This window comes from Pinus tabuliformis, chromosome 9 (assembly GCF_031772625.1).
Source record: "Pinus tabuliformis cultivar Carrire ecotype Pingquan chromosome 9, CPIR1, whole genome shotgun sequence".
NCBI lineage: Eukaryota > Viridiplantae > Streptophyta > Pinopsida > Pinales > Pinaceae > Pinus > Pinus tabuliformis.
Window position 1 is genome coordinate 2,000,478,752 of NC_142307.1, and position 144,179 is coordinate 2,000,622,930.

At 39.7% G+C, this 144,179-nt stretch overlaps 1 pseudogene; it reads left to right on the forward strand.

Annotated features, from left to right (window-relative positions):
* The first annotated feature begins 13,350 nt into the window (after positions 1–13,350).
* LOC149157053 (extra-large guanine nucleotide-binding protein 3 pseudogene) lies at positions 13,351–93,653 on the forward strand (annotated as a pseudogene).
* Positions 93,654–144,179: the final 50,526 nt, after the last annotated feature.

Sequence of the window (144,179 nt, forward strand, 5' to 3'; positions counted from 1 at the left end):
TTGTGATCGATAGGGCGGCAGACACGGCTTCCTATGGATAAAGGATTAAGCCTATTGTGGTGTCCCAAAATATACTCGACAGTACGTGGGAGCACAAGTCTGTACTGGCACTTATCATCTCAAAGTGGAGGAATCACCCAACCATCAGTGAGAACAACAGTTACCAGGCTTTACGACGCCGGAATACTTCTCTAGCCTAGACTTCTAGATGTTGTGCGTTAGGTTCCAAAGCGTTGTTAGATTCATTAAATTTATTTTATAGTTGATCTTGCTTAAGAAATTTGCCTTTCAGGTTCACCACGTGATGTATATGTACAATTCTTAAAATGCAATCTAAGATGATAAACAGTGTTTTATCTTCTTTGTGCCATGAAAATCCTAACTACTAAGGAAAGAGAGACAATATTCTTTCACAAAGAGCAAAGAGCACACAATATATGCACTGTCCTAAATCAAACCAATCAAACAGTCTAAATGCAAAACATGCATGTATTTGTTTTCGGCTTTCTTAGTATGTGAGTGATAAAAAGAAAGCTAATGCGCAAATCTGAATTACTTTTCAAGCGACAATTACTAACAAGTTTCTTTTCAAAATAAAAAATGAAGACGATCACAACACTTTATGATTTGGAAATGAATACTTTCTTTCGACACTAAATTTAGATCAAATACAATAGTAACAGGGTAATCGACTATCAAGAGCAATCAGACTCTCTTCTACGACTGAAAACGACACTTACGACACTTTCAAATCGAGAAACGACAGTACAACTACGTTACTTTTTTGCAAAGGAGAATTGAAAATGACTCAACAAATACACAAAAACATTTACAGTTCTTTGCACAATGGAGGCGGAATAACAGCAAGGAAAAGGGGTTTCAAACAGAGATATACTGACTACAGGCAACAAAATTCATGAATAGAACTGAAAAGAATGAACACAGAAACCAAAACTGAAGAATAATGCCTAGTGTGATCAGTGCACCTGTAACACAATGAACTTGAAATGTAGCGCACCTACTACACTCGGGAAGTGTGCTGAATTTCAGATTCACAGAACAGAGCCTGCGCTTGGCCAGAGATGAGACTTTGCTTGGGTTTCGGGTCACAATTTGCAGTTCAGTTCAGGGGTTTTGGCCGAGCAAATGGTAATCAGTAAATCAACAATCAGGGGTAGATCTAAGGAGGTTACTAGAGCTACCACAAGGGGCAATCAGAGAGTTTGTAAATCAGTTGTTTAATTTATAAACAAAACCCAGAGATTGACTAAAGCGGCATTTATCTACTTTGCATTTGCATAGCAAATGCAGTTCGAAAGCTACCTGGCTCGACTTCAGGGTCCATCTGTAAGTTTATAAAATAAACAACAAGGAAGATAAACAAACAACCTAATTCGTCCCCAGTGGAGTCGCCATTTTGTTACAGGGAAAAGTGTCTATATAGAACTGCTTATCCCACTAAGGTGTGGTAGCTACCTTAGAAACAAACAAAGTAAAGCTACTTTCATTTTTCCTTTATGAAAGATAGATGAGAGTAGAATAGAGGAGACCAACCTCTGTCTTGCGCTTGGCTCCTAGTTCGATTCCTCTCTCTTCTGATAGTCCTTTGCTACTTGCTTCTTTGTATGCCCAGCTTCACAGAGTACCTGTAGAATCAAAGTAGCATAACACTATACAAGAACATGGATCTATAATCATAAACAATCTAGGATCAGATGTAAATTGACCATACAAATGCATAAAATATAAATGACACAAGAGTATGGAGGAAAACTTGAATAGCTTTTATTGATAATCAAGAAAGAGCCAAGGGAGTTACAACCAGTTGTTTTGACCCAACATCATCCTCTCAGCAAGTAAGCCCTTCTTCACCTCATACAAAGCTTAGATCACCCAACACTATGGTATTGTCTCAAGAAACCAACAACAATTCTTTACAAGATGCAAAATTCTAGCCTCCGGATCTCTGGGATGAGGGATCCATACATAGATATCTGTAAGGGAGATGAGTTAGCTTGTGATTTGATTAGTTTCTTCCCTCTGATAGTTCTTGCTTCCACTTGGAGATTGATGATCTCTTACTCATCCTTGGTTGAATTCAGAGAGGTAAGTGTCACAGGAGAAGTTTCTAGAAGATTCCATGCCTCTCCACCTCGCGGATTGACACTGCCATTTGTCACTTCTCGCCCATCACACCCCATAGAAGGGCTTTTTGAAATGCAACGTACCCACAGAGTGTACTTAGGTGAGATGCAACGCACTTTGCCTATGGAGCAGCTGAAATGATCCTGTTTTGACTAGTTTTGAGCAGTTTTTCATGGAGAACTTCTGGGAGAAGCTGTAATCAGCTGACCTTGTTCCTTTAGGGGTTAGAACAACACTTTTAGGGACTTAGGAGATCTTGGTTTATGGACATTTTATGCTTGGGAAAAATGTCTATAACACCCCTGAAACCCCATGATAGGGGGAGCTGCACCTGGCACAATGAATAGGGGGGCTTCCGCCCCCCTGTGACCCCCGCATGCATGCGACTAGTCATGGATAGAATATATCACACACCCAACAGAATCCACTCAAAGAAAAATGAGACAAGTATGGTACCATAACCAATGTTTTTGGTCTTCCCCTATCGAAAAGATGTAAGTTTTCTCTTCATATTACCTAAGATCACTGTACAGGCCACCGTTCTCAAGCATTCCATTGCTAGAAACATTGTGAGTCGTGAAGCCTAGTGAAGTGACATTGATCTAGACACTCTGGTAATCGTAAAAAAGAGGATTTTTATTGCCATACTAGTGATCTTCTCGATTGGGATTTGGGACCCAAATTTTTGTGTCCTTGTTTCACAATAGACAACTGTTGGCTTAGGGGGTCCTAACCCAGGTTCAAAGTTAGTTGTGTCAACCAACAAATCCCTACATTACTGGCCCTTTCGACAAAAACCAACATAGTGCAGGCTACAGTCTCACCCGAAGCAGTATGGGGGGATGCAAGAACCAAGTTTCTACATCTAGAGACGAGCATCATGTCTTTTACTGCCTTAGATATGCCTTCGTGCAGATCGATACATTTCTAGGGCTCACTGCTGTGACTCAGTAAAAATGGCCTCTAGAACTTCGTGAAGGTCTACAATCAGTCTTTGCAGACCTTTAATAGTCAATCTATCCACTTAAGTGCATCATAAAGCAGTCCTAAGTTAGGGTTCATATAGATTTGATTAATTTATTCGTAACAATAGAGAAAGCATCAGAGTCTTCGTGAAAACACATAAACATGCATTGCGTACATCATTAATACTTATTCAGTAGAATTGTGTATCATTTAACCAATATTTCATAAAGCACATCCTTCATTGACAACATATAATATTAATAGCAATAAATAGGATTACATAGGATTTCTTCAGTAACTTTATTTATTTATCATTAATTCAGGATTATAGACTCAAAACTACCCTGCGCACTCAGCTGCAGACTCTACCTAGGCCTCTACGCACTCAGCTGCAGAGCCTTTCTTCTCCTATCTGACCCACTGCTCTGTGCTATCACTTTTCTTCTATTGACCCATGACATCCCATATATCAACAATATATCCCTTAGACTCTCTAAGACACACCTACTTATAGCCTTTTTCATATAATCCCATGGTCCATGAACCATGGCTGGATCTCAAAACCAACTCAAACTTTACACAAACAAGGGGGTAAAACCCCTTTGAATCCTAATCATCTACGCGCTCTGCATCCACAAATCACAGAGACTTTACATTAGTTACAAAAATATATCAAAACTTGGGTTATCTTAACCCCAAAATTGACCTAGGGGACCCCATCCCAATAGGCCCCCAACACAAATATCGTGACTCACCCTCGAGTCACTTAGCTGGCATTGCGATCTTGCTGCAAAGATCCCCCAGCTCCACTTGGATTACTGCGACTTCGACAACACTCTAAGTTGCTGCCTACCTTACTTCCTCAACTAAATTTTCTGTAGCTGGTTCTTCTGTGACCAACTTAATTTTATGTTGTGTTTACTGCAAGGCTTTAAGCTTATCTTGGATGGTTGTCATGACTTGATAAGCCTCTTCCAACCATGGCTGCAATCTGGCCTTTAGAAAGGCCTCCTTCTTCTGTGCTTCCTCTACCTACACGAGGAGCTGCTTTCCCTCCTATAATTTGGCTAGGCGCTGTGCTGGTGTTATGGAGCATGCTGTTGCCCTAACTTCATCGTACTACTACTACAGCTCCCTGACCTCTGTATTTAGTGTCTGCAGGTTTGGATCCTCCTGCAGATTAGTCACCAACTCCATTGTTTACTCGAATAATGTCATGCAGTTAGCAACTGTGGCATCCAAAGTATCCATTCCTTCTTTGATTGCAGCTCCGCGCTACTCCCGGACCTCAAGTAGAGTTGTGGGCTGCAAATTTAACTGCAGCTCTTTGATCTTCATATTGAGTTCAAACTGAACTCGACCAACCTCAACTTTGGCTTCGCGCACACGAGCGACTAGTTTTCTAATCTTTACTTCTGGCTGTGCGTCCTCGGGGATATGAAGCTCAGGCAATGTCCTACATGCCTCTGTGACTTCTGACTCCAGTCCTAAACTATGCACCTACAACTTCTCCTTTTCCTTTAGAGCCTTTGTCTTTTCATTGAGCATCTACTCATTGTTCACTCTATATTCGCTAATGAGGTTGAGGGCGCATTGCTCTCGGGTTCTCAAATCATCTACGGTCTCATTGGAGAGCACCACTATATTTAGTGAAATTTTCTTGATTGTACTGAGTATGATACGATCATCAACGAATTTTGTGTGAAGGGATCCATCTGTCAATGCTATAGTTTTTAGGTCAAGGGTCCTTACCAACTCTGCTGCTTGGCTTGTCCCAGGTGCCAGGCTTGCTTGTTCTGCGCTCACTTGTTCGGTGCCCACCTGTACTCTTCTTGCCTGGATATGCAGCTCGCTCAAACCCTTTTGGATGCTCCCCAAAATCTGAATGTATAACTACTCAAACTGCCACAACACATCGATTGGGTATCCCTGATTTTATCCCCGATCTCATCGAGATCACTTTCTGTTAAAACCATGGTATCTTTCTGAGACTTTTCTGACTTCTGTTTTTTCCTGGGACCTTCCTTATACTCCTTGTAAATTTTCTTTAGAATAAATGGGGTGCTCTTCCCCTCATCTCTGCTCTCACATTGCTCTAAAAGTTCTTCCTGCTCTGTCTCTGACGAAGGTGACTTGTGCTGTTCTTGTTCTGCCTGTTCCTTGGCAGCACACTCTTGCTCCACTCGAGCCTTCTTTGTGGCTTCCTTTTTTTTTCTCTATGAGTGTACGTACAACTTGCTTAGCTACCTCCTTTCTCTTCTACGCTGCACAACTTCTCGCGCCCTTGCTTGTTCTAACATCTAAGTCTGAGGGGGCACCCCACTCTATAAGCCATTTCATGCCATTTCTGCTGTGGATCCTTCCACACTTGAATGTACACTCTGTGGAAGTCAGCCTTGAATGCTGCATAGGCTAACAACTACGTGTACAAGGTTGGGGAAAACCTCAGACGTTGGTTGATGGCCATGCAAAGAATCGATTCCATAGGGACCCAAAATATTTTCGTCTTTGTGATCCGTGCGGGGTCCTTTGCAGCCCATAAGGAAGCGAATTGCACTGCCTCTGACAATCCTTCCTCAAGCAGAGGAAACTGGCTATCCTCCGGTAATCCTTCATCAAGCGAAGGAAACTGGCTATCCTCTGGAAATTCCGACATGACAAGTACAATGGAAAATAACATCCAAGCATAGTGAAATGACTTGGTTTCATCCTGGGCTTCGTGGCAGTTTTCCAGGAACTCTTGATAGAGGTACCTGGACCAATTAAATTGTACACCCTTTGCACACTGGGCAGCCAGGGAAACTACAGGCGTCCGAATTTCATCCGTGAGACATTTCCTCATCACCTTCCCTGCTAATATCTAGGAGGCCAATTGAACCACTAGATCTGTGATAGAGAGGATTGAATACCCTTGCGACTTCTTCACGAGTTCGTAATATTTATTCATTCTTTCTGCAAGGTCCTTCTCCCCCGTCTTTTTGACAAACTCCTTGGCCGGGTTCAGACCTTCATACGACAGGTGCGTGATTATGTGAATGAGAATATATGTGATGGGTAGCAGCCCTCCTAGCCATAGGCACCCATCGTGCACGAACGTAAGTAGATGGCACACACAAATTGTGTTAATTGGGGTATGGTGATCATGGGGCACCCACAACAGATTAAGTAACCCTGAGTTCTAGACACCGTAGACCCATTCCTCTATTTTTAATGCAGTAACACCCAACTCCGCATAGTAGACACACCTCATGTACTTATTCGTCGCTAAGTGTGGAAACCTAGCGTGATCCATGTGGTCACAATCCTCCATTTTCAAAAGTGGGCTCCGCGTGAGCCGCAGACCTTCAAAAGTAACCTGCTCAGGTAGTAGGGCCGTGGAAATGGTAAACTTCTCCAAATCTAGGTCCTTTGTGATCTTCATCTTTCCCTTCCGCAGAGGGATATACTTGGGTAGCTTGGTGATGGGCTCCATTCCTTCAGCATATATGTCTTCTACTCCCTGGCCTTCTTCCACCTCAAGGTCCACAACTTTCTCCAGCTACTTTTCTTTCTTCTGTTTCTGCACTGCAATATTCTTCTTGGGGGACTCGCGCACTGACATTGGCTTTTTCTGCTTGTCCTTTTTCAACTTGGCTATTTGGGTCTCTCTGGTAGGGGTAGGTTTTGGCCTAGGCGACCTTAGCGCCATAGGCACAGGAGCCAGAGCTTCCATACTTACTACCTCCATGGAAGCTCCTTTAGAGGCCACATCGCCACTAGTACTCATGGTTTCTACAGGGCTTGGTCCAAGCATTTTCTCTAGAATGAACTTCTGATTTAGCTCTGAAAACTTAGCAAATGCAGGGCTCATGACTAAATCCTCCCAATACGATTGATTCATAGGTAATAGACAACAAATCTCACTAGCAATTCTGAGGGCACAAAGTGTTCTATGTTAGATCGGCACACATAATTTATAGGGGTTTTTGAATTCAAATCCGAATGTTGCCCCCAAATTATAACAATTAATGTTGTTTTTGTGGAAAATCTTCAAATATTTTGGCGTTAAATGCTGCCATCCCACTCCTCTTAACTGTCTTCTAGTTGTCAAGTCATGAACAGTGACTCCAACAGTCACTTTTCTGCTGTGCTGCGCATCACCTCCCTCCACGATGCATCTTCCTCTATGCAACTTCATAGGTTTCAATGTCACTATTTTCCATGCAGCCCACCTGCTGCATAGTCCTCCAAACCTGGAAGTGTAGTTTATAGTCCCGCGCTCCCTTGCAACTACCTGGAGCACTAAGACTATCCTACTGCCATATAGTCATTGCGCAGGATCCCCTGTATACAGCTTTAATCGACTCCCATTCACTCTTCCCAAAAAAGGTTCTATATTCAGCTTCATGAGCAGAACTACGTCTCAATCTTTAATTTGTTTAATAATATATGACCCTAGCCAATGCATCTAGAATTTTCTCAAAAACTTAGTGAATTTACTATCATATAATAGGACAAGATCATTTACCTTGAATGTGCGAAGCTCGATGTGGTGATCGTGCCATGCTTTTTCATGTTTTTTCTATACTTTCTGATGGAATCTTGCTAAGAATCGTTCCTCTTCAAGCTCCATCAGCTACGCGAGCTGTTCCTCCATGACCTCGTGATCCGCCATACCTGTGAAAGCTTCTATGCACAAAATAGATACAATACACTCCATCGGCATGACAACTTCTACACCATAGACCAATCTGAACAACATTTGTCCTATCAACTTCTTGAAAGTAGTCCTATAAGCCCATACTACCGTAGGAACATGCACATCCCAGTCATTTTGCTGTGCATTGCAGATCTTCGTCAGCACGTTCTCCAAAATCTTATTTAAGGCTTCAATAGTTCCATTGGCCTGTGGGTGTTACGATGTACTCTTCTGATGGTAGACTTGGAATTCTTCTGTCAACGCACTGATCATTTCATTCAGAAAGTGCGTACCTCTGTTGCTCATCAACACTTTCGAGCAACCAAATCTAGTTAAGACATACTCAAACAAAAAATTTGCTGTTGTAGCCCCTATACAATCCTTAATCGGTTGTGCCTCTGCCCATTTGGTTAGATATTCTGTTGCGGTGATGATATAGCATGCACCAATTTTCTTCCCTGGGGGCTGAATTGGCCCAACGAAATCAATCACCCATTTTTCAAATGGTTGCAAAGATACTTGAGGTTGTAATGGAAATTCATCCCTTCATGATGGTCTACCCATTCTCTGACATGCATCGCATGCCTTACAATATGCCTTGGAATCCTTGTGCAGCGTTGGCCACCATAGAACTGTGCGCAAAATATTCTACGTAGTCACCTTTCCTGCATAATGACCTCCCGCAGCTCTTCCACGAGCTTCAGTGAGAATGCTATGTCTCTCAAATTCAGGTACGTATCTTTGTAATATTTCATTAGCACCCATATTATATATATGTCCCGTAATAACTAAAAAATCAGTCGCGCACACTACGAGTTCCTTCTTTTGCTGACTTGTATACCCATGCAGTGCCATCCCCATAGTCAAGAATTAGATGATAGCTGCAAAATGACTATCCGCGACTCGCAACGCAAAGAGTTGTGCATCTGGAAACCCTTCCTCCAGATTATTGGGCGCCTCTCTTATTTCGATCCGTGATAGATGGTTAGGTTCTACATTTAACCTCCCTGGCTTCATAATTACTTCAAAGTCATACTCCTGGAATAGCAACAACCATCTGCAGATCTTCCCCCCAAACACATGCTTATTGACCAGGTATTTCAAAGTAGAATGATGTGTGTACATCTTGAAATGCCCACCTAATAGATAGTGCATGAACTTCTGCAGTGTGTACACCATGGCTAATCCTTCGCACTCAGTCGTTGATTAATTCTTCCTGGCCTTTGATAATTTAATACTCGCGAAGGCTATAGGATGGTCCAATTCTCCTTCACCATCTTGCGTTAACACTGCACCCAACGAAATGAAAGAGGCATCCACATGTACGTGAAACTCCTTTTTCCAATCAGGGAATACCAAGATCGGCACTATGACCATCTTTTCTTTCAATACATCTAAGTTATGCTGAAATTCTTTGTCCCAATAGAATGTTGCATCCTTCTTCAACAGTGTCTCCATGGGCGCGTAATTTGAGCATATTCTTTGATAAATTTTCTATAATATCTCGTATGTCCTAGCATCGTGCGTAGCTTCTTAAAATTCCTTGGGGCCTCCAAATTCACAATTACTGCAACTTTTGTAGGGTCCAGCATCAGCCCTTTTCCTACACACTACTTGACCCAGTAAGATTCCAAAGGGAACATAGAAGATGCATTTCTTCAAATTTAGAATGATTTGGTATCTGCGACATGTATCCAACATCGAGCACAGACTCGCTACATGGTGCTTTACTAATCCGAACAATGTCCAAACATCAAAGTACACTTCCAGGAACTTATTAATGAACTCCTTGAACGCCACGATGAATACGCGAGAAAATATCGTAGGCACATTCTTGAGTCCAAATGACATCACAGTGTATTGAAAACACCCCCACTCTGTCGCAAAGGTCATTTTTTTCCTATCCTCAGGCGTGATCTTAATCTGATGATACCCTGAAAAGCCGTTAGTGAATTAATAGGCCTCCTACCCTCCAACATTTTCTAATACTTCATCGATAAAAGACATTGGGAATGGATCAAGGACACACGCATCATTAAGCTTCCGTAGATCTACACAAATCCTTATCTCTCCCTTCTGCTTCTTTTCCTGAACCACCATCGGGCTCACCCAATCAGATTATTCAACTGGTTCTATGATGCCTGCTTCCAGCATCTTATCCAGCTCTAAGCGAACCTTTTCCTTGTATTTAGGATTAAGGCAATATGGCCTCTGAATATGCTTCACGTTCGGCTTCAGAGTGATCTTCATAATGCCCAAATATCCTACTACGCCCTTCAAATATGAAAACTTGGTAGGGAAGAGATCCTGATATTCGCGGAGAAGCTCAGCAACTTTATCCACAGTAGCATCATCCCAATAATCTCCAATCTCTGCAAACTTTGGTTCTGCTTCAATACCAATATTTACTTGCTTTATCTTCAACAACACGGTGATGTCTAGGTTGTCTATTTGCGGGCCCTCGACTTCGCGATGCCCTTCTGCCTATGGAATGTTAATATTTCTCGGATCTTCATCCTCCTCTTCAACTATCACATTATAACATTCCAGCGCATGGCACCACTGGGCGCTCCAGTCTAGTTGGATCCACTCCATAGGTTCTTGTAGCGTTCTGAAGATAATTGCCTTAATCTCCTGTAGAACTTCATCAATGCTTGCGAAGAGGTCATCAAAAATGAAGGTCAATAAGAATACTTCCCTACATATATCCCACTTCGCGGTGCCATGGAGGAGCTCCATTTCCAGATACTAGTTCATGGGAATTGTATCCAAAGTATGGAAAAATATGTGTACCAACTCCGACTGCGGTTCTATCCCCCACGCTTTAGTCCATTTTTCTAAGTGATTGCACAGATCATGATTCTCGCTATATATCTCAGTCAATCTAGTGTTAGGATGCCCAAACCATAACCTCATCATTCTTCTATAATCCCGCAATTCATCAAAGCTATCCTTGTGCATACCCCACCATCGTGCGGGCGTAGCACATAGTGCCAAATCTAATGCTTGGAAGCGGTTATCCTCAGGGACTTCACGCTCAAATGCATCCAAAAACTTATCCACGTTAGTTAACCCATCATAATAGGGTAAGTTCCTTATCTCTGATGAAATATAATGCAATGACTTTGTCATCATATTGCATCGCAACATGGATACTTCATGCAAATGATTCTGCCAATGTTCCAACTCTTCATCTGGATAAAAGGTGCAAGAACTCTTCCGATCCCATGCAATCCATCCATCTGTCATTGGATTGACCCAGTCCTAGTCTCATGGTATTATTTTGTAGATTTGATCCAGTTCATACTCACTTTCTTCATAATCGCAGACTAGTTCAGTGTAGTGCGCTCCTTCTACAGGTTCCAATGATACTACAACCTGAAGCGATTTCTTGTCAAATGACATTGTCCTCTTCTTCAAATTGATGACTCCATTCATATCGATGGCTCAGTCAATTCCTAAGAGCACATGGCATGGATTGTGTTAGATTCCTATACCAATAGGAGTCATAATTTCGAATGACTAAGGTTAAGCCTTGTAATATTGTACATACCTTTGATTTTTGCAAATGTTTTCCATATTTAAAAAATTAAAAAATGGAAGGAGGGTATGTCCTAAAAGAAAAATCAAAGGACAAAAAAGAAGGAGAAAAGGTAAAAAAATAATGAAAATATATGAACCCCAAAAAATAAAAGAGACCATGAAAGTATGGAAATCAAAATGCCACTACTATTTACTTTTATGCATAATAATGATTGTGTGCAGCGTGTTACTCATGCCACAATCCATGATTGTCAAATTGTTTAAACTTGGCTATTTCATGCTTTGAATTTTTTGTTTATAGTTAGAGAATAAAATCTGACCAAACAGTTTAATCTTGGTAGATCATTAGATAGGTAGAGAAAATAAAAGGAGCTCATCAGTTTAATCTGAGCCCTTGGATGATTTAAGGCTAGAATTATATAGTCTACTTTGTAAAGGAAAAAGGATTGATAAGGGTTTGCTAGCCTAAATTCACCCAAATAAAAGGAAGAAAAAATGGTAGGGTAAGTGATGGGTAAGTAGAAGAAAGGTTGCACAAATACAAAGTTGATTTGATAAAAGCACATTCTTTATGCTTGATTATATGTTTTAAATGTACATGAGCACTTGACAAGGAAAAAGCAATGGTTTACATGTTCAAGTAATTAACTCCCCATCATTCTTTGTCGCCCCTTTCACTTAATAATTTCCCCATCCACAACAAAGCATTCTAATACTTGAAATCCTTCAAGTCAAAGAGGTTCAGAGCATTTCTCTGACTTTTGGAGGGATTGGACCCTTGACTTAATGAATTAAGGACACCAAGTGTTAAAATCCCCTACAAACAATTCATTCCCATTCATAAACCCCTTTTCCTAAGGTTGAACTTCATTTACCTAGGAAAAGTAAAACTCCCCCATGTTAAAACATATTTCATTCAAAAACCCACAAAACCTTTTTATCCTAAGTATTGAATGTCTGTGTGCAACAATTACATTCTACCTTTTATGCTTAAGGGATATTACCAACTCCACTCATTCACTTCATATTAATTTTTAATTTTATTATATAATCCCCAAAATTCCATTATCCCGTATTAATTAATTCCTTTATATAAATAACCAACCCCTAGTTTAGTTCTAAACTATACACTTTACCCCATATCCTGACAAAATTTATTAATCCCGGCATTTAACCCTGCCTGATCGCCTAATCCTGTCATTAAGCAGTGCCCGATCTACTAAACCAGTGATTAAATTATAAAATAATCCCATACCACTGAAGATTAAAGCTATTGCCCCCCTCGAAAGCCTTTTCTTTATCCCCCATGCAATTCCCTCACCCGACTCCCGTTTGATCATCACTCTCCTCATCCGACGGCCTACAGCCATATTGGCCGAACTTGATCGCCGACCTTTACCTGCCCGATAAAGCGATTTTTCCCGACCCCCCTAATGCTACATGTCAAATGCTAGAGTACATCGGGTGACCCCTCCCAAATATTACCCACGCCACAAAAGTGGTGTGATGGCCCTCCAATACTACTTCCCCGCTTAACCGAAAAAACCGCCAATTGTTCATTCGTAAATGAACCCACTATAAGTAATTGTTTTTCTATAAAAGGATGCAAAGCCCTCTTTTTACCCTTTTCCACTCATTTTCTTTGTAAACTTTGAAAACCTTTGCGAATCCTGCAAACACCGAACTCGCCAACAGACCTCCAAAATTCGCTCCAGAAGACACTGCAGACAACCCAACTAACCTCTTAGTCCATACCAGAACCATACAAACCTCTACAACTACTGTGAACCATCAACTTGAAGCCAATTCACCCAATTCCAGGTATTTCACCATAGAAAACTACTCCCCGTTCAAATTTGGAAACGTTCTGCCTGTCAAGTATTTTCATTAAGTAAAATTGATTGAAAAATACTTTAAATTTGAAAACCTACGACCAAACCCTCTGAAAGTTTCCAATTTCTATTCAGAACCTTTGAATAAACCCCCAGAGCCTAATTCAAATTCACAAGAACCGAATAATGGCTGCCCCTGTCTCCATGAACGTCAGACCTGTTACAACTCCAGATTTGGACCTGGACCGCCTTCCCCTGGCTGACAGGGATTTCCAAATTAAGGATACAAGTGCATCAGAGCTCCTGCTCAAAATTCATTGCTTGAGCAAAGACAAATACCTAAACCATTCAGATGACATTGGCCTTTGGGAGTCCAATTTACCCAGATATCAATTCCCCCAAGTACATATCTTCCCAGAAATTGTCCATATGTGCCATGCATGCTACATCCCTAGCCACAGAGCCATCATGTCTCATGACCAAAAGGTTTTGTTTACTATAATAGCTGAAGCCATCAATGAAATATTACATTTCCAACCGAGGCTAAACCTAACCCCACTCTGAATTGGAGATCTGATAGACCAGTACACGAAGTTAAGTCTGTCGAGATTGGCCCAGTTACTCCAAACTTTCATTATAGAAGAAAAACACGTTCCTAAAGATCCCCCTCCATATATGTCAGCTATTTTCTATAGAAGGGGCAAGAATATTGTGACCATGATATCATGTATTTTGGGTTACACTACAAGTGAACACATTGATGAGCTTATACTTGCCTTCATGTCCATTTACACCCCAGGACAACCTCCTGCAACCATTTATGATTATGCCTAGTTCATAGCTGATAGAATGCATGAGCAATTTATTAGAATGAGCAAATGAGAGAGTATTCAAATACTCATCTGTATTGTACCACCTATTTTTGTATTATCAGTCAGATAGGTTTCCTTTCACTCTCCAGAAGCTTGATACCAAACGCCAGCCCAGGTCTGTCATTTTCTGGACCCCACTGTTCCACAAATTTGGATCACCATACACCTATTCAAATTTCATAGATTATTTTGTTCATCCAGTCATGACTATGCTAACAGGAAATCCTCCACCTAGGATAAGTCCAGAGATAAAAAGAGTCGTCCAACTATCCAAGCAAACCAAAGTGGGAGATTGGTACTTTTTCCAAAACCACACAAAGATAAGGATCTATCGGTACTAGCTTGCACCATATAAACTACCAAAATACCTCCCTATGGGTTATTTGATTTGGAGTATTATACAAAAATAATGAACTCAGATGAAGTCAATTTTTTTTCGGCCAAGAAGAAAACCCAGTTTAGAGTCAAAAATAAATTGGGCCCTTTCATCTATAATTCTAGGGAAGTAGGGGAGGAGGCAGATCTCATTTTGCAAGAAATGAAATTCCAAAAAAGTTTCATGTGGAGATATGACCCTCAAGGATTCATGACCAGACTTAGGAAAAAGGTCAAATTGGGGCCTTACATTCATCACCCCATACCTGAGATAGAAGCATATTCCAATCAATCTGAGTGGTTGCAAAACAATCTTATTGATAGAGATAGTATAAAGGTAGACATTGAAAATACCTTGATTGATTTAGAGAGGTAGCTTGATGAGATCTCATTTTTGCAGGTACCAGAACAGCAAGAAGCCACCATGAGTACCCCTCTTATCATGAAGACTCCCCAAAATGAAGAAAGAAATCCCAAGAGAAACAGAGAGGGAGCTTCCACTTCAGGCATGGATACATCTAATGTACAGTGTGAAACCAGTCACAACAAAAGGAAAAATCTCAATCTTGTTTTTGAACAGGAAGATATAGAAGGATCAACATAGGTGACCAACACTGAGTTGGACAGAAGCAAGGGCACAACCACATCTGAGGAGACACAGGAACCATCCACATCACAAACTCAGATTTTGGAAAGGCAACTAAGTGTGGAAGTGTCTTCACTCAGTAGACCTGCTGATAAGGACCAAGACATAAAGGAAAGGTACAAAGACATTAAAATGAGGAATGAGAAGCTCAAAGCTCAGACATATGCTTAATATTTGAAACTCACTCCCACAAATCAAACAAGGTTGATGTCAGCTTTTGACATCAAGGAGGGAAAGATTTAAATGTCCTTTATCAAACCTACAACACAACAACCCAAGACATCATCAGACTTCAAGAGGGTTGATTTTGAAGTATTGGCAAGGGATATTCATCCCATATACCAAATAGAACTACATAAACAGGCTAGAGAGATGATATACTCCACCCTTACAGGTAAAGCCATAACTGCCCATCAGCTACAAAACTCATTGAATAATATATCGACATAGTTTCAGTTGGAGAAGGCCTCCTCACAGGCCAAGGATACTAGGATTAAGTCTTTGGAAGACTTAGTTATTGAGTTGGGACATGATCCCAAAGATATTAAAGCTATAGAGAAGCTCATAAAGAAGAAGAAAGATGATATTTCTGCACTTAATAAGCAATTAAAAATACCCCAACTGCAACATCCTCAAACACTGGAAGTTTTGGAAACTGAACACAAGCATGAGGAGTTGATGGACTCGGTCCTACAAATTAATGATCAACTAAGGGAGAGAGAGAAAGAATTGGATAACTTGATCCAACTAAAACAAACTGACATTGCCACAACTTCCACAAATGTCATCCCTACAATATCTACAATAGTCCCTTCCACACTGGAAACTTCACTAGCACCTACAACTCCATCTGCCACAACATTTCCAGTCATAGCAGAGTCTAGAACAACAGGTACATTAGGAGAAGAGGCAGAAAAATTAATCAGAGCCATGAATGAAATGTCAATCTAGGCTACATAAATGAACAAACTAAGAGAAAAGGTGGCAAGTTTAGAAATTGATTACAAACTTGCCCAAATTATGCAAAAGGAAGAGGCACAAAAGGCCAATAGAATGAGTGAAAGAGTCAAAGCTATGGAGAAAGACCTAACATTGGAGAAAAACCTTGGACAAGCCAAGGAATTGTCATGGGCCAATATCATTGACTCTATCAATGATATTTGGCCATCTATTCAAGTTATTTTTGAGCAGACAGAATTGATAAAGATAGCTATAGAAGCTATTTAGAAAGTCAAGGAGGAATTGGCAGACATGCATGAGGATGCCAATAGACTCATCCACTTCCTTAACAACAAAAATAGATATGAACTTCATGAGCTAGATATAGAAGACAAAACTGAAACCATTTTGGAAATAAGGAAGATCCTTTCCAAAATAAACCTAATGATAAACTTGGAGGAAAAGTGCCAGAACATGCAAGTAGCCATTGATAGATTCATGGCTAAGTTCCAAATTTTGAGGGAGAAAGGATTGGCTAGTCCATTGGGCATTAATGAAAAACTTATGACAAAACATGACTATGATAAGAGACTCAGACAGTTGGCTAAAGAACAAGCTAGCACTTCAACAATAAAAGCACTGTCAACAGGCAACGTTTTGTATAATATATTTGAGAACTTGTTTTTCCTCCAGCATGAGGTAAAACACTTGTTCATCACCAAGACAAATTTTGCCAAGTATACCGAGGCTGATGAGATGTATAGGTGAATGATGAATGTCAAGTTACTTGATGCTGAATGGTGGAAAAATATGACTGATTTACTGTAATAAATTTATAGTAAAAAGGTTACTATACAGTAAAAGTAGAACAACCAGGTAAACAGATGAAAATAGGTTAGCATTCCAAAGTGTATTAGTGTCAAAGAGTGTCAGGTGAAAGATAAAAGTTAAATAAGATTCCAGCATGAAAGACCACAACAACAAAGCAGCATAAAGGGCTTAAACCCAACAATAAAAGCCAACAACACCACAATAAATGGGACAACATGAAAGTAGTTAAATAGCTGTCTCTATCTTCTTGCAAGAAGATATTTGTATTTCCTAGATTAATCTCAAGTTAGTTTGAGATATTTTGTAATAATTTTTGTATAAATGCTTCACAATTCGAAGTATGTAGTGTGGATTCTTAGACATTTCTATAGACTTCTTTATCAAAAGTTTGTAAAGTTATTGTATCACTAACTGGACCAACAAGCTGGATTGATGAATAAAGACAAGATATTTCACAGGATTCATGTGTTGAGTGAAGTGTAAATAAGTATTTTCTCACGTTGATTGTTTTATTTCTTAAAAGTTTTTCCACAATGTACATCTAAATCTGAATTCTATAACATGGAATGATATCTCAGAATTTGCTTAATTGCACTGTTTTAACTGTTATGCATTTAAATTTTTTCTATTGATATTTAAGTTAAGGAATTCTTAATTGATCCTTAGTTTAGGTTGTCTCTTTATAATATAACAAGGGATTCTTAATTGCCCTTTGTTTCTGATTAACCTCTGTTCCTCGTTTAAATCCCAGTCTAAGAATTCTTGATTGCTCTCTAACCCTGATTCAAACCATTTCACCCCACTGGCTCAAAGACCTACACTCTACACTGCTATCTTTCCCTTTGAACATTCCCTTTAGTGAGTTAATTCCAGTCCTGCTGCCTTTCTATTTACTCCATAGCCCAATGGTCTAAAGACATCATTCTATCTATCTGTTTTAAAGATTCCACCATCCAATATTCAATACAAATCAAAAACCCCCTGAACATTCAGAACTAGCCTAAAATACCAACAAACAAAGCTAAATCATATATAGAGATCCCTCTCTGAGCCATATGTTGGCTAGAGCCTATTCTTGAAAGTTGGTTTGTGGTTACCTCGGTCATTTTCTTTCTTCTAATAACTTCTAGAGAAAATTCTAAATGATAACATAGTGGTGACTCCACTGGGGAATTCAAATACTCAGTCCTAATAAAGCTTTAAGAAAATTATAAATCTACATTCCGAGCCTCTTAAAGTCATTTGTTAGAAGTTATCTTTAAAAATTTCACAAAAAACAATTAAAAATTTGAAATTCTGGTTTCTAGGAAGACTCATTTTACTAGGGCTAACCCAGATCCAAACCCTGCCCCAGTAGTTGATAATACTAACCTAATTTCAAGAAAATCCAAAAAAGAAGAAAGTTCAGTTAGCTAGATACCATTAGTTAAAGATAATTCATGTCATGATGAATGGTTATTTTTAGAAGAACTTCCCTTTGATGTGCCATTTGATCTTTCATTATTTAGAACAAAATCTGAAAATGCACTCAGTGAAACTGTTCTAGATCCTAATTTCATTGTAGACCTTAAATTTAAACAGGCCAACAAATCAATTAATGAATACATTTTGAAATATCCACAATCATCCATTAATATTGCCACAACCCTTGAGCTTTCTGAAAAATTTTCCATTACTTTGAGTTCACCATTGTTCCATTCAAATTCATCAATAATACCTTCTGAAGTCCATCATTAACCATCACTTATACCTACACTCCTTCACCAACCTATCAACACCCACTCATCACCTACTGGTCCTGGTTCTTCATCCACTACTACATCATCTCTGAGTACCTCAACCCCACATCTTAGCCTCTCCCAACTTACAGCCATGGAAAATAGATATGCTCCTCTTGTTTTACCTGCCCAACTTGGTGCTATGCTAGCAGACTACCAAAGTAAAATTTTCCAATTTGATGGCACAGGACATTACATTGCACAACAACATGTCAACAAGATAATAGATTCCTTCGAGTTGCACGAGATTGACATAGATAATGTTCAAATGAGACTCTTTGCCCAGACTTTAGTTGGTGATGTTAGTAAATGGTTTAGAGCATTGCCTATTAATAGTATTGACGGTTTAGAAGCATTTCACCAAAATTTTTTGAACAGACGGGAAAAGAAAATGAATCCCCTGCAAATCCTTTCAGAATATGAGAATATTAGAAGAGGACCTAATGAAACTGTTCAAGATTACTGCACCGGATTCAATAATATATATAATGCCATCCCAGTTAATCTTAGATCCCCACCTAATTTAGCATTAATAAAGTTCCCTGATGGTTTTGACACAGATATGGAATACCAACTTAGGGAAAGAAACGCCCCAACATTAGAAGAAATGCAAAGTGTAGCTGTTAGTGTTGAAGCTAATTTGTTAGCCAAGAGGGCTAGAGTTAGAAATGAAAGAAGAGGAACTGCAAAGGATGAAGCTTCACCCTCTGACATTAAAATAGATGGTTTAGCCAAAAGTATGGAAAAACTAATGGATAGAATAGACAATATGGAGAGGAAACCCCAATGGGATAACCAACAAACACCTCCAGTTAGAAACCCAAATTTTAGAAAAAACCAAAACATTGGGAAAAATGGATTGGATCATAACATTAGGCCTCATTTTCAAGAAAATTATGCAAAGACATCCTAGCTATAAGATCTAGAACAAGATACAAAAATTAACCTAATGGGAATAAATGATGAGGACACTGATTTTCTAACCAAAGATGAGCAGGAACTGCATATGATACAATAATTACAAATCCATTTTGGAGAGTCATTTGATTACAAGCAAGGATATGAATCTGCCATTTTTGAAGTACATAAACAATACAATCTAAGAATCAAAAAGAATGATGATGTCCCTAACCAAACCAAGAGAACAATACAAATTCAACCCAAGAAAATAAAAGAAGCTGTTGGGTCCCTATAATACTAGTGATTACCCCATTACTATTGTAGTTATACCCCTTATTTATATTGTTGTGCCCTATTACCCCCCTATTGTTGTTAGTATAACCCACTTATTATATTGATGTACCCATGTAGTGCCCATATTGTTACTATTGTGCCACATAGAAGCCCACTATTGTTATTGTTGTGCCCTATAATATTATTGTTATGTAGGCTTTGATTGTATTGGGACCACTTAGACTCCTATATATAGAAAGGAGGTATTTTCATTTGTATCATCCAAGAATTGTTCATTTATGTAATGTAAAGGAGGTTGCCCCCTCGAAGAGGCTGAATTCTAAGGCGTGGATCTCTCTTTTCTATCTTTTTGTGAGCTGGTTTCATAACATTTGGTATCAGAGCTTTGGATTCTAGGGTTTCGCTGCTCCAAATAGGTCATCGTGGAATTTTCGCTATAACTTTTTTTCTGTGATGTTTCAGAAGTCGCAAAAAAAAACCCATTTGAGAAGAATTGGCGCTGAACTTTGGGTCCGAATTTCAGAGCTTTTGGCGTGATATTTTCGGAGATATGATCTGAGGAATTTGTCCTTTTTGCAGACTCCTGAATTACATTCAAAACAGGTGACCTAGGGAAAATCGTCATAACTCTCTCTCTGAGGATCGGATTGAAATTTCGTAAAAAGGTACAAAAAGAGGACGGACTGTAGTTTCTTGTGGGTGAGTTTCAGATTCAAAGGTTGAAACAGTGACTCGTGGCACGTCGTACAAGTTCGCTCTACTGAACCAGTCTAAAAGCAAGTCACTGTGGGAGATTTCACATAACTCTTCCTTGGAGAATCCAATTGGGCTCAGACTTGTGGCATTGGAAAGAGGACGCCGAAGGCTACTACAGATACCAATTTTAGAACTGGATGATCCGAAATTACAGAGATACATCAGATTCAATATCAGGCTTCTATAAAGTGAAAAAAGGTGTGTAGTTTTTTTTTAATTTTTTGTGTAAGCTTGGTTTAACGGAATTCAAAAGGCATAGTAAAGCATTATTATCGGTAACTGATGCCCCGAGGAAAGAAAATGAAAACACCTAGTAAGGAACCTGAAAGCTCTAGCATGACTCATGAAGAAGAGGAAGAAATTCTACATGATATATCAAAATTACAAGAACAAGTGCAACAAATGTCACGCTCACAAAAGCTAACAGAAGCTAAGATAAGTGGTGTGGAATCTAAGATAAATGGCGTGGAATCTAAGATAAATGGCATGGAATCTAAGGTAAATGGCATGGAATCTAAGATAAAGGGCATGGAAGCTAAGATGGATGGCATGGAAGCTAAGGTGAATGGCATGGACGCTAAAATTGATGGCATGGATGATAAGATGGATGAATTGAAGAAGTTGCTACAAGAAAGGGTCACTAATGGTGAAAAGGTAGTAAAGGAAACTCACGATGAGAACAAAAGAAATGTTAATCATGATTCCATAGACTCTAATGTTGGATCGAAGACTCACCATGTTCCAAAAATCGATATGAGGAAGTTTGATGGCAAGGATCCCACCACATGGATATTACAGATGGAGCAATTCTTCGATCTCAATAATGTGCAAAACCCACAAAAGGTACGTACGGAAACTTTATATTTGGAACCAAATCAGTTTGTATGGTATCAATGGCTTTGTTCTCATAAACAATTTATCACTTGGGCAATTTTTACGGAAGAATTGATAGCACATTATGAGGATACAAAAAGCAACACTTTTTTTAGCCAATTGATAAGTCTCAAACAAAAGGGTTCAATAATGGAGCACATTGAGGAGTTCCAAAAATTGAACATAAGGGTAAAAGATATTCCAGAGGAGCATAGGATTGATGTGTTCATAGGGTCTTTAAAGGATAATATCCAACATGATGTGCGCCTTTGGGAACCTGATTCATTAGAGAAGGCATTCAGATTAGCAAGAAAAATGGAAAGCAAAATTATGGCAACTAGGAAGCATACCGTTCACAACTATAAAGACGGAAGTGTTGTTGCCCATAGTCTTCCACAACCTACAAGGTTGACACCACAACAATTGGAAGAAGAAAGAGCAAAAGGGCTTTGTTACAATTGTGATAGCAAATACACAAAAGGTCATAAGTGTGGTGAGAAGAAATTATTCTACATAGATTGTGAAGAGGAAGAAGAAAAGGAGCAAGAAAGGTCAAAAGAAGAGGATAGATTCCAGGAACAAAGCCTAGATGAAGAACAAATAAATCCGACCATATCTTGTAATGCATTAGCGGGAATTACCACTCCTCAAACCATCAAGATAGAAGGACAAATCAAGAAAAAAAAGGTAATAGTGTTGATTGATTCAGGAAGCACCCACAATTTTATTCATTGTAGGGTAGCTAAAGAATTGAATTTCTTCCTATATCCAGCACCAGAGTGTCAAGTGATGATTGCAAATGGAGGAACAATAAATTGCTCTGGAAAGTGCCATAATATCAAGCTATCCATGGGAGAATATGTATTGACTAGCCCAATGCTTTCCATTCCAATGGGAGGTGCGGATGTTGTACTAGGAGTCCAATGGCTACAATCCTTGGGTACAATAGCTTTTAATTTTCAAGAAATTTTCATCAAATTTTCTTCAGAAGGAAAGGAAGTTGAATTAAGGGGTATTGCAGGGAAACCAGGAAAGATAATCAGCTCTCATGGTATGACAAAGCTTCTAAGAAAGGAGCAAAGAGGTGTAATTGCACAATTATGCTCGCTAGATGTTTCCACATTGGAATCATCTATTTCTCCAGATCTCCAAAAAGTCTTGGACAATCATTCCAAGGTATTTGAGACTCCCAAGGGTCTCCCACCTATGCGTGATCATGATCATGCTATTCATCTGATTCCAGGAAGTGTTCCTCCAAACATCAGGCCGTACAGATATCCCTATGTCCAAAAAAGTGAAATTGAGCGTATGGTTGCAGAAATGCTAGAGGCTGGTATAATTCAACCGAGTCAAAGTTCTTTCTCAGCTCCAGTAGTATTGGTGCACAAGAAGGATGGATCATGGCGCATGTGTCCAGATTATAGGGAGCTCAACAAGCTCACTATTAAAGAAAAGTTCCCCATTCCTGTTATTGATGAATTACTAGATGAATTGCATGGATCAATTTACTTCACCAAGTTGGATCTTCATTCGGGATATCATCAAATCAGAATGAAGGTTGAAGACATTCCAAAAACGGCATTTAGAACTCATGAGGGTCATTATGAATTTTTGGTCATGCCTTTTGGCCTTACCAATGCACCTTCAACATTTCAAGGTTTGATGAATTCAATTTTCAAACCATTCCTTAGAAAATTTGTGTTAGTATTTTTTGATGATATACTAATCTACAGCAAGTCTTGGAAGGATCATGTTGAACATGTTGACAGGGTGCTACAACTATTGGAGGAGAAACAATTATATGCAAAAATATCCAAATGTTTCTTTGGAGTCCAGGAGGTGGAATATTTGGGTCATATTGTATCTCATGAAGGAGTTAAGGTAGACCCTAGCAAAATTAAAGCCATTAAGGAATGGAAAATCCCCACATCCATAAAGCATCTGCGAGGATTTCTTGGGTTGACAGGGTATTATTGCAAGTTTGTTAAGAATTATGGGAGAATAGCAGCACCTCTAACAACATTATTGAAGAAAGATTCATTTTCATGGACTCCGGAAGCAACAAAGGCCTTTGAAAATCTTAAAGAGGCAATGTGCCAAGCACCGGTCTTAGCTACACCGGACTTCACAAAAACCTTTATTGTGGAATGTGATGCTTCAGGAAATGGAATTGGTGCTGTTCTAATGCAAGATGAAAGACCCATTGCTTTTGAAAGTCGTCCAATCAAGGGAAAGTTTTTAAGCAAAGCTATTTATGAGAAGGAAATGTTGGCAATACTCCATGCACTTAAGAAATGGCGACCCTACCTAATGGGAAGACACTTCAAGGTAAAAACGGATCATGATAGCCTTAAATACTTTTTAGAACAAAGATTATCCTCTGAAGAGCAACAAAAGTGGGTCACAAAGATGTTGGGTTATGACTTTGAAATCATCTACAAAAAAGGGAAGAAAAATGTGGTGGCAGATGCACTCTCAAGAAAGGATGAGGATGTGGAAGCATTGTTGTGTGCCATTTCTATTATCCAACCAGATTGGATAAACGAAGCAAGGGAGGAATGGAAGAATGACGAAGAAGTATGGGCACTTATTCGAAAGATACAACAAGATTCTAGTACTTTTGATACATTTAGCTGGAAAAATGATTCGTTATGGTACAAAGATCGCTTATACCTCTGTAAGAATTCCCAGCTAAAACAAAAGATTCTTATGGAATTGCACACTTCTCCCTTAGGAGGGCACTTAGGATTTTTAAAAACTTACCACAGGGTTAAGAAGGAATTTTTTTGGGATGGCCTTAAATCAGATATTCAAAAGTTTGTGGCAGAATGTTTGGTTTGCCAGCAAAATAAAGTTGAAACAATTAAGACACCGGGTCTATTACAACCTTTATCCATTCCAGGCCAACGTTGGGAGGAGGTTTCAATGGATTTTATCACAGGTTTACCCAAGTCTGAGGGAAAGAGTGTCATCATGGTGGTAGTTGACAGACTTACCAAGTATGCACACTTTTGTGCATTATCACATCCATTTAAAGCCAGTACAGTTTCTACTGCATTTATGGAAACAGTTCAAAAGCTACATGGAAACCCAAAGATTATTGTAAGTGACAGAGATCCCATTTTCACTGGAAATTTTTGGACAGAATTATTTTCTTGTCTTGGTACTCAGTTAGCTCATAGCTCATCTTATCATCCTCAATCTGATGGGCAAACTGAGATAGTAAACAAATGTTTGGAAGGATATCTTCGTTGCTTTGTATCTGATAAACAGACACAATGGGTCAAATGGTTGCCTCTGGCTGAATGGTGGTATAACACTTCCTTCCATACAGCAACAAAAATGACCCCATTTATGGCACTTTATGGGTATCAACCACCATCCATCACATCATATTTAAGAGAAAATTCTAAGGTTCAGGCAGTGGAACATCACATCGAACATCAACAACAAGTCCTCCAACTCTTAAAGGATAACCTCGTGTTGGCACAAAATAGAATGAAACAACAGGCAGATCAACATCGCAGTGAAAGAAGTTTTGAAGTAGGTGATTGGGTATTCCTACGGCTACAACCATATAAGCAAATGTCCCTAAAGCAAGCTAAGAAGGATAATAAATTGTCACCAAAGTATTATGGTCCATACAAGGTGTTGCAAAAGATTGGTACTATGGCATACAAATTGGAGCTTCCTGCAGCTTCTCGATTGCACCCAGTCTTCCATGTTTCATGTTTAAAGAAGGTTATAGGTGACAAGCTTCCAATTCAAACAATATTGCCAGAACTTGATGAGGAAGGAAAAATTATACTGGAACCGGAAGCAGTCACAGAAACGAGAACTCGACAACTACGAAATCGATCAATTTCAGAGTATCTTATCAAGTGGAAGAACTTATCCGCTGAAGATTCCACATGGGAGGATGAGAATTTTATGCAGAAGTATCCAGAACTACTCAAGCGTTGAGGACAACACTTTTTTGAAGGAGAGGGGCATGTTGGGTCCCTATAATACTAGTGATTACCCCATTACTATTGTAGTTATACCCCTTATTTATATTGTTGTGCCCTATTACCCCCCTATTGTTGTTAGTATAACCCACTTATTATATTGATGTACCCATGTAGTGCCCATATTGTTACTATTGTGCCACATAGAAGCCCACTATTGTTATTGTTGTGCCCTACAATATTATTGTTATGTAGGCTTTGATTGTATTGGGACCACTTAGACTCCTATATATAGAAAGGAGGTATTTTCATTTGTATCATCCAAGAATTGTTCATTTATGTAATGTAAAGGAGGTTGCCCCCTCGAAGAGGCTGAATTCTAAGGCGTGGATCTCTCTTTTCTATCTTTTTGTGAGCTGGTTTCATAACAGAAGCCCCTTGTTTCAAAGATCCTCCAAATTCTCCCTAGGCAGAACCCAAATTATTCTGGCCTTACCATTGTAGATATAACCTCTGATGAACCTTATGCTAATCAACCATCCACCTCAATTCCACCTGAGGAACCAGTGGACAAAACTCAAAATATTAGTTTTGAAAATCCATCTAAGGAGGTCCCAAATAAAGGAAAAGAAGACAAGCTCGCTCAAGTCCCTGCTGCAAAAATTCAAAACCCTCAAACAGAAAAGTCCTCTTTGCCATTCAATTTGGGAGCAGAGATAGCAAAGCTAAAGATTTCAGTTCCCTTAACAGAGCTAGTCAAGAATGAAACTTACAAATCATAGATAAACCAGACTTTAAACATTGCTGAAAATGAGGATTCGGTCAACCTGTTTAATGACCAACTAAAATTCATATTTGGTCTAGATGTTAATGGAAAATCATTAGAAGGAGGAGTTCCACCTTTTTACATCAGCATTAGTATCCATGATAAAATTCTACACAATGCAATGTTTGATTCCGGGGCCTCCCACAACTTAATGCCCAAATGAGTCATGGAGAAATTAAACCTAGACATTACAAGGCCTTATAAAGACTTATTCTCATTTGAATCTAGTCAAGTAAAGTGTCTAGGTTTGATTAAAGACCTGTGTGTTACATTAGTTCAATATCCTGCCAAAAAAATCCTTATGGATATTGTAGTTGCTGACATCCCACCAAAGTATGGCACGCTGTTATCCAGATCATGGGGAGCCAAACTTCAGGGATCCTTACAACTAGATATGTCATATGCAACAACCTGTGTTTTTGGACAACCTAAGAAACTATACGAAGAAACCTTAATGAAATATATGGTTAGTAGCCAGGATCGACCTCAAAACTTTCCCATCTACTCCATACACTTAGATATTGATTCTTTTATCCTGTATAATGCCGATCAAACACAATAAGGAATTTCAGACAGTATTAATACATAACCAAAAGAAATTGTAGTTTCTACAGAAAGTGAAACTAACCAAACTATAGAACTTTTCAATGAACAAGATGGTCAAATTGCTATAAATGATAAAAATTTTGTTGCACCATATAGTGAAAAGGATGAGCATGAGATATTATGGCATCTTGAATTTTATGGGTCAGTCAATAAGTTTGGAGCAGGAGTAGGAGTGTGGATATACAATTTGGAAAATAATCACTCAAAAGGCCATGCATATAGATTGAATTTTAAATGTACTAATAATATGGCCGAGTATGAAGCACTAATTTTAGGTCTTAAGTTAGTTAGGAATTTAGGAGCTAAAAGAGTTTCTGTGATGGGACTCTCGGAACTAATTATAAAACAGATTGATGTTGTATATATGACAAAGGACCCTAGATTAAGTTGTTATAGAGGAACTATTGTAGAAATACTTAATACTTTCCTAGAAAAAAGCTTGCAGTAATCCCTAGAAAACACAATATGCAAGCCCATATTTTAACAATGTTTTCCAGCACCTGCAAATTACCCTTCCAACCTAACCATCAATATACTGCTGAAGTTAGGCACAGACCTGTAATTCCAGATAATTTGAAGAACTGGCAAACATTTTGTGATGACAAACAGATAAATAATATGACACTTATTCACAGCGATTATCCCAATTATACACTATTTGCGGAATGCATGCATAATACATAACCTCCTCTACTATTGATAATCAATTTGTAGTATTCAGAAACAATCACATGCGCACATTGAAGCATCAATCACACATATCAACACAGTATATCACGGGGAAAGCATACAGCTGAAAACCCCCAACTATCTATATATTATATTGATTGCGAACATGTAACAATACATAGTACAATACTCCTCGCAAGTACTCAGTACTATCTCCACCTGTTACACAGAAACTAGCTCAGATCTGAATCAAGTCACAGGTTCAAATCTCCTCCGCTTTCTGCCTACCTCCACTACACAATCCTGCATGAGAATAGATGAGAATGGCTGATCCAAACTCGTATTTCCTTTGCTGAACCACGCAATCCTCATTGGAAATACTCAATCCATTGATTGTGCAAATCTCATGCACAACTATAGTCACAACGGATAGCTGTCTTGCCCTTTCACTCACCTCTAACACTTGTGTCCACTGAACTGTCCATGCACTGAGTTAACTGATGTATTCTTTAGTTGATTGATGAGTTAATAATTAGAGAATTAATTAATAATTAATTCACATCACTCATCACTAGTGTATTCTGCAGTTAGACTAAATACAACTAGTTCAACTAAGTCAAACTGAACACAACTCCATCAACTCCTCAATCAACTCCACCAAACTCAATCACTTGAGTTCTAACTGAAGTCCATCATGCAATAGCTCAACTGACCCATAAGAAAAGCATATTTCCTTCTGGAAGCTGCATGTGCCACATCCGTAGCTTGAACTGAAGTGCTCCAAGAGGATAAGATAATGTGTATAGTCCAAATATTATTAAGAGCTAATAATATTCGATGCTCTATTTTTAGCCTGTAGTCTAAAAATAGACTCCGCCCATATGTCTAAAAATAGAAGTCCATCTATTTTTACCAACATGACTAATCATCCACAAATAACATCCTGCAACTCATAGACCATGATCCATATGTCTAAAAATAGACTTTGCGCCAAAAATAGCCTGCAGGCCCACTTAGTGAAGGTGACTCCTTTCCACTAAGCTCCATCATCTTGTTGCATTTTCAACACTCCCTCTCAACAAGATATGGATTATCTGCAATCGCTATCCTGCAACTCTGGAATGTTCTGCATGCAACACATTTGCCCGGTCCATTTGCTCCAACAACACTTGGAACAAAAACACTCCCAACTGACCACTCTGTTGGGTTAGGAACATACTCTGATGCTGAAGCTCTACTTGCTGCTGAAAAGTTCTCCCTCTCTGACATTTGCGCTACTGCAACATCTCCATGCATCTTGCACCATTGCACACTTTTCTATGCCACCTAGAACTGTGCAAAACACTTGTGCCTCTCGCATTGCTGCGACCTGCTAGCTATGTGCTGTCCTGGGATTCCCTGCACTGTCGCTCTCTTTGTCGCTCCATCTACATCTGTCTCTACCCAATCAATCAGTTCCTGCTACTCCACATCGGGGCTCCCATAGCAAGGTCTCATCCAAGAGGTTGGGTACCTCAAGGATCCTGCCCCTCCTCCTTGGGACGATCAATCCACATCACCCCACCTCCTACCTGGAGGTATGGCTGCATGCGATCCCTCAGCCCACATGGCTCGAATTTTCCCCCTACTGGAGGTCTCTGCATGAGTAGATGTCTCTACTCGATCTCCTCTCAGTTTCCCTTGTTGTGGCTGCTCCACAACCTCCTGAAGCTGATGCACCAATCGTGGCTCCTCCACAATCGTCTGAGACTTCTTCTGGCTCTGCATGTTGAGAGGTAATATATGCTCCCTCTCAACCACCAAGTCTCCACTAGTTGCCTCACTGATCAAGGCTTTGCATGCATTTTGAACCTCAAGAGCATACAAGTCCTTGACCCGCGAACCAATCTACTTCACCTATCTAGTGATGATGTGTCTAAGGAAAACCTTTCCCTTACTGAAGACTACATCACAGCCTCTGTCTTCCAGCATCGCAATCGACACCAAGTTTCTCTTCAGTCCTAGTACGTACTTGACATCGATCAAGGTTGGGCGAGCTCCATGCTCCCTCTGAAAAATAACCGTGCCTACACCTGAGACACTATACTTCTCATCATTACCCATCGCTATGAGTATCTAGAGATCTTTCTCTTCCAAAGTACTGAACAAACTCTTGTCACCGGTCATGTGGAAAGAAGCTCCACTGTCAAGAAACCAACCACTTCCCACCATGGATGAAACCATGCATGCGAAGAGTGTGAAATCCAACTCAAACTGTGAAATTCAGACGCTGTATGATGCCAAAATAATTTCACCAATCAGATTTTTTGATTGGGTCTCAAACTTGGTGCCAATTAGAAAGAAAACTGGTGAGATCAAACTCTGTGTGGATCTTAGAAACCTCAACAAAGTGTCACTAAAAGATAATTACCCTCTCCCCAAAATGGACCACATTTTACAGAGAGTAGTTGGAGCAACCAGAATATCATTGTTGGATGGGTTTTCTGGTTATAATCAAATCTTGGTTCATCCTGATGACCAACACAAAACTGCCTTTACTACTCCTTGGGGCACACTTATGTATGTGAAAATTCCTTTCTAATGAATGTAGGAGCCACTTTCCAGAGAACTATGGATATAGCCTTTGCAAAAGAAATTCATGAATTCCTTGTGATATATCTAGATGATATTACTGTATTTTAAAAATCTGAAAATCAACATTTGGATCATCTGAGACAAGTTTTTATTAAATGCAGGAAATTTGGAATCTACTTGAACCCCAAGAAGTCTTTGTTTGGGTTAGAAGGAAAGTTTTTAGGTCATATAATTTCAAAATATGGTATAAGAATAGACCCTGCCTGAATAGAATCCATCTTGCAAATACAACACCCTAGGAACATTAAACAGTTACAAGATTTCTTAGGAAAAATTAATTTTCTTAGAAGATTTATATCTAATCTAGCAGAATTAATTAGATCACTAAACAACATGTTGAAAAAATATTCCACCATAAAATGGATTGTTGAAGCTAAAAATCCTTTGAAAACATTAAACTAGCCTTGACTAAAACACCTGTGTTAATCAGTCCTAAATTTGATAGAGATTTCATCTTGTTTTCCTTTGCTTATGAGTACACAATTGGTGCAGTTCTGTTGCAAAAAAATGACTAGGGCTATGAACAACCCATTTTTTAAGGGAATAAGTCCCCTAGGGCTTTGGGTCAGAACCCTAGCAGAGCAGGAGTAATCTACAGCAAGAAACAAGCATAACACTCAGGCAACATGCTTAAACAAACTAACTATGCGAGGATGAACATACTTGGATGCCCTTCGTTTGGGTAGTTCTAGCCAGGGTTAAAACCCTCAGCAACTCCTAATTATATTCAAACTTGCAAATCAGCCAATTCGAGTACACATAGCAGCATATCAATAAAGCATTATAGTGAAATCAACTTTATATCATATAAGTAGATGGTTAGTTATACATTGAAATAGTCATTCATATATAAACCATAACAATAACATCAGATGCATAAACAAAGTTGATATCAGGAACAAGACAATGTTTCTTTTTATTGTAGAAAACTATAAAAAACATGGAAAGAGTTCACCCGAGTCTTCCTCTTCTGGCTCCAAGCGGAACTGTCCTCCAGGTCCATCCAGTCCCAGCCTTCAACAACCTCCTTCCATAACCAATACCATGATATCTCCAAGCATGTGAGAGAATATCAAAACTCAAGGAAACAAGGGTTTCCTGAACTTGGGGAAGTGCTTGAAGCACAAGGATTCTTCAGACTTGATCAAGGGATAATCTCAGTATAGTAATTCTATCCTTTCTCTCCTCCTTAAGGCCTTCCCATTGAAGTCTTTTTATACTTCTCCCAAATTAGTTTTTTAGTTGGGAAACAGTTGGGAATAGTTGGGCCACGGGCACTAATAGGTAATCAACAGGTAAAACCTGTGATCTCTGCCCATAGTTAAGGAAATTTAATTTTTTAAAGTGTTTTAACACATATACGCGAATTGGGTATAGACTGACCTGCGTGTACACACTTTTAACACAGGGAAAAGTAGCGTACAGGGAGTAAAACATTGTTTTTAAAATATTTGGACCAAGTCTGGAAGGAAGGGTTGCCCTATGTCATAAACCAAGCATCACAAATACAAAGGGTGATATTTGGAGCGATAAAAAATGCCCCCTAATATATGAGGTCAGAAGAGGTACATGATGGTCAAAATGTATTAAGTATATGGAAAGGAAACCTATCAAAAACTGAGAAGGACTTCACCAGATTTCAGCTTGCCAAGCCAGCAAAAGAAGATTAGAAAGAAACAACTATCTGAGGCGGGCATACCCATGCTCAGAGAAAGTAAAGCATGTCTGCATATCAAGTACAAGCAGATCCACTATGTATACAAGTATAAGGAACTGAAAGTACATAACGGATCATCTAATCATGATCGAACAAGTACATGTCTGAATATCACATATAAGAAGATGATCAATGAAGCTCATCACTGATGTCAAAAAATGATCCCATTAGTACCAAATGAACATGATGGAATAAGATGATACTACATCGCAACTCGGATGCCAACATACAGGGTGTCGCTGTGAAGGACTACAACATATAATGTGGAATGGTGTCAACTAGCAACAACACGAGCAACTGACAAGTGAACCAAAGAATGCTGATGCAACTCGAGGTCTTCACCGACCACCGTGGTACATTTCTACACAATGGGAATAAATGATCTGAAGTCGACCATGTGAGAAATCGTTTGATTACCAATCATTGATGTATATCGTTAACAAACGCGAGACTACTCACCGATAATGAAATGAGAGTCAAGGTACCCAGTACAATCTAACAAGTGCAAATAGATGAGCTGAAGTCGAACATCTGGAAGAATCTATCAATCAGGAGACAACGATGGTTTCCCACTGTCGATAGTGAAGGATCTGCCACTGATGACTGCAAACCCCAAGGTACTGCCAAATGGACTCTAGACCTTTGCCCCATAGCAATGAGTCGTAGTCGATGGGGAAAGATCTGCTAGAAGGAAGGAATTAATGCATCCTTCATCAATCTAGTGTGAGTGTAACCTGTAGGCCAATAATGTGGAAGGAATTGGACGAAAAAAGATGTAGTAACCCAACCGAACGACGTTTTCGATGTACACAAGATGTAGCTAGCGCACGATAGAAATCCTCTGAACCAACCAATAATGAAAGCTGACACAGAGGTGAGGAATCCACCAATAGGGTCAAATGGAAACCAAGGCACTGCACGAATTCCAATGTGTGATAATGGAAGCTGATGTCGAACACAAGGGAAACCACTCAGTCAAAGACCCATGATACTGATCGATGTTGAGCACAAGGTGACCTATCAATAATGAAAATAGGGCCAGGGTGCGGCTCTAGGCCTATCCTTAGAGCAATATGTCATCGTCGATAAGGACAAGACCTGCTAGCAAGAAGTCAATGGAGACCTTCTCAAACCAGCACAAGTAAAGGACCAATATAGCTGATGTGATGATAGACAAGACACTGACAACCAGGGATGGCCGACTAATAAATAGGTCAAGAGACACCGTAGAGAGGTCGACTCAGGCTTACTTCCCTTGAAAAAATAACGACTCAATGATGACCACGCGGCAACATATGATAACTCTGTATAAGTTCTTCATGCAGGAGGCACGAATGAACTCTCCATATGATTGGAAGAGATAACCAATCGGAGGAGAACTGACTCAATAACAAGGTTACGCCGTACCTAAGTCAAACTAAATGCCGACCAAATGGAGGAGAAACTTTCTTTTGAGTGCTTTGTTCAAGGGTGACACGACTGACTCTAGCTGCCAACAATATATGGAAATGTTGTCCCGTTCCCACTCTTTTTGGAATATGTAATTTTTGTCTTTTTCTTTAAGCTGGAAAAAGAATAAAAGAATGCTATAGTACAGTGGAAAGAATGAGTGTCCATGAAACAGATGATCTAGTTCCTGGGATGGGAACATTCCTATGCTCAATGCAGGGAGGCGAAGCTGGTCAAGAACACTTAAAGGGATGTTCCTTCCATGGGTCTGAGGGTGTGTCAAGTTGCAAAAGCTAAGGGATTACAAGTTTTATTTTGCAGAAGACATGGTCAAAAAGTGGCTTAAACACGAGTCCAAGTGAAGCTGGCTCAAGGCCAAAAGGTGAAAATGGTTAAAATGCAATGCAGTAGTACAACTCAACACGAAGGACCCTCTAGGGTATGAGGCCATAACAAAGCGGAGAAGAACAGAGGAATGAGTCTTCAACGCACAAGTCATAGCGGGACTAGAGAGGACTCCCGAGCCTACTTAACAAAACAACATGGGCAACCAATGTCGGTGAGGTGCTAACTACGATGCCCATGTAAAGGATGGCTCTACCATCATGTCATGATTTAAAAATTGGCGAGTGAACATGGTTTACTGACCACAACAGGATGGGATCGACCCTATGGCAAGTGTATCGACAAATGGAGGCTAGTATGCAAAATGCAACAGAAAAAATGGCTTCCCTAACCTATATTCCAGTGAGTGAATGATACTTGCCATGACAGGTCAGCATTCATGGAACCGATGTGAAATTTCCGAAGAAGTGTCCAAAATGTCTTGAAATAACAACCTATTCCCGACAATCCAAGCTCACAAGTTAAAAGATTCATGAGACGAAAAAAATCAAGTTTTGAAAATTTTGACATTTTCAAAGCTTATAAAATGACTTTTTGACTGACCATTTCTACCATTTGTGTTGAGAGCAAAAGCTATGGAGAAAAAAGAGCAAACTTGCCCCCCAAAGAATTGGACCGTTCAAAATGCATCAAAATCATTAGGTAACCCCACATTCTAGCTTGCATTGATTTATGATTGTTTTTAGAAATTTTTATTGATATTTTACCGTAGGAATTTATGTTAAAAATTTCAACGCGGCGTATACACGTGTTGGATATTATAAACCCACGTACATGCAGGCCCTACACGCGACTATGTATGAAAGGGACCCACATATACGCGGTTTGAAATTTAAACATAAAAAACTAACAGTTGGAAATTAATTTTCTTTCAGGATGACAATCACCTGAAAAGAGAGGGAGCATGCTACCATTGATAATGAAGTTATGAACGATCAACAGGCCTTAGATGCATTGAGGGGATACGGTTTATTGAATTTTTTCAAAATGCCAAATATGAAGGCGAACACCCGCTTGCTTGAAATGGTAATCCACTATTGGAGTATCGAAGATGATTCTTTTATGATTGATCAAATGCCTTTGAGGATAGAGGTAGAGGATATTTACTTTATCACTGGTCTCTCTCGGAGAGGAGAAGTTTTACATTCAACTGGCCGAACACGAGGTAGTCTTTCAGTGGAAGACTACGTGCATATATACTGTCCGGGGCATCCTAATAAAATTGGAAGCTAAATTCCAATAAAAAATGTGGAGAGTTTGTACCTAAGGATCTTATTGTTCACCATAGCCAGGATAAACGGATTAGCCTTATTGCACCAAGCATCATGACTATCCATGAGCTTGGCCATGGAGTGTCTCACTACAGTTTTTGATTGGTGTACACCTCTTCTTACAAACATGAAGACCTAGTTGTACTCCATTAAGAAAGGAAAGACCAAAAACTTTGGATATGGGACCATTTTGTGCTCATTCTTCTTCGATAAGGTTCCAGGGCTACGTCCCAGAGTATCAATTTCTATCAGTAGCCCTTGAGATCATCGGATGGGCAGGTGGGCCAACCTGATGAAATGCCTTGGAGGCGGGGACGTGCCGAGGACTGCTTTCGATGATGAGTTCTTCTCCTGGTGGGAACAACAAATCATCACTGTGGATGACTATCCCTATGCTGGCATGGATTTCAGAGGAGATCCAAACTTGGTGCTGCCACCAAACGCCACATGGGGAGAGATAGGTAACCATTTTTTAAGTTTTATCAATTTTTAAGATTTTTTTAATTTTTATTTTTTTAAATATGAAAATGAACTTAAAGATATTTTTGATGGGATTAAAATACTGACATAATGATCATGTTCCAGATGTGGGTATGGTATGACCAGACGGATTTCTATGGCACAGACGTCGCGGAAGAGGTGTTGAAGAGGTGGTTGCAGAGACAGAGAGGGTCCTATATGCAGTCCAACGAAACTTAGTGAGATTGACTCATCGGGTACCGATGGAGGCCATAGAAGATCTACCTGAGGATATGTAGCACCGCGTGATAGGAGTGCCACGTGACTGGGTTTTCCTTTTTCGGTGTGTGACCAAAGTAGTAGTCACCTACTTAGCCGCTCATCCTGAGCCGGGTCATTATATATACTGGACATGATTATGGGCATTTAGTCTCGATTTTGTATATTATTTTTGAAACACTTTATGTACACATGGGTGATTTTATGATATATATACAGTTCCAGATTTTTGATGTTTGTTTTTATCTTGATGAATGAATAATATGACAATCTAATGCTTGATTAGCGATAGAATCCACTAATGAATTGTCAGATCGTGGAATGAGAAAATAAGTAATAAAAGAAAATGATCTTTGCAACACCCTCACTCTAAAAAAATGGAGATATAAATAAAGATCCTGAACCCCATAAATGTTATTCCTTTGTGACACTACTAGTTGTGAGTCAAGATACACTACCAATGAATCAATTCCATAAGAAATAGCTTCGGATAGTAAATTAATGACGACAGTATATTCGACAATATTATTTGACGTAGAACCAATACATACTCCCCTTGACACCATCAACTGACCAGATGGATAATAAATCACCCAAGCTGCGGAAGCAAGATTCCAAGTGTGCCGACTAGCACCATCGGCGAATCCGAAATAGACCAAGTCATCCATCAACACTTGCCAAAGCAGATAAAAAAAGTGTTGATATCACAAAAAACTCCTGATAGAATATGTACAAAAATACAAAATATACAAAGAAGCCATTTGCTCGGTCGTAACCTAATCAAAGTACTTCTTGAGGTAGAGCTCATTAGGGGGCTCCACCAGCTTGTTACTAGAGATTTTTATAGGTACAATCTTTGAGCCAATCAATATATTACCTTCGGCAGATAACCGTGTTGTAGCCAAAGGAACCATACAAACATCGCTAGTAGGCAGACTGGAAGACCAAGATTCGAATTCATGCAAAGGAGGACGAAAATATGAACAATGATGTAAATCTTTGAATGGTCGATCTACCATCGTCATTGCTTCGTCAGATGGAAACACTGTATCTAAGAAATCCATAGCAGAAGTAGAGTCAAGCGTCCAAGCAGGAGCCACATTACCATCTAACTCTTCCTCTGAAAAAGGGGTTGGATGGTCGTCTACAAAGTTATCGATAAATTCATATCTAAGTTCTGCGACAGACATAGAAGATGCTATTCCACCCACTTGCCCCTCATCTGATGTGGTCGAAAATGAAGGTAAGCTTCTAGGATTCGAAAAATAATGAGTTTAAACAAACTCTTTTTGTAAAGGCTCCTTAGAGGATGAAATCGTATCGATTCTAGCTGAAGGAGGGGGAAGATCAAATACACCCATCAAGGAAGAGTACATCCCAACTCCTAGATTCTCGATAGGTTGACGGGGGTTATCCACCAATGAAAAAGTAGAATCTGAAGTTACACGAGGGTCAACTGGGGTATAATCCAATTAATCAACCTTAACAATTTTCCCTTCATGAGGAAAACAAAGGACTCGAAACAGAGTCGAAACTACGACCATAAATCAATTCTGTCCTCAGAGGAGATTATAATCGAGGTTGGCATCAACGATTTCTACTTGGGTATTAATGACCTTTCCTCCAACACATATAGGGAAGGTTGGGATAATCCCATGTGGCCTATGAGAATGTCCATCAAATGTTGTCAGAAGAGTTGGTGAAGGAACAGCTGAGGGCATTCCAATGGCCTTCCAACATGACATAGACATTACGAATGTGGAAGCTCCCTCATCTATAACTATCCAAAAAATATTGGTTTTCCGGTAAGTAGGCTTTATCTGGAAAGCCATATGAGGAGGAAGTCTCTTTTTGACATTGTGCATATCAAAAGTGAGAGCTACAGAATTATTCAGATCTACTGCCCCCATTGTTGAAAGCAGAGCATTTCTTTGAGCTGGACATGTCTGGAGTACCTCTAAATCAGACATCGCACATAGAATCTGAGCCAGATCTTCTACAATGGAGTAGTTCTGGGCTGCCCTAGCATTAGGGTTAATAGTAGCGCACTTGGCGGAACCTTTCGGTATCTGAGGTATAGACTCGATAGAGGGTCACTCAATATGAAGTGGATCCATAGTTTTAGGAATAGATTTATCCTTGGATGTTTCTGCTTCACCATAATCCTGTGACCGTGTAGCCACATTGATATTAGAACTCATCATGAAAAAATTTAAGGAATTATCCCCCTCTTGGTTGCCCCCTGCAGAGGTACCAGGGTTTGAGTTTGCATCAGCAAGCAACTGCTGCCCTTATGGGAAAGGGTTAGTTAATACAGCTTGGAAGCTAGAAGACCCTTGCTGCACTAACAAGCGCTGAGCATCTTAAATTTTTGGGTAGAGATGAGTCAAATTTTCTCCACTGCATAACTTGCATAGAAACTTAACTTTCTTCTTAGACTCATTTCCACCCTCACTAGCACCATCACCGGGCTTATTTGCGTTACCCTTCCCATCCCAATTCTTCTTTTTACCTCATCCCTTCTTCTTCCCATCAGAATTTTGATTTCCTTTGGGGTTAGAAGCCTAAATAGCGTTTACAGAAGAAGGTTGGGAAGGTGAAGGAGTAGGCAGTGCATCCTGGTTGCAAGAAGCAGTCTCTAGAGACAACTACTGCAATTGGCTTAAAAGGTTCACCACATTCGCATCAATCAATCCAACAATATTGTCAGCATGCGGACTTGGCTTCAGTTTGGCAATATCAACCGTGGATCTAGGAGCATCAGGGAAGATCTTCTGAAGAGTCCCAGACTAAGAATATATTAGTTCTAACTGTGGGGCACGAAAGATAGCCTGCTCTTCGGAATAAACTTAGGACATAGAAACATCCTTGGAGATCTCAGGTTATAACAATTTTAAACACCATTCGAGATGGAATTCAGGTGGAATTTTGGCTTTGATGAGCCTCTTTCTCTGTCTCCATTCCTGAATATGATAAAAAATGTGAGTAGCCGTGTCTTGATGAAAATTGGCCAGAAGTTCAGTTCTGGCTTTGTAATGGACAGGTAACTGAAAATGGTTTAAGAAAATGTTAGCCAAATCAACAAAGACGTAAAGGTGCCCTCTGGCAACTCTACATACCACTTAGCCACATTCCCAGTTAAGGTGCGTTGAAATAATCTCAACTTGATCGAATCATCAATCAGGGAGTTAGATGAACACCATAAATGGAACATGGTTACATGGTCGCCCAGGGCTTCACCACTCTTCCCTTCGAATTTTGGGATATTTGATGGAAGTTTGGTTGGGACCAGAGGCCAATCTAGATTGTATCTAATCAGATCATTCGTTAACTTGGTCAAGTCTGGCAGATTGAGCATGGCCAGAAATGGAAGTCGTAGAGGACCTTGGGGATTCCACCCAGATTGGGTGGGGTTCCCAAAAGTCGGAAAAGAATGACCTGGATTTTGAAAGGCACCAGGTTGCCCGAAGTAATTGGTAGAACCTACTAAACCAAAAGGTGACCCTTGTGGTGTAAAAAAACTCAGAGTTTGACCAACTCCAGCCGAAAAACCTCCGTAACCAACAAAGTTTACCCCAACAAATTATTATAAGAAGCTGACAACCCTTGGTAAGGGTTCCAAGCATTAGCTAAGGGTGGAAAATTTTGAAATGAATTCACTGAGAAATACGACACATTCCATTTCTGTTCGAAAAACTGATTCCCAGTTCCTATTCCGCTAACCGCAAGGTTTGTCCAACTCTAGAAGGGATTACTACCTAGACCTGTGAAAGGAAAAGGCATAGACCCCACTGTCAGATTGGAATGTGGTATATGAACACTTCCAAATGGGAAACCCTGAAAAGAGTTTGATCCACTCATCATGGATGTGGAGGCGGTTAATGGTACACTTAATGGAACTAAAGGAATACCTTGAGAGGGCATTCCAAAAGGGAAGAATCCAAAACTTGATGCATTAGCTCGGGAACTTCCACTCATCGATGGAATGGAAGTAGACCCAAACAAGGATGTGCTGGGATTAGACCCAAATAAAGATGTAGAAGGGATGGAAATAGTTCCTCCCCCTTGTACTGATATAGGAGTCTGCATACTCGTAGCACTCATGGTGGATGCCATGCTTCTAGCAGTGGTCATCGAAGGGATGTATGTGTGTGGACCTGGGCTTGAAGGCCTGTGTGTTGGAGTTCCAACGTATAACAATATGTCCGAATGATCAGAAGGGAGAGGAGAATTCGGAGCCGCAATTGACTCTGAGAGCTATTCTACCTCAATATTATCTTCCGACTGGAAGAGTACCCGAGAAAGAATTGGTGTGTTCCTCTTTAACTCTGAGGTAGTACCAGGTCTACCTTGTACACTGATTCCCCCAAGCGGAGGATCAATCTTCGATACACCATCTGCCACTGGTTGAAAACCACTGGCAGAATTTCTCCTATGCCTTCTAGTAGAAGGCTCTGGACTTGTAAGTGAAAGCCCACAAAGTCTACGGGACCGTCTAAGTGATCGGTCAGCCACTTTGAATTATTTTAATAAGATCTACTTAAAGACTTAAGAAAATTGAAAGCTAGGCCAACTAGGAGCACAGAACGCACAGTAAAAATTTCCCTAAATAATTCAACAGTCAAACAACTTTCAAGTATTTCCGCTCCAGGTGATTAGGACCGGACACCAAAATACAAGAAAGCGAATAAAAAGGGCCTTCCAAAAATAGACTAGGGTAATTACGCCCTAGGTCTACTAGTGAAGGTATCAGAGGTGGTTACGCTGACCTCCAGACAATAGCCTTTGCCGGTGCAAGCCCCCAAGCTTTGCAAGGGTGCCCTCCAGAAGTACCATTGAACGTGATGCATCGTCAACCTCAGGTGCCATGGGATTCCCCTCCGCAGCCACCTGTGTAGATCCCTAGGATAGGAAACTAATGATACCAACTCGTATAAGAAGCAAGGGGAATAGTTGTGAGGTAAGATCCGAAAAGTAAGAGAGGGGTATCTCTCGTCCTTATCTTCACAAACCCTTGTGCTTAACTCCTAGTCATGGAGCTTTCCCGGTCTCCCTAATGCTATTGGATTTCACTCTTTATTCAGAATTTTATGTTTTACAATTTAGAATGGCCTTGGAAAGTTTACTCTCCTCTTGGCCCTAAATAACCTAAAACTTGTTGGTGTATTTGATTGACAATATAAAAAGTTCTAGTTTATTTTATTAAGTGCTTGATTTTAAGTGGCCGTTCTTTTAAGTCAAGGGACAATATGGAAGTGAAACTGATGCTGTTCTTATGACGCAAAATAAATTAATGAAAAACTAACTTATATGCAATGCACTTGTTTGTTCTTCGATGAAAAGCAACTTCTACTTGGGTTTTAAGAACTTCTATAGAGCAAAAACTTTTTTCCTTTTCTTTTCTTGTAGCAAACTTCACTCACAAAAAATAAAAAACTATTAATGCTTTAATAATGCAAAACTACCCTAATGCAAAGTGTACATGATAATGCAAAATTATAGATTACTCTAAAAAGAAATGAAAGCAATTTGTTTATAAGCCAACTTAAGTGTTTGAAAGGAATAAGAATTTTGAACACAAAATCTTTCCCAAAACAAGAAGGACTAATAAAAAAGATCACAAATCACTCTTAAAAACCAAAAGAAACCAAACTCAAATTCGGCAAAGAAAGCAAAAACAATGTTTTTGAAGGACTTTTCTTTTCCAAGAAATGATAAAAACTAATTTTTAAAAGCACTCAAAATGCCACAAAAGACTCAAAGACCAAAAGCAAATCACAAGGAAACTTTGCAAGTTATGAATTCAACATGAATGAAAACTTGAACAAAATAGGTGTTTCAAATTGCACTAAACGATCTAAAATTAGTAAAAATAGCTTTGAGAAACTAATCAAGAAATCAGGAAAGACATGCTTTCGAATTCATCAACAAGAAACTTTTGAAAAGCAAGAAAAAGTGAATGGCCACAAAGTTGACGGGAAGCAAAGCAAGCAAACCATAAAAATGAAGTTTGACACAAAGATTGCAAACAATCTTCTACTTCGGAAGACCAGAACAATCAAGAACCTCTATAAGAAGCCTTGTGTGTTCAAACACAAATCATAAAACTCACTGTAAAGGAAACCGAGGCCAAAAAATTTTCAAAGCAGGAGAGAATTTGTAACAGTAAGCTCACTAAAAAATTAAATTCTGAGAACAGAAACTGACCACTAAGAAACCACACAAACCAAGAAACAAATCTTTCCAGAAAGAAAGATTTGAAAAAATCTTGCAAAAAATTGTATACGTGACTGTGTCTCTACACAGCTGTGTGTGCACGCGCTTCTACCAAAAGAAACTTGCATATACGTGGTTTTAGTTCACAGAAACAAGCATGTGTATGCTTCTGTAAACAGACAAAGATGCACATATGAAGTTTTACAAGAAAAATAAAAAATGAGGCTTGATGAAAAAGATCAGATTAGAAGTTTGAGTTCCTATAGGAGCGGGCAGTACAGTGATAGCAAGCAAACTAAGAACTGAGCCCTGATTGGCACTAAATAACCCAAACTAGGAATAACAAGATTGTTATCCCTAGTGGAGTCGCCAATTCTGTTGAGGGAATAAGTCCCCTAGGGCTTTGGGTCAGAACCCTAGCAGAGCAGGAGTAATCTACAACAAGAAACAAGCATAACACTCAGGAAACATGCTTAAACAAACTAACTATGCGAGGATGAACATACCTGGATGTCCTTCGTTTGGGTAGTTCCAGCCAAGGTTCAAACCCTCTACAACTCCTAATGATCTTCGAACTTGCAAATCAACCAATTCGAGTACACATAGTAGCATATAGATAAAGCATTATAGTGAAATCAACTTTATATCATATAAGTAGATGGTTAGTTATACATTGAAATAGTCATTCATATATAAACCATAACAATAACATCAGATGCATAAACAAAGTTGATATCAGGAACAAGACATCGTTTCTCTTTATTGTAGAAAACTATAAAAAACATGGAAAGAGTTCACCTGAGTCTTCCTCTTCCGGCTCCAAGTGGAACCATCCTCTAGGTCCATCCAGTCCCAGCCTTCAACAACCTCCTTCCATAACCAATACCATGATATCTCCAAGCATGTGAAAGAATATCAAAACTCAAGGAAACAAGAGTTTCCTGAACTTGGGGAAGTGCTTGAATCAAAAGGATTCTTCAAACTTGATTAGGGGATAATCTCAGTATAGTAATTCTATCCTTTCTCTTCTCCTTAAGGCCTTCCCATTGAAGTCTTTTTATACTTCTCCCAAATTAGTTTTTTAGTTGGGAAACAATTGGGAATAGTTGGGCCATGGGAACTAATAGGTAATCAATAGGTAAAACCCGTGATCTCCGCCCATAGTTAAGGAAATTTATTTATTTTTAAGTGTTTTCACACATATACACGGGTTTGGTACAGACTGACCCATGTGTACACGCTTTTAACACAGGGCAAAGTAGCGTACATGGAGTAAAACACTGTTTTTAAAATATTTGGACCAAGTCTGGAAGGAGGGGTTGCCCTAGGCCATAAACCAAGTATCACAAATACAAAGGGTGATATTTGGAGCTATAACACCATTGCTTTCTTTAGAAAATCCTTGAGAGATGCCCCTTTGAGATATAATATAATGGAAAAACAAGCATTGGCTTTAGTCAAATCCATTAAGGACTTTAGAGTGTACATTTTATATTCTCATATAGTAGCCTATGTTCCAAATTTAGTAGTCAAAGACATCTTAACTCAGGATGGTCCTGATGGAAAGAGGGGAAAGTGGATTGCTACTATTTTAGAGTATGATATAGAAATCAAACCTACTAAGTTAATCAAGGGCCAAGGTTTAGCCAAGCTCATGGCTGAATCAAACTGTCAAGCCTTGGATATAAACTTTATTGCAGAAATAGATAATGAAGAGGAGATGGTGACTCCACTAATCAGCCAGGCCTTTATTGAATCACCTTGGTATGCTGATATTATTTATGTTTTACTGAACTTACAAGCTCCTCCTAAATTATCTAGGACTAAAAGAAGGTTTTTGAAGATGAAATCCTTGAAATTCTGTATATTAGACAATGCTCTATTTTGGAGAGATCATGAAGGTATTCTTCTCAATTGCTTATTAAAATAAGAATCTGACAAAGTTTTGCAAGAGTTTCATGCAGGTGACTGTGGACGACACCTTTACTAGAAGACCACTGCAGATAAAATCCTTAGAGCTGGTTTATACTGGCCTACCTTGTTTGTTGATGTAAAAAAACATGTGACCTCCTATCACAAATGTTAAATTTTTCAGGGGAAGAAAAAGCTCTTACCTTTACCCCTCAAGCCAATCTCTGCTGAAATACCTTTTCAACAATGGGGTTTAGACTTCATTGGTGAAATTCACCCACCCTCCTCTGCCCAACACAAATGGATCCTCACAGCCATAGACTACTTCACAAAATGGATAGAGGCCATACCTTCAAGGCAAGCCACAGATACTGTTATCATAACCTTCCTTGAAACCAATATTCTATCAAGATTTGGATGTCCAACTAAGCTCATTACTGATAATGTAGCAGCCTTTAAATCCAAAAAAATGATAGATTTCTGCAAGAAGTATCATATCACCCTGGGCCATTCTATAACCTATTACCCTCAAGGTAATGGACTGGCAAAATCCTCAAACAAAAGCTTGGTAGACATCATCAAGAAGGTACTAGAGGACAATAAGAAAACTTGGAACAAAAAGCTAGTCAATGCCTTATGGGCAGACAGATTGACTGCTAAGAAATCAATTGATACTTCTCCCTATCAACTAGTTTATGGGATGGAAACTGTCTTTCCATCCTCTTTGGGAATACCAGTAATGAAAATACTTCAAGTATTGAAGGTTGAACCAAATAGTATCCAAAGAAGAATCAACCAAACTATTCATCTACCACAAACCAGAGAAGAGGTCTATATTAGGTCTCAAGTTGTACAGGAAAGGATTAAAAATATTTTTGATAAGAGAACCAAGGCTGAAGATTTCTACCTTGGTGACAAAGTACTCAAGTGGGATTCAAGGAGGGAAGACAAAGGCAAACATGGGAAATTTGATTTCCTATGGAAAGGTCCCTATGTCATTTATACTTATAGAGGAAACAATGCTTTCTTTTGAGAGAAATTGATGGTACATATGCTAAATATGGGCTAGTGAATGGTTGAATGCTAAAACATTACTCTAAACCAAGTTACTAATTGTTCATTTCCCATTTTGTACATACTTTATTTTACAAAGTCTAGTTTGGATTGGGTGGTGATCTTTGAAGTTGAAGCCTGAAGAGAAGGCTCTGAGCTTTAAAAGATTCACTATCATAAGTATCAATAATGCAAATTTGCAAAAGGACACCTGACAAGGTAACATCAACAACAATTCAGAGGCTACCGATCTTCAAAGTTATTGACATTTCACTAGAAAATGCCATCCCCAAGTGGAGCCATTGTTAGATTCCTATACCAATAGGAGTCATAATTTTGAATGACTAAGGTTAAGCCTTGTAATATTATACACACCTTTGCTTTCTGCAAACATTTTCCATATTAAAAAATTAAAAAAAATGTAAAGAGGGTATGTCCTAAAAGAAAAATAAAAGGACAAAAAAGGACAAAAGGTAAAAAAATAATGAAAATACATGAACCCCAAAAAACAAAAGAGACCATGAAAGTGTGCAAGTCAAAATGCCACTACTATTTACTTTTATGCATAATAATGATTGTGTGCAGCTTGTTACTCATGCCACAGTCCATGATTGTCAAATTGTTTAAACTTGGCTATTTCATGCTTTGAATTTTGTGTTTATAGTTAGAGAATAAAATATGAGCAAACAATTTAATCTTGGCATATCATTAGATAGGTAGAGAAAATAAAAGGAGCTCATCAGTTTAATCTGAGCCCTTGGATGATATAAGGTTAGAATTAGATAGTCTACTTTGTAAAGGAAAAAGGATTGATAAGGGTTTTCTAGCCTAAATGCACCCAAACAAAAGGAAGGAAAAATGGCAGGGTAAGTGATGGGTAAGTAGAAGAAAGGTTGCACAATTACAAAGTTGATTTGATAAAAGCACATTATTTATGCTTGATTATATGTTTTAAATGTACATGAGCACTTGACAAGGCAAAAGCAATGGTTTACATGTTCAAGTAATTAACTCTCCATCATTCTTTGTTGCCCCTTTTACTTACTAATTTCCCCATCCACAACAAAGTAGTCTAATACTTGAAATCCTTTAAGTCAAAAAGGCTTAAAGCATTTCTCTAAATTTTGGAGGGACCGGACCCCCGGCTTAATGACTTAAGGACACCAAGTGTTAAAATTCCCTACAAACAATTCATTCCCCTTCATAAAACACATTTTCCTAAGGTTGAACTTCATTTACCTTGGAAAAGTAAACCTCCCCCACGTTAGAACATATTTCATTCAAAAACCCACAAAACCTTTTTATCCTAAGTATTGAACGTATGTGCACAATAATTACATTCTACCTTTTATGCTTAAGGGATATTACCAACTCCACTCATTCACTTCATATTAATTTTTAATTTTGTTATATAATCCCCGAAATTCCATTATCCCGTATTAATTAATTCCTTTATATAAATAACCAAACTCCTAATTTAGTTATAAACTATACACTTTACCCCATATCTCGACAAAATTTATTAATCCTAACATTTAACCTTGCCCGATCGCCTAATCTTGTCATTAAGCAGCGCTCGATCTACTAATCCAGTGATTAAATTCTAAACTAATCCCATACTACCGAATATTAAAGCTATGCCCCCCCCGAAAGCCTTTGCTTTATCCCCCGTGCAATTCCCTCACCCGACTCCCGTTTGATCATCACCCCCCTCATCCGACGGCCTATAGCCATATCGGCCGAACCCGATCACTGACCTTTACCCGCCTCATAAAGTGGTTTTTCTCAATCCCCCTAATGCTACGTGTCAAATGTTAGAGTACATCGGGTGACCCCTCCCAAATACCGCTCACGCCACAAAAGCGGTGCGATGGCCCTCCAATATCGCTTCCCCGCTTAATCGAAAAAACCACCAGTTGTTCATTCGTAAATGAACTCGCCAAAAGTAATTGTTTTTCTATAAAGGCCGTGAAGCCCTCTTTTCACCCTTTTCCACTCATTTTCTCTATAAACTCTAAAAACCTTTGTGACTCCTGCAAACGCCGAACTTGCCAACAGACCTCCAAAATTCGCTCTAGAAGATGCTGTAGACAACCCAACTGACCTCTCAGTGATCTGAAAATGGGGCACTTAGGCTTCTTGTCTAACTTACGAGAACCTCTCCCACTTCCAAAGCTTTAAATATTCCCAAGTCTTATTGATTAACCAATGCTAAAATGATAATATGCTTGAAATTATAGGTGTATGCTTACATTTATTGTTGGCTGTTTATGTGCTTTAAAATCTGCTATGTATGCTGATATGAAAATACATACAATAAATACTGATGCAGCAATAAACAAGACACATAGAACAACAATTTAATTAGGATTTCACCCAAAACTCTTGGGCTATGTCTCCCTGAGCTCTATTCAACTCGACTAGGCTCTTTGGGATTATGGTATAAGTCCTTTTTACAAGCTCTTGGCTCAACTCCTGCTTTTTTACACAAAAACAGTGGGTTCAGACACCATTTTATCCCCTGGCTCTTGAAGCTCTCGGCTTTCTGGCTCTCGGCTCTCGCTCTAGCTCTTGGCTATGGCTGGTTGGCTCTAGCTCTTGGCTCTAGCTCTAGCTCTGGCTCTTCAGCTCTGGCTTCTTTGGCTCTCTGTCAGTTTACAGCCCTCTGGCTTTCCACTTGAACTCCAGGTGACTCCCTTGGCTGCGTGCGCTTCAGATTTTTCTCTCTGCGCTGCTCTCTTACGGCTTAGCTTCCTACTTTGGCTTTGCCTTCTGCTTATTGTTGTGGGGAAAAATTCCTATGCAGGACGATCCTATCCACCTAAGGTGTGACAGTGCCTTAGCAACAAACAGAGACAGCTATTCTAGTATTCTTCCTTTATGAATTAAGAATGAAGAGAGATGGATGGACTAATCGGTGTCTTCCGTTTGTCCCTCGATCCGGTTTCTCTTCTCTTTGGGAGTTCCCAGCTACTTGCCTTCTCGCTTGCCCAGTTTCAACAGGTCCCTGCAAGATCACAAGAAGAGAGCACTACACAAAGACATAGATTCATATTCATAACTAGTTCAGGATTAGAAATAAACTAAACATACTAATGCAATCATACATCAAAGATACATCAGTATATAGGAGGAACCAAGATAGCTTTATTGATGAATAACAAGGTTCAGGAAGAGATACAACCAAGAAGGCTCCAATCCAACATCTCCTTCCCAGCAAATGGAATTCCTATCTTCACCTCCCTTCAAAGCATTAAGCACCCAATGATTCCAATCTCAAACCAACAACAATTCTTTGCAATAACAAAATTCCAGCCTCTAGATCTCACGGAGGAGAGATCCATATATAGATGTTTGGAGAGAGGATGAGTCAGCTTGAGATCTGACTAGTTTCCTCTCCCTCTATCAGTTCTTGATTCCACTTGGAGGTTCTTGCTTCCACTTGGAGATTCGGAACCTCTTACTCATCACTAGTCGAATTCATTGAGGCAAGTGTCATTGAGGAAGATTCTGGAAGCTTCCTGGGTCTTGACACCTCTTGGAATGAACTTGCCATTTGTCAATTCCCGCTCAGCGCACCCTGGTAGTGCTTCTATCTGCGTTGCAGTGCAGGTAGCCAGTGTTGACTTTGCATTTCAGCGCAGACAGCTAGTGGAGCCACTGAATTGATCCTGAATTGACTTGTTTTTGAGCAGTTTCTGGTGGAGAACTTCTGTGAATTGCTGTGGTTTGTTAGCCTTGTTCCTCTAGGGGTAGGAACAACATGTTTAGGGACTTTGGATCCCTTAGATTATGGACATTTCATGCTCAATGCTGTAAGGCACAAAAATGTCTATAACAGTTGCCCCCTAAAGTATGAGGCCGTTTATCGGGTGAAATGCTTTATCAGGAGGATCCGAAGTTCATCCAATGCTGGGAGGAGACCTGTAATAAGATACAATACAATACATTATTTTTCATACTGCTTTCATGATCTAGCTTAGGCGGGCAATCCCATGCTCAGCTTTATAAATTCATTTTTTTGTACATAGAACAGACAATCGTCTGATGGTAGATTGATAATTTTGATGAAATTATCATCCATTGGGAAGGATGATTATCTGCTGCAATGATGTACATGTCAATGTCTTTATCTTTCCTGAATATATATCGCAGCACGGATGGATGAAACTAGATCCGGGGTCTTCAAACTCGTTCGATCTTCACTCTAAGTACAAGTCGATCCATGTGAGAAATGTTCTGAAGTCGAACATGGAAAGACATCGCTTGATTACCGGTCAATGAGGTAAACCGTTAACAAGCGCGAGAGGAATCACCGATAATGATAATGACCCTCAAGGTATTGCAGTACAATTCACGTGGTGTGAATAAAGGACTTGGCGTTGAACACCACGAAAAATCTTTCGGTCGAAGGTCATTGATGTATACCTGTCGCCGGAAGTGAGAAACTTGCCATTGAGGCATGCAAGCTTCAAAGTACTGAAGGGGGTGTTCCTAGATCAACTTCTTGGATAATGAGTTGATTTCGACAAGAAGCGATCCGTCAAAGGAGGGCCTTAATGAATCCCACATCAATGACACGGAATGGAGCTAATGATTTTGATGGAGGTGAAAACGATCTGTGACATATGATTCAGGGTGGCGGTCATGAAAGGATGAAGGATAATGTACGGCAGTGGATGGGACACGGTTGACTTCTCTGAACGACTTCTCTTGAACATATGGCGACACTGATGTGATGGATCCGTAGCATTACCCCAAATATGGATGGTATGGCGAGACCATGGTGATGTGACCGGTGAATGAAAACAACCCAACCCGATTGTGGTACGGAGGAAAAGTGTCATGTTCAAGAGCGACTTGCTACCATCAAAGTTTTCTTGAGTTTCTCCCAATTTTTCCCCAGTAATTGCTGACCAGTACCTCTTTATTTTTGTCAAGCTTGAGGAGGATAACATATGCTTGTTCTATAACCTGCCCTTCGGGCAAGCCCATCGCTATGTTTTAACGAGCCTAGCGATAGTGAAACTCGTTCTCGTCTAAAGACAAGTTTGTCGCTATTTAATGATTTTAACGAGTCTAACGACAAGGATAACTCGGTCCTTTTCATTTTTAGAGAGTCTGAAAAGGTACATAAAGTTAACTCCAAAAGTCCTTTTTCGTCATCTAATCCCTTAGGTCCGAAAAAGTATAAAACAATACAGAAGGGATGAGTTTTCGATAGTTTTAACGAGCCGAACAAAACAAGCGCTCGATCTTTTTGTGCAATAATCCCTCAGGTCCAAAAAGATTAAAATCTAGAGGAGGGATAGCACTTCCTGTCCCTTTAACGAGCTGGAAGGCCAAGGACTCGGTAATCTTTTCATATTTTACGAGTCAGTTGAAAAGAGCTTAAAGAAGACTCATCTTTTGAGGAACGAGTGATGAAACGGGTTAGCAGCTGATTCCAGGTACAGGTTGGAATTTTCCAATCACGACAGTGTCACAAGGATGGCTAGTGAAATCACTCTTCGCAACTGTTCCTCAAAATGGGTAAACAATCATATGGAGGTGAACGATCGGCCAATGGAAAAGTGGAGGTGACGGTGCAAACACGACCAAGGCTTTAATGGCTGATAATGTTACATTCGCAGTGGTTATTTACCGGGTAGTTCATTTTTTAACGAGCTTAAACGCGGGAAAACACTGCTCAATCTTACATTTATTTTTTAACGAGCATGAACTATGTGCTAAAACTGCTTGGATCTTGCGTTTATTTTTTAACGAGCATGAACTGTGTGCTAAAACTGCTCGATTATATGGTCAAATTTTGATTTTTTACCATAACTAGCTTTGCCCTTTTCAAAGATAGTACTGTATCCTCAATTGCTGCATCAAACTAGTTAGAAATGAATAACATTTGTTTGAAAATGAGATTAAAACCCTAATATTTCGCTTTGAACTACGTAAAAAGCAATTAAAAAGTGTTTTTACCTCTCATTTTACCATTTCATTTGAACTTGGTTTGTTGGAGCTTTGGAGGTGCCTCTTCCCCCTTGATTTTCACCAGCTGATTTCGGGAGATTCTGTGGACGATTCTCGGTGCCGTCTGGACTAGGTAGGAGCTAAACCTTAGCTCTTTCTTTTCATGGTTTCCTTTTTCCATTCTGTGCCTGTTTTCCTATTCTCCTGAGCCCCTGGGGTTTTGTTAGGGCGCTCTGCCATCAGCGCACCTGGTTCACTCGAAACCTGCGCTGAATGCCAAGCTGCATGAAGGCAGTTTGACCTTCAACGCAGGTGGAACACTGGCTAGTTGCACTGGGCACAAAAAAATAGTTTTGTTGCACAGTTTTTGATGAAAATTTTGCCAGTTTCTCATCAAATCCAGGATCTAACTCCTCTCATGTTTGTTTTTCAGAGATTATTAGAGCAAAATGACCCTTACATGGCAAGAACGAGAACATGAAGAAGAGGACATGATTGCCCTCCATGATCCTGTCACGGTGAACGCGCTGCGGAACTGTGGCCTGCTGAAGTTCTTCCGTATCTCTAGTATGAGAGCGTAGATCTCCTTACTGCAGTATATGCTTGATGCTTGGGATCCTATCAACCAAGTATTTCAGATTAGGGGCAAATCTATCCCCTTGACCGTAGTAGACATTTACTTCTTGACTGGCTTGTCGAGGCGGGGTGCTCCCATTTCTTTATCAGGTTCGGCCCGAGGGAATGACTCCATGAGAGATTATGTCCGCCAGTATTGCAGGGAAGGATCTCAGCCGAGCAGAGACGGCAAGGTCGTTATTCATGAGATTACTGACAGGTCTCTCAGGTCCATTCTGTATACTATTGGTAGGATGGCCGGTAGTGCATCTCTTCATGTTGCCAACAGATCCTATGTGCAGCACACCTTGGAGTGCCTCCAACCGAAAGTATTCAACTGGTGTGATGCAGTACTTCTTCAGATGAAAAGTCAGTTGACCAAGGTAAAGGACGGGAAGTTGAAGAACTTTGGATTTGGTTCTATTTTGATTGCCTTTGCCTTGGAGAAGATACCACTGATGCAACCTCAGTATATTGCACTCGACTTGCCTTCTCCTATCGAGCCACGCATGCAGAGATGGGTTGATCACATGTCTAGGCATGCTGTTCAATCTCAGATTTCTTTCACTGATACCTTCTTTAGGTGGTTTGAGTGTCAGGAGATGGTCTATTCCAAGTATCCATATGTTGGCATGGATTTCCGAGGTGATCCGGATTTGGTACTGCTGGATGGCGAACAGTGGGGTGCTATTGGTAAAATCTTCGACCATATCACTGTTTACTGTTTTTATTTATAACGTCCTTGTGCTTTATTCTATCAAGACTTTAATCAAACTCATGTGTGCATGCAGATGTTGGTCCTGTTCGTCCAGCAGTTCGCCCGAGAGCGCCAGTCGCTGCCCCAGCAGGGGAGACTGCTGGGAGGGTTATTCTTCATGACCTTGACGTGGCCGAGACCCTTACAGCTGTGCAGGAGCAGGTTGAGAGCCTTACTCTTGGCATTTCGGATGTGCGGATCGACGAGTTACCTTTACAGTTGCAGCGGCATACTACTGGTGTGCCTAGACGATGGACTCGTCTCTTGCGCATGATTGCACAGGCCGTGACGTGCTATCATGAGCATCACTAGGCTAGGGTGCCCCCTAGCATTTTTGAGTTTCTGGGTCATGCGACCAATTTTGTCTTGGTTACAGAACATTATATGTAAATGATAAACAGCTTATATATATATATATATATATATAGATATAGATATATATATATATACTTTGATTTTCGGGGTTTATTCTGGTTGAGTTATATGATCCATATGTACAACATTGATGATGTGTTTCTTTTTATAAATGTCGCAAATGTCTATCTAACACATAGTTTGCTAATGAGTCGGTTAATGTGTTTAAGTTTCTGGAAATATGTTGGTATTGAATTAAATCAAATTGTCTTTCCAAAATCTTAACCCTTAGAAACATATGATAAATAGCTGGATTGCGGACGGAATATATACCATTGAGCTGTAGTATTACGAGTTGTGAGTCTAGCCTGACGATTAGTCGACGTATACCATGGGTGATGGCATCAGAGAGTAGTTCTATCAACGCGCTATACTCAGCGATGTTATTCGTTGATTGCCCAATACACACTCCTCTGAAACTTACTAACTCGCCGCTTGGATAAAAAATGGCCCAGGCTGCGGAGGACAGGTTCTGCGAACTACGACTCGCTCCGTCGGCATATCCAACACATGTCTCCAAAAGGTTTGACATCTGCAATAAATGTAAAATGGTGGATTACTCGACCAAAACAAACACTTTAGCGAAAACAAAATACAACAAAAGCACATTGGTTACTATTTAAGCATAGTAACGCTTAAGGTACAACCCATTGCGAGGTTGCGACAGTGGAATTCCGTCATAATCCATTAACTCGTAGGCTCCTTTTGCTAACACTTGTTTAACAATATAGGGGCCCATCCATAAAGAATTAAATTTACCTGCTCCCACTTTGTCGGATTCTTGGTCGTAAAGCAAGACCAAGTCGCCTTCTGAGAAGACACGGGGTTTGACATTTTTGTCGAACTGCGCCTTGACTCGTTTCTTATGGGCTTCGTTAGCCAAAGCGGCGTTACGACGGGTTTCATCCAATTGGATTAATTCCAAGAAATGGGCCTCTTCTTCTGAAGTTCCAGGGAGGAGATCAATTGCGAGTTTAAGAGACGAGATTTCACACTGGACTGGCAAGACTGCCTCCAGGCCATACACCAGTTGGAAAGGTGTGAACCCGGTCGCATTTCTTACTGATGTTCGGTAAGCCCACAAGGCTGAGTACAGGATTAGGTGCCACCTTCTTTTGTGAACTCCGATCATCCTTTGCAACATACGCCTCAGGACTTTGTTGATCGCTTCAACTTGTCCGTTGGCTTGCGGATAATACGGGGTAGAGCTGTCGTGAGATAGCCCTAGCTTGGCAGCTAATTCAACCATCATGTGATTGCGAAAATGCGATCCATGATCTGTAACTATAGCCTGTGGTACGCCGAACCTGGCGACTACATGATTGAAAAAGAAAAGGGCAGCTGTTTCACAAGTGTTATCTAATGTAGGCATCGCCTCGGCCCATTTGGTAAAATAGTCAACGACGACTATGATATACCCATGCCCCCCGGTCGAGGTGGGGTTACATGTCATGAAATCGATGCCCCATTTGGCGAAAGGCCCAACAACAACTATTGGCTGTAAAGGTGCGAGTGGTCTTCTGGTTTTGCTATCAAAAATTTGACAAGCATGGCAACTTCTGACTGCGGTTATGCAATCTTTGAACATGGTTGGCCAGAAGTATCCTGCTCGTAAGATTTTTTGTGTTGTAGCATATCCAGATTGATGCCCCCCACACGCGCCCGAATGAAACTCATTCAGGGTTTTTTCGGCCTCCTCATGGGTGAGGCACCTCCTCAGAACTGTATCGATACCACGACGGTAAAGTGTATCACCGACGATCATGTAGTCTTTCGCTTGGTATCGTATACGTTTCTGTTTAGAGTGAGAGGTGTTAGGCCTGAAATTTTGGGTTTGGAGATAAATTATTATATCTCCATACCACTCATTGCTTGTAGATATCAGAAACAAATTCTCGTCCACGATTGATTCTTCGGATGTTTCATCGTTGGACGACGATGGGAGATCGCACAATAATTCTGCAAAAACTAGAGCTTTCTTTGATTTGGATTTTACAAATTCCAGATCAAACTCTTGAAGGATCGCTATCCATTTTGAATATTTGCCCCCCAACAACTGTCGCGACAATATATAAGTCATGGGGTTGCAATCTGATAAAATGGTAGTTTTCCGAAAGAGGACATAATGTCGAAATCTTTGAATCGCTTGAACAGCTGCAAGTGCTAGTTTTTCAACATAAGAATATTTGATTTCTGTGTCATTTAAGTTTTTACTTAAATAATATATAGGATGTTCAATTCCATTGACTTCTTGAACTAAAACCATCGCAATGGTCATATCTGCTGCAGCCAGATACAGGTTAAAATCTCTTTGATAGTCCGGGGCATACATTAATGATGCTTTTACTAGAGAATCTTTAAGAGCGTCAAAGGAAGCTTGCGCCACTTGATCCCAGACAAAAGGTACATCCTTTTTCAAAAGACGAATATAACCTTTAGCAAGTTCTGCGTAATTTGGAATGAACTTCCTCAGAAAGTTTGCTTTCCCTTGGAGTTTCTGAATCTGAAGCAAATTTGAAGGTGGAGGCAAATTAATGATTGCCTGAACCTTGCAAGGGTCGAGACGAATCCCATCCTTAGAGACTACAAAGCCAACTAAACAACCAGAACTAACACAAAATACACATTTGTGCGGATTGAGTCTTATCTTGTAGTGTCGGCAACGTAGAAATATCGCTCTTAAATGCTGCGGATGATTAGTCCGCTTTCGCGAATGAGCCGGAAGGTTGTCGAGGTATGGTTGAACGATGTTCTTGATGTCATGGAAGGCATAATTCATTGCCCTCTGAAAAGGCGCCCCTGCGTTCTTTAAACCAAAGGGTAATTTTCGATAAGTGAATGTGCCCCACGGACAAATGAATGCAGTCTTTGACTGGTCCTGTGGGCGGATATTTATTTGATTATACCCGGAAAATCCATCCATGAATGAAAAGATTTCACATCCGGCGCATTCATCAATTATCTGGTCGATGAAGGGTGTAGGGTAGTTGTCTTTCGGACAAGCTTGGTTTACATCCCTATAATCGACACACACTCTAATTGTCCCTTGTTTCTTCATAACAGGGACAATATTCGGTACCCAATCGGTTAGAGGAACCGGGTAGATGAAACCAGCATGGAGAAGCTTTTCAACTTCTGCCTTAATGGCAGCGGCTTTCTTGGGGTGCACCTACCGAAGCCGTTGTCTTACTGGTTTGACATCAGGATACATCTTAATTTCGTGTTCAACGATACTCGAGTCAATTCCTGGCATTTCATCATATGACCAAGCAAAGACATATCTGAACTCGCGAAAAAGAGCGTTATATATTTCCAGTTCTGAAGGAGAACATCCTTTGCCGACATAAATATTCTCTACAACATTTGTTTTAGTCGAGATATTTATGGCTATAGTCTCTTCAATATTGGATAAGTTTCGCTTGGAATCCACCGTATTTACAGTATTTGATAGGAATTCAAAAACTGAAGGGTGATAAAGGTCATGTTGAGTATCTTCTTCATAATCTGGAAGAAGGGAACGATGGTGGCAATCATTCCATGGTGTCCCCTCAATCATCATTGATTGTAGGATTCCTTCGTCGGTTCCATGCACTCTCGACCAAGGATCTAAAGGGGTACCATATTCTCCAGACCTATCTACCCAAACGCTTGATGATCGTTGATTTGGGTTCGCCTCCCATGCCCGAAACATTGATTGCTACAATATTTCTATTGGACTTGGGGGCAAAACCATTGCATGATCCATGTTGATATCGTCTTCTGAGATCTTTGTGGAAGATATCATGTTGCAGGCTCCTACTAACGCTACTTCTCCTATATAGATTGGAGGTGGAAGTGCGAAAGTTCCCATTAATGTGGGGTCTTTTAGTAGGCCTACTCTGATATCTTGAAGCGAATGGTTGCTTCCATGGATCATGGGAATGCTTCCTGTAACTTGTGAACCATTAGGGAGGAAGTTTTGTTGGTCGACAATCGTAATCCCTCCTTGAAAAGGGAATGCGATCTTCCTAAAATAAGTCGACACTACAGCTGCCATGGCATATATCCACGGTCTTCCCAGTAGGATGTTGTAGTCAAGATTCCCATCGATGACTTCAACATCTATTTCTACTGTTTTTCCCCCCAGTTCAACCTTCAAGTTATTTAGGATACCGTACGGGGTATATGTCCTTCCGTCGAATGCTTTTAATGTCGTCGAAGATCGCGACAAGGTTGGAGATCCTAAAGTTTTCCAGCAACTCATCGACATAATACATGTAGATGCCCCCTCATCAATAATTGTTCGGTGAACAGTTTTGTTGAGGGCTTTCACTTGAATAAGGAAAGCTAGTTGAGCTAGTAACTGAGGATCGTATCCTTTGTGGTCGAAGGATACAAGATTGGAATCCTTAGGATCAACCCCACCAATAGCCGATAACAACGCCTGCCTTTGGGATGGACAATTTTGTAGTACTTCAAGAGTCGACATAGCGGATGGCGATTGGGCCAAATCTTCCACTATGTTATAATGCTGCGCCGCTCTGGCGCGAGGATTAAATGTCGACTTGTGTACGACTCCCTTCGGCGGTTTTATGGTTAATTCAGGAATGATGGGCGGTACAACTTCTGTCGAAGTTGTTGTCGAACTACTTGGTTGATCTTTACCTTTGTCGTTCAACAGCTGCGGATTCCCGTAATCTTTGTTCCTTGTCGAAATCAAAGCATCAATTTGTTGCTTGGAGATCGACAACATTAGCACTTGCAACGGGGAAGAATTTCCACTATCAACTAGATTAGTACTTGGATTTGGGAATGGATCAGTTAACACAGCTGAGGTTTGCGAACTTTTGAAGAACCTTTTTAGCTCAGCTTTGTATGGACAATCGGTTGTCCAATGATCCTCGTCACATATAAGACATGGACTTCTTGGTTTCCCTTTCCCAGGAGGGTTTGAAGAAGTTTTTCCGGGAGATGACTCACCTTGTTTCTTCTTCTTCCCTTTGTTTTGTTTCTTCTTGCTTCCTGGTTGATTGGTTTCTTTGCCTTTATCTGCTGATACGACATTTACTTCCGAAGCAAGAATTTCTTCTTTTGCATTTTGATCTGAAGTCTTACGGGCTTTCTTAGAGGAAGCCCTTGTCGATTTCGCGTTTGCCGTGCCAATCACACCATCGCCGGCATGAGAGTCACTATTTGATTTAGGAGGAGGAGGAATAGAGAATTCCGGTCTAGGGGCGTCAGGTATTTTGTCGTAGAGCGTGCCAGACTGAGTGTAGACTGAGTCTAGATATTGTGCACGAGCAATAACTTGCTCCTCCGTTACGACTCCCCCCTTGGCCACATCTTCCGTTATGGCAGGAAGTAACGACTTGATAAACCATTCAGCTAATAGCTGATCGGGAACGTATGTTTTCACCATCCTACGACGATGATGCCACTCATGTATATGATCGGATATATGAGTGGCCGTTGTCTGCTTGAAGTTGGTTAAGATTTCCGTTCCCGTTTCATACCTTATCGGTAATTGAAAATGGGTTAAGAAAGTCGTGGCTAGGGAGCTGAAATTGTCGAACAAGGCTTTAGGTAATTCAATATACCATTTTGCCGCTAGACCCGTTAACGTCCTCTGGAAAAGGCGAAGCCTTATCGAATCGTCGTTTAGGGTGTTTGATGAACACCACAGATGAAATGTCATCACGTGATTCGATGGGTCTTCACCTGGATTTCCAATAAATTTAGGAATGTCTGATGGAAGTTTGTGAGGAATCGCTGGCCACCAAGGGGCGTAAGCAATTGGATCGTTTGTTAACCAGTGTAAATCGGGTAACTCTAAAGTTTCCACGAATGGTAACTGTTGGTTCAGGTTAGGTGAAGCATACCCAGGGTACGATGGAATTGCCTGAGCAGTGGGCCTTTGCATACCAGCATAATGCAATTGATGTTGGTATGACTGATACGGTTGGTGGACTTGACCACTGTAAAGTGGTTGGTTTTGACCGTTTTGAATGTACGGTTGTCCACTGTTCGCAAAGATCTGCTGCTTAGAACCTTGGTACACTTGTTGGAATTGTGGTTGTTGGTATTGCACCAGCCACGGTTGTGAAGCCATGTTCTGTTGTGCTATACTAACCGTCGAACCAAGATGTGGGGTAATTGTACCCATTTGGACCTGTGTCGCCCCACCAGTTGGCGATTGTGGTTGAGTCACAGGGTCAAGGGGCTGTTGCATTACAACCTGAGAAATCTGCGGTTGACACACAACAGGCATCGATTGAACTTGTGACACTGTTACAATAGCTGGTGTTGTCGGGATGTTTGACATAGGTACACATTGTTGCATAGAATACACAACTCTTGGTTGTTAGGATAGTATAGGTACCCAACCACTTGTCGTAACTCCAATATAACCTGAATACTGTTGAGAACTCCCGTATGGATATCCTCCCAGAGGGGGTAATGAAAGGGCATACTGTCCCCCATATGGTGGTAATCCGGAACTCAAGGGGATTGTTTGCCCTTGGGGACTGGATGGCCCAAATTGACCTCCAAATGGATCAATTTGTCGAGTTTCAACATAAGAGTTGCCGAATATTATTCCGGAGGAGCAAACAGGAACGGACCACACTGTCGAAATAGTCCCTGGGTGGACTCCTTCTAGCGGTTGTGAGCTAGTCGGGACAGATGGTACGCCGGCAAACATTGTCGGAGTGACGGCAGGGAGTTCTGCTGTCGCTGTGTCATTCGACACAGTCCTAGATGTTGACGGTTGTTCAGACATTTTGAGTCTATCCAATAGATTGCCTAGTGATTCTACAAGAACTTCCACTGGTGATAGACTACCTTCTGATGTAGAAGGAAAAAGAGTGACCCCTACTCCAAAATGAGTTGGAGTACTTGCTTGCGGATCTGCTACAATTTCCTCTATCGCAATCAAACCAGGTGGAAGAGGAAGACCGTCAGGTCCGTAAAATATTTCTGGTGCCGAAGAAGGGGTTGATTCGGCAGCGACAGTTGTTTGAGGAGCAAGACTCTCTGAACCGGTTGCAGATGGAACTGGTTCAGTAATGCAAGTATTTGCTCTCAGACTAGGATTAGTGTCACTGTCCCTCTGTGGCTGTTGAACTTCTTCTATAGAGGCAGGGTTTCCAGAAATGTTTGGAGTAACCGGAATCTCAGATGTTGTTGGAACACTTGTTCTAACTTTGATAGGAGATTTCGAACCGGTTAAACGAGTTCGCTTTGTCCGTACTGTTTTCGATTCTGGAGACAAAGACGGTTGACTCGTAAGTCTCCGCAAACGACGGGGTTTCAATTGACTTTATTCCACGATTGCGGATTACTCGATCAACCAAAATACAAAAAGGGAAAGTGTGTTTCCGAATTGAATGAATTTTTAGACGCTTTAGACACAACTTACTTTTTCACTTTTAAAGAGTCGAGAAAAAGCTAAAGATGACTCTAGTCTCCTTCGATGTTTTAACGAGCCCGAAGTGACAAATGCTCGGATGGACTTTTTCTGTTATAGAGTCTGAAAAAGGCCAAAAGAAACTACTCTGGAGTTCTAGGCAGAGGGTGTGCCAAACTTTTCGCAAAACCGCAGAATACTTTTTAGGGTACGGGCGGTCGATCTTCCTGAATGCTGTGTTCAGTGCATTGCGATCAGTAGGGCGGCTGACACAGCTTCCTAAGGATAACGGTTATATTCCTATAGGGGTCTCCCAATATATATGCGACGGTACGTGGGAGCACAATCCGTACTGGTACTAATCGTCCCTCAGGAGGAATCACCCAACCATCAGTGAGGCGACCAGTGACCAGGTTTTACGACGCCGGAACATGTCTCTAGCCTAGACCTCTATGTTGTGCGTTATGTTGCAAAGCGTTATTAAGTTCATTCAGTTTATTTTAGGTTGATCTTTTTAGAAGTTTGACTTTCTGGATCACCATGAGATTTATGGTACAATTCCTAAATGCAGTCTAAAGATGATAAGCAAGCTTTATATCTTTTCAACTATGAAAATCCTAGCTACTAAGGGAAAAGAAAGACACCATCTTTTCTCAAAGAGCAATCAGCACATTCTAATGCACTTTTCCTAAATCAAGCATGCAAACTATCAAAATGCAAATGCACGATGCAGGTGTTTGTTTTCCGCTTTCTTAGTATTAATGCCTACAAAGAAAGATTTTTGTACAACTTTGAATTTGCTTTTAAATGACAAATACAAACAAGTTTACTTTTTTGAAATCAGAAAGGGTAGAAGAGAATACAACACTTTACGACTTTCGAAATGAACACTTGTTTCGACACTTAAAAGAGACAAACTCAAACCACAAGCAAAAGTAAATGTATAATCAACTGTAAACAACCAATGAACTCTCTCCTAAGATCACAATCAACAGATATGAATCAAGGGCTACAGGATGATTATTTCACTCTTGCAAAGGAAAACTGTAAATGACGCCATAAACACATAAAAACACTCACAGTCTTTTTGTACAAAAGGAGGCGGAATTTAAGCAGAGAAAAGAGTTATCAGACTGGTACCTATGCTGGTTACAGGCTGCAAAAATCAGAGATCAAAACAAGGAAAAACAGAGCAGAGAACCCCAGCTGCACAAGGCCTAACTGGATCAGCGCACCCTCAACACAGGGGTTTTGACATTCAGCGCAGGTAGCCTTCATGGGACCTGCGTTGAAATGCAGAACCTCTTCACAGGGTCTGCGCTGAAGGAGAAACGAGAGTTTCTCATTGGGTTCTGGGTCACAGTTTGCTTATTAATCTACGGTTTCAGGCCAAATAAAAGCAACAAGCAAGGTATAATCAAAGGGATGCTTTGAGGGAGGGCTAAGATCTATCACAAAGGATCATCAAATCATTTGTGAGTCCATCATTCAGATCATAGACAAATCCAGTGATTGGATCAAAGCAGCAGCTGTCTACTTTGCATCTGAGAATAGCAGATGCAGTTCGATTGTTGCTGTTGAGTCTATGAAACAAACAATGATAGAGACACAAATAAAATGACTAAACAGATCTCCCCAGTGGAGTCACCAATTTGTTGTGGGGAAAAATGCCTATGCAGGACGATCCTATCCACCTAAGGTGTGACAGTGCCTTAGCAACAAACAGAGACAGCTATTCTAGTATTCTTCCTTTATGAATTAAGAATGAAGAGAGATGGATGGACTAACCGATGTCTTCCGTTTGTCCCTCGATCCAGTTTCTCTTCTCTTTGGGAGTTCCCAGCTACTTGCCTTCTCGCTTGCCCAGCTTCAACAGGTCCCTGCAAGATCACAAGAAGAGAGCACTACACAAAGACATAGATTCATATTCATAACTAGTTCAGGATTAGAAATAAACTAAACATACTAATGCAATCATACATCAAAGATACATCAGTATATAGGAGGAACCAAGATAGCTTTATTGATGAATAACAAGGTTCAGGAAGAGATACAACCAAGAAGGCTCCAATCCAGCATCTCCTTCCCAGCAAATGAAATTCCTATCTTCACCTCCCTTCAAAGCATTAAGCACCCAATGATTCTAATCTCAAACCAACAGCAATTCTTTGCAATAAAAAAATTCCAGCCTCTAGATCTCATGGAGGAGAGATCCATATATAGATGTTTGGAGAGAGGATGAGTCAGCTTGAGATCTGACTAGTGTCCTCTCCCTCTGTCAGTTCTTGATTCCACTTGGAGGTTCTTGCTTCCACTTGGAGATTGGGAACCTCTTACTCATCACTAGTCGAATTCATTGAGGCAAGTGTCATTGAGGAAGATTCTGGAAGCTTCCTGGGTCTTGACACCTCTTGGAATGAACTTGCCATTTGTCAATTCCCGCTCAGCGCACCCTGGTAGTGCTTCTACCTGCGTTGCAGTGCAGGTAGCCAGTGTTGACTTTGCATTTCAGCGCAGACAGCTAGTGGAGCCACTGAATTGATCCTGAATTGACTTGTTTTTGAGCAGTTTCTGGTGGAGAACTTCTGTGAATTGCTGTGGTTTGTTAGCCTTGTTCCTCTAGGGGTAGGAACAACATGTTTAGGGACTTTGGATCCCTTAGATTATGGACATTTCATGCTCAATGTTGTAAGGCACAAAAATGTCTATAACACTTATGCTCGGTTTTAGCAACAACTCCAACAACCACCTGTCTTTGAAATTCATGGCTTTTAATCCAACTGGTGATTATCTGTTCATTTTCCCCTTCGGGCTCTTTGACCCCCAGCCTTTGTCCACTCAAATCCTCCTCTGAGCATTAGCAATAATTGCTAAATGCTTTCAGGGATGGTGGCCACCTGTGCTGTAACAGAATGGACCATCAGGCCTGTGAAATTCCTGAAATAGATGTTCTCTGTTTACACAGAGAAATGCATTCAAACACGGGAAAAATCCACCAAAATACTATTCACTGGACTTCAAATATCCATAAATTTGTCCTATACTTCTATCGGGTCCACCTTTTAATTGATTATCTCATCTCCACCGTTGATTTGGAAGATCTAGTTCCAACGGGTGTGGTTCATTTCGGGAGGCCCATGCATACGGGAGTTAACCGCTCGAAAAGAGTGGTTTTCTCTCTCCAAGGCTTGGACACGTGGCAGCCAATGTATGGGCTTGGGTGGAGCTCGACCAAAACCTCTTACCGCTTTCAGTCCTCCTGAAATCCCGCTTGTTTCGGACTTGAAATAATATATTTGCATTCCTAAACCCTTTCGGGTTCGGTTTCATTGCATCGGCGCTTTTCCTTCGCTTTTTGTTTATTTCACGAAAACGTGAAAATACATAGAATAATTTAATTATGATAAAAATTATTATCATTTAAAAATAAAATAAAATAAAATAAATGTTATTCTTAATAAATTAGTAATTATTATTATTAATTGTAAAAAATTTAAAACTAGTATTATTTAACAATAACATCTATAAATAAGAATAATTTAATTATGATAATCATAAATTATAAATAATAATAATAATAATAATAATTTATTTATTATTTAGAATATTAATTATTAAAAATAAAAATGATAAATAAAAATTAATATTAAAATTAAAATAAAGTTATTAGCCAACTTTCAATAAAAAATATTTCTTTAACTATTTATCCTTTCACAAGCTCTTCTTCTATCATCATTCAGATTGGTCCTGATGATGGATCCCTGTTGGGATTTGAAACATTGACAGAAATATGGTTTCTACTGTGGATACTTTGAGACTAAGCTCAATAGAAAAATGTCATTTGACGAAACTCAAAATATATGGAATATCGTTTATAACTCTATTGGGTCCAGCTATCACATCGCATCTATCTATCTATCTATCTATCTATCTATCTATCTATATATATATATATATATATATATATATATATATATACCCCGCTCCTCTGTGTAGCTCTGATTCGATCTTGCGATATCGCAATCGCGTATCGCATGGGCCCCGGGGTCTGTCCATATGGCATGGCCTATGCCGACGCGATTCGCCGACACCGATATCGGCGATCATGATATCGCTCGGCCCGGTCCTTATGCAACATTTCCTATCTGCCTATGACCCGAAATGTCAGGGATCGATGATCGGGGTTGGCTTCCCTTTTTCACTTGAATCTGCCTTATATATATATATATATATATATATATATATATATATATATATCTATCCCCACTCCTCTGTGTAGCTCTGATGCGATATTGCGATATCGCAATCGCGTATCGCATGGGCCCCGGGGTCTGTCCATATGGCATGGCCTATGCCGACGCCGATATCGGCGATCACGATATCGCTCGGCTCGTGGTCTCGCTTTTGCCTCGTGGCATCACCGATTGCGATCTGCTGATATCGGTGATTAGCTTATCGCTCGGCCCGGTCCTTATGCAACATCGCCTATCTGCCTACGACTCAAAATGTCGGGGATCGATGATCGGGGGTGGCTTCCCTTTTTCACTTGAATCTTCCTTGGACCTCCTCCGATTCAATTTTCATCATAAAGCCTTTTAGGCCATTTTTTTGAAGATTTACCTCTTATATGAAGTCTTTTAGACTTAGAGGTTTATCCAGGATCCATTTTTGGATCACGCCTTCCCACTAAAAGAACTTTTGGTCTCCAAAAGACTGATATACTGATCTAAATAGTACCTGAGAGTAACAACACCCTCTTCTTTTAGCCTCCACACACTTGCCTTGCATAGTGCCTTTGAACCAAAGTCTCTGACCACTTCCCTTCTTGGATGGGCTGGTCTTCCTGGGAAGAACTGTCTTCCTCCTTGCCTTCCTGCAGAACTTCTGCTGAAATGGTCATAGAAGGTGGTTTGAACTTCTTTGCCTTGATCATTGATCCAAGGTGGCTCAAACAAATGTGAAGTACATCTGCTCCACAAAACTTTCATTTGTATCTGTTTGACAAGTTGTCAACAACAACTGTTAACAACAACATAAATATAGACAACAACTAGATGGCCTAAACTCTTCCTTCAACAAAAGAAATAGATTGCACAGCTTTTGAACACCTTCATGTCTTATATCTGCATACAAATGATGGACTAGATAACAAGCCCACAAAACAGGCCTTTAAACAAATGACCCCTCAAGTCAAGCATGTAGAAAAGGACCATTAGGACTCTTTTTCAAAAGATGAAACACTTCATCATTATCTCCATTTGGAGACCAAGTTAACTTATCCCAAGTCAACATGGCATCACATGCATGTTAAAGCAATCAACCCTGCAAGCTAATTATACATACATATTCAAAAACAAGGAAATCATCAACATCCCTGTGTTCATGCATCTCATGCTCATGCATGAATTTCATCCTTCAACTTTCACTTAAGCACACTATACTTTTGAAGCTGAAATGAACTATAATGTAGATGCATCAATAGACATGCAATCTTAATTGGATAAGAACTCTAACCGTTCCTTACCAATCCCTTCCAAAGGTACTACCTTTGTCTGCACATCGACATCATCATGTGAATAATTTTGAGACAAATCATTCATGGAATCTTCACTTCCATTTATGCCATCTTCTCTTTCCACTTTCTTTAGTTTTTGTGGAAGCATTGTTGGATTCAGAGTCCAACATTTTGCAGCAAGATGTCCTTGCTTATGGCAGTAAGTGCACTGCATGTGCATCCTTTTGATAACATGATTTGCCTTGTCCAATGGACCTTTGGTTTCTTGCTTCTTTTCCTTCAAAAGTTTCCAGTATGTGGCCATTCTCTTCCAACATCTAGAAACATTATGGTTATCCAACCCACAAAAGGAACATGCAATTCCTTTCCCATACATATGTGGAAATTTATCATGCTTTTCACAATCAGAAGGAAAATGTTTAGAACCAGATTTATACCTTTCTCTTTCACCTTTATTGCCTTCATGAGGAGGTGAATCAAATGAAGAAGTCGCTCCCTTTGGGACACCATCAATCTCTTTAAGGCTGTTAGAGTCTCCCCAACTCTCTAGTTCAAGTGTGTGCTTCTGCACACCTGCAACACAACTCCCTCTTGGAGTTGTTTCAATAGTCTTCATGGCAGCTTTGGAACTTTCTCCATAAGATTGTCAATAGCCAAGACCCAAATACTTAGGCCTCTCCTCAATCATTATTGGCTCAACAATACCTTGTGCATGTCTACCTAAGCCTTTTCCTTCGTAGCCCATCTTGGACATTAGCTTGGAACCTATGCCTCTAGTATTTTTTTCAAAAGAACCAATATAAGCATCCTTAGAGGAATTTGAAGACAAACTGGAATGGTTTACCTCTTCTTCAAGCTAATAATTGACTAAGGCTTCTTAGGTAACAAAGAGATGTGTCTCCAACTCATGCATCCTTTTCAGGTTCATATTTGCAATATGAAGTTGCCTCTCCATTTCCTGCAATTTGTTAGAAAGCAACTGCTTCTCTTCCTTCATGGAATTCAATTGCTTTCTAAGCATGTTGCTCTTCCTTCCATCCTCATACATTTCCCTCACCATATCCATCATGGTGGACAATTCTTGCTTCATGCCTTCATTAAAGAATCTTGTGAAGAAATAAGAATTTGAGGACCCACTTGTAGAAGTTGTCATTATGCCAATGAACAAAAAAAACTTCAACAAGATAAATAAAGAGCTTATTCAGCAACCTTTTGCAACAAAACTCTTGTGCTCCAAGGATTTCCTTGAGGTCCTTTGGGATGAGAAGAGTGCCTTCATCTCTCTTTCCTTCTTGTCCTTCCTGGACTGAACTATCAATAGTTTTCCATTCACCTCTGCAAACTTAGAAAATAGTTAGTCTGCAAAACAAGCATACAATCAGCCAAAAAATCAATCCTTGACTGCCAAAACAACTTCCAGACAAGAAATCCTTGATATGTCACTCAAGCATGCTGATATAACCTTATTTGAAGGTGTGGTTAATCAATCTCAGGCTCAGATACCACCTGATCTGAAAATGGGGCACTTAGGCTTCTTGTCTAACTTACAAGAACCTCTCCCACTTCCAAAGCTTTAAATATTCCCAAGTCTTATTGGTTAACCAATGCGGAAATGATAATATGCTTCAAATTATAGGTGTATGCTTACATTTATTATTGGTTGTTTATGTGCTTTAAAATCTGCTACATATGCTGATATGAAAATACATACAATAATTACTGATGCAACAATAAACAAGACACATAGAACAACAATTTAATTAGGAGTTCCCCCAAAACTCTTGGGCTACGTCTCCATGAGCTCTAGTAAACTCAACTAGGCTCTCTGGGATTTTGGTATAAGTCCTTTTTACAAGCTGTTGGTTCAACTCCTACTGTTTTACACAGAAACAGTGGGTTCAAACACCATTTTATCCCCTGGCTCTTGAAGCTCTTGGCTTTCTGGCTCTCGGCTTTGGCTTTAGCTCTTGGCTCTGGCTGCTTGGCTCTAACTCTTAGCTTTGGCTCTTCGGCTCTGACTTCTTTGGCTCTCTATCAATTTACAGCCCTCTGGCTTTCCACTTGAACTCCAAGTGACTCCCTTGGCTACGTGCGCTTCAGATTTTGCTCTCTAGTTGCTTGTTTTGCTGCTGCCTTTTTGCGCTGCTCTCTTACGCCTTAGCTTCCTGCTTTAGCTTCACCTTCTGCTTATGCTCAATTTCAGCAACAACTCCAACAACCACATGTCTCTGACATTCATGGCTTTTAATCCAATTGGTGATTGTCTGTTCATTTTTCCCTTCGGGCTCTTCGGCTCCTGGCCTTTGTCTGCTCAAATCCCCCTTTGAGCGTTAGCAATCTTTGCTAAACGCTTTTAGGGATGGTGGTCACTTGTGCTGTAACGGAATGGACCATCAGGCCTTTGAAATTCCCGAAATAGACATTCTCTGTTTACAAAGAGAAATACGTTCAAACACGGGAAAAATCCACCAAAACACTGTTCACTGGACTTCAAATATCCATAAATCCGTCCTATACTTCTATCGGGTTTGCCTTTTAATTGCTTATCGCATCTCCACCATTGATCTGGAGGATATAGATCCAACTGATGTGGTTCATTTCGGGAGGCCCATGCGTACAAGAGTTAACCACCTTAAAAGAGTGGCTTTCTCTCTCCAGGGCCTGGACACGTGGCAGCTAATGTATGGGCTCGGGTGGAGCCCGACCAAAACCTCTTACTACCTTCGGTCCTCCAAAAATCCCACTTGTTTTGGACTTGAAATAATATATTTGCATTCCTAAACCTTTTTGGGTCCGGTTTCATCGCATCGGCGCTTTTCCTTCACTTTTCGTTTATTTAATGAAAATGCGAAAATACATAGAAAAGTTTCATTTAACGAAACTCAAAATATATGGAATATTGTTTATAACTCTATTGGGTCTGGCTATCACATCGTATATCTATATCTATCTCTCTCTCTCTCTCTCTCTCTCTCTCTATATATATATATATATATATATATCCCTGCTCCTTTGTGTAGCTTCGATGCGATATTGCGATATCGCAATAGTGTATCGCATGAGCCCTGGGGTATGTCCATATGGCATGGCCTATGTTGATGCGATCTGCCAACGCCGATATCGGCGATCACGATATCGCTCGGCCCAGGGTCTTGCCTTTGCCTCGTGGCATCGCCGATTGTGATCCACTGATATCGGCGATTGGCTTATCGCTCGGCTCAGTCCTTATGCAACATCGCTTGTCTGCCTTTGACCCGGTATGTTGGGGATCGACAATCGGGGGTGGCTTCCCTTTTTCACTTAAATCTGTCTTGGACCTCCTCCGATGCGATTTTCTTCATAAAGCCTTTTAGGCCATTTTTTTGAAGATTTACCTCTTATATGAAGTCTTTTGGACTTAGAGGTTTATCCAGGATCCATTTTTGGATTGCTCAGTCCATACAAGAACCGTACAAACCTCCGTAGATACCATGAACCATCAACTTGAAGCCAATTTTCCCAATTCCAGGTATTTCACCATAGAAAACCACTCCCTATTCAAATTTGGAAATGTTTATCCTGTCAAGTATTTTCATTAAGTAAAATTAATTGAAAAATAACTTAAATTTGAAACCCTGCGGCCAAACCCTCTGAAAGTTTCCAATTTCTTTTCAAAACCTTTGAATAAACCCCCAACGCCTAATTCAAATCCACAAGAACTGAATAATGGTTGCCCCTATCTCCATGAACATCAGACCTGTTACAACTCCACATTTGGACCTGGACCACCTTCCCTTGGCTGACAGGGATTTCCAAATTAAGGATACAAGTGCATCAGAGCTCCTGCTCAAAATTCATTGTTTGAGCAAAGACAAATACCTGAACCATTCAGATGACATTGGCCTTTGGGAGTCCAATTTACCTAGATATCAGTTCCCCCAAGTACATATCTTCCCAGAAATTGTCCATATGTGCCATGCATGCTACGTCCCTTGATCTGAAAATGAGATCTTAGACTAATATTAAGGTATTATAGACTCATGTGCAGGATTTGCCTATATTACTTAGTGAAAAGGATTGAAAAGATTGCGAATAATATAGACAATGAAGCAGTTAGAAAAACATAATAGATACATGCATAACACAACAAATAATCAAGGAGTTCACCCAAAACTCCTGGGCTACGTCTCCTGGTCTAGCTTTCAGTGGTGACCTCTCTATTATGTCTTCAAGAGTAGATTTTTTACAAATGTGAGCTAAAATTGAGTCTCAACACAATAAGAATAAAAAAATAGGGCTTTACTTGGATCCCCCAAGTCTTTTTGAGTACACAGACTCTCCCTCTCGCTCTTTGTCTCTATCTTCTCTCTGTCTCAACACTGCTTTCCTCTGTCTCTGTCATTCAATGGCTTTTAAGCCAATCGGCACTTGTCTGTTCATCTTCCCTTTTGGGCTCGCTGGCTTCCGACCTCTGTCTGTTCAAACCACCTCTAAGCGTTAACCAATCATGGTGTAACCTCTTCAGGGATGGTGGCCACTTGTTTTATAACGGAAGGGACCATCAACACCTTTGAAATCCCCAAAATAGTCGTTCTCTGTTTACACAGAGAAATACACAAAAACACGGGAAAATCCACCAAACTGCTATTTATTGGACTTGAAATATCATTAATTCTGCCCTATAATCCTTCCATATCTGCCTTCGGGTGCTATCACAAGTGATCGTTGATCCAACAGTTGCTATTGATTTCGGGTGGCTTATGCGCTCGGAGATTACCTGCCCGAAAAGGCGGTTTTCTCTCTCTGGCGTCGAGCCATGTGGCGGCCAGTGTATGGGCTCGGGCGGAGCCTGTCAAATACCACTTACCGCCTAAGGCCTGCCCAAAATCCCGCTCGTTACGGAACTCAAAATGTATATTGATTCATGTATAAACCCTTTCAGGTCCGGCTTCATTGCATCAGGCGTATTTCCTTCGTATTTTGTTTATTTAACGAAAATGCGAAATACATAGAAAAACCTTTTTTGGAACTCAAAATATTAAATTTCATCCATAACCCCATCAGGTCTGGTTATCGCAACTTGCATTTTTATCGGCCCCGCTCCTTTGTATCGCTCCGATGCGATATTGCGATATTGCAATTGCATAGTCCCCGGGCCTTTGGTAAGCGTTCCCTTGTATTTTGTCGATGTGATATTGCGAGTTAACCTGGGCCATCGATCTACGCGCTTGATCGACGGTCCTTGTTGACTTGCGTTGATCGCTGTTGCAACTTTCATCTGGTAGCCTCCGATAGCCTCCGCTTGGCATCTCTAATTGCGATATGTCGATTGGATCTGGACAGTTGATCGGCCAGATTCGACGGCTCCTGTGCATCGTTGCTCAAGCCTCCGATAGCTCTGTTTTTCACCATTTCTTCATGTTTTTCAGGCCCGATAGTGTAATCCGCCATTTTTAAAATTTCATCCTTTGTGATAATTTTTTGATTTTTGAAGACTTAGAGGGTTTTTAGGATCCATTTTGGATCACGCCTTCACACTGAAAAGCTTTTGGACCACCAAAAGTTGGTTTTTAAGCATCTATCAAGTGAGTATACAACTTCCTCACTTGTCCAATATCTATCCATTTTGCACTGCTTGGTTTTGAACCTTTGAGTCCGATTCTCAGGTACTCAACATCTCCTCTGCGCATAGTTCTCACCTTCCTGTCTGGAACTGTGTCTTCCTGCATCTCATTGAGATATTCAGGCAACAGATCATCAATATAAGGCAACTGACTTTGCTCTTCGGGATCTTCAATCAATGAAGGTTCATATAGTCTCAAGTTCTCTGCATTAATGACTGAATATATATGCATATAAGCTGGCAAATCAAGGCGAAAAGCGTTTTCAAAAATTTTCTCAAGTATCTTGAAAGGCCCATACCTTATTGGTTTTAGCTTCTTACCTGCACCTTGCATTCTGTCTTTGCTGATGTATAGCCAGACTTGATCACCAACTTGGAAGCTATGCTCCATTCGATGCTTGTCATGCCTTGCCTTCTACTTGGCCTGGCTTCTTTCCAGCGGTTCCTGTACTGCTTGGTGAATTTCTTGGATTTGTTCAATGAACTTGGTTGCTTTGTCCACATCATTGTTTCCATCAACTGTTATGTCTTTACTAAAGACAAAACCCAAGGGAGACTTTGGTGTAAAACCAAAACAAGTCTCAAAAGGATATCTCTGTGTAGAAGAGTGCTTGGCATGGTTGTAAGCATGTTGCACATAACACAAATGTTCATCCCAAAGCTTGGGATGCTTGCTGCAATAGCCCCTAAGCAACTGGATCACTGTCTTGTTCACCACTTCTGTTTGGCCATCTATTTGTGGATGAAATACCGTGCTCTTCTTCAATCTGGTGTCCATAAATTCCCACAAACTTGAACAAAACTTCCCAAAAAATCGAGAATCTCAATCAAATACAATGGAAGTGGGTAACCCAAAATGAACCCATACATGCTGAAAGAACAAATTCGTTGTTTGTTTAGCTATAATTTGCTTGTTACAAGGTATTAAAATACACATTTTGATGAACTTGTCCACAATAACATATAAATAATCATGATATTTTCTAGATTTTGGAAATCCCCCAACAAAGTCCATGGAAACACTCTCCTAAGGACGAGAAGGAACTGGAAGTGGGGTGTACAAGCCTAATTTTCTATTACTGGGCTTGCTTTTAGCACACATAGTACACCCTTTAATATATCTAGAAATTGTTTCATGCATTCTTGGCCAATAATAGAACCTTTGAAGATGTGCAACTGTTTTACTTACACTAAAATGACCTGATATAAGAGAAGTATGTGCTTCTCGGATTATGTTAACTCTTTCAGTTTGAGGAATGAATAACTTTCCCAAATGATATAAGAGTTGGTCCTTAACATGATAATCCAATTCTTCTACTTGTTTGCCATGACTTAAAGTTGCATATACATCTTTAAAGTCTACATCTTGAGCATATTGTTCAATGTAGCTTTGATGCTATTAGCCTCCTGTTGCAACAGGGTATCATCTTTCATGATTGACATTTTTACATGCCAAATATGTCATACTTTGCAAGCTGCAGTGTTCCATATTTCCAGAAGAGACCAAAGAAGAAGCCATGAAGTGTGCTGATCCAAATGACACTGCTGCATTCCATTTTGATGAGTTGTTCCAATTTTGAAGAATTTCTTAAAGGGAGGTCCAAACAGTCTAATCCTGGTCTCCCTAGGTTTCAATTTCCTGTTGTAGAATATAGAGAATGATATCTGTCCAAACAGTCTAAGCTTGGCAGATTTGTAGATAGGTAGAGAAACTAAGGGACCCAACTGTTTAATCTGGGCCCTGGCAGAAATAAGTGTAGATTTAGATAGAAAAAAAAAGAAAAAAAAAAAAGAGAAAAATTGCAAACATGGGTCTGCCAGTCTAAGTGCACCCAACACAAAAAGAAGAAAAAATGTTAGGACAGTAGGCTGGGTAGGTAGCTGTTTGGTGGCAGAATGATAATTGATGATCAATTTTGTATCTCACAATGTCTTATCCTTTCAGATCATAGTTATCAGGCAGTTTTGCATTCAAAGGAGGTACTCAAGCCAGAACTCACTAACCTCCCCTTCTTCTCATTTCCCCCAAGTCACTTACTAACATCCCCCAAGGGGTCAAGGTCTGCTTGAGCCCCTCAGTTTCATCATTTCCATGACATTCACCTTGGTAAGGAGCTGCTTCACTCAAGGACTGCTCACTCATCATCTGTGAGCCTTCTTTTCCCCAACATAGCCTAAGGTCTCATACCTTAGCGCCCTCTTTTCATTTCCATATTAACTATTAACTTTATTATATAACTCCCTAACAATTTTCCCCTTCCCCTATTAAAATCATGTATACAAAACTCCCCTATGTAAATACCCCTCCCTGGCAATATAGCCATATTTCCTATAAGTCCGGGAAATCACAGTCCATCTGGGGCTGTCTTTAGCCCATCCGAGTCATTAAGGAGCTAGTCTGACATCAGGTCAGCTAGTAGCCGCTTCCCTAGCTCTAAAACCCTCAAAAACCTTCAAAAGACCCATTTTTGCACTTTTTGCCCAAGTCCCGTGCATAAAAAACCAACCCCGCTTGGCAAAAGCCCATATTTCGCCCCTATCCCTAAAAAAGCCAAGTTTAAATATGCCAACCCGCACTCATAATATTCATACAACACGCAAATCCCGCCATTCCCTATGTTTAAACCCACCGCCGTGATATATTAAAAAGGGAATATTCCCGCGAATATCCCCACCCACTAACCCGCCGTCGCTACCCATCTACCGCCAGCCGTTAGATCTGGCCCGCCACAGATCTACGGTGGGCGGGCTTTTCTATATGCAACACGCCCGGGCTTTAGCGTCCGGGAGTTCGACGGTTTTGCCACCGTACTCCCGCCACGCGTCAAGCTCTGGGGTGTGGCGGAGGTCCCCCTCACGAAACCACCATCCCCGAAAAGCGGTGCGCCACAAAACCACTTACCACCCATGACGTCACACCCCACGTCACCCCCTGCACAGTCCCTGCTTACGTCACCCCTTTGTCCAGTCACCCGATGAGTCACCTGCCTGCGTGGCCTCCTCCCACGTCACTGCCACTTGTCCCTACCACTGTACCTGCCACATCATCGTCTATACGTGATAACGTCATCCCGCCACGTCGCGCTGCTGACGTCACCCGCCGTACAATGTCACATCATGCTGACGTCATCAGCACTTTTGGGCGCAAAGGGGGGAAAGTCGCACTTCGGAGCCCCGGAACCCAATTCTGAGGCAGTTTTTGATGAGTGATTTGCGCCTATCGCAGGATTGTTTAGGCCGAAATGGAGAATCTTCAGGGAATCTTTAGGGAATCTTCTCATCATGCGGCCCCAGGAAGCCCGAAAAGGCGCAAAAATGACCCGTTTTCTTCACGGAGCATACCAAAAGGAGCAGAAGACAATTCCAGATGATACAGATGCCGAACAACGACCATTTACTGGTGATTAGACCCGCAGCACATCAGATCAGTAGTCCAGATTTTGTCAAAGAGTATCAGTGGAAGAAAATACACCAAAGAGTATCAACAAAGATTTGTTTAGGGGCTCGAAGCACCTGAACATTGATGAAGCCCCCAGAAAGTCAAATCAATAAGCATCAGCCCATCCTTGCCTTCAAATCACCATTAAGGCATTCAAAGCACCAGGACAGCAAGGAAGCAGAAACCCATGCATATTTATTTCAGAAGTCATTGCCCCAAGGCACCCAGGACTACATCATTTATTCATTTCTTTTTACGGCCACCCCCAGCACAGCTTGAGAATCTCCATGCATTTATTTCAGATAGGAGTAGGTCAATAAATTATTTTTTATGACCTGATTAGGTCAAGATGTAATAAAAGCAGTAGATAGAAAGTTTTTCCCTATATATACCACCCTCTGTATAGTTTTAAGGGTTGGTAAATTGAGAATTCTTCACTAGAGACTCGCTGTGTATACCTGAATTTTTTCTGTAATCAAAGATTGCCGAAATCTTGGCAAGCGAACTGTCTGTTGTTGATAAATGCTTTGGAGACTGAAGATGGAATTCTTGTGCTATGGCCTGAAGCAATAAGTGCCTCTTATCTCTGTTTATGTGTTTTCCATTATCTAAATAGCAGGAAAAAAGAATAGCCTAGAATTAGTTTAAATACTCTCTATGCTCAATTCTGCTGTTTCTTGATGTTTTTCCTCTGAATGAATTGGTTATAAATATTGAATTCCTTCTGGCTCATGTTTACCCCAATTCACCTGTGTTGGCCAATTATCTAGGGATTCTTAACTGCCCTTAGGTAGCGCCTTGTTACTTTCTCTGCTAATCTGTTGGAGAGATTCTTAACTGCCTCTCTTTCTTTAGCATTCATTTCATCCTTTAAACCTGAAAATTGCTTCAAGCTCAGCTATCTTGCTCCATGTTCCCTCACTATTATTAAGGAAACGCACCAACAGTTCCCCTCCTCGACTCCACGCCCAATGGTTTGAAACATTCAGACTATACTCTGCCTCTCTACCTGAAAGTGTCAATTTTCCCACCAAAACAAAACAAAAAACCCTCTGGACCCAAGACCTAGCCTAAAATCCTTTCAAACAAAGCTAAATCTAAAAGAGAGAGCCCTCTCTGATTGCAGGTTGGCTAGAACCTGCAGTCCAAAGTTGGTTTGTGGTTACCTCGGCCGTATCCCTTTCTTAACCTTCAGGGACAACCTGAGTGATAACATAATGGCGACTCCACTGGGGAGTTTCCTCAGTTAATTTTACAAATTTTCACGAAGAAGGTTAAAAATCCCCTGTAGAAATCGATTTTCTAATTGCTGTATATTTCCTAAAACTACAGATGAAGCCTGAATGTCAGCCAGGAAGCCTTTGAAACTGTTTTTGTTTTACATTAACAGGTTTAGATAAAAGCTGCTTCAGTCAATCTTCATGCTAGTTTTAAGATATACACAGCCATTCCAAAATCTTATCTGGCCCTTGTGAATACAAAAAATATTCCAAAAAAATAAATAAAATAAAAAAGAAAAAACAAGTGCGGAAGCTGGCTCCCAAGAAAAGTTCACGATATACAAGGTCAAACCCAGACCCAGATCCTCCAGCTGTTTTTGAAAACCCTAACATAATCCCTAAAATCCTTAGGAAGCAACAAAGACAGGAAAATTTTGCTGATAAAACCCCTGAAACAACTTACCCTAGCTCTGTCCCAACCCCTGTCAAGGTTTTATTCCGGTCTACCCCTGCTTCCCCTTATTCGTCATCCACATCTCATAGCACTCCTTCCACACCTTCATTCACTGCACATATTCCCATTACCACTACTGTTATCCCTGTTATCCCTGTTATCCCCGTTGTCCCACTTATACCAGCCAATATGGCTAATAGATATGCACCCCTGCAGTTACCTGCTAACGCTGTGGCTTTACCCCAAGATTACCAATCGAAAATTACATATTTTGATTCCACTGGTCCTTTCACAGCCATTCAGCATGCCAAAAAGATGCAAGACTATTTTGAGAACTACGAAATAGATGATGATAGTGTGGGAATGAGAATTTTTGTTCAGAGTCTAACAGGTGATGTGAGAACTTGGTTCAGATCACTTGCTGCAAATTCCATAACCACTCCTGATGAGCTTTACCTATCCTTTACCAACAGATGGGAGAAAAAGAAAGATCCCTTGCACATACTAGCTGAATATGATACAATTAAACGAGGTCCTCAAGAGACCGTTTTAGAATACTGTGCAAGATTCAACAATGTATATAATGCGATACCACAGAACTTAAGGCCTCCACCCGACCTTGCCTTGTACAAATTCCTGATGGTTTTGACCCTGATATGGCATATCAGTTGAAAGAAAGAGCCCTTGAAACCCTTGAAGACACGCAAAAGGTTGCTATCATGGTAGAAGCCAACTTAATTGCCAAAAGAAATAGAGCCCGAATGGAAAAGAGAACCACCTTTAAGGAAGAACCCTCAGCCTTCGACCAGAAGCTTGATGCTATCATCAATGGCCTGCAAAGACTAGGAGAGAGGGTAGAAAATGTGGAGAGAAAGGCATCATGGGAAGACAACAGTCTAATCCCACAAGAAACCCAAATTTCAGAAAAACGCAAAACAAAAATGCTGGTAGGTCTAACCAAGACCATGACATAAGACCCCCTTTTCAAGATAACTATGTAGAAGGATCTACTTCTAGTCAACCCATAGAAGACGATCATATGAATTTAATGGATCTAAAGGGTGAACATCAAACTTTCCTGACACAAGAAGACCAAAATGAACATGACTGCAATCAATTTCAGACTAAATCTGGTGAGTCTTTTGATTTTAAACAAGGTTATGATACTGCTGTGTATGAAGTACACAAACAGTATAAGCTCAGAACTAGGACCATTGACATCTCTGAGCCTAGCAAGACAAAGGAAAGTAAACAACCCAACAAGATTAAAAACAAAGATGTTGTAACAGAACCAGCTGATATGACTATCCCAAACCCACATCAAGTGATTGTAGAAGATATAACGGAAATACAGCCTCTCAAAGATCAGCCTTTGCCACCTCCTTTCTCAAAAGAAAATTCAAACATCATTCCAAAAAGTACTCCTGAAGTTGCCAAACCGCAAGCAAATACTCCCCATAGCACTGATAAACAAGAGCAAGTCGCTGAAAGTTCAAATGAAAAGGAAAAAACTACCAATGCCAATACTAAGACTCCATTGGAGAAGCCTTTTAGTTTAGAAACAGAGATTGGAAAACTCAAGATAGCCATTCCTCTTTCAGAATTGGCTAGACACGATGTATATAGGCAACAGATTCAAAGGTCACTGCAACTCCCAGAAAACAAAGATGATGTAAATGTTTTGGATGATTCCCCTAAACTATTGTTTGGGCCAGAAGTTAATGGAAAGTCAACACAAGGACCTTTCCCACCCTTTTATGTCAGTCTGCATATACATGACAAAGTTTTACACAACGCTATGTTTGACTCAGGGGCATTGCACAATCTTATGCCCAAAGCAGTTATGGAAAAAATGAATCTCGACATCACAAGACCTTACAAAGATTTATACTCATTTGACTCCAGTCAAGTGAAATGTTTAGGTCTCATTAAAGATCTATGTGTCTCCTTAGTTCAATATCCCAACAAGACCAACCTCATGGATGTAGTAGTGGCTGACATCCCACCAAAGTATGGTATGCTCCTCTCGAGATCATGGGGAGCAAAGCTCCAAGGATCCCTTCAATTAGACCTTTCCTACGCTACCATTTCAGTCTTTGGGCAACCAAAGAGACTGTATAGAGAAACGCTGATGAAATATGTAGTAAGTAGTGAAGGCAAGACTGAAAATTTTCCCATTTATTCAATTCATTCCGATATGGATTCTTTCATTTTATTCAATGATGATTCAAATCTGCCCACTAATAAGGAGCCTTTGGCTCTAGAACAACAAGTGCACATCAATGAAGAAACGGTTGCCCATAATAGAGAAATTGTCAAAACAATAAATGCAACCAGCATGTTACAAGAACCTCCCCAAACAGAAATTATAAATCTGCCCAACCCTGATTCGGATGACACTCCTAGCATTGTCAACAAGCAAGAAATCACATGGTTCTTAGAGTTTGATGGTTCTATCAACAAGTTAGGAGCAGGGGTAGGTGTCTGGATTCACAATACACATGATAACCATGCAGAAGGACATGCCTATAGACTGAATTTCAAATGCACAAATAACATGGCAGAGGATGAGACTCTGCTGTTAGGCCTTAAACTGCTGAAAACTCTAGGTGCTGTAAAAGTGTCTATCTTAGGTGACTCTGATCTAGTTATTCAACAGATGAAAGGTAATTTTGTTACCAATGACAACAGAATGAGAGCCTATAGAACTGCTGCTACTAACATACTCCAGGCATTCACTGAATTCAAGCTTGACAAGATTTCCAGAAATCACAACATTCATGCACACAACCTAGCCACCTTCGCGAGTACATGCAAGCTCCCTTTTGACCCGAATCATCACTTCACAGCCGAAATAAAACATAGGCCCACCATCCAAAATAATGTCAGAGATTGGAAAGTATTCGAGAATGATGCCTAGATTAATAATTTCCTTACCCTCGAGCATGAATTTTCAAATATTCACATTGACATGGATGCCATGACAGATTCTGAACAGCAGAGAAATGAAAGTCAGCAAGTTCTAACTGCTGCAACAGCCAAACAGATTCTGAAGCCAACCATTTTTGACAATGAAAACATTGAATAGCTGAAGCAAACACAGGCAGAAGAAGTAGACAGAACAGAGGCAGAGGTCATTGACTTGAAAGATAATTTTTTGCCTGCAGGACTAACTCCGCTAGAAGACATGTTTGACTCTAATGACATTCCCAGAAAACCAAAACTGCAACCAATAAACACGGAAATCGAAGAACACAACATTGGAACACCAGAGAACCCAAAAATGATCAAACTGTCCAAAAATTTGCCACCTAATCAAAAGCCCAAGTACATTGACTTATTCAAAGAATTTCAAGATGTATTTGCTTGGAGCTATGAGGATTTGAAATCCTATGATACATCAGTGATTCAGCACACGATCCCATTGAAGCCCAATCAGAAGCCCTTAAAACAGAAATTGAGAAGAAACAACCCTGTGCTGCTTCCCCCGATTGAAAAAGAAGTAAAAAGGATGTGGGAAGCAGGCATTATAGCCCCTATCAGATTCTCTGAGTGGGTGTCCAACCTAGTTCCTATGAGAAAAAAGACAGGTGAAATCAGACTTTGTGTAGATCTCAGAAATTTAAATCAAGTCTCCTTAAAAGACCACTATCCCCTGCCCAAAATGGACCACATATTGCAGAGAGTTGTGGGAGCATCTAGAATTTCCCTGCTAGATGGTTTTTCAGGTTTTAACCAGATACTTGTTCACCCAGACGACCAAGACAAAACTGCCTTTACCACACCCTGGGGAACATTTAAATATGTAAAGATGTCGTTTGGACTTAAAAACGCTGGTGCTACCTTTCAACGAGCAATGGACATTGCATTCGCCAAAGAATTACATGACTTCCTAGTTGTGTACCTAGATGATTTAACCCCATTTTCCAAATCTGATGAAGAACATCTCAAGCATCTTAGACAAATTTTCATGACATGCAGGAAATATGGCATTTCCTTGAATCCAAAGAAGTCCTTATTTGGCCTGGAAGAAGGAAAATTACTTGGCCACATTATATCAAAGGATGGGATCAGAATTGATCCTGAAAGAATACAGGCCATCCTCCAAATTCCACATCCGAGGAACATAAAAGAGCTACAAGCATTCCTTGGGAAAATTAACTTTCTGAGAAGATTTATTCCAAATTTAGCTGAAGTAATAAGACTGTTAAGCAACATGCTAAAGAAGGATGCCAAGGTAAGATGGTCCCTTGAGGCCAAGCAGGCATTCGAGAGTATCAAAACTGCATTAACCCAAACTTCTGTTCTAACCAGTCCACAGTTTGACAAGGATTTTATCATATTTTCGTTCGCATCAGACCACACAATCGCTGCTGTCCTGTTGCAAAAGGATGAGCAGGGAGCTAAAAATCCAATTGCCTTTTTCAGCCGAGCCTTAAGAGACGCCCCTATGAAGTACCCAATAATGGAAAAGCAGGCCTACGCACTTGTTAAGGCCATCAAGGATTTCAGAGTGTACATTTTATATTCACACGTGACTGCCTATGTCCCACACGCTGCTGTTAAAGATATATTGACTCAAGACGTATTAGAAGGCAAAAGAGGTAAGTGGATTGCAAGTATCCTCGAATATGACATTGAAATAAAACCAACTAAGATGATAAAGGGACAAGGTTTAGCCAAGCTGATGTTCGAAACAAACTTTCAGGCCTTAGACATTAACCAGCTGGACAATGAACCGGAGCTGGCGACTCCACAAATCAGTGAAATATTTCTGCAATGCCCCTGGTACACTGATATTTGCTTTGTACTGTTAAACCTGTGTGCTCCCCCAGGATTGTCCAGAACAAAGAAAAGATTTTTAAAAATGAAGGCTTTGAGATTTTGTGTTATAGATGGTGCATTATTTTGGAGAAATCATGAAGGTATATTGTTAAATTGTTTAACCATGAATGAAACTAACAATGTCATGAAAGAATTCCATGCAGGTGATTGTGGAGGACATCTCTACTGGAAGTCCACAACAGACAAAATCCTGAGGGCTGGTTTCTACTAGCCCACTCTTTTTGCAGATGTAAAAAAGTTTTCCACGACATGTCACAAGTGCCAAATTTTTGAAGGCAAGAAAAAATTGTTTCCCCTGCCCCTTAAACCCATCTCCACCGAAAAACCTTTTCAACAATGGGGTCTTGACTTCATTGGAGAAATTCATCCCTCTTCCTCAGGCCAGCACAAATGGATCCTAACAGCCACCGATTATTTCACCAAGTGGGTTGAAGCCATTCCCTGTAGACAAGCCAATGATACCATCATTATCCAATTCCTTGAATGCAACATCCTTTCCAGATTTGGCTGCCCTGAGAAAATCATCACTGACAATGCCGTTGCCTTTAAGTCCAAAAAGATGATCAGTTTCTGCCATAAGTTTCATATCACCCTGGGCCACTCTACAGCATATTACCCTCAAGGTAATGGATTGGCCGAATCATCTAACAAGAGCCTCATCAACATCATAAAGAAAATGCTAGAAGAAAACAAGAAAAACTGGCACAAAAATCTGGTGAACGCCCTATGGGCAGATAGACTTTCAAGCAAAAGATCAATTGGAATGAGCCCTTATGAGCTGGTATATGGCATGGAAGCTAGATTTCCTTCATCCCTGGGCATTCCTACTATCAAGCTGTTACAGGAAATTCAGGCTGAACCAAATGACATTCAAAGAAGAATTAATCAGACAATTCACCTTCAGCAAACCAGAGAACAAGTCTATGACAGAGCACAAATCTTACAAGAAAAGCTCAAAAAGATGTTTGATAAGAGAGCTAAAGCTGAAGATTTCAATATTGGTGACAAAGTTTTGAAGTGGGATTCAAGAAGAGAAGACAAGGGCAAACATGCCAAGTTTGACTTTCTATGGAAAGGTCCATTTGTAATTTCTATTGTTCAAGGAAACAACACCTATTTTCTCAGATCTATGGAGGACAACACTCTTGAAGAAGGCCCTGTGAATGGCAGGATGTTGAAACATTATCACGATCCTTGTTGTTGAAACAATGCAAGTTCTGTAAATATCTTTGTACAATATTATTTGTATATATCAGCACCTAGTTTAAATTTTTGCAAACAGGCCGATTGTTAAGGAATAGCAGTAAATTTGGAAAGGACGCAGCCGATGCAAATTCTTAAATCTCAAAAGCATCAAAACAGAGCAAGAACTTTCAGTTTATATCAGCATAGTTGCTTAGGCATTGTACATAAAGATCAAGTGCGCAGAAGAAAGCAGGCGCTGTTGTACATCTCACAGAAAGCTCTGTTGAGGAGGAGTTGTTCGTAGTTCAAAGTTTCATATTTATAACAGCCAGAACAAAGAAGTTTTCCGGTCCACAACAACAACAGAAGATTAAGGCAGTCTGACCTGCTGTTCTTGACTTTTCGCAAGGAAAATCCATCCCCAAGTGGAGCCACTGTTAGCCTCCTGTTGCAACAGGGTATCATCTTTCATGATTGACATTTTTACATGCCAAATATGTCATACTTTGCAAGCTGCAGTGTTCCATATTTCCAAAAGAGACCAAAGAAGAAGCCATGAAGTGTGCTGATCCAAATGACACTGCTGCATTCCATTTTGATGAGTTGTTCCAATTTTGAAGAATTTCTTAAAGGGAGGTCCAAACAGTCTAATCCTGGTCTCCCTAGGTTTCAATTTCCTGTTGTAGAATATAGAGAATGATATCTGTCCAAACAGTCTAAGCTTGGCAGATTTGTAGATAGGTAGAGAAACTAAGGGACCCAACTGTTTAATCTGGGCCCTTGCAGAAATAAGTGTAGATTTAGATAGAAAAAAAAAAAAAAAAAAACGAGAAAAATTGCAAACATGGGTCTGCCAGTCTAAGTGCACCCAACACAAAAAGAAGAAAAAATGTTAGGACAGTAGGCTGGGTAGGTAGCTGTTTAGTGGCAGAATGATAATTGATGATCAATTTTGTATCTCACAATGTCTTATCCTTTCAGATCATAGTTATCAGGCAGTTTTGCATTCAAAGGAGGTACTCAAGCTAGAACTCACTAACCTCGCCTTCTTCTCATTTCCCCCAAGTCACTTACTAACATCCCCCAAGGGGTCAAGGTCTGCTTGAGCCCCTCAGTTTCATCATTTCCATGACATTCACCTTGGTGAGGATCTGCTTCACTCAAGGACTACTCACTCATCATCTGTGAGCCTTCTTTTCCCCAACATAGCCTAAGGTCTCATACCTTAGCGCCCTCTTTTCATTTCCATATTAACTATTAACTTTATTATATAACTCCCTAACAATTTTCCCCTTCCCCTATTAAAATCATGTATACAAAACTCCCCTATGTAAATACTCCTCCCTGGCAATATATCCATATTTCCTATAAGTCCGGGAAATCACAGTCCATCTGGGGCTGTCTTTAGCCCATCCGAGTCATTAAGGAGCTAGTCTGACATCAGGTCAGCTAGTAACCACTTCCCTAGCTCTAAAACCCTCAAAAACCTTCAAAAAACCCATTTTTGAACTTTTTTCCCAAGTCCTGTGCATAAAACACCAACCCCGCTTGGCAAAAACCCATATTTCGCCCCTATCCCTAAAAAACCCAAGTGTAAATATGCCAACCCGCGCTCATAATATTCATACAACATGCAAATCCCGCCATTCCCTATGTTTAAACCCACGGCCGCTATATATTAAAAAGGGAATATTCCTGCGAATATCCCCACCCACTAACCCACCGTCGCTACCCATCTACCGCCAGCCGTTAGATCTAGCCCGCCACAGATCTACGATGGGCGGGCTTTTCTATATGCAACACGCATGGGCTTTAGCGTCCGAGAGTTCGACGGTTTTGCCGCCGTACTCTTGCCACGTGTCAAGCCCTGGGGTGTGGCGGAGGTCCCCCTCACGAAACCACCATCCCCGAAAAGCGGTGCGCCACAAAACTGCTTACCACCCATGACGTCACACCCCACGTCACCCCTTGCACAGTCCCTGCTTACGTCACCCCTTTGTCCAGTCACCCGATGAGTCACCTGCCTGCGTGGCCTCCTACCACGTCACTGCCACGTGTCCCTGCCACGTCATCGTCCGTACGTGATGACGTCATGCTGACATCATCCCGCCACGTCGCCCTGCTGACATCATGCTGACGTCACCCGCCGTACAATGTCACATCATGCTGACGTCATCAGCACTTTTTGGGCGCAAAGGCGCGAAAGTCGCACTTCGGAGCCCCGGAATCCAATTCTGAGGCAGTTTTTGATGAGCGATTTGTGCCATCGCAGGATTTTTTAGGCCGAAATGGAGAATCTTTAGGGAATCTTCTCATCATGCGGCCCCAGGAAGCCCGAAGAGGCGCAAAAATGACCCATTTTCTTCACGGAACATACGAAAAGGAGCAGAAGACAATTCTAGATGATACAGAGGCCGAACAACGGCCATTTACTGGTGATTAGACCCGCAACACATCAGATCAGCAGTCCAGATTTTGTCAAATAGTATCAGTGGAAGAAAAGACGCCAAAGAGTATCAGCAAAGATTTGTTTAGGGGCTCGAAGCACCTGAACATTGATGAAGCCCCTAGAAAGTCAAATCAATAAGCATCAGCCCATCCTTGCCTTCAAATCACCATTAAGGCATTCAAAGCACCAGGACAGCAAGGAAGCAGAAACCCATGCATATTTATTTCTGAAGTCATTGCCCCAAGGCACCCAGGACTACATCATTTATTCATTTCTTTTTACGGCCGCCCCCAGCGTAGCCTGAGAATCTCCATGCATTTATTTCAGATAGGAGCAGGTCAATAAATTATTTTTTATGACCTGATTAGGTCAAGATGTAATAAAAGCAGTAGATAGAAAGTTTTGCCCTATATATACCACCCTCTGTATAGTTTTAAGGGTTGGTAAATTGAGAATTCTTCACTAGAGACTCGCTGTGTATACCTGAATTTTTTCTGTAATCAAAGATTGCTGAAAACTTGGAGAGCGAACTGTCTGTTGTTGATCAATGCTTTGGAGACTGAAGATGGAATTCTTGTGCTGCGGCCTGAAGCAATAAGTGCCTCTTATCTCTGTTTATGTGTTTGCCATTATCTAAATAGCAGGAAAAAAGAATAGCCTAGAATTAGTTTAAATACTCTCTATGCTCAATTCTGTTGTTTCTTGATGTTTTTCCTCTGAATGAATTGGTTATAAATATTGAATTCCTTCTGGCTCATGTTTACCCCAATTCACCTGTGTTGGCCAATTATCTAGGGATTCTTAACTGCCCTTAGGTAGCGCCTTGTTACTTTCTCTGCTAATCTGTTGGAGAGATTCTTAACCGCCTCTCTTTCTTTAGCATTCATTTCATCCTTTAAACCTGAAAATTGCTTCAAGCTCAGCTATCTTGCTCCATGTTCCCTCACTATTATTAAGGAAACGCACCAATAGTTCCCCTCCTCGACTCCACGCCCAATGGTTTGAAACATTCAGACTATACTCTGCCTCTCTACCTGAAAGTGTCAATTTTCCCACCAAAACAAAACAAAAAACCCTCTGGACCCAAGACCTAGCCTAAAATCCTTTCAAACAAAGCTAAATCTAAAAGAGAGAGCCCTCTCTGATTGCAGGTTGGCTAGAACCTGCAGTCCAAAGTTGGTTTGTGGTTACCTCGGCCGTATCCCTTTCGTAACCTTCAGGGACAACCTGAGTGATAACAGATGCATTACTGAGTTATGCTTAAGTATAGTAGATGCATTTATGATTGGATTGGATAAAATATTTGCAAGCTTATTGTGCATGCCCTTCTTATATCTGATGACAAGATGAAACTACTGTAAAAAACCCATCCACCTATAGTGTCTTTATTGCTGCAATTTAGTTTGTGAGTGAAAATATTGAAGTGGTTGATGATCTGTATTTATGATTGTTTCTTTGCCCATTAGGTAATGTTTCCACTTTTTCACACTGTGTACTAATTCATACAATTCTTTATCATATGTGGGATAATTAACTATTGTAGAAGTAAATGTCTCAGAATGATAACATATGGGTTTACCGTGTTGCATCAACACTGCTCCCATGGCATAGTCACTGGCATTTGTTTCAATCTCAAATGGTCGTTGAAGATTTGGCAGTGCTAGTGCTGCTACTGTACTAATTTTTTCTTTCAAGGTGTTGAAGGCTTTCTGCTGTTTGCATCCCCACTGAAACACCTTGTTCAACCCCGTTAAAGCATGTATGGGAGCTGCAATCAAGGAAAAGTTAGCAATAAACTTTCTCCAATATTGTGCTCCTCCTAGGAAACTCCTAACTTCTGCAGCAAATTTGGGTTTAGGCCAGTTCACAATGACTTCAACCTTAGAGGGATCTATCTTCAATTCACCACCCCCTACAATATGACCCAAATAATTTAATTATGTTTTGCCAAATTCATATTTTGATAACTTCACATAGAGGTTTTCTCTTTTCAAAACATCTAATGTTTGCTTTACATGCTTCAAATGTTCTTCCCATGTTTTATTGAAAACAAGAATGTCATCTAAATATACAATTACAAAATCATCAATAAAAGGTCGGAGTACATCATTCATAATTCTCATGAAAGTGGCAGGAGCATTAGTTAATCCAAAAGGCATAACCAACCATTCATACAACCCTTGCTTTATCCTGAAAGCAGTCTTCCATGCATCTTGTTCTGCAACTCTGACCTGATGATAGCCACTATGCAAGTCCAACTTGGAAAAGTAAAATGCTTATTTCAGCTGATCTAATAGATCATCATGCGAGGAAGAGGATAACGATTCTTGATCGTTATTTTATTCAGTGCTATGTAGTCAATGCACATCCTCCATGAACCATATTTCTTTCTCACCAGTACGATTGGATATCCACATGGTGATGTGCTTGGTCTTATGAACCCTTTATTGAGCAGCTCCTGTACCTACTTCTTGATCTTTGCATTCTCTAAAGCGGATAACCTGTACATTTTGATGTTAGGAAATGGAGCATCTTGCTGCAACTGAATATCATGTACTATTTCCCTTTTGGGTGGCAGACCTTTAGGTTCTTGAAATAGGATATCATACTCTGAAACAACTTTATCTAAATCAAATTTCTGTTTAGCATCATAGCCTTTTAAATACATTGGTTTTATCAGGGTTCTTTTCCTTTACAACTATTAATAAAAATTGCTTGCATGAATTTACAATTCTTTTCATCTGCCCTAAGTTTATGAGAGAGTAGTTATTTTTGAGTTTATGAGCTCTTACAATATATTCTATTCCATCTTTAGTGAGTTGATACTTATTTTCAGCTCTATAGAAAATGGCTTTTCTATCATACAAGTAAGAACTTCCTAAGACAATGAAGTGAAAACTTCTTGATACGTAGAGATGTATATATATAAATATTTATTAATAATTAATTTACCGAAAATAATTGTTTACAGTGGGGGTTCCTTGGTTTATATATTGCCATGAGCACCCTTTGGGGAAAGGGCATGATCAAATGATCGTGCCCTTTCATCTAATTAACCTAAAATTAAAAAATAAACCTAAAATTTAAATAATAAATAATTTTTACATAACATTGCCTTCCTCTCGAAAGAATGTTTTGTCCTCAAAGCATACGTAACGATGGATGTTGTTGAAAAAATGAATCATTCTCCCAAGAAGCGTCTTCTTCGAGTAAGTCCTTCCACTTGATCAGATATTCCTTGATTGTACGATGTCGAAGATTTCTTTTTCTAGTAGATAAAATACCTTCCGGTTCTAGAATTGTTGGGTTGTGTTATATTCTTTCCACGTAGTTAATAGGGGGTTTGAAGGGCACCCGTAACCCCACTTTATGGGGTCCGGGGCAACGCCCCGGAAAATTTTTGTTTTGGACCATATGTTAGGTTGGGCTGACCCACCTATGGTTTTGTGCATGATTTTCGCACATGTTTTTTGGACGCGATGGTTTTCGGTCCATGGTATTGGACACGATGGTTTTCAGTCCATGGTATTGGATGCTTCGACATGTATAAATATGTATTGTAACATTGAATGGAACATAATGAAAAATCAAGCTGGTAGTCCCGGTTTTGGGATCTAGGGAAAAATATCTGTGCATATGTGTTTTATGGGTTATGCTCTCGCATTATTTATTTTCTTTGTTTAAGAATTTGTATGCAGGTAATTCCTGTACAGGGTTAAAACCTACATTTGGTATCAGAGTTGTTTTGGCTTCAAGGGGACGCCTTTGTTGCTAAGGGGTTTCGCTCGGGCCTGTGGTAGACCCTGTTCAGTGGGAGATCTGCGACATCGATTTTGGTGGTAAAAGAAGATGGCGAGCAGTGGAAAGATAGAGATTGAGAAGTTCAATGGTCAGAATTTTGAGTTGTGGAAACTCAAGATGGAGGATCTGTTGGTGGATAAAGATCAGTGGATCGCGGTAGATCCGGGTACTAAACCATCGGGAGTGACCGATGAAGAATGGAAGAAGTTGGATTGGAAGGCAAAGAGCACAATACGATTGTGTGTCTCGGATTCAGTATTGCTGAATGTATCAGGGGAAGCTACGACAAAGGCTTTGTGGGTCAAGTTAGGGACTTTGTACCAATCTAAGTCTCTGGTGAATAAACTGTTCCTGCGGAAAAAGCTGTATAACCTGAGGATGAAAGATGGAGACTCGGTGATAGAGCATCTGAATGCATTTAATACTGTGGTAAGTCAGTTATTATCTGTTGATATTAAAATTTCAGATGAAGATAAGTGCATCAGTTTGTTGTGTTCTATACCAGATTTATGGGATAGTCTGGTTATTGCAATAGGTAGCAATGCAACTGCTTTGCAGTTTGATGAAATAGTCTCAGCCTTGCTGACAGAGGAGATGAGACGGAAAAATATGGACAACCAGAATGGTGATGCCTTGTCTGTACGAGGACGGTCCCAGAACAGAAACAAAAATAAGTCATCGAGTGGGAGATCTAAATCTAGAGGGAGATCTAAATCTCCAGGAAAACCTACAAAGGTGGTGTGCTGGAAATGCGGAAAGGAAGGGCACTTCAGAAGGGATTGTAAATCTAAAGCTCCTGATAAAGGAAAGGGATCTGATGATGCTCCTTCTGCAGAGGCGAAAACCACCTCAGATGAAGGTGGGGATGTGTACTTGGCTTCTTCAAGTACACACGTAGATCATGAGGCATGGTTGATTGACTCAGGTGCATCCTTTCACTTCACTCCCCATAGAGAGTGGTTCTGCGAGTATGAGAAATACGATGGTGGTGATGTCTTCTTAGGAGATGATAGGAAGGCTAGAATCATTGGTCGGGGAAAAGTAAAGTTGAAGTTGCAAGGTGGAAGGGTTAGAACACTTTCGGGTGTTCTACATATTCCTGCATTGGCCAGAAATTTGATTTTTGTAAGCAAGTTGGATGATGCAGGTGTAACGACGGTGTTCGAGAAAGATACCTGCAAGATGGTTCGAGGAGCACTGATATTAATGCGGGGAGTTCGGATTGGAACTCTGTACAAGCTGCAAGGTAGCACTGTTGTTGATGGGTGCAATAGTTCTATGGTTCCTGAAAATGGAGTAGAGAATCTAGTGGTCTCTAGAGAGAAGACCATGTTGTGGCATCAAAGGCTTGGACATATTGGAGAGAAGGGCCTTCGAATACTTCATGGTAAAGGTATGGTAGAAGGTGTTGGGCCTCAAAATAGTCCCTGTTTTCACTCCATTATTCCCTAATATCTTCACATTTTACCTTCATGTCACCTCCATTCCACCTCCACATCATTACATTTACCTCATTATTGGGTCATAACTATGCTTTTCCAAAGTTTATTAATTCTTAACATTTTTAAGTGGATTTATGGCTAAAACTTAGAAAATAATATGCTTATACTTATACCTAACAATTAGAATGAGTTTGTTGACATGTGTAGGTACAAAGGAAGCTTTCAGGGCATCTTTATGTGGCCTTGAATGATCAAATTCGAATTTGATAAGATAAGCCTCATGGAAAAGATCATGATCTCATGGAGAAGATCATGGACCTCATGGAGGAAATCATGGAGGATAGGGTTATGTGTCTAGATGGTTGAGAAATGTATGGAACTAAAGAGAGATTAGTGGATCATCATTATGAGTTTGTTATCTCATCTCATTGTATAAATAGGAGTACCTCCTCCATTCCAAAGGAGAGGACTCTTGGAGCATTGTATCCAACTTATGATGGAATAGAATAAAGCTTCATTTTGCATATATTTCCATTATGTAGTTATAGATATAAGTTGTACATATATTTCCATTATGTAGTTTTAGATATAAATTGTCTTAGTGTAGTATATGGAATAGCTTGTCACTTTGTTCTTAGGAGAATTGAGCTCACTCTAGAAGGATCAAAGGAACATGTTATTTCATATTAGATCTTATTTCATTTAATTGCTTAGATGTTTGAGGATTTGTTTTTGATTGATGAATGAGTTTTAAATTAGAATCTTATCAACATATGAGAGAACAACCAAGGGTCTAAGTTAGGCTCTCTCTCTATATTTGATTCACATGATAATTGAAATTCATCCTTTTGCTTTCATGTTTCAAGTTATTTCATTTCTTATGCTTATGAATGACTCTTAGTTTAGTTTGGATTAGTACATGAGAGGACAATCAAGAGACTAAGTTAGTCTCTCTCTCTACTTGAATCTGAACAATAATTAAGTTCATTCTCTTGTCTCCATTTCAAGTTTTTAGTTTCATGTAATCAATGATTTCTCTATGATACTGTAGGGAAGGACAACCAGGACCTCCTTAGTTAGGATCCTCTTCCCTTGCATATTATATTGAATCGTAAATAATTTAGCTAGACATAGAGTTAGTTGCCTACTCCTGCATATATTTTGCTCGCATCATCACAAGCTTACGAGTTTCCCTGGTCGATAATTTAATGCAACAATTTAAGCCCAATAAATTGCCCAACATTTTGGCGCCGTTGCCGGGGATGGTGCTAAGGGATTAGGCATTAGGAATTTAATTCAATACTAGTATTTTTCTTTAGACAAAATAATTTGTGAAACCTGGTGACAACAGGATCTTCACAAAGGAGTTTAAGTTTGAGTTTTCTGATGTTTTAGTGTTTAGCTAGTTTTAAATTTCGTCTTTTCAAAAACACCCCCCTGCATAAATAAAAACGAATCAAACGATTAGTATGCTCTCTTCCTGCGCTTCGTGCGATCAGGAAGATCAGAAAATCTAAGATCAGAAAATCTATTGATTTTATTCAAATAAAAATACTCTTGCTGGAGAACTAATTTGCAAAAAGACAATAAAAAATTTTGTGAATGAAAAAAAAACATCTTTAAATTTTTAGATGAAATTTAGTTTTTTTTTTTTTAAATTTTAGATTTTAAAAAATAAAAAAAATAAAAAAATATAGTTTTTTTTAGTTTTAGATTTAAAAATTAAAAAATTTTAGTTTTTAATTTCAGATCTAAAAAAAATTCCACAAAATAATAATAATATATGTATATACACATATTATTATTAAAAAAATATGAAAAAAAAAACCATTTCTTTTGTTTTTGTTTTTTTAGATATTTAAAAAAAAAACACTAACCATTTTTTTTAGATATTTAAAAAAAATGCAAAACATTAAATACAAACCACATTAAAAACAAAAATTAAAAAAAATTACTTTTTGAAAACTAACCATATTTTTTTTGTTTTTAATATTTAAAAAAAAATGAAAAACATTAAAAAAAAAAAAAAACTTTTTGAAAACTAACCATTTTTATTAGATATAGGTTTAATTTCATTATTTTATTTATTTATTAAACAAGAAAAAACTTGAAAAAAATTAAAATAAAATAAAATAAAATAAAATAAAAATGAAAAATAACCTTTCAAACTAAATTCTTTGCCTTCTGAGATCCTGATCGGTTTGTCTTCATTAATTGAATAAACCCAATACCATCTTCTGTCACAAGGCGAACAATTGGATATGAAATGGTTGTAGTTTTTTTGCTATGCGCACCAATTTGTTGGATCTTTGCCACGACACCTATTTCTTTGTTTTTGTTTCTTTGGAATAAGTGAAACATCATAGAGGAAGACTGTATCCTCAACAAAATTGAAGAAGAATCGTAGCAAGCGCAAGGTACCGTTCCTCTCTTTCCCTTCCATAAATCCCTTGCCAATAGCAGTAGATGCGAATAATCAGTCAAACAGATTGCTTCCTGAATACCTAGAGCCAAAGAAAGTTCAAAAGCTTTTATTGCTTGGATATCAAGGATCTGGTACTAATACTATTTTTAAGCAGGCAAGAACTATATACAAGGGTGACATACTTTCCGAGGAAGAGCTGCAAAATATTAAGCTGATGATACAAAGCAACCTGTATAAATACCTTAGTATCTTGCTAGAGGCTCTTGAGCGTTTTGAGGAAGAAAGTTTGACAGAAAGAGATTACAATGCACAGGATCGACCTATCTCATCAGGGGAGAGTGAACAAGAAGCTGATGTTCAAAGTGTTTATTCCATCCAACCGAGATTGAAGGCCTTTTCTGACTGGCTTTTGAAAATTGTGGCGATGGGGGATTTTGATAACTTTTTCCCAGCTGCCACACGTGAGTATGCTCCTTTGGTTGAGAAATCATGGAGGGACCCTGCAATTCAGGCGACATGTAAAAGAAGAAATGAGCTGCACATGCTTCCCGATGTTGCTGGTTACTTTTTGGGGCAGGTTGCTGCAATAGCCAGTAATGAATTCGAGCCTTCTGATGAAGACATTTTATGTGCAGAAGGAGTGACCCAAAGTAAAGGAGTTAGCTTGTTTTTGAATTTTCAATGGATGACAGGAACTCAAATTCAGAATTTTACCATGATGGTGTTGATTACCAGTGTCCTCTTGTGAGGTACCAGCTTATCAGGCCGAATGCGAAAGACTTGAATGATGGCTGCAAATGGCTGGATATGTTTGAGGATGTTCGGGCCGTAATCTTTTGCATTGGTCTCAGTGATTATGACCAGATGTGGGCTGAGAGTAATGGTCACCTCAGAAATAAGATGATCTTGAGCAAAGAGCTACTCGAGAATGTGGTAAAGCACCATTGTTTCAGAAATATGCCAGCTCCTCTTACAACATGCGAGTGGTTCAACGATTTCAATCCTGTCAAGGCACATCATAACAATTCATCATTGGCTCATCAGGCATACTATTATGTTGCTATGAAATTCAAATTTCTATTCACATCAATTAGCAATCGTAAATTATTTGTAGGGCAAGTCAAAGCTCGAGATAGGGACAGCGTAGAAGAAACTTTCAAATATATATGGGAGGTCCTGAAGTGGGATGAAGACAGAGAATTTTACAACAATCCAGAGGAGTCCGATTATGACACGAGTTCCTTTTCCCCAAATATAAGGCACGAGGATTGAATATTGTTCAATTACACCATGGAGTTGTGACCAATACAGATAGAACCAAAACCCGATTTGACGAAACAGAGGACTTATGGAGAGTTTATAGTTGTAAACTTATGCAGTTGCTTATCATCAGCACATCCTCCGAGCACAAACAAAGAGCACGCGACAGCCTCTGTTTGCACTAATCCAGTGAAGATCAGATTATTACATGCCAGAACTAACAAGCTAAGAGACTGAAGGAAATCAAGGGTTTGAAGGAGAGACCTGTAATTATCATGTCATCAAAGGCATATGCCACCAACGACTACGCAGAGCTCTGGTCACAACTCCAATTGCCTCCTCTATATTCAATTTAGTGATAAAAAAATTGGATTTGACTTATCTTTGAGAGATTTGGCATTTGCATTATCTCTTCTTGATTTTCTAGACAAAAAGCCAGATTTTTCATTGATCCTAGAGGATTTTGTGTGTTTTTTTTAGGGATATTAGAAGAAAATCCATTTAGTGTTAGTTTATTTTTAGAAATTTTCTTTATTAGTTTTTAATAGAATTTGTTTTTTTTTTTATTTCTTAAAAAAAAACTAACTTCATTTTAGTTATAGTATATTTTTAGAAATTTTTTTCCTTTATTATGTTTTAATAAATAAAATTTTGTTGATTTTTAAAACATTTCAATTTAAATAATAAATTAGAAAAAATTATGTTTTTTAATTTACTGTTTAAAAAAAAAAAAAACTAAAAAAAAAAAAAATTCAACATAAAAAATAAAAAAAATTTGTTTTCATTTATTTATCACATTTGATATTTTCTAAATCAACATAAAAAAAATAAAATAAAAAATATTGTTTTCATTTATTTATTACATTTGATATTTTCTTTTAAAAAAAAAAAAAAAATCAAAACAATTTTCTCATGATTTTCTTATTTTTTTTATTATTATTATTATTTTTTATTAACAAAAAAAACAAAAACAAAAATAAAATAAAAAATAAAAAAAAAATTCAAAAAAAAATAATAATAATAAAATAAAAAAATAAAAGTTCACAAAATTCACACAGCTTTAAAAAAAAATGGAATACTTGGAAACAAATTTCAAAAATCGATTTGTCAAACATTGGAGGATTCTTGTTTCGATAGCTTCAAGTTGGCATTAACTCATCACATCTTTCTGTTGTATGCTTTATGATGCACTAATATGCAGAACAGAATTGCCAAGCACATTTCATGAGTTATCTAACACAAACAGGGAGTATTATTTTTCACGGTTGTTTTTAAGATTGGATTGAAATTGATATCATGAATTAAGTTAATTTCCACGCTTTGATTTTTCTTAAATCTGTGTTATTTGGTATGAAATTTTTGCGTAAGAATCATGAAGGAAATGCGCAATTCTTATTGAACAAACTTATGTTTTCTTTCTGCCAAGTTTTTTTACAGGTTACAGGATAACAAAGTGATCATTAAGGAGATTGCATTGTGAAGACAATTAGTCTTCCAAAGACTAAATTCATGAACAATTCTGAAGACAAATCCATCTCCACAACCACTACCTTCCACCTCCCTTTCTGAAAAAGATTTTGAATTCCACCAATTGTAAGCATGACATTTCCATATTCCTTTTTCACAGCAAGAGTTCTTATTCATACATCATGCATTTCCTTACATCCATCCATTTTCCTTGTCATTACCATTCCCCTTCATTTCCGCCAATAAAACCCTGCTTGAGTCAAAGTCCTAGAGTCTATGTATCATTGAAAAAAACACTTAGAGGCTTGCATGCCTTAATGGCAAGTACTCTTGCCAATGAACAATGGGAGTACATTAATATCCCTTGTTTGTTGGATCTTGTAGGTGACTCGACCACGAAAAATTTATTCGTACCTACAAAGATGTGTTAGGCATCCTGACTCCCATTGGAATCAATGGTGGGAGCTCTTGTGTTGGCTAGGGGCATCCATTAACGGCCCCTAAGTCAACAACTTCTTGCTATGTTCGACATCGACACATTTAATCACATAGTAAGATTTGTGCCATCGATCGTTGAAGACTTGAAGACCCATATTTTGTAGCAGATGAAGCCAATTTCCTATCATTGTTTTTCAATTTGTCATCACTTGAGGACAAGTCAATCAATAAGGCTGGGAGGGAAATGTAACTTCTATATTTTGTATACCTTCCAAGCCTTATAGATTTTCAGCCATATTCAGCACACTCATCAGATTCATCATCCAGCAGCAGAGGATCCAGTAGCAAATACGACTTTCAGCCATGTTCAGCAGACTCCTCAGATTACGACAATACAGATCCATCTTTCATCCACAACTTGAAGAAGAAGCTTCAGAGTAGAATTGTGGCAGCTGAACATGCATGATTCATCCACCATTTTCCCAACCAAGTAAAGAAGACTACGAACAATAGTTTTGCAGCCACACGTGCACGACCCTCATCTGTTTTTGGAAGGGTAAGTTAAGGTATGATATTTTCTCACTTTTAACCATTAAATTCCTTGAAAAGTTAGAATAATAATTTTTGGAAAAACTTCACTTCCTTTCCCCTTCTTTTCCCCATTTCACATAACTTCCCAAACCATACTTTTAAGGGGAAGGATACATTTACATACATACTTTGTCACATTCATATAACATCCACGTTCATATATCACATTCTAAACCCCACTTACCTTCAAAATATATTCACTATTACGTGAGCATACAAATGGCTTTGTCATAAGTATTTAAAAGTTAATTGGATGCCAACACAATCATGGTTGTTACACAAGAACCAACCATGATGCATTCCAACAAAAATACTCTGCCATTATTACATGAGCATACAAATGGCTTTGACAAAAGTATTTAAAAGTTAATTGGATGCCAACACAATCATGGTTGTTACACAAGAACTGACCATGATGCATTCCAACATAAATACTCTGCAATAAAAATCATACATTGAATGCAAAGATCATACATTGAATGCAACAAACAAAACATGGTTGAAACACAAGAACCAACCAAGTTGCAGTTCATCAAAAACGCTTTGCAAAAGTTAAGTAAATAATATCATGCAGAGTTTAAGCCAAAGCTCAAGTACCAAAAAGTAATGTAATAGATTGCATGAGGACATGCAATACCTTCAGTTTGGGGGTATGTTGGGCCTCAAAATAGTCCCTGTTTTCACTCCATTATTCCCTAATATCTTCACATTTTACCTTCATGTCACCTCCATTCCACCTCCACATCATTACATTTACCTCATTATTGGGTCATAACTATGCTTTTCCAAAGTTTATTAATTCTTAACATTTTTAAGTGGATTTATGGCTAAAACTTAGAAAATAATATGCTTATACTTATACCTAACAATTAGAATGAGTTTGTTGACATGTGTAGGTACAAAGGAAGCTTCCAGGGCATCTTTATGTGGCCTTGAATGATCAAATTCGAATTTGATAAGATAAGCCTCATGGAAAAGATCATGATCTCATGGAAAAGATCATGGACCTCATGGAGGAAATCATGGAGGATAGGGTTATGTGTCTAGATGGTTGAGAAATGTATGGAACTAAAGAGAGATTAGTGGATCATCATTATGAGTTTGTTATCTCATCTCATTGTATAAATAGGAGTACCTCCTCCATTCCAAAGGAGAGGACTCTTGGAGCATTGTATCCAACTTATGATGGAATAGAATAAAGCTTCATTTTGCATATATTTCCATTATGTAGTTATAGATATAAGTTGTACATATATTTCCATTATGTAGTTTTAGATATAAATTGTCTTAGTGTAGTATATGGAATAGCTTGTCACTTTGTTCTTAGGAGAATTGAGCTCACTCTAGAAGGATCAAAGGAACATGTTATTTCATATTAGATCTTATTTCATTTAATTGCTTAGATGTTTGAGGATTTGTTTTTGATTGATGAATGAGTTTTAAATTAGAATCTTATCAACATATGAGAGAACAACCAAGGGTCTAAGTTAGGCTCTCTCTCTCTATTTTATTCACATGATAATTGAAATTCATCCTTTTGCTTTCATGTTTCAAGTTATTTCATTTCTTATGCTTATGAATGACTCAGTTTAGTTTGGATTAGTACATGAGAGGACAATCAAGAGACTAAGTTAGTCTCTCTCTCTACTTGAATCTGAACAATAATTAAGTTCATTCTCTTGTCTCCATTTCAAGTTTTTAGTTTCATGTAATCAATGATTTCTCTATGATACTGTAGGGAAGGACAACCAGGACCTCCTTAGTTAAGATCATCTTCCCTTGCATATTATATTGAATCGTAAATAATTTAGCTAGACATAGAGTTAGTTGCCTACTCCTGCATATATTTTGCTGGCATCATCACAAGCTTACGAGTTTCCCTGGTCGATAATTTAATGCAGCAATTTAAGCCCAATAAATTGCCCAACAGAAGGTATGAATAATAGCTCTCTGGATTTTGATTTCTGTGAAAATTGTGTATATGGGAAGCAGAATCGGGTGAGTTTCCCCTCTGGTGGTAAGAGGACGAAACAGATATTAGAGCTTGTGCATAGTGATGTGTTTGGACCTCTGAAGGTTCCATCACTGGGTAAGTCTGTGTACTATGTATCATTCATAGATGACTTCTCAAGGAATACATGGATATATTTTCTTAAGAAGAAATCTGAAGTCTTTGACAGGTTTAAAGAATTTAAGGCTCTGGTGGAAAATCAGACAGAGAAGAAGATAAAGGTGCTGAGGACAGATAATGGTGGAGAATTTTGCAGCAAGGAATTTGAAGAATTTTGTAAGAAGTGTGGTATAGCACGACATAAGACTACTCCATATACATCTCAGCAAAATGGAGTCGCAGAAAGAATGAACAAGACGTTGATGGAAAGGGAAAAACGCATGCTCAGTGGTGCCGGGTTAGGACAGGAATTATGGGCAGAGGCGGTGGATACTGCATGTTACCTGATCAACAGATCACCTTCATCAGCATTGGAGGATAAGACTCCACAAGAAGTATGGACTGGTAAGAAACCCTCTCTTTCACATCTAAGGGTATTTGGATGTGATGCATATGTACATGTTCCAAAGCAGAAACAAACCAAGTTGGATAGTAAATCTGAAAAGTGCATCTTTATTGGGTATAAGGATGGTTTAAAGGGTTATAAGCTTTGGAACCCAGTCACACTGAAGGTTATGTACAACCGAGATGTGTTGTTCAGAGAGGTAAAAGATGTTATTCAACATGAAGTCCAACCAAAGGAACCTGAGAAGATAGAGTTTGAGCCAAAGGAAGAAGAATCAGACTCTGCAGCAGAGGAGGAATCAGAAGATGAAGAGCCACAAACTCTGGCTGTGAGAAGATCAGTTCGAGAAAGAAGGCAACCAGAAAGGTATAGTCCATCTGCTTTCAGTTCAAATTTTGCTTTGTCTGTTACTGATAATGATCCCAGAACTGTGAAGGAAGCAGTGGATTCAAAGGATGGAAAAATCTGGAAAGAGGCCATGGTCGATGAAATGGCATCTTTGCACAAAAATGAGGCTTGGGATCTGGTGGAGTTGCCGGCTAGAAGGAAACCCATTGGCAGCAAATGGGTGTTCAAGAAGAAGACAAATGCAGAAGGAAAGGTGGAGAAATACAAAGCTCGGTTGGTAGCAAAAGGTTATTCCCAGGTGCCGGGAATTTATTTTGGTGATATTTTTTCTCCTGTTGCCAAGGTAACTTCTATTAGATTACTTTTATCTGTTGCTGCTACTTTTGATTTTGAGGTAGAACAGATGGATGTGAAGACAACATTTCTTCACGGGGATTTGGAAGAGGAAATCTACATGAAGCAACCTGAAGGCTTTGAGGTGAAGGGTAAGAAAGAACTGGTATGCAAGTTAAAGAAGTCTCTGTATGGGTTAAAACAGTCACCAAGGATGTGGTATCAGAAATTTGATACATTTATACGAGGACTTGGCTTCACCAGAAGCAAAGCAGATCATTGTGTGTATTTTAAATTAATTGGTGACCGTATTATTTATCTGGTCTTGTATGTGGATGATATGTTGCTGGTTGGAAATGACAAAAAAATTATCCAGGATTTGAAGACCCAATTGTCCTCCAAATTCGACATGAAAGATCTTGGTGCTGCAAACTATATTTTGGGCATGGAAATTAAAAGAGATCAGTCAAAGAGGAAGTTCTGGTTAAACCAGAGGAAGTATGTCGAGACAATACTCCAGAGGTTTAATATGCAGGATAGTAAACTGGTGAAGGTTCCTATTCCTGTAGGTGTGAGGTTATCTGCTGAACAGTGTCCCAAGACACAAGAAGAGGAAGAGGACATGTCCCGTGTTCCATATGCAAGTGCAGTGGGTAGCCTGATGTATGCAATGGTATGTACTAGACCAGACATTGCACATGCAGTGGGAGTATTGAGCAGGTTTATGTCAAAACCTGGGAAGGAGCACTGGACAGCAGTGAAGCGGGTTTTCAGGTATTTGCGTGGCACTAGTGATTATGGTTTGTGCTACCAAGGAAGACCAGGATTGGACAAAGTGTTGGATATTCATGGCTTTGTTGATGCAGACTGGGCTGGAGATCTGGATCAGAGAAGATCTACAAGTGGGTATGTGTTTAACCTATTTGGAGGTGCAGTCAGTTGGATGAGTAAGAAACAATCTGTAGTGGCACTATCAACTGCAGAGGCAGAATACATGGCAGCCACTCATGCAGCAAGGAAGCAGTTTGGTTGCAGAGATTGTGTTCAAGTATGGGGTTAGTACAGGGAGCTATAAGAATAGACTGTGACAGCCAAAGTGCAATTTTCTTGGCAAAGAACCCTACTTATCATTCAAAGACAAAGCACATTGATGTTCAATATCACTTTGTGAAGGATATGATAGAAGGCAGAAAGGTGTTGCTGGTAAAGGTGGACACTTTGAAGAATACTGCAGATGCATTGACAAAATCTGTGAGCTCTGAGAAGTTCTCTTGGTGTAGAGAAGCAATGGGAATCTCAGGGCTGAAAAGTGACTAAGCTCTCTTGTGGCCCCCTGTGGAAAGAAAACAACAAGTGGGAGATTGTTGGGTTGTGTTATATTCTTTCCACGTAGTTAATAGGGGGTTTGAAGGGTACCCGTAACCCCACTTTATGGGGTCCGGGGCAACGCCTCGGAAAATTTTGGTTTTGGACAATATGTTAGGTTGGGCGGACCCACCTATGGTTTTGTGCATGATTTTCGCACATGTTTTTTGGACGCGATGGTTTTCGGTCCATGGTATTGGACACGATGGTTTTTGGTCCATGGTATTGGATGCTTCGGCATGTATAAATATGTATTATAACATTGAAAGGAACATAATGAAAAATCAAGCTGGTAGTCCCAGTTTTGAGATCCAGGGAAAAATCTCTGTGCATATGTGTTTTATGGGTTATGCTCTCGCATTGTTTATTTTCTTTGTTTAAGAATTCGTATGCAAGTAATTTCTGTACAGGGTAAAAACCTACAAGAATGACCCTTCCCTCATCATCCAAGCGTTGTTTGCACTGATTAATTGTTTCCTAGTGCCCTTTTAAGGCATGATACATGGAAGACGTTGTGAACATGACTTGTCTCTGGAAGGCTTAAACCATATGCAACTTGGCTAATATTTTTGTTGATCTGATAAGGTCCATAGAACTTTGGTTCCAATTTGTTTTTTCCTTTCTGTTTTTAAGGATAATTGTTTGTATGGTTGGTCTGCTTGTTGCTTCATACGATTCCTTGCATTATTCAAGTTTTCTTTTAATATTTGGACGATTTTTTGGGTTTCTTCTAGTTGATCTTTAACAACAGGTAGGTTTGTCTAGACAATAGCTAGATCCTTCCATTTTGGGGGTTCATACCCATATAAAGCTTGAAATGGCGTCATTTTTACTGACGTATGATAAGTAGAATTATACCACCACTCAGCGAGATGTAACCATTGAGCCCACTTATTTTTTTTTTTTTTTTTTTCTGTAGCGTAGCAATGTAGGTAGGCCTCCAAACATTTATTGAAAACCTCTGTTTGGCCATCTGTTTAAGGGTGATAAGAGGAACCCATATTTAGGTGGGTTCCTATGTGGTTGAACAACTCCTTCCAGAAATTACCCTTGAATTTGGCATCTCTATCACTCACAATGACTTTCGGAAAACCGTGTAACTTATATATATTTTTGCAAAATATTTCAATGATTTCTTTTGCTGAGTATGATTTCTTTATTGCCATAATGTGAGTTTGTCAACTACTACGAAAATCTTGTCCTTGCCTTCAGATATTGGTAATCCTTCGATAAAGTCCATCGAAATTTCTTCCCATTTCTGATGTGGAATGTTTAAAGGGTGAAGTAATCCCAGTGTCGTAATATTTTCACTTTTATTCCTTTGACATGTGTCACATTCTGCTACATACTTCTGAATATCGTGACTCATTCCCTTCCAAAAGAAGGATTGACATGCATTGTAGTAAGTCTTAAAGAATCCTACATGTCCAGCTGACGGTGAGTCATGTGATTCCTTGAGTATCTTAAATTTAAACTTGGAATTTGTATTTAGATATATTCTTCCCTTGTACCATAGGATATCATTCTTCCACTCAAATTTTGAGTTGTTGGGAAGGTTATTGATTATTGCTGTTATTTCTGGATCCTTAGCATACTCACTTCGAATTTCGTTAAGCCATTCAGGAAAAACAACCGAAATTGCAAGTAGTGTTGGTTCTTCATCTTTCCTGGATAGGGCATCTGCTACTACATTGTCTTTTCCTCTTTTATGTAGTATTTCCAAGTCAAAGGCGGCAATTTTTTCAATCCATTTTTGTTGTTCTTCGGAAAGTGTTTTTTGTTGAAGGAGATGCTAGAGACTATTGTGATCTATTCAAATGGAAAACTTACTTCCCAAAAGATATTGCCTCCACTTAGCTAGTGCATGCATGATAGCAAGCATATCTTTGTTGTATGTGGATTTGAGGCGTTCTCTTTTGTTGAGCTTCCTACTTTCAAAAGCTATTGGATGCCCTTGTTGCATTAATACTGCACCTATACCGAATCCTGAAGCATCACACTCAATGATAAATGGTTTAGAAAAATATGGTGTTGCTAATACGGGAGCATTAAACATAATTTCCTTTAATTTTTCAAAACACCTTCTTGCTTCCTCATCCCATAGAAAATAATTATTCTTTAAAAGATTTGTTAGAGGTGCAGTTATATGTGCATAGTTTTTAATAAACATTCGATAATATCCAGTCAAACCTAAGAACCCTCTTAGATTGGATATATTGACAGGTTTTGAACTGAAATCACCCCTAGGTGACCTCAGGAAATTAATGAAGGTATTACAGACTCATGTGCTGGTGTGTGTCTATGTTATTTTGGGCAACGGATAGATAAGATTGCGAAATACACAGACATTTCAAATAGTAAGAGATCACAGTAAGCAAAATATAAACACAACAAAAATTTAATAAGGAGTTCACCCAATCCTCCTGGGCTACATCTCCTGGTCCAGCCTTCAGTGGTGGCCTTTTTATTATGTCTCTAAAACAGAGTTTTATAATAAGGAGCTCAATCTGAGTCTCACTTAACCAAGAATGATTAGTAGGATGGCACTTGGAATTCCTAAGTCCTTAGAGTTCACAGACTCCCCTTATTGAATTCTGACCTCAATTGGTCTCTGTCTGCTCGTTGCTACCTTTGCTCTAATGGTCAGCTCGGCTTCTCTGTTCTCTGCAATGTTGCCTCTCTTTTTGTGTCTCTTGGTGTTCGGCTTCCTCTTTGCCTCACTGTCTGCTCATGGCTTTAAAGCCAGTTCGTTCCTCCGACTTTTTGTTTTTGCTTCCCGGTTCTCTGGATCGCCTGCCTCTATCCACTGGAACTCCTCTGCCCTGTGTCACCATCGATGTGTAATGCTTCGCAGAGAGGTGGCCACCTATCTCTTTGCAAACTGAGTGTCAGTTCTTCCTGAACGGTCGTTAATTCCTTTATTTCCCAGATGAATGTGAAATGGATCCTTCTGTTGACTCGTTAGTCAAATCGGACTTCAAATCTTATGCAGTGTAGTTTATTTCTCACTCGGGTCTGGTCATCCATCGGGTTGAACGTTCGTTGTTGATCTAGAGCCCCCAGATCCTACGGCCTTCACTCATATTGCACGGTTGAGTTGCTCGACCGTTACTTCACGATGTAAGCAGTTTTTCTCTCTAATCCACCGTGTAGAAATTTTGAATAATTTAACACATATTCAATGGAGATTATCCTGATCATGTACTATTGCGGAAAACATACACAATACATAAGCTCCTCTACGTTGATCAAGAACATAGCAGCATCAATAACAATAAAAACATCAAGAGCATTCACACATTAACACAGTATGTATCACGGGGAAAGCATCTCGCTAAAAACCCCACACTATCTGTATATTAATGATTGAGTCATGTAACATTACACAGCATAATACTTCTCACAAGTATCTCCACCTCTGTTACACACAATACAGCTCAGATCTGATCTCCAAATCTCTTCCACTGCTTGCCTGCCTCCACTGCTCAATACCTGCTCAAGAACTGATGAGAATTGCTTCCCAAACTTGATTTTGACCTGCAAAATAGTCACTCACTCTTTGTGGACGTGAGCAAAGGCTAAAATGTGGGCCAAATACGTGAGAAAACTCATTGGCATAATCAATCCTTTGATTGTGCAAGATCTGGTGCACAACTATAGTCACAACTGATAGCAATCTGATTCTCTACCACCTGTCCCTGTTGAACTGAACATGCACTGACATGCAACTGAGTTAACTGATGTATTCTTTAGTTGTATTATGAGTTAATAATTAGTTTAACAACTCATCATTAGTCTATATGCAGTTAGACTAACTACAACCAGTTTAACTAAGTCAAACTGAACACAACTCCATCAACTGTACCTCCAGTCCACTAAACTCAACTCACTTGAGTTCTAACTGAAGTCATGCATGCAACAACTCAACTGACTCATAAGAAAAACGAATTTCCTTCTGACAGCTGCATGTGCCACTTCCGTAGCTCAAACTGAAGTGCTCCAAGAGAATAAGATTAAGTTTATAGTCCAAATATTATTGTGAGATAATAATATTTGACTTTTCTATTTTTGACAGCCAGTCTAAAAATAGACTTGATCACTCACACTGTGATCACTCACACTTTCATCAAAAATAGAAGTCCATCTATTTTTCCCAACTTGATCAATCATCCATAAACATAGACATGATCCATATGTCTAAAAATAGACATAGTCTAAAAATAGACTTGCGCCAAAAATAGCCTGCGGGCCCACTTAGTGAAGGCGACTCTTTTCACTAAGCTCCATCATCTTGTTGCAATCTCAACACTCCCTCTCGACAAGATATGGATTATCAGCAACCCCTATCCTGCCTCGGTGGTACTCGAATTTGCTCCTGGTGAGAGCCTTCGTCAGAATATCAGCATCCTGATCCTCCGTTGGAATGTACGAAAGTAACATGATCCTCCGCTGCACACAATCTCTGATATGATGGTACCTGATGTCAATATGTTTAGATCTATCATGAAATACAAGATTAGCCGAGAGTTTAATGCAACTCTGGTTATCACAGTAAATCACAGTAGGATCCAAATGAGAACCGAACAAACCAACCAGGATCTTCCTCATCCATATAGCCTCGCATGCAGCCAAACTTGCTGCCATATACTCGGCCTCCGCTGAACTGAGTGCCACAGATCTCTGCTTCCTGCTGTACCAAGAAACTGCTGTCGATCCGATACTGAAGACCCCTCCTGATGTGCTCTTTCTGTCTGTTGGGCTCCCTGCCCAATCTGCATCCGTGAAGCCACATAACTTCACCTCATCCTCCTGTCTGTACCACAAACCATATCCCGATGTGCCTCTCAAGTAGCGCAATACATGCTTGCCCGCCTTCCAGAAGAGCTTGGTAGGCTTAACCATAGCTTGTGAAAGCTAGTTAACTGCATAGCATATATCAGGTCGTGTATTGACCAAATACATCAGCGACCCCACCAACTGTCGATAAACAGTGGCATCCACTTCTTCTCCCGAAGTGGCATCCTCCTTCCTCCAACCTCCAGGAAGAGGAGTATCAACAGGCTTGCAGCCATGCATGTTGAACTTCTCCAGTATCTCCCGAGCATACTTGCCCTGAGAAACAAACAATCCACCACTGCGCTGCCATATTTCCAATCCTAGGAAATAGTGAAGGAGGCCCAAATCCTTCATCTCAAACTCTGTAGCAAGATCCTTCTTGCATGACAGTATCAACAGCTCATCACCCGTTAGAATCAAATCATCAACATACAGTACAATGATAAGCAACTTACCCTCCACCACAATCTGGTATAGGTTCGGATCCGCCTCGCTCTTGGAGAATCCAAGTCCTGTGAAATAGCTGTCTATCCGTGTGTACCAAGCACGTGGTGCTTGCTTCAACCCATACAGCGCTCTCTTGAGCCTGCACACATGCGACTCGCTACTGAAGACTTCAAAGCATTCGGGTTGCTCAATGTACACCTCCTCCTCAATGACTCCGTTGAGGAACGCAGTCTTCACATCCATCTGATGAATGTGCCATCCCATCTGCGCTGAGAGAGCAAGAATCGTCCGTATGGAAGAATACCTTGCGACAGGTGCAAAGGTCTCCTCATAATCGATCCCCTCAATCTGTGAAAAGCCTCGGGCAACAAATCTTGCCTTGTACTTCTCCACACTCCCGTCAGCTGCCTGCTTAACTTTGTAGATCCATCTCGAACCTACCACTGATTTCCCTTCCGGTCTAGGAACAATCTCCCATGCACTGTTTCTGACAATAGAATCATACTCTTCCACCATGGCGTCTACCCATGCGGGATCCTCCACAGCTTCCTCGAAAGAGGATGGCTCAGTAACAACACAATTGCTCATAAGAGCCATGTATCCAATGTACCGATCAGGTGACTGTCTCTGCCTGCGTTGGGCTGTAGGTGGTCCTACAACTTTCTCTGCATCTTGAGCCAGTCGCTCAGCTTCTGTCAAGCGCTTTCGCCCTCTGATGGTTGGCGCTGCATGAGTGGTCTCTTCCACTCCATGAACCTCGTCCTGTGGCTGATCCACATCCTGAAGCTCATCCTTAGGAACTAATAGCTCCTCATCTGCATGCAAGTGTAGCTCCCTCTCAAGCGAACACTTCATGGCTTTCTCCTCCTGAAATTTTATATCCCGTCGCACAACAGTCTTACCACTGTCTGGCAAATACACACGATAGTTGTGGGGCGTATCAGTGTACCCCACAAATATCCCAACCTCTGCAGTCGGCTCCAACTTCTTTCTGGCATCCTTCGTCACATGCATGTAAACGTTAGCACCAAAAATCCTCAAATGAGAAAGATCAGGCTTCTTACCAGAATAAGCCTCCTCGGGTGTACTCATGCCAAGTATCCTATGAGGACAATGGTTCTGCACATAAACTGTTGTATTGCATGCTTCCGCCCACAAGTGAAGGGGTAGGCCCTGATCATGCAACATTGCCCGTGCAGCACCCACAATCGTTCTGTTCTTCCGCTCAGCTACCCCGTTCTGCTGTGGGTTATGGGGAGCTATGAGCTCTCTACGAATCCCTTCTGCCTTGCAGAAATCCTTGAACTCGTCCGAGATGTATTCACCACCATTATCTCTCCTAAGAGCCTTCACCTTCTTCCCCAACTCCTTCTCGACCAGTGCTTTGAATTCACAGAACTTTGAATATGTCTCGCTCTTCTTCTGCATGAAGAAGATCCAGCACTTACGAGAGAAATCATCAACAAAAATCACATAATACCTGTGTTTTGCTATCGAAGCAACTGAGAAAGGTCCACACACGTCTGTGTGAATTCTCTCAAGGATCGTCGTGGCGCGACTATCCTTCTCGTGAAAGGTGGCTTTCACAAACTTCCCCAAAGTACACCCCTTGCATTGATCTGACTGCGCAAGTGTGCCTTTAGGAAGCCCTGTAGTGATCTGCTGCAGTATCTTCAAGGCTCCATGGTGAAGGTGACCCAATCTCCTGTGCCACAACTCGCCATCATCCCGGCTCACCAATCCTTCTGCCTTGCCTGCCATTGCTGCGCATCCATCTACATGCAACTGATAAAGGTTCCTCACTCGAACCCCTATCTTCCGGGTCTCACCAGTTGTCTTGCTGCGCAGGAAGGCCTTTCCCTTGCTGAAAACAACATCATACCCCTTGTCTTCTAACATCGCCACTGAGATGAGATTCTTCTTCAATCCTGGAACATGCATGACTTCCTTCAATACAAAGGGTTTACCAGACTCCCTCTCAAAGGAAATGGTACCGATACCGGTCGCATTGTATCTACCATCATCGCCCATCTCGATGTGCACTCCAAGATCTTTGTCCTCTAGATCAGAGAACAAATCTCTATCTCCCTTCATGTGAAAAGACGCACCAATGTCCAGAAACCACACTGATCCCATCACACTTGAAACCAAGCATGTGATCAATGAAAAATCAAGCTCAAACTGAGAAGCTAAAGCCTCTCCCCCTGCAGATCCAACAGCTTGCTTGTTCTTCTTCTTCTGCGGACAATTTGTGGCATAGTGTCCATGCTGGTGACAGTGAAAACACTTCACCTTGGACATATCCTGCTTCTTGCCTTTCGCACCAGACTGAGAAGCTTTCTTGCTCTTCCCTTTCTTTGCTTTGGCAGCCAAAGCACAATTCTCTTCATCAGCTCCCTTTGACGAAGATCCATCCCTGGTACTCCGCCTGATCTCCTCCTGCACAAGATCTGACCATAGTCTTTCCCATCCTGGAAACTTCTCCCGACCATTGACAGAGTCCTGATAGGAATGCCAACTCTTCAGAAGACCAAGGAGAGCCAAGCTCACCAAGTCCTCATCATCGACAGTAACCCCCACACTTCCCAACTCATCTCGACACTGAGTGAACTTCGTGAGATACATGGGAATACTGTCTCCCTTCTCGCATTTGATGTTTCTGAGTTTATCTTTGAGCGCCAGCTTCCTCTGATCGCTCTTGCTTTGGAATAATTCTGTTAATGATTTCCACATCAAATATGGAGTAGCCTTTCCATGGAGGCTGGACACAATGTGATCCTTCATGCCCTCCAACAGAATTCTTCGACATTTTGCGATCTTCTTTTGCCAAGCATCAGCTTGAGTAGCATCAGTAGGCTTTGGGATATCCGTATCTATGAATTCCTTCAGCCCGTTATCATCCAATACTGCCTCCATCCTGTCCTTCCATGCAATATAGTTTGAGCTGCCCTCAAGAGCATACTCCAATCGCAATCCGTTGAAAGACATTGCTGCGTTGTCACCAAGAAAACACTGCTGCAAATTCGAATTCCACCAGCAACCAACTCAACTTCTTCCGATCAACCCTCGCTTGATATCCTGTAAAAATCTCTTCTACAAATCAAGCTGCTCTGATACCATGTAGAAATTTTTTCTACAATTATCTAGCTCCGATACCATGTAGAAATTTTGAATAATTTAACACATATTCAATGGAGATTATCTTGATCATGTACTATTGCGGAAAACATACACAATACATAAGCTCCTCTACGTTGATCAAGAACATAGCAGCATCAATAACAATAAAAACATCAAGAGCATTCACACATTAACACAGTATGTATCACGGGGAAAGCATCTCTCTAAAAACCCCACACTATCTGTATATTAATGATTGAGTCATGTAACATTACACAGCATAATACTTCTCACAAGTATCTCCACCTCTGTTACACACAATACAGCTCAGATCTGATCTCCAAATCTCTTCCACTGCTTGCCTGCCTCCACTGCTCAATACCTGCTCAAGAACTGATGAGAATTGCTTCCCAAACTTGATTTTGACCTGCAAAATAGTCACTCACTCTTTGTGGACGTGAGCAAAGGCTAAAATGTGGGCCAAATATGTGAGCAAACTCATTGGCATACTCAATCCTTTGATTGTGCAAGATCTGGTGCACAACTATAGTCACAACTGATAGCAATCTGATTCTCTACCACCTGTCCCTGTTGAACTGAACATGCACTGACATGCAACTGAGTTAACTGATGTATTCTTTAGTTGTATTATGAGTTAATAATTAGTTTAACAACTCATCATTAGTCTATCTGCAGTTAGACTAACTACAACCAGTTTAACTAAGTCAAACTGAACACAACTCCATCAACTGTACCTCCAGTCCACTAAACTCAACTCACTTGAGTTCTAACTGAAGTCATGCATGCAACAACTCAACTGACTCATAAGAAAAACGAATTTCCTTCTGACAGCTGCATGTGCCACTTCCGTAGCTCAAACTGAAGTGCTCCAAGAGAATAAGATTAAGTTTATAGTCCAAATATTATTGTGAGATAATAATATTTGACTTTTCTATTTTTGACAGCCAGTCTAAAAATAGACTTGATCACTCACACTGTGATCACTCACACTTTCATAAAAAATAGAAGTCCATCTATTTTTCCCAACTTGATCAATCATCCATAAACATAGACATGATCCATATGTCTAAAAATAGACATAGTCTAAAAATAGACTTGCGCCAAAAATAGCCTGCGGGCCCACTTAGTGAAGGCGACTCTTTTCACTAAGCTCCATCATCTTGTTGCAATCTCAACACACCGGACACGTGTCACTCGGTGTATGGGATCGTTGGGTCCTTGGCCGAACCCGCTTACCACTCAAAATGCCTCTGATATTCTACTAGTTTTGAGCGCGAGACTCGCCTTGTCAGTTTTAGCGCTTTCCCATGGTTTTCTGGTTTTCCTTGTGATCAAGCGATTGGGGCATTTCCTTCTCGAGGGTTTTTTCCCAGCGAACAGCCTCCATTTCTGGATCTGAGCTTCCCAATTTCCATTTTTGCACCATGCGTGGTCTCCATGGACCAACGGTCAGCGCACTTTGACCAAAGGTCCTCGTTGTTCCGTGTTGGCTGTAAATTTCCATTATTTAGAGGTTATTTCTGATAGCTATAAGATTTCTTGAAGTCTGCCATTCATTCTGACCAATCATGGAATTGTTTGAGGATCCAATTCAGATCACGGCCTTCCCACTGAAAAAGCTTTTGGACCACCAAAAATTGGTTTTCAAGCATCGACTAAGTGAGGATACAACTTTCTCACCTGTCCAATCTCTATCCATTTTGCACTGCTTGGATTTGAACCCTTGAGTCCAATTTTGAGGTACTCAACATCTCCCCTATGCGTCGTTCTCACCTTTCTATCCAGAACTGTGTCTTCCTGCAATTCATTAAGACATTCAGGTAATAGGTCATCAATAGAAGGCAATTGACTATGCTCTTCAGGATCTTCACTTAATGAAGGTTCAAATAGTCTCAAGCTGTCTACATTAACGACTGAGTAGATGTGCATGTAAGCTGGTAAATCAAGGTGAAATGAATTCTCACCAGTTTTCTCAAGGATCCTGAAAGGTCCATACCTTATTGGTTTTAGCTTTTTACCTTCACCTTGCACCCTGTCTTTGCTGATATACAACCAGACTTGATCACCAACTTGGAAACTATGCTCCATCTGATGCTTGTCATGCCTTGCCTTGTTTTTGGCCTGGCTCCTTTCTAGTTGTTCCTATACTGCCTGATGGATCTCTTGGATTTGTTCAATGAACCTAGCTGCCTTGTCCACATCACTATGTCCATCAACTGCTGTGTCCTTACCATAGACAAAATCTAAGGGAGACCTTGGTGTGAAACCAAAACAGGTCTCAAAAGGAGATCTCTGTGTGGAAGAATGTTTGGCTTGGTTGTAAGCATGCTGCACATAACACAAATTTTCATCCCAAATCTTGGGATGCTTGCTGCAATATCCCCTGAGCAACTGGATCACTGTCCTATTGACTACTTCTGTCTGGCCATCGGTTTGTGGATGGAATGCTGTACTTTTCTTCAGTTTGGTGTCCATTAGTTCCCATAGACTTGACCAAAACTTCCCCACGAATCGGGTGTCTCAATCAGATATAATGGAAGTGGGTAATCCAAAATGAACCCATACATGCTGAAAGAATAAGTTTGTATTTTGTTCAGCTATAATCTGTTTATTACAAGGTATCAAAATACACATTTTGCTGAACCTATCCACAACAACATACAGATAATCATGACCTTTCCTAGATTTAGGCAGTCCTCCAACAAAGTCCATGGAAACACTTTCCCAAGGATGAGAAGGAACTAGCAATGGAGTGTACAAGCCTAGTTTCCTATTGCTGGGCTTGCTTTTAGCACACATAGTACACCCTCTTACATATCTAGAAACTGTCTTGTTCATTTTTGGCCAATAACAAAATCTTTGCAGCTGTGCAACTGTTTTACTTACCCCAAAGTGACCTGATATTAGAGAAGTGTGTGCCTCTTGTATTATCTTTACTCTTTCAGTTTGTGGAATGCATAGCTTCCCACAATGATACAAGAGTTGGTCCTTAATGTGATAATCCAATTCTTCTACTCGTTTTCCTTGACTTAAAGTTGCATATACATCTTTAAAGTCTATATCTTGAGCATATTGTTCAATGTAGCTCTCATGCAATACAAAATTATGCTTAAGTATAGTAGATGCATTTATAATGGGTCTAGATAACATATCTGCAACTTTATTATGTATGCCATTTTTATATCTGATGACTAAATGAAAATGCTGTAGGAACCCCATCCATCTGTAGTGTCTTGATTGCTACAACTTAGTTTGGGAGTGTAGATATTGAAGAGGTTGATGATCAGTTTGTCTCACTGTTTCTTTGCCCATTAAGTAATGTTTCCACTTTTTCACACTCTGTACTAATGCATACAATTCCTTATCATATGTGGGATAGTTAACTGCTGCAGAGTTAAATGTCTCAGAATGATAACATATGGGTTTACCGTGCTGTATCAACACTGCTCCCATGGCATAGTCACTGGCATCTGTTTGGATCTCAAAAGGCCTTTGAAGATCGGGCAGTGCTAGTATAGGTGCTATACTAATCTTTTCTTTCAAGGTGTTGAAGGTTTTCTGTTGTTTGCCTCCCCACTAAAACACCTTGTTCAATCTTGTTAAAGCATGTAAGGGAGCTGCAATTAAGGAAAAGTTAGAAGTAAACTTTCTCCAATATTGTGCTGCTCCTAAGAAGCTTCTAACTTCTATGGCAGAGCTTGGTTTAGGCCAGTTTACAATGACTGCAACCTTAGAGGGATCTATCTTCAATTTACCACCCCCTACTATGTGACTCAAATAATTCAAGGATGTTTTGCCAAATTCACATTTTGAGAGTTTAACATAAAGTTTTTCTCTTTTCAAAACATCTAGTGTCTGCTTAACATGCTTTAAGTGTCCTTCCCATATTTTGCTAAATATAAGAATGTCATCCAGATATACAATAACAAAATCATCAAGGAAAGGTTTGAGTACCTCATTCATCATTCTCATGAAAGTAGCAGTAGCATTAGTTAAGCCAAAAGGCATAAATAGCCACTCATACAATCCCTGCCTTGTTTTGAAAGCAGTCTTCCATGCATCTTGTTCTGCAACTCTGACCTGATGATATCCACTATGCAAGTCTAACTTGGAAAAATAAGCAACTTCCTTCAATTGATCTAACAAATCATCTATGCGAGGAAGGGGATAACAATTTTTTATTGTTATCTTGTTCAGTGCCCAGTAATCAATGCACATTCTCCACAAACCATCTTTCTTTTTTACCAAAACGATTGGAGATCCACATGGTGATGTGCTAGGTATGATAAACCCTTTCTCGAGAAACTCCTGCACCTGCTTCTTGATCTCTGCATTCTCTAAAGCAGACAACCTGTACATTCTGATGTTAGGTAATGGAGCATCTTGCTGCAAATTAATATCAGGTACTATTCCCTTTTTGGGTGGCAGACCCTTAGGTTCTTGAAACAAGACATCATATTCTGAAACAACCTTTTCTAAATCAGCTTGCTGTTTAGCATCACAGCCCTCAAATACATTGGTTTTATCAGGTTTCTTTTCCTTTACAACCATCAGTAAAAATTTCTTGCATGAATTTACAATTCGTTTCATCTGCCCTGAGTTTATGAGAGTATAATTATCCCTGAGCTTATGAGTTCTTACAATATATTCAATTACATATTTAACGAGGAGATATTTTTTATTAGCTCTATAGAAAATATCTTTTCTATCATATAAGTAGGGACTTCCTAAAACAATTCCACATATATCAAAATGAATTACATCTAACTCAATCTCATCTACAAACACTGACCCAAAAGAAAACTTAAGTTTACATTGTCTAGTCACTTGTAGCTGTGATTTATCACTCAACCAACCTAATGGGTATGGTTTCTTATGAGGCATAGTTAGTAATCCCAATTTATTTACAATTTCTTTAGAAATCAAATTTACTTGTGAGCCACTATCAAACAAAGTATCTATCTTTTGATGCTTGGAAATAACTCGAATATGGAAAAGCTCATGCCTTTTTCTCTCATTCTCTTCATTAATAGATTGTGCAGAATTACTAGTAGATGCTTCATAATTTTTACCTCTTATACCTATGGCTGCAATGGTTGTTTCATCTCCTGAGTCTAACCCCAAATATTTCTGAATAGCTGCAACAGTATTTTTCTTCTTGCCCTCGAACTTCTTAGGTATCAGCTCCGGATGAAGGATCCAACAATGTTCATCATCATGCCCCTCCTTCTTACAGTGAGTACATGAGGACTTGTTCTTCTGTGCAGTGTTGGCCTTCCTTTCTTTCCATTTCTATTTTATTTTCTCCTTATTCTTGCTTGCAGTGGGTTGGGAAGATCCCCCAAATTCTGGGTTCCCATTCTTTCCTCTAGCTTCTAGATGCGTAGCCTGAAAAGATACCTCATCTAGACTAGTTGGATTAAACATGAGGATAGCGTGCCTCATGTAGCTATACAGACCACCTATGTACTTCAACAGAGTATCAGGCGAGTCTAATGAAATTCATAGAATTAAAGCTCTCTTCCTAAATTCTTGAGTGTAACTTTGTACACTTTTCCCTTTCAATTGGCGAAGAGTTGGCCTACTCATCATGACTTGATGCATGTAAGCCAGTGGATAGAACTACTTTTTGATTGCAGAAACAAATTCACTCCAGACAGAAAGAGTCTTACCATGTTTCTTCATGTCAGCTTGGGTATTGCCTTCCCACCATACCAAGGGAGTGCCCCCAAGGCATAGGCTGGCCAGCTGAATCTTGCTCTTGTCTGAGTCGATATTTTGCACTCTGCAATAAACTTCAATTTGTTTGATCCACTTATCCAGCTTCTCTGCATTCAACTCTGCATCATATATTGGCAAATCAAATTTAACATCTAGTTTAATCAAATATGCTTTCTTTGTATGTTCAGGGATATTAGGAGGTAAGAGAAAGCTTTCTTCTTTCCCTTTGCCTTTACAGTGGTCATGGAGGAGAGATTCTTCTTTCCCCTTATCTTGTTTGGAGCCTGATGATTCCTCATCTTTTTGTTTTCTAAAGTCCTTATACATTTCCTCTACCATGGACCGCATGGCCAGGAAACTCTTTATAAATTGTGGGTCTAGGCCTAAGGAACCTTCCTCTGACATTTTCTTCTAAGGATAGACTCTTCCAATTTCAGGATTAGTTTCAACCAACTCTCCTTCTCCTAATTTGAGCTTTGATCTAGTTAGAATTCAACAACTAAATACAGCACAAGCTTGTCTAACCTTAACAACCTATTGCTCTGATACCACTTGATCTGAAATCAGCCCTAGGTGACCTCAGGAAATTAATGAAGGTATTACAGACTCATGTGCTAGTGTGTGCCTATGTTATTTTGGGCAATGGATGGATAAGATTGCGAAATACACAGATACTTGAAATAGTAAGAGATCACAGTAAGCAAAATATAAACATAACAAAAATTTAATAAGGAGTTCACCCAATCCTCCTGGGCTATGTCTCCTAGTCCAGCCTTCAGTGGTGGCCTTTTTATTATGTCTTTAAAACAGAGTTTTACAATAAGGAGCTCAATCTGAGTCTCACTTAACAAAGAATGATCAGTAGGATGGCACTTGGAATTCCCAAGTCCTTAGAGTTCACAGACTCCCCTTACTGAATTTCGACCTCAATTGGTCTCTGTCTGCTCATTGCTGCCTTTGCTCTGATGGTCAGCTCGACTTCTCTTTTCTCTGCAATTTTGCCTCTCTTTTTGTGTCTCTCGGCCTTCAGCTTCCTCTTTGCCTCACTATCTGCATGTGGCTTTAAATCCAGTTCGTTCCTCCGACTATTTGTTTCTGCTTCCTGGCTCTCTAGATCGCTTGCCTCTGTCTGCTGGAACTCCTCTGCCCTGTGTCACCATCACTGTGTAACGCTTTGTAGAGAGGTGGCCACCTGTCTCTTTACGACTTAGTGTCAGTTCTTCCTAAATGGCTGTTATTTCCGTTATTTCCCAGATGCCTGCGAAACAGATCCTTCTGTCGACTCATCGATCAAATCGGACTTCAAATCTTATGCGCCGCAGTTTATTTCTCACTCGGGTGCGGTCATCTGTTGGGTTGAACCTCCGCCATTGATCTGGAGCCCCCAGATCCTACGGTCTTCGCACATATCGCACGGTTGAGTTGCTTAACTGTTACTCCGTGATGTAAGCGGTTTTTCTCTCTCATCCGCTGGACATGTGTCACTCAGTGTATGGAATCACTAGGTCCTCGGCCAAACCCTCTTATCGCTCGAAATGCCTCCGATATTCTGCCAATTTTGAGCATGGGACCTGCCTTGTTGGTTTTAGTGCTTTCCCACGATTTTCCAATTTTCCTTGTGACCGAGCACTCGGGGCTTTTCCTTCTCGAGGGGTTTTGCCCAGTGATACGTGATTAGCGCTAATCGCGTATCAGAAATAGCCTCCATTTCTGGATCTGAGCTTCCCAATTGCGATTTTTGTGCCATGCGCGGTCTCCATGGGCCAACGGTCAGTGCACTTTGATCGAAGGTCCTCATTGTTCCATGCTGGCTGTAAATTTCCATTATTCAGAGGTTATTTATGATATCTATAAGATTTCTTGAAGTCTGTCATTCATTTTGACCAATCATGGAATTGTTTGAGGATCCAATTCGGATCAGGTTTGGTCCATTCTTTTATAGCCTTGATTTTATTAGGGTCCACCTTTACGCCTTCATGGGATATAATGTGTCCAAGGTATTCTACTTCTTCCTTTTCGAAGGTGCATTTAGATTTTTTTGCATAAAATTGATGTTATTTTAGTAGTGTAAGAACTTTTTCCAGACGTTGCAAGTGCTCTTTCCAAGTTTTACTGTAAATTATAATATCGTCAAAGAATACTAATACAAACTTCCTAAGATGTGGATGAAATAATTCGTTCATAGTTGCTTGAAATGTTGCTGGTGCATTGGTTAACCCAAATGACATTACTTTAAATTCATAGTGACCTTTGTGTGTTCGGAATGTTGTTTTTGGTATGTCTTCCAATTTGATTCTAATTTGATAGTATCCTGATCTTAAGTCCAATTTTGAGAAGTACTTTGCGCCATGTAGCTCATCCAAGATTTCATCGATAAAGGGAATTGGGAACTTGTTTTTGATTGTTATTTTGTTTAATCTTCTATAATCAATGCATAGCCTAAATGAACCATCCTTCTTCCTTACCAATACCACTGAAGCAGCATAAGGAATTTTACTTTTGAGATGATCCCACACTTTAAAAGGTCTTGGATTAATCTCTCAATTTCCATTTTTGGTGATGTGGATATCGGTATGGCTTGATGTTGATGGGGTTTGACCCTGCCTTGACTTCTATTGTATGATCAATTTCCCTATTAGGTGGCATCTTCATAGGTAGGTCTTGAAATATTTTTCCATGCTTCTGAATTAGATCTTGTATCTTTGGTGACTCTTCACTGATCATATTTGCAGATAAAATTTCTAATTGGTGACATTGTACTACATAAGCAGGTGCTCCTTTTTGAATCATCTTCATCATCTGAGATGATGATACAACTTGATTTTCTGGTGCTTGGAATCCATGTAATTTGTACCTCTGACCCCCCCATTTGAATTTTATGAATTGTACTTGATGGTTGGCGGCATAAGTACCTAAGGTTTGCAGCAATTGGATACCTAAGACAACATCTACTCCTCCTAATGGTACAATGAAGAATGAAGATTTTAAATTAAAGTCTTGAATTTGTAATTTGACCTTATGGCATTTTCCCACTTTTTCAATCTTCTTACCGTCAGCTACCATTACCTTCATGTTTGGTAAGGGAAATGAAAAAATATTGAGTCTCTTTGCCATGGTTGCATCTAAAAAATTGTGGGTGCTGCCAGAGTCAATGAGAACCACTATGTTGTTCTTCTTTATATGTCCTTTCAACTTTAACGTCTGAGGTTGTGATATACCTGTCATAGCTGATAGCGACACTTGCGGAATACTTCCGTCATCTAATTCTGGTGAGAATTCTGGGACATCTTCTGTTTCTTCTATGTCAGAATCTTCACTATTTGAATCATTAGTTGCTTCACAATTATATAGGTTTTTTGGTTCTTTTCCTTTAGCACATCTATGTTTGGGGTACCACTTCTCACCACAGCGTTTTCATTTACCTTTTGTTATCCTTTGCATTTCCACATTATATTTTTCATCTTCACGATGATGTGGTGCAACATATCTTGTATTATTTGAGTCCACATACTGGGGTATTCTTCATCTTGAATATGTTTTTTCCGATTTTGACCAAAATATTTGTTCAAATTTCTTTTCGGCTATTTTTGCTTTTCGTCTTGCTACTTGTATTGATGTAATGTCATGCATCTCAAGTTCTACTTGTAAATGGGTTTTGAGTCCTGAGACGTATGATTTAATTAGACGAGACTCTGATAATCCAGGTACTCGTGTTACCAAGGTCTCCCATTCTTGAGTGTATTCGTCCACACTTCCTTTTTGTCGTAATTTGATGAGTTTTGAAAAGAAATCTTCTTCCTTTACACCTTGGAATCTTTTAAAGAATGCATCCTTAAATTTTCTCTAACTAATGACGTGTGTTGTCTTTTTCCACCACATATACCAATTATATGCTCCCCCTTCCATTTTCATGGATGTGTGCCTGAGATTTTTGTCATCATCATTGATGTCATATATCTCAAAGTATTCTTCTACTTTATTTATCCATGCAACATTGTTTTTTCGTTTCCATTGAATTTGGGCAACTCGACTTTTTTCCTTCGCTGGTATGTCGCTAATGGTTGAGCGAAAAAGGGGTGTTGATTGGTAAAGGTATCCCAGAGTTGCTTATTTGTAAGAGTTGCGTTACTCATTTCTTGGTGGGGTGTCGCCGATTTTTTTGGGGATTCAGCTTTTCCTTGAGAGTCTGTTGATTTCGTTGAATCTGATGAGTTGTGCTCTTGATTTTCTTCATCTTCTTGTAGTAGTTGTGTGGGTGTAAAATTCATCTTTTTACACATAAGGTTCAGCAATGTTAAGGTCTCTTTTTGATTCACGTCTGATTGGACACGGTGATGCTCCATCTGTATTTCTATTCGATTTGTCGTATCCTGAAGCCTTTTGATATTGTTAGCCTGCCCCTTAAGCTTGTTCTGGAAATCATCTAATTTTTTATTGACCTCATCGGTGTTGTTATTCATCTTATGCTCCGCGTCAACCAATCTTTTTTGGAAATCAGTCATTGTCATTGTCGACATTGAGCGAGTTTGTGGGGGTGTGTATTTATCTGCCAGCTTAATTTTTTTTTAATTAAAAATATATATATATATATATATATATATATATATATATAAATAGTTTTAAACTATATAATATTTGTATATAAATAAATGATATATCGCATATAATATATGTTATATAATTTAATATCATATATAATATATATATATATATATATATATATATATATATATATATATATATATATATAGATATATATATATATATATATATATATATATATATATATATATATATATATATATATATATATATATATATATATATATATATATAATATAGTTATATATATGTTATATAATATAACTTATTTAATAAATTATAACTATATATATAACGAGTTTTTATTTATATTTTTAATATGAATGACGAACAGACACGACTGTTCTGTTCGATAGCGTGGATGGAATGGTGCGTGGAGTGTTGGGGAACAAGTATGGCTGATGAGGGGTGAGGCACGGGGTGGAAATGAGAATGAGGCGGAGCGATGGCAACAACAAACAGGAGGTGTGTGATGCGGAATGGAATAGCGGATTCGGGAATCGTTGTAGCGGATAGTGACAACGGTAGCTGTGGACTAGAGGAGGGTGGACGACACACAGAGAGTGGGGAAGACAACAGAAGATGCGGCAGGGTGGACGCAGACAGGGAGGCAACGGGAGATGCAGAGGGACACAGTGGTAAAAAAAATGACGGGAGAGCAGCATGGAAGGGGTCGATGAACAAAGACTTGGTGAAAGATGACCGATTGCAAAACAACAAAGAAACTGTGCAATAGAGTGTCCAGAGAACCAATCAGCTCTGATACCAGATGAAGTGAAAACTTCTTGATACGTAGAGATGTATATATATAAATATTTGTTAATAATTAATTGATTGAAGATGATTGTTTACAGTGGGGGTTCCTTGGCTTATATACCACCATGGACACCCTTTGGGGAAAGGGCATGATCTTATGATCGTGCCCTTTCATCTAATTAACCTAAAATTAAATAATAAACTTAAAATTTAAATAATAAATAATTTTCACATAACAAACAATACCAAATATATCCAAGGGAATTATATCTATCTCAACCTCATCTACAAATGTTGACCCAATAGAAAACCAAAGTTTACATTGTCTAGTCACTTGTAGCTTTTCTTTATCACATACCCAACCTAATGGATATGGATTCTTGTGAGGTGTTGGTAGTAAGCCCAACTTCTTTACAATTGTTTCAGAAATCAAGTTTACTTGTGATCCACTATCAAATAAACTATCAATATTTTGGTGCTTGGAAATAACTCTAATATGAAAAAGCTAACATATTTTCCTCTCATTATCTTCATTATCAATAGATTGTGCAGAATTACTTGTAGATGCTTCAGAATTTTTACCTTTTATAACTGTGACGGTGACTGTTGTTTCATCACCTGAGTTTGACCCCAAGTCTTTCTGAATAGTAGCAACAATCTTCTTCTTCTTACCACTGAACTTCTTAGGTTTCAGCTCCCGATGCAAAGACCAGTAGTGTTGATCATTGTGTCCATCCTTCTTACAGTGAGTGCAAGAAGGTTTGTTCTTCTGTACAGCATTTTCCTTCCTCTCTTTCCATTTCAGCTTCTTCTTTTCTTTTTCTTGCTTGCAGAGGGTTTTGATGATCCCCCAATCTTTGGGTTCACATTCTTGCCTCTAGCCTCTAGATGTGTAGCCTAAACTGATACATAATCTAGGCTAGTGGGGTTAAACATGAGAATGGTGTGCTTCAAATAGCTATGCAGACCACCTATATACTTCAACAAGGTTTCAGGTGAGTTTAGAGAAATGCCTACGGTTAAAACTCTTTTTCTAAATTCATGGGTATAGCTTTGTACACTTTGGCCCTTTAATTGGTGAAGAGTTTGCCAACTCATCATTGCTTGCTCGATATAAGCTAGTGGATAGAATTGTTTTTTAATGGCAGAAACAAATTCATTCCAGGTAGAAATAATTTTACCACGCTTCTTCAAATAATCTTGTCTTGCCTTCCCCCCACACTAGTGCAGTTCCTGCAATGCGAAGGATATATAGCTGAATATTTCTTCTCTCTGAATCAATGTTTTACACCCTGTAATATACATCAATCTGTCTAATCCAGTTATCTAGCTTTTCTGCATTTAATTCTCCATCATAGATTGGAAAATAAAATTTCACATTTAATTTAATCAAAGATGTTTTCTTCTTTTTCTTTTCAAGGCTAGAAGATGAGGATGATGGAGGTGATGGTGGAGGAGATGATGGAGGAAGCTTTTCCCCTTTCCATTTTCCATCTGGGGCATCTAGAGAAGGTTCCTCTACTCCCTTGTCTTGTTTGGGGGTTGAAGTACTTTCACCTCGACCTTTCTTAAATTCTCGATACATCTCTTCCACCATGGCTCGCATGGTCATAAAACTGTCCATGAACGGAGATTATAACTCCAATGGGACTTCTCCAGCCATTCTCCTCTATGAATAGACTCTTCCAAACTCTGGATTAGTCTCAATGAGTTCTCCTTCTCCTAGTTTGAGCTTTGACCTAGTTAGCATTCAACAATCCAGCACAAGCTTGTCTAACCTTAGCAAACCTAAAGCTCCGATATCACTTGATCTTTAAATGAGATCTTAGACTAATATTAAGGTATTACAGACTCATGTGCAGGATTTTCTTATATTACTTAGTGCAACAGATCGAAAATATTACGAATAATATAGACAATGAAGCAGTTAGAAAAACATAATAAATACATGCATAACACAAAAAATAATCAAGGAGTTCACCCAAAACTCCTGGGCTACACCTCCTGGTCTAGCTTTCAGTGGTGACCTCTCTCTTATGTCTTCAAGAGCAAAGTTTTTAAAAATGTGAGCTCAAATTGAGTCTCAACACAACAAGAATAAAACAACATGGATTTACTTGGATCCCCCAAGTCTTTTTGAGTACACAGACTCTCCCTCTCACTCTCTGTCTTTATCTTCTCTCTATCTCAGAACTGCTTGCCTTTGTATCTATCATTCAGTGGCTTTTAAGCCAATCGACGCTTGTCTATTCATCTTCCCTTTTGGGCTCTCTGGCTTCTGGCCTTTGTCTGTTCAAACCCCCTCTGAGCGTTAACCAATCATGGTGTAATGTATTCAGGGATGGTGGCCACCTGTTTTGTAATGAAGGGACCATTAGCACCTTTGAAATCCCCAAAATAGTCGTTCTCTATTTACACAGAGAAATACACAAAAACACGGGAAAATTTTCCAAACTGCCATTTATCGGACTTGAAATATCATTAATTCTGCCCTATAATCCTTTCGGATCCGCCTTTGGGCACTATCGCAAGTGATTGTTGATCCAACGATTGCTATTGATTTCGGGTGGCTTATGCGTCTGGAGGTTACCCGCCCGAAAAGGCGGTTTTCTCTCTCCAGCGCTGAGCCATGTGGCGGCCAGTGTATGAGCTCGGGCAGAGCCTGTCAGGCCAGGGTAACTCCTCATTGAACGAGAGAAAACACTGATTGATATTTATTCATTAGCTAGCACTTTATTTATACAAATACAAAACATATCAGTTCATCTTCTAGATGACTGTCCGGCTTCACCTCATCCGTTTCGGATTAGGTGTCAACATTCCCCCCCTTAATCTAAAGGGATGTTGGTGAGTCCAAGCATCATTCTGAATCTTTCAAGCTTTTCTCTTCCAAGCGCTTTGGTGAAGATGTCTGCAATTTGCTCGTTTGTGGAACAATGACAAAGATGGATTGTTTTGGCCTCAACATGATGTCGGATCAGATGATATTTAGTATTGATGTGCTTAGTACGATCATGGAACTTTGGGTTCTTGGCCAACTTTATTGCAGATGTGTTATCAATCATGAGTGGAGTTGATTGTATTTGTTTTACCTGCAAATCTTCAAGAATTTTCCTGAGCCACACAATTTCTTTCGTTGCTTCAGCTGCTGCCACATATTCTGCTTCTGTTGTGGAATCTGCTGGTACTGATTGTTTGCGTGATCTCCAGGAGACAACTCCTGATCCAAGACTCATAGCATATCCTGAAGTATATACCCCAGTTTCTTTGTCTCCATCGAAGTCTGAATCAGAGTATCCAATCAAGTTGAAGTCGTCCACCTGTGTATACTTGATTCCAAGGTCTTGAGTTCCCTTCAAGTACCTTAGAACTCTTTTTGCAGCAGACCAATGTCCTTCACAAGGCTTTTGCATAAACCTTGAGAGGATTCCAACAGCAAATGAAATGTCTGGTCTGGTAGTAGTGAGGTAGATGAGACTTCCTACAAGCTGTCTATACTTTGTTGCATCCTCAAATTCTTTTCCTTCAATAGATGTGAGCTTCAAGTTTTGTTCCATTGGAGTAGAAAGGGGATTGCACTCTGTCATGCCAAATCTGTTTAACAAATCTCCAATGTATTTCTTTTGAGAAAGAAATATGGACTTTGGATGTTGGGTTACTTCAATGCCAAGATAGTAATGAACATAGCCCAAATTAGTCATTTCAAAAAATTTTCCTAATTCTTTCTTTATGGATGCAATATAACTTTCATTGTTCCCTGTCATTAAAATATCATCTACATATACCACAAGATATACAACTGTTTTGCCAACTTTCTTGACAAATAAAGTTGCATCATCAAGATCAAAATGTTTGAAGTTGAGTTTCAGAAGATGCTCAGTTAGTTTTTCATACCAGGCTCGTGGTGCTTGTTTGAGGCCATACAAGGACTTCACAAGTTTGCATACTTTGTGTTCATGTCCTTTCACAGCAAATCCTTCAGGCTGGGACATAAAAACATTCTCTTTTAGATCTCCATTCAAGAATGCAGTTTTTACATCCATTTGATGGACTTTCCAACCGTTCTGAGCAGCTAGTGCAAAGAGTGTCCAGATGGTGGCCCATTTTGCTGTGGGAGCAAAAGTTTCCTCATAATCGACCCCTTCCTTCTGTGCAAAACCTTTTGCCACAAGCCTAGCTTTGTGCTTGTCAAGTGAGCCATCAGCTTTGTACTTGTTCTTGTAGACCCACTTGCAGCCAATTGGTTTGGTTCCAAATGGAGGATCAACCAGCTTCCAAGTGCCATTCTTTATGAGGGCATCATACTCCTTCTGCATCGCTTCTTTCCATTCATCATGAGAAGCAGCTTCTTTGAAGGAAGTTGGTTCAAAATCTCTAGACAAGTTCAATTCACAATCATAAGTAACATCCATATCAACAGGTGAATTAGAATTATCTACATCACCTCCATCTTGTCGGTTTGAATTTCTGGTTCCTGTTTTTCCAATTTCATCAGGATGAACACTTTCAAGTGTCTTTGTCAGCCACTTTGGGGGACCTTTCTGAGATGGTCCAGGCTGTTCTGTTGATTGAGTTGGGTCTGAATCAAGATTGAGTCTCCCAATTCTATCAATTACATCACTTAAAGCATCATCCGTTGTTGGAGTGTCATGCAGGGGAGATTGTTCTTCAGAAGAAGATTCCACATGTTGATCTAGTATAGGAATCCCCCCTTCAAGATGTGGAATCTGATTATCAAACTCTTGAAATGATTTCGGTTTTGTGAATCTATCCAAGCAATCAAGTTGCCGCTCAACAACACTGTCAGATTTGGATGATTCAAGAAAAATGACATCTCTAGATAAAACAAACATTTTATTTACTTCATCATAAAGGCGGTATGCTTTAGATGTGTTTGAATACCCCAGGAAGATACACTTACGACTTCTCGCACCAAGTTTGTTTCTATGTACCTTTGGTATTAAAGCATAACAGGTGGAACCAAATATCCTGAGATGTTTTACCGAAGGAACATGTCCATACCACAATTCATAAGGAGTCTTGTTTCTTATAGCACTAGATGGACATCTATTCTTTATATATGCAGCACATAGAACAGCATCAGCCCAAAACATTGTCTTTACATTTTTGAAGAAAAGCATGGATCGTACCATATTCAAAATTGTTCTGTTCATTCTTTCAGCTACACCATTCTGTTGAGGATTATAAGGCACAGTTGTTTGATGTTTAATCCCATGTTGGTGAAGATAGTGTTCAAATTCATTTGATGTATATTCTTTTCCATTATCAGTGCGAATAGACCCAATATGAGATTGTGCATCATTTTCAATCCATTTATGAAAATTCTTGAATGTTTGAAAAGCATCAGATTTGTTCTTCAATAAGTAAACCCAACACATTCTGGTGTAATCATCAATAAATGTCATGATATATTTATTTCCATTTGCAGAAGGAACAGGCATTGGACCACATAAATCTGAATGAATAAGTTCAAGCTTCCTATGTGCTCTTGAATGTGAATCATGAAAAGACTGTTTGCTATGCTTTCCTAGAATGCAAGCATCACATTGTTTATGTTTTCTAGGAATTGTAGGCAAACCAGCAACACCATTTTTCTTCAACAAGCGGAGACTATCATAGTTTAAATGTCCAAATCTAGCATGCCATAATAAACTTGATGGAAGTGTACTTTCATCATGATGAGAAACATATGAAAAATGTTGTGCATGAGCAGAGGTTCCTTGCAGTTTAAGGAGTCTTTCTTCTTCTATACCCCTCATGACAAGTGAGTGGTCAGATGCCTTTCTTACCTCAAGCTTGCCATCAAACATGTGAATGGAGTGACCTTGCTGGTAGATGTGGACCAGGGACAACAAGTTTCTCTTCAGCTGTGGGAGATATAGAACATGATCCAGAAGAAAGTCTGGAAGACCAGGCAGTTTAAGCCTGATTGTGCCAAGCCCTGATGGCTTGATTTTTGACTGATCTGCAAAGTATACTGCTCCACCAACATTGTCAGTGAAATCTTCAAAAAATTCTTTCCTATAAGTCATATGACAGGTTGCTCCTGAATCAAGCAACCAGTCATTTTTCGAAGAAGCAAGTGAAGCATTAAACAAGTCTTCATTTACTCCAATGTTACATTGTGCCTCAATATAGTGAGCGGATTCAGGTGCTTTACCTTTGTCTGTGTCATCAGTTTTACCTTTCTGCTGGTTTCTTCTCTGCTCAACCTTGTCCCATGGTAGCTTGCATGTAGAAGCATCATGTGATCCATTTTGTTTGCAGCGAATGCAATGCAGATCTGACTTTTCTGCTTGAGAATGTCTGCCCCCCCTGCCTCTGAAGTATCTTCCTCTTCCCCTTCGTCCACCTCTTCCTCTTGCAGAATCTTGAGCAGGATGCTTTTCTTTGTGAGCAAGGCAAACAGTCTCTTCAGAAGATTCAGGGACTGTTTTCTTTCCAAAGGCTTTCTCTCTTTCAGCAAACTTTTTCACAAGAGAGTCAAAGGTTATATCTTTAAGGTTTCCATTTTCTTGTAAAGACTCAAGATAATTAGAGTAGGTAGGATAGAGTGCTTTGAGAAAGGCAATAAGAGAGATATCCAGCTCAACCTTAGTGGATTTTATATCATGCATTATAGACTTTATTTCAGATGCAAGAGCAAGAGGATCATTATTTTTCAGTTCAAGAGTGAAGAGTTTAATCATGAGCTGAACAACTTCAAGTGCAGAATGTGTATCATAGAGTTCTTTAAGCTTTTGTAAAGCTTCAAAGGCAGTGGAATAGCATGAAATATGACGACTTACTTCCTCATTTACAGATGCTGCGATCAATGCAAAGGCTTTGCTGTTCTTGTTTTCCCAAATGGCGAGTTCTTTGTCTGATGTGGGCTGCACAGGGTCTTTGTCTTCTTCTCCGACACACACTCCTTTCCACAGCTCATTGTAGATAAGGGTGTGTTTTACCATCCGGGACCATTCAGAATAGTTCTCCTTGCCAGTGAGAACTATTCCGACCATAGAAATGATTGAATGCATTCTGTAAAAAAAAATATCTCTGCCAAAATCTTTTGTAAACAAAATCCTTCTGAAAAAAATATCTCTGCCAAAAACTTCTGTAAACAAAATCCTTCTGAAAAAATATCTCTGCCAAAAACTTCTGTAAAAATATCCTTATATCATAGCCTTATGCATTTTATTCTTCTTCTAACATTTCATCAGCATGTCATGAGCATTTCTTATATCACCATCACTTCCATAATATTATGTTTTTTAAAAAAATACGAGGGTGCTCAAATATATATCACTGTTCAATATATATTACTGCTCAACATATATCACTGTTTTGAAAAAAAGAGAGGGCGCTCAACATATATCACTGTTTTGAAAAAAAGAGAGGGCGCTTTACAAACACAGCCAATACCATTCTCTTTACAAACAAAACGCAGCCAATATCATGGAGCAGCTTACAAACAAACGCAGCTTTGATGCCATGGAGCAGTCTTTACAAACAAACGCAGTCAATACCATTCTCAATACATCAATACAAAAAACTCGGCATCTGTTATATCATCAAAGCTCAAACCCACCGACAAAACACGGGTCTCCTCAACAAAGGAAATTACAAGAAAGGAATGATAAGAATCTTGGTGCTTTCGTTCTACAGTGAAGTAGCAGTGACGGACAGGCTCCGGGATGACCCTAACGCCTTGAAGGCGCCTGCCCTTAGAACGTACTGGTGGTATGCAGCAGCCTTCTTCTTCCTGCCAATATCCTGAGCGTAGTGCTGTTCATACCACTGACGGAAAGGAGCAGCATCAACTTGAATAATGGCACTCTTTACTAAAGTCTGGGTTCGGACAAGCTCATTATTAGATGCATTGTAAAATAATATACGAGTCTTGCGAGTCACAGCCTCGGAACCCCAAGAAAAGTTACCAGTATCGAGTTTCAAATCCCTCCACTTTACATTACCATGTTCAAGCACGCACAGCGAGATAGGTTTCAAAAAAGGTCTCACAACAAGCACGCACAGCGTAACCACAGTTCAAAAACGCAGCGTTTTCGCACCACAGTCTTTACAATAACGCAGCGATACTTGCAGAATTCAACAGAACAATATAACTCGGCGTAATTTCTATACAATACAACAGTGAGATAGGTTTTACCTAACAGTGAAAATGCATCAACGTATACCATTTTGCTGGAATGAGATAGGTTTTAGCAGAAACGCATCAACGTACAGTTCCACGGACAGAGGGCGCAGTCTCCATGTCAGAACAGAGGGCGCAGTCTCATGAGAGGGCAGTGTCAGACCAGAGGCGTTCAGGACAGAACAGACTAGGAGTTACAACCAATTTTGGGACCTGTGCTCTGATACCATGTCAGGCCAGGGTAACTCCTCATTGAACGAGAGAAAACACTGATTGATATTTATTCATTAGCTAGCACTTTATTTATACAAATACAAAACGGATCAGTTCATCTTCTAGATGACTGTCCGGCTTCACCTCATCCGTTTCGGATTAGGTGTCAACAGAGCCCATCCAATACCACTTACTACCTAAGGCCCGCCCGAAATCCCGCTCATTACGGAACTGAAAATGTATATTGCTGCATGTATAAACCCTTTCGGGCCTGGATTCATCGCATCAGGCACATTTCCTTTGTATTTTGTTTATTAAACGAAAATGCTAAATACATAGAAAAACCCTTTTTCCGGAACTCAAAATATTAAATTTCATCCATAACCCCATCAGGTCTGGCTATTGCAAGTCACATTTTTATCGACCCCGCTCCTTTGTATCGCTCCAATGTGATATTGCGATATCAAAATCGCATATCGCATAGTCCCCAGGCCTTTGGTAAGTTCTCCCTTGTATTTTTCTGACGCGATGTTGCGAGTTGACTCGCGCTGATCATTGTCACAACTTTCATATGGTAGCCTCCGATAGCCTCCACTTGCCATCTCTAATTGCGATATGCCGATAGGATCTGGACTGTTGATCGGCCAGATGTGACGACTCCTGTGCATCATTGTTCAAGCCTCTGATAGCTCTTTTTTTCACTATTTCTTCATGTTTTTTAGGCTCGATAGTGTAATATGCCATTTTTAAAATTTCATCCTTTGCGATAGTTTTTTGATTTTTGAAGACTTAGAGGGTTTTTAGGATCCATTTTGGATCATCCCTAGCCACAGAGCCATCATGTCTCATGACCAAAAGGTTTTGTTTACTATCACAACTGAATCCATCAATGAAATGCTACATTTCCAACCAGGACCAAACCTAACCCCACTCTCAATTGGAGATTTGATAGACCAATACACCAAGTTAAGTCTATCGAGATTGGCCCAGTTACTCCAAACTTTCATTGTAGAAGAAAAACACGTTCCTAAAGATCCCCCTCCATAAATGTCAGCTATTTTCTCTACAAGGGGAAAGCATATTGTGACCATGATATCCTGTAGTTTGGGATACACTACACGTGAATACATTGATGAGCTTATACTTTCCTTCATGTCCATTTACACCCCAGGACAGCCTCCTGCAACCATGTATGATTATGCCCAGTTCATAGCTGATAGAATGCATGAGCAGTTTACTAGAATGAGTAATGAGAGAGTATTCAAATACTCATTTATATTGTACCACTTATTTTTGTATTATCAGTCAGACAGGTTTCCTTTCACTCTCCATAAACTTGATACGAAAGGCCAGCCCAGGTCTGTTAGTTTTTGGACCCCACTGTTCCACAAATTTGGATCACCATACACCTATTTAGATTTCATAGATTCTTTTGTTCATCCAGTCATAACTATGTTGATAGGAAATCCTCCACCTAGGATAATTCCAGAGATAAAAAAAGTCCTCCAGATATCCAGGAAAACCAAAGTGGGAGATTGGTACTTTGTTATGAAACCAGCTCAAGAAAAAGATAGAAAAGATAGATCAACACCTTAGAATTGAGCCTCTTTGAGGGGGAAACCTCCTTTACATTACATAAATGAACAATTCTTCAATGATTCAAATGACAAAACCTCCTTTCTGTATATAGGATTCTAAGGAGTCACAATATAGCCCAGTCGACCTAACAATAATAATATAAAGCCACAAAAATAACAATAGAGGAATTATATGGGGCACAATAATAACAATATGGGGACAATAGGGGCACAACAATATTAATAAGGGATACAACTATAATAATAATGGGGTAGTCACTAGTATTATAGGGACCCAACATGCCCCTCTCCTTCAAAAAAGTGTTGTCCTCAACGCTTGAGTAGTTCTAGATGCTTCTGTATAAAATTCTTATCCTCCCATGTGGAATCTTTAGTAGATAAGTTCTTCCACTTGATAAGATACTCTGAAATTGATCGATTTCGTAGCTGTCGAGTTCTTGTTTCTGTGACTGCTTCTGGTTCCAATATAATTTTTCCTTCCTCGTCAAGTTCTGGCAATATTGTTTGAACTGGGAGCTTGTCGCCTATAACCTTCTTTAAACATGAAACATGGAAAACTGGGTGCAATCGAGAAGCTGCAGGAAGCTCCAATTTGTATGCCATAGTACCAATCTTTTGCAACACCTTGTACAGACCATAATACTTTGGTGATAATTTATTATCCTTCTTAGCTTGCTTGAGGGACATTTGCTTATATGGTTGTAGCCGTAGGAATACCCAATCACCTACATCAAAACTTTTTTCACTGCGATGTTGATCTGCCTGTTGTTTCATTCTATTCTGTGCCAACACGAGGTTATCCTTTAAGAGTTGGAGGACTTGTTGTTGATGTTCGATGTGATGTTCCACTGCTTGAACCTTAGATTTTTCTCTTAAATATGATGTGATGGATGGTGGCTGATATCCATAAAGTACCATAAATGGGGTCATTTTTGTTTCTGTATGGAAGGAAGTGTTATACCACCATTCAACCAGAGGCAACCATTTGGCCCATTGTGTCTGTTTATCATATACAAAGCAACGAAGATATCCTTCGAAACATTTGTTTACTATCTTAGTTTTCCCATCAGATTGAGGACGATAAGATGAGCTATGAGCTAACTGAGTACCAAGACAAGAAAATTATTCTGTCCAAAAATTTCCAGTGAAAATGGGATCTCTGTCACTTATAATAATCTTTGGGTTCCCATGTAGCTTTTGAATTGTTTCCATAAATGCAGAAGAAACTGTACTGGCTTTAAATGGATGTGACAATGCATAAAAGTGTGCATACTTGGTAAGTCTGTCAACTACCACCATGATGAAACTATTTCCCTCAGACTTGGGTAAAGTTGTGACAAAATCCATTGAAACCTCCTCCTAACATTGGCTTGGAATGGATAAAGGTTGTAATAGACCTGGTGTCTTAATTGTTTCAACTTTATTTTGTTGGCAAACCAAACATTCAGCCACAAACTTTTGAATATCTGATTTAAGGCCATCCCAAAAAATTCCTTCTTAACCCTGTGGTAAGTTTTTAAAAATCATAAGTGCCCTCCTAAGGGAGAACTGTGCAATTCCATAAGAATCTTTTGTTTTAGCTGGGAATTCTTACAGAGGTATAAGCGATCTTTGTACCATAACGAATCATTTTTCCAGCTAAATGTATCAGACGTACTAGAATCTTGTTGTAACTTTCTAATAAGTGCCCACACTTCTTCGTCATTCTTCCATTCCTCCCTTGCTTCGTTTATCCAATCTGGTTGGATAATAGAAATGGCACACAACAATGCTTCCACATCCTCATCCTTTCTTGAGAGTGCATCTGCCACCACATTTTGCTTCCCTTTTTTGTAGATGATTTCAAAGTCATAACCCAACATCTTTGTGACCCACTTTTGTTGCTCTTCAGAGGATAATCTTTGTTCTAAAAAGTATTTAAGGCTATCATGATCCGTTTTTACCTTGAAGTGTCTTCCCATTAGGTAGGGTCTCCATTTATTAAGTGCATGGAGTATTGCCAACATTTCCTTCTCATAAATATCTTTTTGTAAAAACTTTCCCTTGATTGGACGACTTCCAAAAGAAATGGGTTTTTCATCTTGCATTAAAACAACACCAATTCCATTTCCTGAAGCATCACATTCCACAATAAAGGTTTTTGTGAAGTCCTGTGTAGCTAAGACTGGTGCTTGGCACATTGCCTCTTTAAGATGCTCGAAGGCCTTTGTTGCTTCTGGAGTCCATGAAAATGCATCTTTCTTGAATAATGTTGTTAGAGGTGCTGCTATTCTCCCATAATTCTTAACAAATTTGCTATAATACCCTGTCAACCCGAGAAATCCTCACAGATGCTTTATGGATGTGGGAATTTTCCATTCCTTAATGGATTTAATTTTTCTAGGGTCTCCCTTAACTCCTTCATGAGATACACTATGACCCAGATATTCCACCTCTTGTACTCCAAAGAAACATTTGGATCTTTTTGCATATAATTGTTTCTCCTCCAATAGTTGTAGCACCCTGTCAACATGTTCAACATGATCCTTCCAAGACTTGCTATAGATTAGTATATCATCAAAAAATACTAACACAAATTCTCTAAGGAATGGTTTGAAAATGGAATTCATCATACCTTGAAATGTTGAAGGTGCATTGGTAAGGCCAAAAGGCATGACCAAAAATTCATAATGACCCTCATGAGTTCTAAATGCTGTTTTCAGAATGTCTTCAGTCTTCATTCTGATTTGATGATATCCTGAATGAATATCCAACTTGGTGAAGTAAATTGATCCATGCAATTCATCTAGTAATTCATCAATGACAGGAATGGGAAACTTATCTTTAATAGTGAGCTTGTTGAGCTCCCTATAATCCGGACACATGTGCCATGATCCATCCTTCTTGTGCACCAATACTACTGGAGTAGAGAAAGAGCTTTGACTTGGTTGAATTATACCAGCCTCTAGCATTTCTACAACCATACGTTCAATTTCACTCTTTTGGGCATAGGGATATCTGTACGGCCTGATGTTTGGAGGAACACTTCCTGGAATCAGATGAATAGCATGATCATGATCACGAATAGGTGGGAGACCTTTGGGAGTCTCAAATACCTTGGAATGATTGTCCAAGAATTTTTGGAGATCTAGAGAAATAGATGATTCTAATGTGGAGACATCTAGCGAACATAATTGTGTAATTACACCTCTTTGTTCCTTTTTTAGAAGCTTCGTCATACCATTAGAACTGATTATCTTTCTCGGTTTCCCTGCAATACCCCTTAATTCAACTTCCTTTCCTTCCACATAAAATTTCATGAAAAGTTCTTGAAAATTAAAAGCTATTGTACCCAAGGATTGTAGCCATTGGACTCATAGTACAACATTGGCACCTCCCATTGGAATGGAAAGCATTGGGCTAGTCAATACATATTGTCCCATGGATAGCTTGATATTATGGCACTTTCCTGAGCAATTTATTCTTCCTCCATTTGCAACCATCACTTGACACTCTGGTGCTAGATATAAGAAGCAATTCGATTCTTTTGCTACCTTACAATGAATAAAATTGTGGGTACTTCCTGAATCATTCAACACTATTACCTTTTTCTTCTTGATTTGTCCTTCTACCTTGATGGTTTGAGAAGTGGTAATTCCTGCCAATGCATTACAAGATATGGTCGGATTCATTTCTTCTTTATCTAGGCTTTGTTCCTAGAGTATATCCTCTTCTTTTGACCTTTCTTGCTCATTTTCTTCTTCCTCTTCACAATCTATGTAGAATAATTTCTTCTCAGCACACTTATAACCTTTAGTGTATTTTCTATCACAACTGTAACAAAACCCTTTTGCTCTTTTTTCTTCCAATTGTTGTGGTGTAAACCTTATAGGTTGTGGAAGACTAGGGGAAACAACACTTCCATCTTTATAGTTGTGAGTGGTATGCTTCCTGGTTGCCATAATTTTGCTTTCCATTTTTCTTGCTAACCTGAAGGCCTTCTCTAATGAATTAGGTTCCCAAAGGCGGACATCATGTTGGATATTATCTTTTAAAGTCTCTTTGAACACGTCAATCCTATGCTCCTCTGGAATATTTTTGATCCTTATGTTTAATTTTTGGAACTCCTCAATGTGCTCCATTATTGAACCCTTTTGTTTGAGACTTATCAATTGGCTAAAAAACGTGTTGCTTTTTGTATCCTCATAATGTGTTGTCAATTCTTCCGTAAAAATTGCCCAAGTGATAATTTGTTTACGAGAGAAAAGCCATTGATACCATACAAACTGATTTGGTTCCAAATATAAAGTTGCAATACATACCTTTTATGTGTTTTGCACATTATGGAGATCGAAAAATTACTCCATCTGTAATATCCATGTTGCGGGATCCTTGCCATCAAACTTCCTCATATCGATTTTTGGAATATGGTGGGTCTTCGATCCCGTATTAATGTCTATGAAATCATGATTAACATTTCTTTTGTTCGCATCATGAGTTTCCTTTACTACCTTTTCACCATTAGTAAGTATTTCTTGTAGAAAATTTGTCAAATCTGTCTTGAAATCTGCCATGTCTCTCTTCAAATCTGTCTTCAAATTTTCAATCTTAGATTCCATGCCCTTTATCTTATATTCCACACCATTTATCTTAGATTCCACGCCATTTATCTTAGATTCCACGCCATTTATCTTAGCTTCTGTTAGCTTTTGTGAGAGTGAAATTTGTTGCACTTGGTCTTGTAATTTTGATATATCATGTAGCATTTCTTCCTCTTATTCACGAGTCATGCTAGAGATTTTAGGTTGCTTACTACCTGTTTGCATTTTCTTTCCTTGGGGCATCGGTTACCGATAACAATGCTCTACTATGCCCTTTGAATTCCTTCAAAAGAATTTTTCAAACCAAGCTTAAGCAAAAATTTAAAAATTTACACACCTTTTTTCACTTTGTAGGAGCTCGATATTGCCTTTGATGTATCTCTATAATTTCGGATCGTCCAGTTCTGAAATTCTGATCTATAGTAGCCCTCTATGTCCTCTTTCCAATGCCACCAGTCTAATCCCAATTGGATTCTCCAAGGAAGAGTTATGCCAAATCTCCCACAGTGACCTGATTATAGACTAGTTCAGTAGAGTGAACTTGTACGACATGCCACGTGTCCCTGTTTTGACCTTTGGCTCTAAAAAAAGATACACAAGAAACTAAATTTCGTCCTCTTTCTGTACCTTCTTATGAAATTTCAATCTGATGCTCAAAGAGAAAGTTATGATGATTTTCCCCAGGTCACCTATTTGGAATGTAATTTAGGAGTCTACAAAAAGACCAACTTCCTCAGATCATATCTTCGCAAATATAGCGTGAAAAAATCTGAAATTCAGACCCGAGATTCAGCGCGATTTCTTCTCAAATGGGTTTTTTTTAGCTTCTGAAACATCGTAGAAAAAATTTATAGCGAAAATGCCACGATGACCTGTTTGAAGCAACGAAACCCTAGAATCCAAAGCTCTGATACCAAATGTTATGAAACCAGCTCAAGAAAAAGATAGAAAATATAGATCAACGCCTTAGAATTCAGACTCTTCGAGGGGGCAACCTACTTTACATTACATAAATGAACAATTCTTCGATGATTCAAATGAAAAAACCTCTCTATATATAGGAGTCTAAGGAGTCACAATATAACCCAGCCGACCTAACAATAATAATATAAAGCCACAAAAATAACAATAGAGGAATTCTATGGGGCACAGTAATAACAATATGGGGATAATAGGGGCACAACAATATTAATAAGGGATACAACTACAATAGTAATGGGGTAATCACTAGTATTATAGGGACCCAACATGTACTTTTACCAAAGCCACACAGAGATAAGGATCTATGGCTGCCAGCTTGCACCATATAAACTACCCAAATACCTCCCTATGGGGTTATCTGCTTTGGAGTATTATAGGAAAATAATGAACTCAGATGAAGTCAATTTTGTTTGGCCAAGAAGAAAACCCAGCTTAGAGTCAAAAATCAATTGGGCCCTTTCATCTGTAATTCTAGGGAAGCAGTGGAGGAGGTGGATCTCATTTTGCAAGAAATGAAATTCCAAAAAAGTTTCATGTGGAGATATGACCCTCAAGGATTCATGACCAAACTTAGGCAAACGGTCAAATTGGGGCCTTACATTCATCATCCCATACCTAAGATAGAAGCATATGCCAATCAATATGAGTGGTTGGAGAACACTCTTATAGACAAAGATAGTAGAATGGTAGACATTAAAAATACCTTGATTGATTTAGAGAGGCAAATTGATGAGAGCTCATTTCTGCAGGTACAATAACAACAAGAAGCCACCATGAGTACCCCTCTTATCATGCAGACTCCCCAAAATGAAGAAAGAAATCCCAAGAGAAACAGAGAGGGAGCTTCCACTTCAGGCATGGATACATCTAATGTATAGTGTGAAACCAGTCACAACAAAAGGAAAAGGCTCAATCCCGTTTCTGAACAGGAAGATACAGAAGGATCAACATAGGTGACCAACACTGAGTTGGACAGAAGCAAGGGCACAACCCCATTTGAGGAGACACAGGAACCATCCACATCACAAACTCAGATGTTGGAAAGGCAACTAAGTGTGGAAGTGTCTTCATTCAATAGACCTACTGATAAGGACCAAGACATAAAGGACAAGTACAAAGACATTAAAATGAGAAATTAGAAGCTCAAATCTTAGACATATGCTCAATATCTGAAACTCACTCCCACAAATAAAACAAGGTTGATGTCAGCTTTTGACATCAAAGAGGGAAAGCTTCAAATGTCCTTTATCAAACCTACAACACAACAGCCCAAGACATCATCAGACTTCAAGAGGGTTGATTTTGAAGTATTGGCAAGGGATATTCATCCCATAGACCAAATAGAACTACATAAACAAGCTGGAGAGATGATATAATCCACCCTTACAGGTAATGCCATAGCTGCCAATCAGCTACAAAGCTCATTGAATAATATATCGACATAGTTTTATTTGGTGAAGGCCTCTGTTAGTGTCGGTATCTTCATCCCTCCATCAGAGATCAAATTCTCTTGTTGCATTGCATATTAGGTTTCCCACTCAGTCAGCTCCATTCCATTAGGCACATGGATCATCTGACGGTAATGGCTTCTCCTACAGTTTCCCTCATGACATTTACATGCTGGCTCATGTTTATTCATAAAAAATTGTACACAGTCACCTTTTTTGTCTTAAAGATTGCAGAAGTCTTTACTAGGGTTTTATTGTCATTAGGTCTAGGGTTTCATTAGGGTCTCATCAAAAAGTGTTTCAAAGTGTCCAATAACAACCAGCAGGCCATGAGGAGGTTCCAGTCTCAATAAATTTTATAATCAAGTATTCAAAGATGTGTCTTTCCTCAAAACTCTGTTTTGAGGAAAAACAGAGTATTTTTGCTTTTATTGTACAAATTTATGTAATTTTATCCCTTCATCTGTAAATTGCTTCACCTGCAACCCTGGTCACTTTTCCTAGCCTCAGTAGCTCCAACCCCCTGCAAAACAAACAAAGCACAGGTCATTCAGCTCATTACAAGTTCTAATAAAGTGAAAAAGCTCAAAAGCAGAGTTTAAAAATAAAGGCAAATTCAAAACATTGTAAAAGTGGGTTTTATCAACCAAAAATTTGAAAGCTCCATATATAAGTCATGTCTCCAAATTTGGAAAGCTCATTTACACTCTTGGAAGCAAAGAAAATTCGTTTTGGGGGTGAGCAAGGCAAAGTTGGAGAAAATTGCCAAAAAACAGAGGCGTGACGCACTGGGCAGGTGGCGCGGTGCACATATCGAGTGCGGTGCATAGAACCGCAACCTTCAGTTCAAGTTTGCACAGGCGCGACGCACACAAAGGGCGTGGTGCGTTGGGTTTGGTGCGTGGCGCACACAGCCAGCAAGCCCGAAAACTTCAACATTCATTCCAAATCACCCAAAACGCGTGGATTGTCATTGGTACAAGTAGGTTGAGCTTCTATCATTGCTTTTCATCCAATGTTGGTGCTTGTTTGATGGTGGTTGTCTTATGGTGTTGAATAAGAAAATCAAACCCTACCAAAGAAAACAGTGCTAGGGTTTTGTATTAATTGTTTGGCTGCCAAGTTATTCCCCCCACCTCACATTCCCTTACTCCATTTTTCCCTTGATTTCCCTATTCCCTAAATTCACATACCCCTAAATTCACTAATCCCATACCCCAATTCCCATTTCCCAAAATCTCAAACACAAACTCCCAAACCCTAGTCCTATACAAAAACTCCTAAATCATTCCCTAATTCCCTATTTCCCTAACTAGACCCTATCTCAGCAGTATCTAAAATCCTATATTTTTTCCTTCCCTCTACAGTCCCTTGTATCACTCTTCCCTTGGTGGAAAAAGTAAAAAAATATCATCAAGACAGTTAGAGACAGTTCAACACATCATCACCTACTTCTCATCAAGACAATTCAATCACTAGTAGAGATGGCATCTGATCCTTCATATGATTATGAAGAGGAGACCCACAGTGACTCACCTACATAGGCACATGCACCCAGGAGGCCTTGTTATAGACATTTTTGGGCACTACAACCCCAAGCATGAAATGTCCATAAAATAAGGGCTCCTAAGTCCCTAAAAGTGTTGTTCTAACCCCTAAAGGAACAAGGTCAACAGATTACAGCTTCTCCCAGAAGTTCTCCATGAAAAACTGCTCAGAATTGGTCAAAACAGGATCATTTCAGCTGCTCCACAGGCCAGGTGCGTTGCATCTCACCTAATTACAATGTGTGGGTGCATTGCCTTTCAAAAATCCCTTCTATGGGGTGCGATGGGTGAGAAATGACAAATGGCAGTGTCATTTCGCGAGGTGGAGAGGCAATGGAAGCTTCCAGAAACTTCTCTTGTGACACTTGCCTCTCTGAATTCGACCAAGGATGAGTAAGAGAACATCAATCTCCAAGTGGAAGCAAGAACTATCAAAGGGAAGACACTAATCAAATCATAAGCTGACTCATCTCCATTACAGATATCTATATATGGATCCCTCATCCCAGAGATCCAGAGGCTGGAATTTTGCATATTGTAAGGAATTGCTGTTGGTTTCTTGAGACAAACGTTAGATCGTTGGGTGATCTAAGCTTTGTATGAGGTGAAGAGGGGCTTCCTTGCTGAGAGGTTGATGCTGGGTCAGAACAACTGGTTGTAACTCCTCTTGGCTTTTTCTTGTTTATCAATAAAAGCTATTCAAGTTTTCCTCCATACTTTTGTGTCATTCATGTTTGCTGCATTTGTATGGTCAATTTACATCTGATCCTAGATTGTTTATGATTATAGATCCATGTATTTGTATAGTGTTATGCTACTGTGATCTTATAGGTACTCTGTGAAGCTGGGCATGCAAGGGAACAATTAGCGAAAGACTATCAAAGAAGAGAGGAATCGAACTAGGAGATTAGCGCAAGACAGAGGTTGGTATTCTTTGTTCCTCTCTATCTATAATTCATAAATGAAAAACGAAAGTAGCTTTACTTTGTTTGTTTCTAAGGCAGCTGTCACACCTTAGTGGGATAAGAAGTTCTGAGTAGACACTTTTCCCTGTAACAAAATGGCGACTCCGCTGGGGACGAATTAGTTTGTTTGTTTATCTTCCTTGTTGTCTGTTTCATAAACTTACAGGTAGCATTCGAACTGCATTTGCCATAGCAAATGCAAAGTAGATAAATGCTACTTCAGTCCATCTACGGGATATGTTTATGATTTAAACAACTGATTCACAAACTCTCTGATTGCCCTTGTGATAGCTCTTAGATCCTCCTTAGATCTACCCCTGATTGTTGAATTACTGATTACCTTTTGCTCGGCCAAAACCCATGAACTGAACTGCAAACTGTGACCCGGAACCCAAACATAGTCTCATTTTTGGCCCAGCGCAGGTACTGTTATGAGAATCTAAAATTCAGCGCACTTCCCGAGTGTAGAAGGTGCACTGCATTTCAAATTCCCTGTGTTACAGGTGCGCTAATCAGGCTAGGCTTTGTGCAGTTTTGGTTTCTGTGATTCATTCTTTCCAGTTCTATTCCTGAATTTTGCTACCTGTGATCAGTATATGTCTGTTTGAAACCCCTATTCCTTGTTGTTATTCCGCCTCCTTTGTACAAAAGAACTGTAAATGTTTTTGTGTGTTTGTTGAGTCATTTTCAGTTCTCCTTTGCAAAAGTAGCGTAGTCGTACTGTCATCCTTTGATTTGAAACTGTCGCAAGTGTCGATTTCAATCATAGGAAAGAGTTTGATTGCTGTTGATAGTCGATTATCCTGTTACTATTGTTTTTGTTCTGAATTTGTAATTTTTCTAGTTTCAAAACAAGTATTCATTTCAAAATCGTAAGGTGTTGTGATCGTCTCCATTTTTTATTTCGAAAAGAAACTTGTTGATATTTGTCGCTTGAAAAGAAATTCAGATTTGTGCATCAACTTTCTTCTTATCATTCATATACTAAGAAAGTTGAAAACAAATACATGCATGTGCATTTGCATTTAGACAGTCTGATTGGTTTGATTTAGGAAAGTGCATTTAGAGTGTTCTCTTTGCTCTTTGTGAAAGGATTTTGTCTTTCTTTCCTTAGTAGCTAGGATTTTCATTGCACAAATAAGATAAAAAGATTGTTTATCATCTTAGATTGCATTTTAGGAATTACATCTACATCTCGTGGTGAACTTGAAAGGAAAACTTCATAAACAATATCAACTATAAAATAAATTCAATGAATCTAACAACGCTTTGGAACTTAACGCACAACATTTAGAAGTCTAGGCTAGAGACGTATTCCGGCGTCGTAAAGCCTGGTAACTGTTTTTCTCACTGATGGTTGGGTGATTCCTCCACTTTTAGACGATAAGTGCCAGTACGGACTTGTGCTCCCACATAACTTGAGTATATTTTGGGAGACCCCAATAGGCTTAATCCTTTATCCATAGGAAGCCATGTTTGCCGCCCTATCGATCGCAATGCACTAAACACAGCATTCGGGAAGATTGATTGCCGTACCGTAAAAAGTATTCTGCAGTTTTGCGATTGGTTTGGTAATCTCTCTACCTAGATTTCCAGAGCAGTCCCTTTCGTTCCTTTTCAGACTCTTTAACAGAAAAGGTCCATCTAAGCACTTGTCACTTCAGGCTCATTAAAAATTGAAGGAGACTAGAGTCATCTTTTGTTTTTTATCGACTCTTAAAAATTGAAAAAACAAGTTGTGTCAAAGCGTCTAAAATTCATTTAATTCGGAAACATACTTCCCCTTTATTTTTAGTTGATCGAGTAATCCGCAATCGTGGAAGAAAGTCAATTGAAACCCCGTCGTTTGCGGAGGCTTACGAGTCAACCGTCTTTTTCTCCTGAATCGAAGCTAGTACGGACAAAGCGAACTCGTTTAACCGGTTCCAAATCTCCTGTTAAAGTTAGAACAAGTGTTCCAACAACATCAGAGACTCCGGTTACTCCAAACATTTCTGGTATCCCTGCCTCTACAGAAGAAGTTCAGCAGCCACAGAAGGATAGCAGTACTGATCCTAGTCTGAGGGTAAACACTTGTGTTACCGAACCAGTTCCATTTACAATCGGTTCGGAGAGTCTTGCTCCTCAAACATCTATCGCTGCCGATTCGATACCTTCTTCGGCACCAGAAATATTCTACGGACCTGACGGTCTACCCCTTCCACCTGGTCTGATTGCCATAGAAGAGATTGTGGAAGATCCTCTAGCTAGTACTCCATTGCAATTTGGAGTCGGGACCACTCCGTATCCTTCTTCATCAGAAGTTAGTCTACTGCCAGCGGAAGCTCCTGTAGAATCGCTAGGTAATCTTTTGGATAGACTAGGAATGTATGAACAACTGTCAACATCTAGGATTGTGTCGTCTGACATAGTGACGACGAAACTCCCTGCTATCACTCCAACAATGTTCGCCGGTATACCATCTGTCCCAACTAGCTCTCAATCGCTAGAAGGAGCCCACTTAGGGGCCATTTCGATAGTATGATCTGTTCCTGTTTGTTCATCCGGATAAATATTCGGAAACTCTTATGTTGAGTCTCAACAAATTGATCCATTTGGAGGTCAATTTGGGCAGTCCGGCCCTCAAGGGAAAACTATTCCCTTGAGTTCTGGATTACCACCGTATGGGGGGCAGTATACCCTTTCATTATCCCCTCTGGGGGGACAACCATACGGGAGTTCACAACAAAATTCGGGTTATGCTGGAATTACTTCAAGCGGTTGGGTACCGATACTACCTCAACAACCAAGACTTGTATATTCGATGCAACAATGCTTACCTATGTCAAATATACCAACTACGCCAGCTATTGTGACGGTGTCGCAAGTTCAAGCGCTGCCTGTTGTATGCCAACCTTAGGTTTCTCAGGTTGTAATGCAACAGCCACTTGACCTTGCGACTCAACCACAATCGCCGACTGGTGGAATGACACAGGTTTTGATGGGTACAATTACCCCTCATCTTGGTCAAACAATTAGTATTGGGCAACAACACATGGCTTCACAACCATGGCTAGTACAATACCAACAACCGCAATTCCAACAAGTATACCAAGGTTCTGAGCAACAAATCTTTGCAAATAGTGGGTAGCCATTTATTCAAAACGGTCAAAATCAACCATTTTACAATGGTCATGCCCACCAACCTTACCAAAGTTACCAGCATCAAATGCATTATGCCGGTATGCAAAGACCAACTGCTCAGGCAATCCCATCTTATCCTGGCTATGCTTCACCTAACCTGAATCAACAGTTACCCTTCGTGGCAACTTTAGAGTTACCTGATTTAAATAGGTTAATAAACGATCCAATCACTTACGCCCCTTGGTGGCCAGTGATTCCGCATAAACTTCCATCAGATATTCCTAAAATTAATGGAAATCCGGGTGAAGATCCGTCGAATCATGTGATGACCTTTCATTTGTGGTGTTCATCAAACACCCTAAACGATGATTCGATTAGGCTTCACCTTTTTTAGAGGACGTTGACTGGTCCGACAACAAAATGGTACATCGAATTTCCTAGAGCTTCATTCGACAACTTCAGTGTCTTAGCCACAACCTTTTTAACCCATTTTCAATTACCGATAAGGTACGAAACGGGAATAGAACTCCTTACCAACTTCAAACAGACGACATCCACTCACATATCTGATCATATACATGAGTGGCGATGTCGTCGTAGAATGGTAAAAACATATGTTCCCGATCAGCTCTTAGCTGAATGGTTTATCAAGTCATTACTACCTTCCATCACGGAAGATGTGGCAAAGGGGGGAGTCATAACAGAAGAGCAAGTTATTGCTCGTGCGCAATATTTGGACTTGATTTACACTCAGTCCCGCACGCTCTACGATAAAATACCTGACGCCCCTAGACCGGAATTCTTAGTTCCTCCTCCTCCTAAATCAAACAATGACTCTCATGCCGGCGATGGCGTGATTGGCGCAACAGACATGAAATCGACAATGGCTACGTCCAAAAAGGCCCGTAAGATTTGAGGTCAAAATGAAAAAGATGAACTTCTTGCCTCAGAAGTAAATGCCGTATCGACAGATAAAGGCAAAGAAACCAAGCAACCAGGGGGAAAGAAGAAAGGAAAAGGGAAGAAGAAGAAACATGAAGAATCATCTCCTGAAAAATCTTCTGCAAACCCTCCTGGAAATAGGAAACCAAAAAATCCATGCTTTATATGCGATGAGGATCATTGGATCGCAGATTGTCCACATAGAGTTGAGCTTAAAAAATTCTTCAAGAATTCAAAAACCTCCGCAGTGTTAACTGATCCATTTCCAAATCCAGGAACAAATCTGGTTGACAGTGAAGATGCTTCCCGGTCTCAAGTGCTAATGTTGTTGGTTTCAAAACAGAAAAATGATGCTTTGATATCGACAAGGAACAAAGATTATGGGAATCCACAGCTGTCGAACAACAAGGATAAAGATCAACCTA